General features: G+C 33.5%; 8 protein-coding genes across 13 annotated transcripts; 4 read left to right on the forward strand and 4 right to left on the reverse strand.

The window, feature by feature from the left end:
* Positions 1-6,068: 6,068 nt before the first annotated feature.
* Positions 6,069-6,518, forward strand: LOC107991201 (uncharacterized mitochondrial protein AtMg00860-like). Its single transcript, XM_017045733.1, has one exon. The coding sequence runs from the start codon at positions 6,069-6,071 to the stop codon at positions 6,516-6,518; it is 450 nt and encodes a 149-aa protein (XP_016901222.1).
* Positions 6,519-50,357: 43,839 nt separating this feature from the next.
* On the forward strand, positions 50,358-53,333 carry LOC103493317 (ras-related protein RABA2a). Of its 2 annotated transcripts, XM_008454022.3 has the most exons (3): positions 50,512-50,898; positions 52,248-52,748; positions 53,019-53,333. In XM_008454022.3, exons 1-2 carry the CDS (start codon positions 50,734-50,736, stop codon positions 52,731-52,733), a joined length of 651 nt encoding a protein of 216 aa, XP_008452244.1. In that variant the 5' UTR covers positions 50,512-50,733; the 3' UTR covers positions 52,734-52,748; positions 53,019-53,333. The 2 variants fall into 2 exon arrangements, with proteins under 2 accessions (XP_008452243.1, XP_008452244.1); XM_008454021.3 differs by lacking the exon at positions 53,019-53,333 and having other exon boundaries at positions 50,358-50,898; positions 52,248-52,927.
* A 1,829-nt stretch (positions 53,334-55,162) lies between these two features.
* On the forward strand, positions 55,163-60,962 carry LOC103493316 (KH domain-containing protein At1g09660/At1g09670). Its single transcript, XM_008454020.2, has 8 exons — positions 55,163-55,488; positions 55,601-55,711; positions 55,990-56,075; positions 58,056-58,195; positions 59,084-59,218; positions 59,307-59,423; positions 60,109-60,252; positions 60,340-60,962. The coding sequence occupies exons 2-8, from the start codon at positions 55,611-55,613 to the stop codon at positions 60,484-60,486; spliced, it is 870 nt and encodes a 289-aa protein (XP_008452242.1). The 5' UTR covers positions 55,163-55,488; positions 55,601-55,610; the 3' UTR covers positions 60,487-60,962.
* An 11,796-nt stretch (positions 60,963-72,758) lies between these two features.
* LOC103493315 (uncharacterized) lies at positions 72,759-76,949 on the reverse strand. 3 transcript variants are annotated; one of them, XR_538424.3, is made up of 3 exons: positions 76,654-76,949; positions 75,318-75,588; positions 72,759-73,049 (listed from the first exon to the last, which is right to left on the reverse strand). XR_538424.3 is itself a non-coding variant. In XM_017045718.2 (2 exons), the coding sequence occupies exons 1-2, from the start codon at positions 76,727-76,729 to the stop codon at positions 75,350-75,352; spliced, it is 315 nt and encodes a 104-aa protein (XP_016901207.1). In that variant the 5' UTR covers positions 76,730-76,939; the 3' UTR covers positions 75,145-75,349. The 3 variants fall into 3 exon arrangements, 1 of the variants encoding a protein (XP_016901207.1); XR_001763120.2 differs by having other exon boundaries at positions 75,318-75,624; positions 76,654-76,940; XM_017045718.2 differs by lacking the exon at positions 72,759-73,049 and having other exon boundaries at positions 75,145-75,588; positions 76,654-76,939.
* Positions 76,950-78,811: 1,862 nt separating this feature from the next.
* On the reverse strand, positions 78,812-81,814 carry LOC103493314 (elongation factor 1-gamma-like). Its single transcript, XM_008454019.3, has 8 exons — positions 81,696-81,814; positions 81,516-81,561; positions 80,864-81,013; positions 80,696-80,756; positions 80,521-80,570; positions 80,306-80,407; positions 79,539-80,019; positions 78,812-79,440 (listed from the first exon to the last, which is right to left on the reverse strand). Exons 2-8 carry the CDS (start codon positions 81,522-81,524, stop codon positions 79,061-79,063), a joined length of 1,233 nt encoding a protein of 410 aa, XP_008452241.2. The 5' UTR covers positions 81,525-81,561; positions 81,696-81,814; the 3' UTR covers positions 78,812-79,060.
* An 880-nt stretch (positions 81,815-82,694) lies between these two features.
* Positions 82,695-85,546, reverse strand: LOC103493313 (elongation factor 1-gamma-like). The gene is made up of 8 exons (XM_051086801.1): positions 85,431-85,546; positions 85,219-85,268; positions 84,598-84,747; positions 84,438-84,498; positions 84,278-84,327; positions 83,992-84,093; positions 83,309-83,789; positions 82,695-83,210 (listed from the first exon to the last, which is right to left on the reverse strand). Exons 2-8 carry the CDS (start codon positions 85,225-85,227, stop codon positions 82,831-82,833), a joined length of 1,233 nt encoding a protein of 410 aa, XP_050942758.1. The 5' UTR covers positions 85,228-85,268; positions 85,431-85,546; the 3' UTR covers positions 82,695-82,830.
* Positions 85,547-106,335: 20,789 nt separating this feature from the next.
* On the reverse strand, positions 106,336-109,321 carry LOC103493312 (ras-related protein RABD1). Of its 2 annotated transcripts, XM_008454016.3 has the most exons (8): positions 109,185-109,321; positions 109,000-109,072; positions 108,784-108,831; positions 108,627-108,674; positions 107,944-108,015; positions 107,418-107,573; positions 106,900-107,003; positions 106,336-106,683 (listed from the first exon to the last, which is right to left on the reverse strand). In XM_008454016.3, exons 1-8 carry the CDS (start codon positions 109,196-109,198, stop codon positions 106,593-106,595), a joined length of 606 nt encoding a protein of 201 aa, XP_008452238.1. In that variant the 5' UTR covers positions 109,199-109,321; the 3' UTR covers positions 106,336-106,592. The 2 variants fall into 2 exon arrangements, with proteins under 2 accessions (XP_008452238.1, XP_016901213.1); XM_017045724.2 differs by lacking the exon at positions 108,784-108,831 and having other exon boundaries at positions 109,185-109,308.
* An 11,668-nt stretch (positions 109,322-120,989) lies between these two features.
* On the forward strand, positions 120,990-124,285 carry LOC103493311 (uncharacterized). 2 transcript variants are annotated; one of them, XM_008454014.3, is made up of 2 exons: positions 120,990-121,158; positions 122,595-124,285. In XM_008454014.3, the coding sequence occupies exon 2, from the start codon at positions 122,902-122,904 to the stop codon at positions 124,117-124,119; it is 1,218 nt and encodes a 405-aa protein (XP_008452236.1). In that variant the 5' UTR covers positions 120,990-121,158; positions 122,595-122,901; the 3' UTR covers positions 124,120-124,285. The 2 variants fall into 2 exon arrangements, with proteins under 2 accessions (XP_008452236.1, XP_008452237.1); XM_008454015.3 differs by having other exon boundaries at positions 122,634-124,285.
* Positions 124,286-144,179: the final 19,894 nt, after the last annotated feature.

A 144,179-nucleotide genomic window follows, 5' to 3' on the forward strand; every position in this document is an offset into this window, starting at 1 on the left:
CAAAGTTGTAAAAAGTCAAAATGTTGACTTTTGACTTTGAAAAGTCAAACTTTGACAAACTTTATATTCAAATATGATTTGAGTTTCAAAAAAATGAATGTGGATTCATGCTTCGGAGGTTAGAATCAGTCAAAATGGACAAAATGATAAAAAGTCAAGATGTTGATTTTTGACTTGAAAAAGTCAAAGTTTGACTTTGACTTAAGTGGTCAAATAACCATATCGCCCTTGGACTAAGTTAATGGAAAATTCCAACATTTTTTTGAATAATCCCACTAACACTTAGAGGGATAGGTGGCTATAAGAGATGTAAACATCTGGCTCACTAAGTTCCACTAATTGTTAGTGGAATATTCGGTGTTGAGATTTTATAAACAAATTACATGCATTTTTCATCTAATTTAGGGGTGTAAGAATAACTCGGACTACCCAAGCCATATTATATGGATTGGGTTGGATTCGGTTGAAAATTTTAATTTTTTTCGGGTTAGGTTGGGTTGCGGGTTGGAGAGTTGAAAATTTCGGGTCAACCCAACCTAACTCAAATTAATATAATAAATATATATTATATTTCATTATTATTTATTTATTTAATAAAAGTTAAACAATCTTGAGTTTCGAGAGTTTTTTTTTTTTTTTTTTGCTTAACTTGATGCAAAACATTTCGATTGACGGTTGATGATTTCCATTTACAAACAATAAAATTTAGAAACAAAAATTATAAAAATAAAAATAATACAACCCGACCTAAACCAACCAAACCCAACCCGTATTTTACAGTTTGGGTTGGGCTAGGTTAGAAACTTAATTTGGATTATTTGGATTGGCAACCCAACCAACCCGAAAATATGGGTTGCTTTGAAAATGTCTCACAACCTAACTTGTTTACACCCCTAATCTTATTTGTTTATAAATAGGTTCTTTTTCAAATTGGTAAAAACTTTTTGTCTTTCTTAGAAAATTTGGAAATTAAAAGAAAAATAATTCATTATTTTTTCTCTCTATCTCAACCCCTAATCTCTCCCTTTAAATTCCATCTTTTTCTCAAATTCTTTCACCTAATTGGGTTCCACAACCCGATTCTAGGTCTGAAGGATAGCGGGTCAACTCTAGTGGTGGTCTCGATTTCACGTTCAGAGGAGATTGCAAGGATGGGGAGACTTCAAAGGTATGTTTCTCTTAACCCTAATTTAGTGTAATTAGAATTATGATTATGCATGTTAACCTTCTAAATTGGTTTAGACGCATTTAAAGTAAAATTTTGATTCATATTTCGCTGAGTTGAAGGAGTGTCTAGCAGGAACTTGAAACTTTTTCTCACCCACTCCAAGGTATCTAGTGTAACATCCATTGAGAAATACTTGTGATGACCAAACTTCTGTTAGCCACACACGTAGGAATTTTGTCTTGTTGTCTAAGGAAAGGATTCTTTCCTCTCTATTTGTTAATTGCTTGATGAAAAACATTGTTTGGTTGAAAAAGGAATGTCTTGATGTCTAGCGTTCTTTCCTCTCTAATTGCTTGATGAAAGACATTGTTTGGTTGAAAAAGGAAGAACAAAAGGCTACAAAAGACCATAGTTGTTCCCTATCGATATCATGATACATCATATCAATTTTAAAATCAAATAAACAATATTATGTTGAGAATGGGGTTTAAACCCGCACCCTTTTAGACCAGAACTAATATCTAGAATAATTACTTTACTAATAGATCAACTTCCTCTGGTAAATATTTTCTAAAATTTTATTCATTTGACTGAATCTTCTTTCTTACTACTCTAAGACATTGAATCTTAAGTTAACGTTCGTTGATTTTGTAACTCTTTATCCACACTAGTTCTATTTCTTTCATTCTCTCGCTACCACAAAACTAAAATTTTATGACATTTAAAAATTGTCACAAACAATATTTGTGACATTTATATAGAGTCCTTGTATTATAGGTAAATTAAAGATATGAGTATCAACAATAGTTGCAAAAAATGTTTCAATATCTCTTTTATAATGATAATGTTTTATTGTTGACAATGAAATTAACCTAACATATATAATATCACTGTTGGGTTTACTTTAGCAAAGAAAAAAAAAATCTACCATATTAACGAGACTCTCCTCTTTCTTTTAAGAATAGGAAGAGAAAATGAGTTCGAGCATTCCTAAATAGTTTTCTTAGAGATAAATGATTGAATACCTCAATCATAGTGTAATATATATGTATATATTACAAATATGATGAACAAATCATACTTAAATACAAAATCAACCCAAACAAAAAATTATATATGTATAAATTGATCATCAAGATGATAATATTTTTGTTACATTGAACAACAACCATTTGATATAGGTTTTACAATAAGCCACTAGCGAGTACATTACAATAAATGTCTTGCCACATCGTCCTACAACAAACGTAAACATATCTACTGTTTTTTGGCTTCTATGCACCAACGGATTCTTCTAAAACCTGCTACGAAAGACGAAAATCAATCCTAAGTTTATCTCTGAATGCATCAATATATATATATTGACAATTATAACATATATGATTTACCTATATTACAACTTTACAAAGTAAGTGATTTTTCGCACTCCCCAGTATTTCAAAAAACATTGATGTCATAAGCTACAACCACAAGTATGAACATTCACATTCAAATTAGATAAATATTCTACTTACTTGTTTGTATGTCACAACCTATATCCACCATGCATCCATGTCAAATATCATATAACGATATTCAATTTTTGAAATACGAAATAGCATCCTCAGCTCAAACAAGTTTGATTTATTTCCCAATTTTCTTTTATTATTGTTGGTTATTTGGTGGGACCTTGATAAAAAGATGATTATTTCTTCAAAAAAATATTATTTTGAAAAATTAAGAAATTTCCTATAAAGATTTTCTTACAAAAATATTATTTTATTCTGCAAAAAAAAAATTATTTGACAAAGATTTTGTTCATCTGAATATTGCGTGGTGTGAAAACTTATATATACATCCTGATTGAAACAAAACAATAGAACATACAAGCATCCCAAGATTAATTGTTTACGGCAAAACTTCTAAACAAAGAGAAGAAGTGAGTAAGTTAGTTTGCTTAGCAAATAGTTTGCATGTTCTATGAATCTCGACTGGCCATATAGAATTATGCGAAGTTCGCATTGATGCTCATGAAGCTTTAAGAGTCGTCTGATTAAGGGGAGAACTTCATCAAGTTTTCCCTATTTCAAAGTTTGAAGAATTACTTGAATAAGGAAGAGTATATCTTATTTGATTTATTCTAAGTGATCTATGTTACTATGTTAAATGTATCACTTATATAGTATAGAGTATTAAATTGATTGTGTAAACTCTGTACTAAAGATCATAAGATTGTTATTATGATCTAAATCAAATTAATGAAAGATCTAGCTTTACGTCAAGGACCCCTAAACGTAGATGTTGTGTCATCGAACTGGGTTAACAATCTTGTGTGTTTATTCTGTTAAATTTTTTATCTGATCCAGTAGCTATATCCTTTGTTGGTTAACTGAAAGGTCGTTAAGTTTACTATTGTTGACGTGTTAGACCTCCTATCATACTACAATCAGTAGGAGAAACAAAGGAAATTCACACGTGTGAACAAGCCTAGTTGTAATATACTGTAGACTGCTAGTTAGGAAGTCGGTGTGAGTTTGTATAAATAGGAATTTACTTGGCGGGAATGGTAGTTTTGTTTTGAGTAAAGAACATATTTGGCTTGTTACTTCCTGAGAGAAAGAAGAACAAGAGTGCCTTAGATATTGAATTGAGATTTACTCAATTCAATCACATTGTATTCATTACAATATTCATCAATAAACGCAGAATTACTATTCTATCATATAGGGTTCTATCATTTTGGTATTAGAGTAGATGATTTAGGGAAGGAGATCAATGATGGCTCAAATACGAATCGAAGAAAGAATGGAAGTTTTCAATCAGGAAATTGTCAGAATTAAGAAAGAACTAAGTAAGGTGCCAACAATCGAAGCAAGTCTAAGCGAAATTACAAAGAATCTGGAACTGATGCGAAGGAACTGGAACTGAAATCTTCGGAATTAAGAAAGAACTAACTGTTTCCAGTAGAAAGCGATATTGATGTATATGGAGACGAATGCGAAGGAATGATATTGATGTATAAGAGATAAGTTCTTAAACTAAATAAACCTAAAAGAAAGGTGTTAGTTTGTTTTTGATCTACTAGAGAGGGATCTATTTGTGGTCATTTTCTTAGAATTCGACAAGAAACAACAGTTGAAGAATACCAAAATTTATTTGATAAACTAGTGGCTCCATTGTCAGACGTACAAGAGAAAGTAGTGGAAGAAACTTTTATGAATAGATTACTTCCATGGATAAAATCAGAAGTAGAATTCTATCGACCAAAAGGCTTAACATAGAGGATGCAAGTAGCTCAATTGGTTGGGAATAGAGAGATCATTAAAGGAGAGGAAAATTTGAATGGGTATGCTGGCTGGAATACCCACAGCAACCTTCGAGGACTGCAAAATCTATTGCAAACTATTCCACAAGTGAAAACAAAGGGAATACTACATTTCCAATGAGAACAATCACATTGAGGAGTTCTAATGCTGGAGAAATTCGCAAGGAGGGACTAATGAAATGCTTGCCCGATGCTAAGTTCCATGTAAGGAAAGAAAAAGGATTGTGCTTTAAATGCAACGAAAAGTAATCTGCTAATCATAAGTGTAAAATGAAGAAACCGTGAGAATTAAGAATGTTTGTTGTGAAAAATGAAAACAAGGAGTTTGAAATAATTCAAGAAAATGAAGTAGAGAGGAAAGAGATGCATATAGTGGAAATTAGAGAAGATAGTGCAACATGTGTAGAGTTATCTATAAATTCTGTGGTAAGATTGAATGATATAGGGACCATTAAGGTGAGAGGCAAGCTACAGAATGAAGATGTGGTGATATTGATAGATTACGGGGCTACGCATAACTTTATCTTTTAAAAGTTAGTGAAACAGCTACAATTATCAATAAAAAAAAAAACTCCTCACTATGGCGTGATCTTGGGTTTTGGAATAGCCATTCAAGGAAAAGGAATATGTGAATTCTTAGAAGTACAAATGAACGAGTGGATTGTGAAAGAAATTCTTTTGTGTCTGGAATTGGGAGGAGTAGACATTATTTTGGGTATGCAGTGGCTATATTCAATGGGAGTGACAGTGGTTGATTGGAAGAACTTAACATTGAGGGTATTGTTGAGGAGACCCAAGTCTCACCAAATCACGGATGAGTTTGAAAAACATGATCAAGACATGGAGAGAGCATGATATAGGAATTTTTGGTAGAGTGTAGGGTAGTAAAAGTTGAAGGATTAAACAAGACTGAATCCTATGAAGTTGATGAAGATTGTACTACAAAGGGTTTAGTGATAGTAGTGCTAGAAAATTAAGCAGACATTTTTGAATGGCTTGAAAAGCTTCCTCCAAGAAGGAGCATTGAGCATCATATACATTTAAAAAAGGATACTAATCCTATAAATGTAAGGCCCTATTGATATGCTTATCAAAAAGAAGAAATGGAAAAGTTAGTGGGAGAAATGCTCACTTCAGGGGTTATAAGGCCAAGCATTAGCTCTTATTCCAATCTGATGCTCCTTGTCAAGAAAAAATATGGCAGTTGGTGGTTTTGTGTGGATTATAGGGCATTAAATAATGCTACCATCCCTGACAAGTTTTCTACACTGGTTGTTGAGGAATTATTTGATGAATTAAGTAGAGCTTCATTATTTTCCAAGATTGACTTGAAGGTCGGCTATCACTAAATTTGAATGGTTGAAGAAGACATAGAAATGACTACTTTCAAAACCCACGAAGGACATTATGAGTTTCTATTTATGCTCTTTGGGTTAACCAATGCTCTAGCTACCTTTCAATCTTTAATGAATACAATCTTTAAGCCGTATTTGAGAAAGTTTGTTTTGGTCTTCTTTGATGACATCTTGATTTACAGCAAGGGTATTGGGGAGTAGTTGAAACACATGGAAGCAGTCTTGATAGCCCTCAGGAAACATGAATTATATGCTAATAAAAAAGAAATGCAGCTTCGCCAAGTCACGAGTGGAGTATCTAGGGCATATTATATCTGGAAATGGAGTCGAGGTGGATTCAGAAGAAATTAGGTCTATTGTTGAATGGCCTAAACCAACTAATGTGAGGGAGATACATGGGTTCCTTGGGTTAACAAGATATTATTATCGAAGGTTTATACACCAGTATGAGGCTATTGCTGCTCCTCTAACACAACTGCTTAAGAATGGAGGATTTAAGAGTGAGAAAGTTGATGAAGCATTTGAGAAGTTGAAAAAAGCAATGATGTTTCTTCCAGTTCTAGCACTACCAAATTTTGATCAACCATTTGAAATTAAAACGGATGCATCAGGCTATGGAATAGAGGATGTACTAATCCAAGCCAAGCGTCCAGTAGCTTATTACAACCATACATTAGCTATAAGAGACTGAGGTAGACTAGTGTATGAAAGAGAGTTAATGGTTGTTGTCTTTGCTGTTCAAAGATGGAGGCCTTACTTATTAGGAACAAAGTTCATTGTTAAGACTGATTAAAGGTCTTTGAAGTTCTTACTTAAGCAAAGAGTGATACAGCCTTAGTACTAAAAGTGGATCACTAAACTCTTAGGGTATTCATTTGAGGTGGTATACAAACGAGGACTAGAAAATAAAGTAGCAAATGCCCTCTTGAGGATGACACAACTGCATGGAAAAAGATGCAAAGCTTCAAAAGGTAATGGCAGAAATGAGTGGGTTGAGTGAGCATGTTAAAGGCAAATTTTCTATCCAGCATGGTATGTTGAGGTACAAGAACCAGTTGGTAATTTCAAAAACATCTACTTTAGTTCTAGCTATTCTCCATACTTATCATGATTCAACTTTTAGGGGACATTATGGATTTTTAAGAACATATAAAAGAGTGGCTGAAGAGCTTTACTGGAAGGGGATGAAGCCCGATGTTAAAAAACATTGTGAGGAGTGTTTGGTATGTCAACATAATAAGACATTAGCTCTTTTCGCTGCTAGTTTATTGTTACTATTGGAAATTTCTCAGTAAATTTGGAGTGATATATCAATGGATTTGATGGATGGATTGCTAAAAGTAGGTAGTTTTAAGGTGATATTGGAATGGTGGACCACTTGAATAAGTATGGGCATTTCTTGTCACTGAAACATCCATATACAGCTAAAATTGTGGCAAAATTGTTTGTGAATGAAAGTGTGAGGATTCACATTTTCCTACCTTCATTGTTTTGGATAAAGACAAGGTATTCCTCAGTAATATTTTGAAAGAAATGTTCTAATTGGTTGGTACAAAATTAAATAGAAGTTCAACTTATCACCTTCAATCAGATGGGCAAATGAAAGTGGTGAATAGGGGAGTGGAGAATTACCTACAATGCTTTTGTAGTGAGAGGTTGAAGAAATGGGTGAAGTGGTTACCATGAGCTGAATATTGGTATAATACCACTTATTAGAGAGCTTTGGAAATGATGCCTTTCAAGGTTGTGTATGGTCGTCAGCCGCCTTCTTTGATTTATTATGGTGATCGTGTAATAACAAATTCGACGCTGGATGAACAGCTAAAGAAAATAGATGTGTCCTTAGAAGCTCTGCAAGAAAATATGCATCTAACACAAGATCAAATGAAGAAATATGCTGATCAAAAGAGAAGAGATGTAGAATATCAAGTCAGAGATTTGGTATTTCTAAAGATTAAACCGTACAAACACCTATCTCTGAGAAGGAAAAGAAATGAAAAGCTCTCACCTAAGTTTTTCGGGCCATATAATATCCTTCAAAGGATCGGCCCAGTCGCTTATAAGTTGGGGCTACCTGATAGCACTTTCATGTTTCCCAATTGAAGAAACTAGTGGGAGAACATGTCAATGTACAACCTACGTTTCAATACTTAAATGAGAACTATGAATGGAAGGCAAACCCCATAGAAATTCTCGGTTATCAAAAGAATAAAATGGGAAGTTGGGAGGTACTGTTGTGTTTGGAATGGCTGCCGAGGCATGAGGCAACTTGGGAGAATTATAAAGAAATGAAATAGCTGTATTTGAACCTTCACCTTGAGGACAAGGTGAATTTTGAAAGGGGAGTAATGTTAGACCTTCTATCATACTACAATACAGCAAGAGAAACAACGAAAAGTCACATATGTGAATAAACCTAGTTGTAATATACTGTAGACTGTGAGTTAATAAGTTGGTGTGAGTTTTTATAAATAGGAATTTACTTGATGGGAAGGGTAGTTTGTTTTGAGTGAAGAATTAATTTGGCTTGTTACTTCTTGAGAGATAGAAGAACAAGAGTGCCCTAGATATTGAATTGAGATTTACTCAATTCAATCACATTGTATTCATTACAATATTCATCAATAAAAGCATAATTATTATTATATCTGATCGGGTTCTATCATGACACTTTCCTTGTTTTATCAATTAGTATCTGAGCAAGGTTTTAAGTACTCAGTGGATTCTGTATGAGAAGGAACTTCAACAACGAGATCCCCTATTATGGATGGAACAAACTACGCATACTGGAAAGCAAGAATGATGGCATTTCTAAAGTCTATCAATAGCAAATGTTGAAAGGCAGTAATTAACTAATAGGAACACCCAACAATCCAGGATGAAAATGAAAAGATCTCTCCCAGGCCCGAGAGATCGGGGACTAAAGAGGAAGATGAAACTTCACTTGAAAACTCTAAAGAAGTGAATGCTTTCTTTATCTGTGTTGACCAAAATGTCTTTAAATTAATTAACACATGCTCTTCAACAAAAGAAGCATGGAATATTCTGGAAACTATATACGAAGGGCTTCCAAAGTTAAAATTTTCACACTTCAGATCCTATCCTCAAAGTTTGAAGCTCTCAAAATGGCAGAAGACGAAATAATTGCGGAATTCAATTTACGAGTTCTAGATCTGAAAAATGAATCTTTTGCATTGGGTAAAAAACAAACAGATACTAAATTATTTAGGAAAGTTCTTAGATCCTTTCCCTCTTGTTTTAACATGAATGTTACTGCCATAAAAGAAGCAAATGGCATAACCACAATGAAACTTGATGAGCTATTTGGTTCCTTGAGAACTTTTAAACTATCTCTTGAAGATAACTTGATTAAAAAGAAAAATAGTGTTGCTTTTTTAGGGAATAAATGAAGAAACCACTAATGCTTCCTCAAAACTTAGTCAGGATGAAAATTTTGCAAAATTGTGGCCCTATTATCTAAACGCTTTTCAAAATTCAAAAGAAAATTCTACAAAAAAAATATGAAGGCTTTAACTCACAACCAAATCAAGATTTCACTAATAGCAATAATTCAGCTGCAGAATCCTCAAACTCATATACTTCTTCAAGACGAAGAGAAAATGATTGCAATCCTGGTCAAATTTATAGAAGCATTAAATGTCTCGAGTGTGAAGGCTTTGGGCACTTTCAAGATGAATGTGCCACCTACTTAAAACGCAAGAAAAAGGCTCTTGCCACTACCCTTTCGGACGATGAATCCTCATCAGATAGTGATTGTGAAAATTTTGGAAGAGCTCTTGTAAGTAGTCTGACAAAAAATCCTAAAGAAGATTCAATAGTAATAACTGAGAAAAATCTATCAAAATCTATGCATACAGATCTAGAAGAAGTGTTTTCCATGTGGGAAGAAGATCAGAAAGTTCTAAATCGCCAATAGGATCGTATAGTGATCTTAACCAAAGACAACTTACATTTGATGGAGCAAATTTCAGAGTTAAAAGAACTGAAAAAGGCTAAAAAAGAACATGATACTGTAAATAAGTTTGTTAGACTGTTGTACTCTCGATGAGATTCCGAGCAAAGAAAAAGTAAAAACTGACAAAAAGGGCATTGGTTACTCAAGTGGAGAATCATCAAAATCTAAATCAATTGTTTTTGTTCGTTCCTCGAAAAAAGGAAATCAGTTAAAACAATTGAAATCTCCTAAAGATCACTCGAAAGAAACAAATAGGAGTTCTAAATGATAGGTCTGTCATTTTTGTGGAAAACTAGGATATATCAAACCTTTCTGCTACAAACTTCACGGTAGAAATATCTTTATTAAAAAGGTCAGGCCTTACAAAAATTTGAATCCTTCTTCTTACATTTACTCTAAGAAAGTTTGGAAAGAAAAAAGGGGAGAGATTCAATCTAACTGCAATGTAGCACTCACAACTATTTATACATCAAATGTTGAAGATTGCTACTTCGATAGTGGATGCTCAAGACACATGATAGGAAACTCCTTACTCTTTTCAGATCTGAAAGAAAGCCAAACTGGTCAAGTTACATTTGGTGATAAAGCAAAAGACAAGGTAATTGGAACCTTCTATCAATGAAGTTAGATTGGTTGATGGCCTATCTGCAAATCTTATCACCATCAGTTAGTTGTGCGATTAAGGGTTCTATATTCGATTCTCAAAAGAAAAATGTAAAGTACTTAATTCTAAACAAAATATTATCATGATAGGTACAAGTCTCTCTAACAACTGCTATCACTCGAACAGTAATCCTGAAAATTTAACATGTAATATGTTTGTATCACATGAAACTATGTTATGGTACAAACGTCTTGGACATGTTAGCATGTCTAAAATATGTAAAACCTTGAAAGTTGAAGCCATTCAAGGAGTTTTGTTTCAAATTCTGCTCTCAAACTCAAATGGAAAGTAAATTAAGCAATCACACAAAAGTGGTGACCATAGCCGAACCAGTCATGTACTTGAACTACTACATCTCGACCTAATGGGTCCTATACAAGTGGAAAGCTTGGGAGGGCAAAAGTATGTTCTAGTAATAGTTGATGACTACTCCAGATACACTTGGGTTAGATTCATCAGAGAAAAATCCGACTCATTTAAGATGTTTCGATCCCTGTGTCTTTAAATTCAATGTGAGCAAGACAAGAAAGTCCAAAGAATCAGAAATGATCATGGTCAAAAATTTGAAAACTAAATGTTTTATGAATTCTGTCAATTCGAAGATATATTTCATGAATTTTCGGCTCCGTTAACTCCTTAGCAAAATGAAGTAGTGGAAAGAAAGAACAGAACTCTCCAAGAAATGGCTCGAGCCTCTAAAAGTAAAGCCTCTAGTTTGATATGCAAACTCGTAAAGCCTTTAGTTTTTCAAGTTTTTCAGATAGTACGGAGGGTGTTAGAAGCTCTATTAGGTATGGTTGAAAAGCTTATAAACTTTCCTACAATTTTTATGAAGAAACTGTAAGCTAAAAATGACTAAAAGTAGGCTCATTATCAAGAACAAATCAAGCGTTAGCAGAAGACTCGATTTTGAACTACCTCTTTTTCAAGTCATTTCTATAGCAATCGGTTAGAAATCTTGTTTTCTTTCCGTCAAATATGTTATAGAGGAGTTCAAAACAAAGAGTCTTATATAAAGTACATTAATATGGATGAAGTATTGAGAAAGTTATGAACATTTGAAGTTAAGTTGTTGAATTTGGAAAATTCTGGGAAAATAGGTGAAATATTCTTTTATGTCTATGTTTGGAATAGTTGAATGTCATATTTTGTGCATCATCTTAAGTTAGTATAAAGATACAAGACTATATAAGGTTTTGACACTCGATTTCGATTTGTTTGACAGGCCAAGAGGAAATAAGTCGAGTCTACACACCAGGGAACTAGCCTAAGGTTGTGAGTGACAAACAAATTTCAAAACTGATTTCTAAACTTCTATTTATGATTGTGTTTCTATGTTCGAATTTGATTTTATGAATAACACATGATTTCAAGGAATGGTTTCAAACATAAGTTTCAAGCTTAGGTTTTATGATGAAATTTATATATGAGCACGTTATTATCGCTTTTCTGAAAAGTAGTTGAAACAATATCATTTTAAGCAAGTATTGTTTTTAGATTTTTTGATTTTTCACGAACAATCTAAGTAAGTTTGAATTTTAGAAAGATAAAAATAGCAAGCATGTTTTAATACTTTCATATGACTTCCTAAGATTTCTGTTAACTACATGATTAAGATATTGAGCCTGAGGCTATATGGTACCGTGTGCACACAGGTTAGATATTGTTGTTGACGTTGAGTGTACTCCATAACAACGATGTTGTCGTGAGTGTTAGACGGGTCCCACTATGACAAAGAAGATGGGAGTGTTGAGCGGGCCCGACCACATCGTAGAGCTAGTAAACGTTGGTTGTATAGGGTGTGCCCTACACAACGTAGATTTGTCATGTTAGTTAAAATATTTTGATGTACTTGATATGTCTTGCTAGATTTCAATGACATTCATGGTGAGTATTTGAGAAAGTTGTTAATATTATTATACGTTTATATTTACGTCTTGATTAAACAATTTATATATATAAAGTTTTCACATGCTTTGATCTCTAGATTTCCAATTTTAAACTGAGTCACTCACTGGGCTTTATAGCTTACCCTTCCAAAAACAATTTCCACTTTTCAGGTATAGATCGAGCTCCAGGTACTTGATAGACTGCCTTTCATTCTACTGAAAGCTCCAAAATCGATTGCTAGTGCGTGGTTAGAGTTATACACAGAGTCTGTTTTGTTATGTTGTATATGTCTTTGTAAGATATAGATATTCTACAGTTTGTGTAAGTTCTAGGTATTGTGGTTGTGTTAACCTTTGTTGGTTATATTTTTAGTTATGTTGTTTCCATCAAATTTATTTGCTAAGTCAATTATTTCAGAGTTGCACTTCATGTATGTCTATTGGTTTAGGTTTCGCTGTGTTGTGTTGCATGTAAAATAGTTTATATACAAGATTAGAATATTTATCAGGTTCAAGAGTTTAGCATAATCGACGGGTATCATTAGAGGAGAATGATATCAATCGACTTCATGCCGTCTTTCAGGCTAAGCTAGCAGGTAGTTCGAGAGGGGGTGTGACAGTAAGACTGCTTTTGTCTAGCAGCCTTGTTCGTCTGTGATTGCTCCTGCTTGGAAACAATTGTTAAATTTATACATATAAAAAGTTAAATGAAATAATATATCATTACATTATATAAGTCTCACTTAAATGCACGGCTCATGTAGTGATCACATAGGAAGTATCAATCTTCCAAACCTCCCATCAATTTATGCGGTGGGTTGGCACATGCCTATTTAGGGTTGCTATACTTTTTGAAATGTCTATGACATTCACCACTAAACTCCTTGAAAGAAGTGATCATTTAATGCTCAATAAATCTATTTAATGCTTGATCGTTGAAATCAAGCACGAAAATGTGCTACATATCACAAAACACTACACGTTAGCTTGGTTTATACTGAAGTATGTTTGAAATAAAAACGAATTGTTTACTGCATGTCCCTACAAAGCACCCTTAACAACCTCGATATATTCTTGTCCAACATCAGCCCACCTAAAGAGGCGGTCTGGAAATGTATCTCTCTCACACACACTAATGGCCTGGTTGAACTAAACAGTGTGTGAAGATATTGGCTTCTCCACTCCCGGGGCAATGGTAATCGAAATCTTACCATTCTTATGGACGTACCTCTCTAATTCTAAGAGTCGAGACTGTTGACATCTTCTAGGAGTTAGAGAGGGTTGAGTCTCATATGCTGAAGGAAACAAAATCATATAAGAAATAAGTTAAAATAAGTTAAAATAATTTATGTGTTCATAATTATCGTCAAAGTACTGAGCCTCACCTGAATTGTCGCCCACCAAGGACGACCCTCCCGCATTGTTGAACTTGTCACCAAACTTGAGAAACAAAGCATCTGTCTCATCAAAATCGCTCAAGAATGATGATATAGTACCTGTGGACATACAAACAAACATGAATTAAACTAATATGAGTTCCTAATCAGATTGAATATATAAACTATTGAAATATATGGATACGCGATTCGTCATGATCATTCGTTGTCGCCCATGATCCGCTTTCATGTGACAATTATTCATCATCATCGTCTATGATGTCACTAGTGACATGACGTACAACCGGTCTTTCAACCACTGTAAAATCAACGCTAGACCTGCATAGAGTGTCATCCTCAATGTGTTCATCCACACGATGTCTAACAACGATTTCCAATACATTCAGTTACTCATTCTCAACATCCTCCACTTTGGACACGTCCTATCTATGCTTATTCTTGACCACTTGAACAATTTTTCAATTGATATCATTTTTTGGATCCTCTAGGTAAAATACTTGATGTGCCTACATCGTAAGAATGATCCGTTCCTCGACGAACAAAAAACGGGACATGTTGATTGATTTGTATCCTAATTTCACGTGTCCTTTGGTTTTTGTTGTTGTCGGTGTCAAACCACCTACATTTAAATAGTCAAACACGTCTTTTCATCAGATATTGAACGTCCAACACTTCATCTAGAACACCGTAGAAATTGTTATCGCCACTTCCATTGCCACTGCTTTCACTAATTACCACGACTCCACTATTTTGTGTAGTGCGTCGAAAATCATGTTGTACCATGTGAAATCTCACCCTATTAACAATGCATCCATTGTCACACCAAACGTCAAGTGATGGTCCCATCGTAAGTGAAAAAAATCATGAGACAGATTTTCTCTCCCACACATTTTTATAGCATGGAATCCATGTGACAATAATTATTTACACAACTCTCAAATATGTTAGTCCATAGATCATTATCAAATGTATACACGCTTATACCTGATTTCTGAACCATTCAGAAAATGCTCGTTGATGTCTCTTGTACAAATCAGAAGTGCTTTGAGGTTGACGACATATCAACCTTAGTTTTTTGACGGTGATGATTATGCGTTTGTGTAACAACAATGTATAACAAATACTTAACAACTACTTAAGAAATACTTAATCAGTAGAGTGTTAGAAATGCTTACTTGCGATACTCCGATATTTCCTCAACATTGTTGAGGATGTACCAATGAAATAGGCATTTCTCTTCCTGTAATAGAGTTCGAACATTTGATGCACTTAATGATCGTACTTTCTACTTAAAAATTTGAAACTCACCAATCACCTCGTAATCTGGAATGATATCATCATTTTGCTCATCTTTAGTGAATCGAGTCTCAATCCCACTTAGGTACCACAAACAAAAAGTGTCTAATTCATTCATCATATGTGTTTCTACAATAGACCCCTCAGAACCTGCTTTGTTCCGAACAAACTGTTCCAAAGTGCATAGACTTCTTTCAATGGAATACATTTAACTATAAGAAACCAAACCAGCAACCTTCGTTTTATATGGTAAGTGAACGGCAAGGTGTACCATAACACTGAAGAAGGCAGGTGGAAATATTATTTCCAACTTGCAAAGTATGATTATGATATTTGCTCCCAATCTGTCCAAATCACTTACTCTTATCGTTCTTACGCACGAGTCATGGAAAAAACTACATAGTTCAGTAACAGTAGTGTACAAATTTTCGATAAGTATGCTTGAACATTAATACGTAGAAGTCGATGTAGTAAAACATGATAATCGTGCATTTTGAGACCTAATATTTTCTCGTCTCTTTCATTCACACATCATGAAATATTAAAAACTAATCTATTGGAAAACATAACTGATTTGAGGAACTTGCAAAACTCAATTCGCTTGCTACTAGTCAATGTGTAACTCGCATATGGCTTGACCAATATGTTAAAGACTCTATCAGGTGGAAATCCTTTCTTGTCTTCAAATCTTATAGGTTCAACCAAGCATTCATGGTATCCTTGATTTTTCCTTCGATATTCAAAAATCTATCGACCAAGTTATCACAAATATTTTTCTCAATATGCATTACATCAAGTTTGTAACGTAATAGTGGTCTCGACCAGTAAGGAAATTAAAAAAAAAAAAACTTATCTTCATCCAATTAAGAGCTCTCTTTATTTTCTTATCTTTTAATAAAGGATGTTTACTCAAAATTGGAAACTTCAACTGATCTAGTTGTTCCAATATTTCATACCCATTCATTACCACTGAAAGAGCCTTACACTTTACCTTTTCATCGTGTAGCCTACTTCTACGCCAAACATGATTCCTGATATAGCACCGATGTCCCATGAAAGATATTTTCCTTCATATCTTGAACGACGATCTATCTCCCATGCATGTGGAGCATGCCTGATACTACTTGGTACTTCACTCGGATAGGTCACCATATATCGAGAAGACATTAATTGTCCACAATAAAGCTGCATATAACTGAAAGAACTGATCGGTAAGAGAATCATACGTACGCACACCAAAATTTCATAACTCTTTCAGTTCCTCAACCAATGGTTGAAGATACACATCAATTTCCCTATTAAAAGATCTTAAACCGGCAATGAGCATTAACATGAAAAACTTTGGCTCTTTCATGCATTTAACACCACAGACCAAATATTGTTCGAAGTACTCATATAATCGAACGGATTAAACCCATCTGAAGCTAACCCCAAACGAATGTTCCATAAATCTGAAGCGAAATCAGAAAATTCATAATTAAAATACTTTCATCCCTCTGCATCAGCTGTATGTCTCAACACGTCCTCTGTTTCAAGACATTTATCCCTATGTCATCTCATGTCAGCAGACTCTTCTTGCAATACAAACAAGCGTTGTAATCTCAATACCAATGAAAAGTGGTGCAATACCTTATGCGAATTTTTTTTCCTTTTTTAAGACTAACCTTGTACCGAGACTCACCACAAGTAGAACAATGTTGCAAATCACCAAACTCCTTTTAGTACAATACACAATCATACTTACACACTCGAATAGTCTCGTATTCCAAGCCCAAGTCACGTAGTTTCCTTTGGCTTTATAAAATGAGCTAAGGATAGTACTAATACATTAGAAATCTTGCTCTTAACAATTCTAATAACACGTCGAAGGACTTGTTACTCTAACCGTTGAGAACCTTGACATGTATCAACTTAACCAAAAAAATCAGGGAGGAAAATTCTGAATAACCAAGGTATAGCTCACTATGTGCTTCATTCAATAAGTCCTAAAATATATTTATTGTCTCTTATTCTATATCTATCCCAATATTAAATGACATCTCATCCTCCAAACTTTCCTCCATTTCCTCTTCGTATTCAATCGGAGCTTATAAATCATTCAACATACCAAACATTTCATCTTCTTCATGAAAATGGTTACTGCTAGTTCCTTCATCAAAGCTTTCTATACCTCTACGCAAGTTAACTGGCTCTCCATGATACACTCATTTTGTGTAGAAGGGGGATATTCCAATAGTTAATAGATGTTACTCCACACCCTTTAATGAGTCTCAATATGAATTCATACATCTCTTGCATGGACACCTTATTTTTCCATAATTATCGGCTTGAAACTTGGCAACCTCTAAAAATTGAACCACTCCCTATCTATACTCAATCGAGAACTTATTCTTAAGTTTCATTCAACACTTCTCCATCGTTAAAGACCTAAAACATAAATAGATTTGATTAGTCATATATTCCTCCACTCAAACCCTAAACTTACTTCCTTGACATTTTCAATTATCATGAAATTTTCAATTCTCAAATTCATAGAACACATAAAATTCAAATTGAATCCTAACATTTATAACAATACTAATTCAAAAATTAAATCATAAAACTAATTTAAACCCTAAATCATAAAACTAATTTGAAACAAAACCTAAACCTAAGCTAAACTAATTCCCTAAAACCTAAACTAAACCAAAATAAAAACTGAAGTACTTACCGAACTTATGAGCGACAACGACAACGATGAGAATGAACAGCGACAAACGAATGACGACGAGCGATGGAAAACTCTCTTCTTCTTCTCTTCTCTCTCGTTTTCTTTCTTTCTTTCTCTTTTACTTCTGTGATTTACAAAATTGAAAGATTTATTTATAAAGGCACTTCCGACGCACCACGAAAACGTCGAGAGAAGACGCCTAATCTCAATATCATTAGTAATGTGTTAGTATTGTTGAACAATAATTCCAATGCATTACTAATGGCATCGAGATATATTAACCCCTGTCCTGACATTGTGCATCGCGCCTTTGAGGAAAGGAAACATATTATTTAATTGTTTCCTATCCCCTGACGTTGTTGCTAAATACGTTGGTAGTTGGAGCCAAAGTCCCGATGTTTGCTGCATGGCATCAGAAAATGTGTGACGATAAAATAATATATTTGATTTTCTCTGACGCCTTGTTCATATGCGTCGAAAATATGGAACCTTAACTCGACGTCGAGTTCACAGCATTGGGATATATAAACTTCACCGACGTAGAGAATAATGCGTTGAGGGAACACCCTTCCCTCTCCCGACATTGTTTTATGCATTGGAAGAATTCTAATTTCTTATAGTGCTAGTTAGGAATTAATTTCTTAGATCCTCTTCTCCTTGTGAATGTTTTACTTCTTCATCAATCTATAAGGTTTCCTCTTCTATAAACAATGGTTCATTAGTAATAAGAGTTTCAACATTAGGTTCCCTAATTTTAGTTAGACGATCCAGTTCATACTTATTTATTTCAAGACTAGACCCTTTTTAACATTATTTTTGCTCATCATAAACATTTCATCTTCCTTAATCCTGACATCTCTACTAATTATACATCTTCTATGAGTGGGATGCCACATTTGATAACCTTTTGTAAACCCAATGAACATGCATTTGGTTTGTCTAGGTCTTAACTTTTTTAGGTTTTGATGGACATAACCTACACACCCAAATATTTTAAGGTTATCTACTTTAGAAGGATGATTAGACCATTTTTCTTCAAGCGTAATAAAGTTGGTTGAGTGACGAGGGCATCTATTTAGGATGTAGACAGTATAGGACACAGTTTCAGTCCAAAATCTTTTAGATATTAGATCATTTGACATTTGGCTTTTAACTCTATCCATTATTGTTCTATTTAATCTTTCAGCTACTATATTTTGTTGTGGGGCATATCTTACCATCTTATTTCTTGAAATACATGCTATTTACAAAAATTATTAAACTCCTTATTACAAAATTTCAAGTCTAACACTTAATCTATTTTAAGGTTAGTTTCTCTATCATGCTTTTCATTCCTTAAACTTAGTCAGAGCTTTATTCTTGGTTTTTAGAAAATAAACCCAACACTTCCTAAATAAATCATCAATGAAAGATATAAAGTACCTTGAACCATTTAATGAGTGAGTTTGTGTGGGTCCCCAAAGATTTGAATAAATGTAGTTAAGAATGCCCTTTGTTGTGTGTTCAGCTTTAGTAAATGCTTGTCCAGTAACTTTTCCAATTATGCAATGTTCACAGAAGCTTAGTTGCTCACATAAGCCTTTAGGTAGAACACCTTGATTTGATAGGATCTTCATGCCTTTGCTACTTATGTGTGAAAGCCTTTTGTGCCAAGGATCTCCTTCTGTGAGTTTGGAGTTGGTAAACTATTAAGAGCTGAATGGAATTTCTGAATATCTTTAATCAAGTAAAGGCCATTAGTTTTCATTCTAACAAGTATTGTTCTACCATCCTTCTTCACTTCAAACTTGCCTCCAACTCCATGATACTCACACCCAATTGAATCCAACATCCCAAAAGATATTAGATTCCTCTTGAGTGTGTGTACATGCCTTACATGTGATACCCATGCTTGAATAGAAGGGTTGTTTTGGTAAGTAAGAGGTTTGAAGAAATTTTTTGAAGAATTACTTTGTTGGATCGTATAAGTAAGTTAGAGGATCGTATAAGAAAAAAACGATCACTTAAAAGGATAAATTATTGTGTAAGAGAATAAACGATCGTTGAAAGTTGAAGACTTGAAGGCTTTTGACATTTCTTTGTTAAGCTCTTGTTTTGAGAATTTGTATTTGAGTTTAAATTAATAAGAGAAGTCTACTTAATTCATTTCTTCTTCGGTGTGGTATTTATTTAAGTTGTATCAAGTGTTCTAGAGGAAGGCGTGAAATTACATTCTTAGAAGAGTGGTTGATCCTTCTCTGAATTTTAGGGAAACAGAACCTATTCCAACTATTTCACAAGTACTGTCATTTCCCATATAGACCAACACTCCGTTTCAGCTTTTATAGGTTGTGAACCAACCTTTGAAGAGTGTCATATGGAAGTACATCCCGAGTCCTACACCCAATTTTGAATTCATCAAAAGATTCACTGTTGTAAGTGTTCTGTGAGGTTGTCAAGGCATCAACAAAGATGAAGCTCCCCTGTTTTGCTACTAATGCTTCAGGTTTAGGTTCTTTAACTTCTTCACCTTGCTTCTCTTTCTTTCTTTCTTTCTTTCCTTTTTTTTTTTTTTTTTTTTTTTTTTGCTTTTTCTTAAATTAGAAACAATCTTTCTTTATATGGCCAATCTTTTGACAAAAATTGCACTTCAACTTACTTTTATCTTTTCGGTTATTGTCGTCCTTCCAATCATTCTTGGATCTTCCCTTTGAGAACGACCCTTCTCCACTGTTTTGATCTTTCTTTTGAGCCAAAATCTCCAATTCTGTAGTCTTGATAGTAGAAACAACATCATTTGTACTAATCTTCTCTCCTTTCTACTTGAGTGCCACATTGACCTCTCTATATTCATCTGAAAGGGAGTTTAACAAGAAGAAAGTCTCATTTTCTTCATCTATTTGATCGCCTAAGCTCTGGAATTCAGTGGACAGCTTCTTGAATTCACTTAGGGTGTCAGTCAAGGATTCATTAGAATCCATATTATAGGTAAAGAACTTTTCTCCAAGGTATGCACGATTAGATAGATCCCTTGTAAGATACATTTCTTCTAATTTCACCCATATTTCATATGTTGTTTCTTTATCAATTATTTCTGTCAAAACATTATCACTCAAATATAAAACAATGGTACCGTACGGTGCACTCTCCATCTCTTCCATCTGTTCTTTGGTCACAGTTTTAGGAAGTTCTTTAGGATCCATTATGGCTTTCAATGTCTTTTTGTTGTCTAAAAGTGGCCTTTTCCTTTGCCTTCCAACAGGCAAAGTCTCCTTTCCCATCAAACTTCTCTATATCATAGCGTGCCAAAGCCATCCCAACTTAATCAAGAAAGTGATTCTTGGAGCAAATCTTGGATCTTTCTTGACTATTACTTGCTTTGATACCAATCTGTTGAGATAAAAGCAACTAATTAGTTGAGATAACGGAGTGATTTGTTAACCAAACAAATGGCAAGACACGTGATGTCTTCCTCTCTCTCTTCACATGCAACAAAACATCAAAATTCGGGGAAAAAATGATCAGACTTCTTCAAATTAATTCCCTTTTCCTTTCTCAGATATGTCTTCTTGACTCGATATTTTTCTTTTACTTTCTCTCTTTTAATCTTCTTCTCAGATTTATAGAATGTTTATGGAGATTTTATATTTCTTTATCATTCATAGAGGCATCAAAACAAAGATCATTTTTCTTTAAGAGATTTTGAGTGTCGGCTATTAAGATGCCTACATCATCCACTATGATGAGAGAAGATTTTATTGAAGAAATTGGGGAATCTTTACAACAAATAAGATTTTAACCCTACCATGCTCTTTTATAGTCCTATTTATAGTTCTTAAGCATGTCCTAAGGTTGTCAAGAAAACTTAACTGATTTTTATTTCCACTCTTTGAAATGAAAAACTTTTTCTTTTTAAATAAAATCTTACTCCCTTTTCTGTCTTTGTTTAATAAATTTTTAGTGAAATCAATCAACTCGAGGCAGTGAGTAAATTTCTATCGAGCTATTGGTTTAGTCAGCATATCGACAACATTCTTTTAGGCATGTACTTTCAATACCTTCACTTTCTCCTTTCCCTATTTGATCTCTAATAAAATAGAATTTGATGTCGATATGCTTTGTTCTGGTATATGATATGTTTGATTCTTTGAGTATAATATGCAACTTTAAAATGGATGGTCAGTAAAATAGAAGTACTAATTATATAGTTTGGGAAGTCCAATAGTAGTTTGTAGTCTGTGAAGAAACGAATGATTGTTAATATTATGAAAGTGTTTAATATTTGTTTTATTGTAGTTTTGGAGGTGTGAGTGGTTCCACTTGATATAAAGAAGTGTATTGAATATGATGTTTTCAACTATTGTTTTCTGGATTTGTGTGGATTAATTATTTGTTGGAGGATTTATGCGTGGGTATTTATGTTATATAGAAGTGTTGGATAAGATGTTCTTGATTGTAGTGTTATTTGAAAGTGTGGCGATGAATTTTAGGTTTGAGTTTCCTTTATTTATTGGTGGAAGAGATGTTATTGGTTTGTCATGTAGAGAGCAATTACAGATATATTATAGTAGGCACGCATTAGGACAAAATTGTCTTTTGTTATTTTTTATAAAATATAATGACAAACATTTCCTAACACAAAACGAGACATCTAATATCAATTTTAACTCTTTCATTGCATAAAATTGGACCTAACATTAACAAAATCGACATTGAATATGATAATTTTGCAAAATTATTTTTGAAAAAATTGAATAAAAACTAGCATGGAAGACGGTGTACAATGTTGGTTAAGAGACATGATTGGAATAAAATTTCTTTAATCTATAATGTCAATTGTAAACCAACATTAAAGATAACCGACATTATATACTTTCTATAACATGATCTTCAATGTTCGTAGCAAAGCGACATTGAACATATAAGACGTCAGTTTTAAACTGACATAAAAGACATTTTTTATACTAGTGAATTGATTTTCATGTTTTAACCTTTATTTAAAGCAAGAAAGCTCTCAAACTTCTAAATGTCACACACACTTGCATTTCGGGTTTGTGTGACAAAGTTAAAACCACATAATTGGTTTATCTCCAAAGTCATTTTCTTGCTTATTTAATGAGATCTTAGTAATTTGCTTTCTCAAGTAGTTAACTCTCAATACTTAATACTTTCTCTCAAAGCTTTGATTAAACAAAATGATTATTTCATTCATACAACTTTTCTAAGGATTTGTTTATACTTTCATTTTGATCATAATATAAGATAACTTCAAAAGGAAAAAGGTAAAGAGATGGGAAAATGGTAATGAAGTATAATCTAATTTATAATAAAAACTTTAGAGGTTTTGACTATTAAATTCATCACACAAATACAGTTAAAATAGAAAATACAAATGAAAAAAAGGAAAGTTTAGTCAACTCGCAGAATGCAATCTCTTGCATTCCTTGGATCCATGATTGTTTGTTCTAAGAAGGTTAGGGGAATGGGATGAACGGGCTCCATATCTAATCTCAAGGAAGCACTAAGTTCAGACACCTACGATTTCAAAGAGAGAGAGAAAAAAAAGGGATGACAATGGTGGATTTGGCAAAGTTTTATAAAGAATGTCTCTCACAAAAAGTTTGTGTGGGTAACTTTGAAGCTTTTATGATCGATTTATAGGCGTTGAAGCAGGATCTTCACGTGGGATATTACAAGTACAATAAATTATTTTGCCTCGCTGCACACCTTCCTTGGGTCATTCTAATTATCTTCTAGCATCTTCAGTGACATTCTCACAAACTCGATTGTCTTTTAATGATTATTCTGATGGAAAAAACATTAGAGAAGCATGCAGCGGAAGACTAAGGATCAAGCTCTACTCTATATGCATCTAAACGATTTAGAAAATAACATGCAACTACTACACGATATACCTAAACGAAGAGTATAAAAGGTAAACAATGAGCTTACCTTTGTAGTTCACAACTTCTTCGTTCCAAAAAACTTCTCTACCTGAATATCACGAGCAACGGACAACCACTAAGTTGACCTACTAATCTCAGGACCAAGAACCAAGTTGTGGGGCTCATTTTTATGAAGGAAATCGTTTAGAGAGAAGGAAGGCTATAGGTGAATCGTTTAGAGTTTTTTTATATGAGAATCATCATCACTTTTCATTCTGAAATGAGAAGTTTAAATAGAAAAATTACATGCAATTTGCATGCAATTTATTTCATATAAACTCAACACCTAATTAATCGATTAACTATTAATGGAATTAGTGGCTTCTAATTGCATTATAATCTGCCACATTTCCCACTAACATTTAGTAGAAAATATAATTAGTCAAAGGACAATTTGGTCATTTTGACCAATTTAAGTCAAAGTCAAAAGGAAACTTTTTGACTTTTTGCTATTTTACCCGTCTTGACTAATTCTAACCTTCCGAGTATGAATCCGCATTCATTTTTCTAAAATTCAAATCATATTTGAATATAAATCCGGTCAAAGTTTTGTTTTTCAAAGTCAAAAGTCAACATGTTGACATTTACAACTTTGACCGTTTTGAAACTTTCCAAGCTTTTAAATATTAATCTACATTCATATTTATTTAAATCATATTTAAACACAAAGCTTAAAGTTCATATCTACCGACTTATATCTTATATACTTGTCGATTTCTCTCTTTTTTCCTAATTCGAACAATTCAAGTTATTCGAACATATTATTCTTAGTTGAATCCATATGAGCTAGTAGGGGAACCTAATGGACCTATAGATCATGGGCTCCAATGATTCGAGATTAACTGGCTAAACTCTTTTAGACCAAGCTTAATCAACATTCGTTAACTAAAGAGTCATTCCACTAAAGACTCTTAGTTGCACTCCCCTCACTATAGATATATTTTTGTCCACCTGATATAACCATGATGAGTAAGTTGATCCTTCACAGGTTGTTCGTAATCTTGCTCCTTAAGACCCACTGATCCACTATCGAACAATTGGTTTAAGGTCCAATCTATAACCTGAATCCTTCTTGGGCCAATGAGAAGGTGGGGCTCCTTGTTCAAGACTTGGATTCAGTTCTTAAAGGAACAACCTATCTACTATCCCAGAAGTGGGTCGGAGTGAATTTCGTCTTGCGCCCAATGTCCCTAACTATCCACTCAATCTTATCCCTGAAATGGGAGGTTTATTAGGCCAGCGATGATGAGCTGCCCTCACCTATGCAGATCTAAGGATAATACCAAATGAACAGAAGTTCATAGTTAGCTCAAGATTAAGATCAAGTTACCTAAGTCATCATAATTGAAATAGTCAGTTTATAGTTTACGGTGTAATAACTAAAAGTGACTATTTCGTGGTTTCAGTCTTATGCAAACCATTTACATAGGATACCCCCACTCCAAGGTCTTTACATGAACGATTCAGGATTACATCGTTTGTACTAATTACGGAGCAGGCCGCATCCATAGTGTTTTTCCAGAATAAGGCGCCCAACTTTATTCATATACTATAGACTATTTGGGCTATTAACTCGAACTTAATCCATGTTTATGTCTCTACATAAAGTTCAAGTATATTGGCAAATTCAGTAAAATAATCTTAGGACCTTAATACTTATTGGTTTTAAGATTATAGCATTCAATAATAAACTTTATTGAATCAAATAAAAAAGTACAAGTTTTAGGACATAAATTCCAACATATTCTTCATCGTGTTGTGCTATTTCAATGTGTAATTGGTTGATACGAGCCAAATTGTCTTTCAGTTATATCGTCTTATGTAACTCTTATTTTGCATTCTTCTTTTTTTTTCCTACAATTTTATGTTCAAAACGCAAAATATTTCTCGATATATTGACGTGTAGCTTATCTTTTTCTTTGAATTTATTACTTATTATAACACTTTTGTCTCAATTCTTCTCCATTATTCTAACTAAAAGACTATGATAACTTGTATGTATACAAGTTATCCATACCCATCATTCTTGGATGACCATTCCTAGACACCAGGCATGACCTCATTGATGTTAATGACGGAAAGCTTACTTTAAGATTTGGTGATAAGGAGGTAATGTTTGATATTTACCAATCTCTCAAATATTTGGAGGTAAAGTAATTATAAGAATGAGACGTGCTAGACAGTTGATTCTTTATCCTCTTATTCTAAAAGTGTTTTAAATATTGTTTCATCCTCTAAACCTCTTGAAAATAATGATAGCATGATTAGTAGGCATGTTGATAAGATGAAAAGTAAGAATTGCATACTAATCATAAGCATGTTTCTCAAGTTGTTAATTCTCCTAGTTCTAACATCTCTTGAAAATATGTGTCTAAGAGAAGCATGAAAAGGTCATGGAAAAACATGTTGAAGAAAAAACCTCTTTTCCTTTTAGTTTCCATAACTATGATAATTTCATGTCCCTAGAATTATGTATCCAAAGATGATGTAGAAATTGGTGAAAAGTAATTTCATGAACATTTGACAAGCAATATTAATTCAAATGATGATTTGTACAAGTGTCAGTGTGGGCGAAAAACTTTGATTATAGGTAATGCAATAAGTGGAGCAATAAACCTGCCCTGGGATTTAGGTTGACTAGTGAGTCTACTAAAATACCTTAAACAAAGTACTTCTTAGATTTAATAAAATTTTGAAAAATAAGTATTTATTGTATGAGAATTTAAAATTTTCAAATGTCTAATTTTTGGAAGAAATTTTTATCCTCTAAATTTTCTTCAAAAGATCTTACTCAAAAGAAATTGAAGAGCAACATACTACTTCTTATAGTGAAAGTGATGTGACAAATGAATCAATTTGTATTGCAAAAATAGAAAATGATTTTCTCAATTCGGGAATTCCCAAACTTGATTCAAAAACAATTTATTTTCAAAATACTTTCGATTTCAAAAAAAAATCTTTGTGTGAAAATTGTTGAAAGAAGAATTCCAGTTTATGGGAAAATTGATTCCATACAGTTATTTTCAAGAAATGATATTGAAAAGCATCAAAAAGAATTTTCATTTCTTCATATAGGAGCTGTCCAAGTAGCTTTAATTCCAATATTTAGATCTGGACAGGATAAACCAGTCTTAGCAATTTTACACAATAAACGTCACAAGGATTTTTCAAATTCGTTATTAGGAATAATTGAATCAAATTTGGTCAATGGCCCTGTATATTTTAATTGTTTTCCAAATTTTATGGTGTCCCTTGATGATCCACATATTCTCAAAACCTTGAGCTTAGATACTACTAGTCAAGGATTAAGTTCTGAAGGAGTTAAAAAATTAACCCTTGTTTACAAAGTTACTTATAAAGTTTTGACTACTATCATGCATTCAAAAGCTTTATTGTCTTCAACTAAAGGAAAAACTATGTAGATAGAAACAAATCTCAATAAATCATCTGTTAGTGTCCCAAAACTCTTTTCTTGGGACGAAGTTACAAAAAATCTCCATTGGGTTTTAGACAACGCTTATCCCTCAAAAGAAAGAAAAAGAATTACTTTCCCATATCATTGAGCATCATGATGGGAAAGTAGAAATCAAATTTGAAAACGAATCACCTAAGTTCCCTATTGTTAAAGAAAACATGAATTCTACAAACTTCATGAGTTTAAGACCAAGTACCTCTAGTAGAAGTGAGTCGATTCCTAATCTCAAAATTAGATCTGTCAAAATAGATCAAGGAATATCAAATATTTTTTATGAAGAAAACCTTCCAACTCTCCAACCCAAACAGAAATGGATATTAGTTCTCAATTAAATGTAATTATTTCATAATCAAAGTTTGAGCTTGACAAAGAATCCGTTCAGAAGGCCTAAAGAAAACCGTATTGAAAGAATTGCTTTTTACAAAAACTACTTTGAAACATAAAGGAAGCTGTTCAGAGAAGAGTATTTCAAAACCCTTGAAATACTTCAAGAACATATTTCATTTTTTAGATGGTTTAACCAAATAAAATAATTTGACCATCTTTGTACTATCAAAGAAAAAGAATCATGGAAAACTCAAAGAGGTGAAATCAAAGCTGATTTTCCACCAATGGAAGATGTTGAGTTCAAAAGTTTTTATAACGAGAATGTTATTGCAAAACCCTTTCAAATCATCAAAGAATCAAAAGAGCATAAGGCTTCTACAAATAAGGAAATAAAAAGTATCCAAGTTCAAAATAACTATTCCAACATAATGCTTTCTTCAATTGCAAGCCAAGTTTTTAAATTAGAAGAAATCATTGATCCTCCTTTTCCAAAAGAAACTTTTGAAAAAGTACAATTTTCAACATGTCACCATTAAACACATAAAGGAATGGTTCGCAAAGAACAGATATCTACAAGACATTGATCAAAGGAAGAACGCCGAGTTCTTAAATGACAAATCAAAACTTCTTGCAACACTCGCTCAGGCCACAACTGATGTAGATTTCCAGAGATTATTAGCAACGGCAGTAAATGCTTCTTCATCTTCAAAGTCAGCATCTTCTTCCATACAGGAAGACGAAGAACAAGTAGATCCAAAATATGATCTAAACGATCCATTTCTCGACTCATAGCCTATGTGAGTTCCGAATCCAAAAACCAGTTTCAAAAAGAAAAGTAGGTTCAGTATAGAGTCTTCTGAAAGAAGATGTCTATTCAAAATTACTATATTTGCTTTCTGTACATATTCTTTTATATATATATATATATTATTAGAAAAATGTACATTCTCATTTCTAGTGTAATTGATGAGTAAACTTTTGTAAAAATTCTAGTTTACTTTGTAAATATTGTTCTGTCATCCAGAAATCCAGAAAAAAATTGAAGACAACAAGCACCAATAAAGACCAAGTTCAAGAGCTAAAATGGAATTATGTATTTCATAGAGTGTTCGACTAGGTTTGATGGTCCTTGCCGTAAGTCGCAATGATGAAGCGCGATGAGTTCTTTAGTCGGTCAGTAATCCGTCGTAGGAAATACAATTAATAGATACATGATTTACTACTTGCAAGAAAGACAACAAATATGGAAAAAATCTTCGATTTCTCCATGGAACAATGGCGGACAAAGTCTTAATAAGATATATATCTTCGTCTTAATAAGACATATATCTTCTTAGTTAAAGATAATAAATAATGTTAATAATTAATATGTATGTAATAAATATGGTAGTTAGTAAAGATGTATAATAATTAAAGTTATGAAATTGTAGTTCTTTATTAGGTGGAAGAAAATTTCCACACCATAGTTGTATGATGATGGATTCTTATCCATCATTTATTTTCTCATTTGTATAAATTAATTTAGCTTTCAGTATTTTAGGATGAACAAGAATCTTATCAGATAAGGGGCCTATCCTGTCTAATTCGATCTTATCTTCTTCTTAAAATTTTATCAGATAAGGGGTCCTGTCTTGTCTAATTTGATCTTATCCTTTAATTTTTCAAATTTCAATTATGTTTGAAATCCGGGGTCTATAAATAGACTTCCAAGTTGTAATGCAAAAGCACATCATGAAATATTATCGAGCTCTAAAACACTAAGCTCCTAATATTCCGATTGATTCCTTCTTGTAATCTATCGATCCTAATTCTCTTTGCGATTAGCATTGAGCAATTGGTATCAGAGCAATTATCAAACTAAAAATTATCAATCCTAAGTAGTCTTGGCAAGAATCGAGATCAAATACAAGGAAATTTTTATTAAAAGTCGTGACAGTGAAGTTTTCTAAATCAAGTTTGTAAGGTAAAATCATAAAAATGAGAGAAAAACTATGTATTAAGACTTCATTATAAAAGTGATTTAAAATAGCAACTATAATTTTCAAGAGAAGAGATGAAATAAAGGCGGATAAACACAGAGTAGTATGTGTAGAATGAATGATAAGAATGGAATTGTTAGGAGAATATCTCAATTCTTTGATACTTAAAAAGAAGTTTTCATGTTTAGGATCATAACCTCAAGCACTACACCTCTCGACGAGTAGTCATATATCCATGTCCTCATTGTGCATGCTCAGGTTTATTTGATCACAAGCATAAGAATTATCTCAAACTCTCACGTTTGCTTCGAACATTAAACTCTACAAATACTTGTCGTATCAGGATATTTTTTGTTTTCTTGTAGTTCAAGCTAACTTTTGGAATGAAATACAAGTCGGATTATGTTTAACTTCTTCATAACATATCAACTCCTCTCAAGCTTAAGGGATTGACGGTTATCTCATCTCAACTCACTTAAGAGTCTTTGTAAGGATAGAAGAAATGATAGAAAACCGTGAAGAAATGGAAGTCATGCTATAAATATAAATGATATTTATATTAGTGTCTACCAAAGTTATCATATTGACATCTTTGAATTGAAATATGTGGTGTATATTTTTTCCAAATTAAATCCTATAGAATTGAATTGATACACATTGATATCTTTCTATCAGTGTTTATAACTAATAGAAATTGAAAATGTTCTATCAGTGATAGAACCGAATGAAACCAATAGAAAGAAACTCCATGTATCAGTTACATGTTATCAATTCTTATATTTTTAGTTATTTGTGAATAGGAAGAGGGCTAATACATTTTCAATCCTATTGAACCAAAAAGACCAAAAACCCACTCTCAATCATTCTTTTTAATAGTAGCTTCTAATCCTCTCACTTGGCCTTTCTCTAAGTCAACCTTTGTCTCTCTTTTTAAGTCAAAAAAATTCCAGTCAAGCTTCCTACGTGTGATATATAAACTTTGATACAAATAAATATCAGTTTGTATCACTGATAGAACTGATAGAAAGATATTATTTCTATTACTAATAAAAAAAGATGTCAGTTTCTATAACTGATAGAATAGATAGAAAGATTTCAATTTATATCACTGATACACTAGAAGAATTTTGGCCATTAATGCCGGTTTAAAACCGGCATCTTTGTGAGTGTTATTAAAGCCCTTTAATGTTGCTTGGGCTTCGATGTCGGTTTAAAATCGACATTAAAGCCTTTTTTTTGTCTATTTTTACAAAATTTATTTTTATTAAATTGTCCATCTTTTTATGACACGAAATAATCAAAAACTGACATTATGGGTCATGTGAATAAATATTTTCTCTTACGCCAACAAATAAATAAAATTAATATTCTTTTATAAACTATAATATTTCTCTTGTACATATGTATATGCAAAATGGAATCATAATATTGTGTTTATATATACATTCTACAATAGTACATGAAACAAGATCCTAATATAAGACTTAAATAAGAAATCATAAATGCCTTCACAGTCTTCATCCTTCAACGATCGCTTATCTTTCTACCCGATCGTCTGGCTATCTACACAATCGCTTAGCTTTCAACCCGATATGACTTCAATCATTCTACAAACAATATTTTATTTCTGCTAGATTCAACTAAGAACATTAGCAAATGAGAAAGAGAAAACTATGTAGAATTCAAAGTAACAAAAGAAAAAGGCATGCCATCTGATTTACCATATTTTGCAGCTAGTCCCCAGTAGCAAGCAAGCCAACATCTTTTAAGAACAACTTCTTCCTGAAATGAGAAATGATGAATTATTCCTCTCTAAATCAAACTAACATAACAAGCTACTTTTAGTTTAAGTAAAGCAAGTATAAACCATTTCTTTTTTAGTCAAAATCATTCCTTGCATCATAGATCAAAGGGTTCCACGTCATGTTCAACTCTATGAAGGTGTTGAACAACATTCGTAGTCTCTTCTTTTACTTTCTAATTCAAGTTAGAAATAAGAGATAGCATTACTTTAAATCTATAAAAGATAAATGTATTTAATATTTTGGACATCATGAGGCTGCAATGAATATAACCTTAACTTCATATTCGAAGGATTCAATTTCCTTGTCCCTCCATCCTTTGATTGTTTTGCTTCTTTAAGTGCAAATCTCCTCACTTCATCCCCACCACTATTTATAACAGACCTCCTCCAGCTTATCCGCAACAGATGCAGTCGAGCTGCTACTAATCACCACAACCTCTAAAAAACACATCCACAAACTAAAAAAAAACCAACCAATTTAAGTTCAAAACAAATTGACAAACGTTCAATAAACTCCATACCAAACTTACCTAGGAGACAACCAATCTTCTAACTATAAAAGTAGTTGAATGATTCATCGGTATGATTAAATGGGAAGATTTAAGTAAGTGAAAATGAATCTTGTCAATGAAAGCTAAGGAGTCACCAAGCTTGAGATTCTCAATATTTTGATAAAAATTTCTACATATCACCTGTAAATTAAAGATCAAATCTAGTCTCTTTCAGATCAATAGTCAAAAAGAAATTTCACAATTTCAAAAACTTCATACATCCATTCATCATTTGTTAGACATCTCATATTTTTCTCAAATCTTTTGATTCACAATTCATAAAACCATAAAATACAACATGATCCATATTTTTTTTTTATTACATTATCTTCTTCATATAACACGAACATCTCTAATCTCTACCACCGACAAAGACACAAAAGATTAAATTAAGAACATATAGAACCAAAAGCAACATAAAAAACTAAAGAGAAACAAAAAGATAGTTAAGATCAAAATCATAATCATAGAACAATCAAGAACAAACTAATCTCATATCTCATTAAATTTTTCAAAAAATTAAATAAAAGAAAACCCAGTAAGAATCAGACAAAGCAAACATACAATGTCAAGAAATTTAATGAGAAGCAAAACAAAACAACAAAAAACAATAGTTTATGCAAGAACCTATTACAAAAATTCAAAGATTGATGGAGAAAAAGAAGATAAGTGACAGAAGGAAATGAGGACTCGGGGCAAAGATTCCTAATGGCGGAAGAAGAAGGAATGATGATAATTGACGGCGGGGATGGGTTGATCGATGAATAAGAGGAAACCATATTTTCCTCAAATCTTTTGATTCACAATTCATAAAACCATAAAATAGAACATGATCCATATTTGTTTTATTACATTAAAAGCATGGACAATAAAGTAATTTTTCTTTTCACTCCAACAAATGAAAAATGAAACTCAAAAAAATCTCACATAATCCAAATCAAAAATTCTTCCATTATCTTCTTCATAACACAACCATCTCTAATCTCCATCACTGACAAAAACACAAAACATTAAAATTAAGAACATATAGAATCAAAAGCAACACAAAGAACCAAAGAGAAAGAAAAAGATAGTTCAGATCAAAACCATAAACATAGAACAATCAAGAACAAACTAATCTCATATCTCATCAAATTTTTTTCAAACAAATAAATAAAAAACCCAGTAAGAATCAAACAAGCAAAAAAACAATGTCAAGAAATTTAATGAGCAGTGACATTTTTCTCATATTTGTGCAACCTTCAAATCTTCACTATATATCACGCTATACATTAACAAGAAGATGATAACAAAATTAAGTAAAACTAATGGTTATACTACTAACAACGAATCAAATTAATGAAAAAATGGAGAGAAGATGATTTTATAAACAAACCTTAAGTAACATACTGAAACATAATGAAAGGAGGAAGTCAACATTTAGAAATGTTGGTGCGCCTATACACTTCAATTCTTTTCTAAGATTTTCAATCCCTATAAAGTCCACAGAAGGATTAGAGTGGTGATGAGGATATGACTTCCAAAAAAATTTATTGATTAGTTTTTCTAGTTAAATAAAACACCTTCTAAATTATATATATATATATATATATATATATAGGAAGAAAAAGAAAATGTAAAGAGGGAGAATTTACTGGACAAGATTCGGGGTAAACTATAATATTCATCCCCATAGAACCCATCAGTTCAATATCTTCCTTCTAAAATCAAACACCAAAAATCACCTTTAAAACTCTTCCCTTTTTCTTTTTCATCAGAATGCTACAGAAATAGAGAGTACCATGGGTGGTAAGGATTGTCGACCACATCTTCGGTGTCATTGTTCTTATTTTTTCTTGCAAATTTCATGAAAACTTTTTTAGGCAAATCGAAGAACTGAGTTTCTATCAAAATAAGAAATTAGAAAGTGGGTTTAACATGGAATATGAGAAAAAAAACATCTCAATTACCCTTTACCCTTCCATCTTCAACATAACCCCCTCCAATTTGCAAATACGAAATTTTGAAGTTGAAGCCCTAGAAAAATTCAAACCAAGAAATAAAAGAATTGAAAGAAGATGAAGATTGTACTTGGTAAGAGGATGTGGAAGTTCCAAAGAAGAAATGGTATGGAAAATCTGATATTTTGATTTACATGACCAATTCGCCATGGGTTGTCATCACCGTCCTAAATGCGGATGGGAGACTGCAGAAGTCGACGAAAAGCCAGATGCGGATGAAGAGGGAGATAAAAAGAGTGAAATAAATTTTAATAAATTTGAAAATAAAAAGATAGAAGAGTGAAAGAAATTTGAGATTTGAAAATTTTAGAATTGAGAAGAGAATGAAAGAAATTTGAGAAAGATAGAAAAATCGTGGGTTTGAGAAAAGAGTAAAGTAAGAGAGGAAGCTTCAATTTTTTACAAAATTAAAAAAATACATAAAAAAGAGCTTTAATGTTGGTTTTAAACCGACATTAAAGCTCTATCTTTAATGTCGGTTTAAAACCGACATTAAACATCCGCTTTTGAAAACTGACATTAAAGCTCATTTTTCATTTTTTTCCACCTAACATTAAAGGCCATATTTCTTCTAGTGGTAGAAAGATATCGTTTTTTGTGCCGAGTATGGAAAGAAAAAATCGTGATTAGTTTTGGGTGATTTAGGTTTTCATGGGCTTTTTTGGTATTCACCATCTTTTTTTTGGGCTTGGGATAAAAATTTGCTATGGACTGTAAATATTTTACCTAATTATTTTATTTTTAAAAATCTCCCATAAATAAAACATATTTTTACATTTTTCTACATTTAACTATTACCCTTAATGTAAACAAAAATTATTATTTATATAATCAACAATCTTACAACATACTTCGACCCTTGTGGGCCTTATGAATTTAGCACACACATGAAAGAGGATTCCCATAAGTGACCTATTTACATGGTCACTATCTATACATATAAACATGGCCAACAATGGGGTCTCATGCATGCAAAAAAAAATATGGTTCACCAAGATAGCTAAGCTAGTCAATCTTACCAAGTAAATACAAATAATACCTCTCGTTTGATTGTGATGGGATTATTTGCAAGTATTCAGTCTTTTAGATGTCTATGACAATAGATAGCAAAACAAGGATAACTGGATCATCCTCAAACAATCTCTTGATGTCAAATTACTATAAATGTGTCTACTATTAAACACACTGAACTAATAATAAATTTATTTACACATTTGTATTTGAAAACACTTTCGCCATATTGGTTTTTTTTTCTTTTTTTGATTCATCAAGTTGGTTGTTAGAGTTAGTCGTTGAAAATAGAACGATGATGATGGTCATCCAAAATGATTGTTAAAGTTTGATATCAAAGGTAATTATCGCTAGGGTTTATCTTTTGAGTTGGTCTTTGCCAGAGTTGGTGGCTTGAAGTGAACAATGATGTTGGTCGCTAGAAGTAATTGTCAACAAAGTTGAAGTTAGTCTTTGCTTGAGTTGCCGTCAAAAGTAATTGTTGAAGCCCAAAGTTGATGGTTGGAATTGGTCACCAAGGTAGTCATCAGAAATATTGCTCGTCGGATTATGCTATTGGAATATGGCAGCAGTAGACATTGATGTTGGCGGTGGCAGTGGCAGTGGCTAAGGGGTTGAGTTGATAAAAATAACCAACTTAACTCTAACAACGTTTAAAGTTGGTGGAATAAAATTCGAGTTAATAATTTTTACAACATAATCCAATTAACATTCGTGAGCAAATACCCTCTATTTTAACTTTTAAAACTGTAGTACTAAATTTTAACACACGTGACCAAAATTTTAACTGAATCAAATACTTATAATCCAATATTAATGTTTTAAGTATTTCAATTATTATTATTAAATGTTAACATCACTTTTGCATGCATATATATGTATAGATATATTTAGCATGCATATATATGTATAGATATATACTAAATTTGATTTTTGTCTTTTGGAAAGGACAATGATTGAATTTTAATAATTTTGTTGGTCTATAATGCATGCAATGATAATTGTATAAGTTTGACCTTACTTAATTGAAAGGAAATTTTTAACAAATTATATTGTAATTTTTCTCAACTTTTTAGTTTTGGTTGGTAAACATAGTATCTAAACTTAAAGAAAACTAAAACCATATCGCTAATTTTTAGATATTAATTCAATATCCTATAAATTATCCAAACACATGTATTTAGTTAACCAACATTAATTACATTGTATATTACATTTAATTAAATTCAAATATATTTTTAGTAAAATTATTAGGAATGGAACATTGAAGTAAGCTTACTTAGATAACTTTAAATACTTAATACTATAATGTTGACAATTTAAATTAACTCTAATGTTATTAATAGATGAACCAAATCTAACTCAAATATCAAAAGTTAAAAATATGGTTGAAAAAAATTATAGTCCAATAGTTGAAAAGATTAAAGTCTAATTAACTAAACTTCTCACCTAATGTTCCATCTCATTCTTTAAACATTATCTCTAATAAAGTTATAATTTATAATGAAATTTTACCTAATGTTCATCATTGCTCACCAAAAGCTTGTAGGTTGTTTGTCTTGGTGTGGAAATTTCTCCTTTTGGTTGGTTTGGTATCATTGCTTATTGCACTCCACCTATTAGGCTTTTTATTAAGATCATATGTTGGGCAAATACATAAATAAATAAATAAAACTAATTACATTATAAACATTCCATTCTATCAACTTTTCACACTTCACTTCAATTTAATTTCAAGAATTATATTAGAGGAACTAAACGAACAGTAGATTAAGCATGTTATGATACAGAGAAAGAGAAGGTCACCTTTGAAGACTTTTCTTTAAACTTCTCCCAATCTTGATTTGACTTCATAAACTCTTCAATTATGTGTAAGACACCACCAAAAGGGTTTTTCTGCTATTCTCTTGGTAAGGAAGGTTCCCACTTATCCCACTTTTTTTTTTTTTTTTACAGAGAACACTTCTCAATTTTTACTTGAGAGAGAAAAAAAATGAGAAAAAAAGATAGATAGTATTTCTTGATGAAAATTTTTATTATTAAAATATTATTATTTTATTTCAAAATGGAGAGCCTCACATTGTTATGATTTGCAAGTGGAGTAGCTCTTTTATAGAATCCTACTTTGAGTTATGGGTTTTGCCCCAAGCTGGTGAGAAGGTAGATAAATGTGGTCGTGTTGATATCTCATATTGGATGTGGTGAGATGAGGTGAGAAATAGTAAATTATTAAACGATGAAACAGTGTTTTATTTAAATCCAACGATTTACAATATTTTTATTTAATTAGATTTGACTATTTTTATCCGTCGAACCGTTACATATCAAGTTTTTTACCATTGGCGGATCCAGGTTTTGACTGTTAAACCATCGCAAAGAAGCCCTATATATAAGGACTCTCCCACTATTTGTTTTCAATATGAAAAAAAAAAACACTTCTTCTACTCTTTCCTTTTTATTCTTTTGCTCTTCTCTTTTGTCCACGTTCTCTTTTTCAAAATAAAGTTTCGTTTCGTTTCTTTTCATTTCCCAAGCACAATAAGAAAGGTGTTAATATTTCAATTGGGTTCCAGTGCAGATCTGAGTTCGTTGTTTTTTTTTTCAAAGAGGTACACTTCCAGCACTATAAGCAGAAGATGTTCTTCTTCCTCACCATGAACAAAGTCGTTGATGCTATGTTAGGTCCACGATACGAGGGTGTCGCAAAAAGATAAGAAATATGAAAATGGTTTAAAGAACCCTCAATCTAAACCAATATAATTATTTATAATTTAAACTTTATATCAAGAAGCTAGTAAATGGGTTTTATATCCTAAAACTCATACATAGTAAATGTCGTAATACGTTGACCATCACTAATAAAGTGTTGTTAATTTTTTGTAATTTCAATAAAATGTTATTGATTATTAGTTTTTTCTTAATAACCTAGATCCAATAAATTAACATCCTAAGTTGTTCGATGAGTCTTGGACTGTATGTAGAGACATATAGGGACCAATGTTCGAGATACAACTTAAAGGGTTATATAGGGATAAGGTTGGGTACCTTATTTCAATTTGTTAACTCAATATGCTTATCATTTTAGAGATAAGACCGAGAGAGGAGCTTAGAATATAATCACACAATATAGAATTCACTTCTTTCCGACTTTAGGGTAAGTAAAGGAGTGTTCCCTTAAATGATGTCTCTGGACTTAAACAAAGAACCCTACCCTCTCTATGGCACGAGAGGGGTTTTTGTTTATTGGTTGGACCATAAACATGTTGTTCATTAGAGGAGCATTGTATTTAAGGACTAGAAGTAACCTAGGGGTAAAACGGTCATTTAACTCAACTGACGTTACGGGCACTTGTGCAGAACTAACTTACTATTATTAGTTTATATTCGTGGACACAGAAATATATCTATAGTAAGAAGAGTTCAATTGTGAGTCTTTAGCGGAGTGTACACATAGTTAACGAATATTGATTAATGTAATTAATGAGTTTAGCCAACTAATCTCGTACCATTGTAGCTTATAATCTGTAGGTTCATTAGGTTTCCTTCTTAATGGCTTCTTCTTTATTGGTTGTGTATGAATTTGACAAAAGATATTGTAGAGAGCAAGAGTTTTCCTCCATTCCTTTCTTTATTTTAGGTGAGAGTCTGAAAAAGAAAGAGAGTTCCCCTACCATTTTTCCCTCAGTGTAAAGGCAAGAATCAGACCCAAAGAGTATGAACACACATACTCTATTGTTTGCCTCATTTTTTGTGTTCCATTTTGGTATTTTGTTAACATTAAGTTGTAATATTGACTCCATGGCTGAGAGGCCTAAAGTTTTACTTATGATATTGATATTTTTCTTCTACCATTCTCCCATATTTCTTTCTCTATTCATTCATTGCACTTTTAGTTAATTGTTCGCATAATGTAGGGTATTTTAACACTAGAGACTCTAGTTGAATATATTTAGGTTATGTTTAGCTAAATACGGTATCAATACCTTATCTTTTTTGAGTGAAAAGATAAATTATTGATTGTTATCATTTGACGCATGATGACTCGTATTTCGCTAATCATGTAGCGAGGAGATTGCAGCAATACAATCTTGTTGCCTAATTTATTCCTTGCATATATCATACAAATGCACGATATGTGTGGCGAAAGCACTAAGAGGTTGCTCGCCTTAATAAGAATAAATTGCTTATAGTTCAGACAAACAAATGAGATTCAAATCATAATTTAACTTTAAGTATTTGGGTTCCGAAAGGCGAACAAGTATGAAAAAAGCATCGAAATGTTGATTGCCTTAATTCTAAAGTTAATATATGTTTTATATCACCTCGAATTATTAAACTTCCTTGTTTTATACTTGATTAATTAAATTTTCCCACACATCCATGCATAAAATATTGAGTTCATGCTTCCTCACATTTCACTGTCATATGCACCTTGCTATTCTAATTTGCATCATAGTGTAAATCATTAGGAAAACCTTTGTCATGCACCGCCCCAAATATCGCTTCTTACGATCTGATGGGGGTGTGCCGCCTAGACACTCATCACGTACCTCTCCATAAGATGACGCGTTGAACGCCTAGTAAGAAGAACATCTTACTCAACTTGTCCTTTTGTAAAGCCTTTGCCTCGAACTTGGACTTTCCTATTTCAGCAGAAACTTACAACTTTGAACTTTGCTCTGTTGCCTAGTACAGTTACATAACATAACTCAATTTTAACTCCTAGACGACAACTTCAAGAGATAAAAATAAAACATCAGAATTCATAACTTCTTCTGTTTATTAACTTGACACCTTTATAAGGTTATGCATTACAAATTACATTCCCTTTTCTCGTGAAACAAAAAACTAAAGTTGGCTTCTAGTCCACCTTTCCTCGTCCACCGCCTATCACTACTCGGTGTGAGAGGTGTTCAGGAGTATAAGAACTCTGGTCTCATCCTTCTCCTTGAGTCACCAGCAATCCAACTCAAGGAAAATCTTTAGGGATTTCTTTCCCTAACTCAATCCCTTCACACTCTTCGTCTTCGGTCCTACAATTGTGACATATTGGATGACCCTTCTGTGGTGTAAGCTGAAGCCCTTCGTGTTAAGGAGCAATGCGCTTACCAACCGCCTCCTTGAACGCGAGATAGGATGACACGACTCAAGTCTACACAACCATCCCCTTTCTTCTCACTTACTTAACTTCCACACATGACTTCCATTCCTTACTTAACGGATAACCTAGGAGAGGAAAGCTTAAAACATAAGTCAAAGACCTAGTGAGTGATGAGTTTAGGAAACACCTTTTTTATGAATACAACAATTTGGATATAAGTAATATAAAGGCAAAATGCAAGCATATATATAATAGATATATATAATCTCATTACTTCACAATCACAGGCTTTCCTCACATCAAACATGGTCACAACCATCTCAAGGATTCCACACGATTCACATTATCGTGTCCTCATTTCTCATTATTGGGACCTAGGATTCTCCCCTCGCTTGGACCTGGGATACAACCCAACTAGTGTCTCGCAAATTTATTGGGATTTCCACCAGCGTCTCACAATTCATTTCTCGCCTCATCGGTCTAGGAGTCTCCCCTTGTTTAGACCCGAGACATAACTCAACCAACATCTTACAAGTTTCCTAGGATACCCATTATCATTTCACAATCATTTTCTCGCCACAAGGACATGGGATTCTCCCCTCGCCTAGACTTGGGACATAACTTAACCAACATCTTACAAGTTTCACGGGTTAACTACCCACATCTTGTGATTGGTCTCATCACCACACAATACACTATCATCATCATCATAACAAATGTTAGTTCCACAACACAAAATGGTAAATCATCACAATACCACTCAGATCGCAAGATTAAGAAGAGATATAACAACACAATACTCAAAAGTACTTCCTACGAATGTAAGGAACGTAATATAACAATCGACATATACATGAAAATCATCCACAAAGATATCCATTTTTCATACGAAACCATTTGCTAAAATACAGGTTTATGAGAATCATTTGTAAACAAATATTTATTTGAAAGGATCATTTTAAAATAATCATTCGTTTATAAGAACCATTCATAAACAAACATTCATTTAGAAGAATCACTCACAAACACTTGAGACTCCACTTTTCCTCTTGAATTTTAGCTTCTTCTCCATCGTTTAACTCTCGAAATTCCTTTTTCAATGAGTATCAGAATGGTAGCATCTTATGCTCCCTTTTTCTTTAGCCTTTGGTTTATTTATAGTAATCTTTCACATCCATGGGTCATTTCCACACTTTACACATATCACCCTTTTATTTTGCCGCATTCTACAGCCAGTTCGAACTCGACACGTAACTCCAACATCAATTTCGAATAGAAACTTTTCTTGAGACACCAACCTTATCTCTTTAGAAAGCCAAACTTTTAATCCTCTAACTTCCTTCTCAAAAAGTCACAGAACATTAACTTCGTCTTAGTGAATTGTCCAATCATTTATTCGGCGTCTATCTTTACAACAGTACGCCTACCTTATCGCAACCACACTTAGGTGTAGGCATTTCTCTCCACATAACTACATCATTCGTTTAACCTTTAGCTTTTGTCACATGCTTCTTCTTCACCAACTAAGTCTCATCGTGTAGCATTCTTTAATGAGATAGAAGTTGGGCTTACATGCTTCTTTTCGCATCGTCTCTATTCCAATCGCATCCCTCCTCGCGGAACGCCTCTCTTTTACACTTAGTTAAACTTACTTTTCTTGGTGAAGCTCTTCTTCAACAAGACTTCCTTTCAAATCAGGACCTCACAACCATATTGCACATAACTTTATACTATATAGTCACCGCATAGGATTGAGATGCGAGATAGATTTATTTAGAAAACTAATTTCCTGTGTTCAATATTGGATTTACCAGAAAACCTCTTTCTCAGCTTCTAAACATTAATTATTATACATTTAACAACGCATAGGTAGGACATGCAATCTTTTATTGCATAATCTTATCCTACGCGTCATCCTAGTGGCATTATTAGAATCTCGCATGGCATATCTACGAATGAACTTAGCAAATCTCGCATAACGAAAAATAAATCAATAAAGAAAGTAGCATTCAACAAGACAAATTTTCATCTAGAAGTACAAGAAAAGAGGAATAGAGGAGAAAAGGTCACCTTCACCAAACAATCTAGGCCTCAAAACCTTTGTTCTCGAGTTTTGAATCGCTCACTGATGATAGTCTTCTTCCAAAATAGCTATTTTCTTTTATGAAGGTCGAGATGTCCTCTAGTAAATGATGAAAAATGAGCTGACGACGAGGGTTTTTAAAGAAGATTTATTGAAGCGTCGCAATGCTCTAAGAAGGCAACGTGGCAGTACACTAAATCAGCTCACGCTGTGAGCTCGAATCTTTAAAAACCATTACTCTTGAGAAAAAGCATCAGGTGGGTGCCAACTAGAGATGTCCATTTAACTCGTGGGGACCCACCTCGAGTGGAGTGGAGAATTCCTGAATACATGGGAAATAAGGGAGAGTGAGGGGAAATTTTTTTCCTTATTGGCAACATGGGGTCGGGGAGGGAAATACATTCCTCGACCCTGCCTCGATCCCCTGCCTTGCCTCAAACAAAAATATAATTAAATATAAATACATACATACATACATTGTGCTGCTTGTCATCGAGGTCTTGAGGCGTTGGTCTTCATTCCCTCTTAATCGAATTTGAGGTAGCAAGGGTTATCTTCCACTCACAATTTCAAAGGGACCCTTCCCTGTTGAAGAGCCGATTTTAGCATTAAAACAAAATTGAGCCACATCCAGTAATTAGACCCGATTCTTTTGTCTTGCATCGAAAAAATGGTGCAGATACTCCTCAAACATAGAATTAAACCATTCATTCTAGCCATCAGTCTGAGGGTGGTAGCTTAAGGATATGTTCAGGCTTGTCCAGAAAGTAAATAACTCAATCTAGAAGGTACCGATGAACCTACCATCACGGTCTCTTACGATGCTCGTCGGGTCTCCCCACAACTTCACAATATATTTAAAGAATAGTTATGTAGTCAACTCGGCAGAACAAAGCTTGGTAGTGAAAATGAAAGTAGCATACTTCGAGAACCAATCAATGATAACTAGGATGGCCTCAAGGTCACCCACTTTTGGAAGATGTGTAATGAAGTCCATAGAGACACTCTCCCACAGTCTCGTCAAAATAGGCAAGGGTTCAAGAAGTCCAGTAACTTCCAGTTTCTCGACCTTATCCTATTGGCAGATGAGGTATGTCTTTGTATACTGCATGATGTCGTCTCGCATGTTAGGCCAAAGGTACCCTTTCTTCAATAGCGCATACGTCCTCTGCCACCCAAGATGGATGGCCTACCCACAGCGTGTCATGGCATTCATGCAGTAATTTTTTTCTCAGGTAAGCTACTCTTGGAACATATAGTCTGTTTCCTTTTGACAACAGCAAGTCTTCTTCAACCCAAAACTGTCTAGTTTTGCTGACTTTAGCTAGAGGGACCACAGCTTGGGCGAAGGGATCCTTCTGAATGAACTCCCTAATTATGTTCTGCATTGACACATCAATTTTACTTGAATGCATGGGGGCTAGCATACACAGGGTTGTATGTCACCTTTAAATCGTCAAATGTAGTAATCCGAGGACAAGACCCCTCGTCATTGTCACATTTAAATCGCCAAATGCAGTTTAACATTCAACTAGCCATCTCCAAGTCATACATTTCTTCAACAACTCGATCAATGGTGCAGCCCTTCTTGAGAATCCTTCAATAAACCAATGATAGTAATTAGTCAATCCAAGGAAGGAACATAACTCTGTCACAGAAGTAGGGACTCTCCACTCTTAATGGCTCATAGTTGATCTTCGTCGATTCGAATCTTTTCACATTCGATGACGTGACCTAGAAAATTAATACACTGTTGAGCAAAAGCACATTTCTCCTTCTTGACATACAACTGATTTTACCGAAGCTTATGAAAGACTAGTCGTAGATGGACCAGGTGTTCTTCAAGGCTAGAACTGAAAACCACAATGTCATTAAGATAGACCACCATAAATTGATTTAGATACTCATGAAATACTTAATTCATTAAGGTGCAAAAGGTTGCGAATGTGTTGGTTAAGCTGAAGGGCATTACGAGAAATTCAAAGGCCTCATACCTTGTTGCACATGTGGTCTTCGATTCATCCCCTTATGCTATCCGAACTTAGTAGTAGTCTAACTAGAGATCAAGCTTCGTGAAGTACTGAGCTCCATTCAATTGGTCAAACAAATCATTTATAATCAGAGGGGATATCTATTTCGAACTGTGACTTTGTTTAAAGCTCGGTGCTCTATGCACAGTAGTAGAGTCCCATCTTTCTTCTTTTGAAACAGCACAGAAGTCCCATCGCAGATCTAATGAATCCGGCAGCTAATAATTCGTCTAATTGTTTTCTAAGCTTAGCTAACTCAGGTGGAGCCATCCTATAAGCATTATTTGCTGGAGGCTTGGTTCTTGGGACAAGTTCGATCTCATGATCAATCCCCCGTCGAGTAGGTAGTGTCTTTGGCAGTTCAGGTAGTATAATACCAACATATTCATTCAGAACTTTATGGATCTCTGTTGGGATAGTTTCGATTTCTGTCTGCTCATCCACCAATGGGATGGCCATGAAGGTTAGCTTTTCTCTACTAAGGCTTTTCTTCAATTCTAGAGCTAAAATCATTCTCACCCCACTAGGTTGTTTTATTTTTACTTGGATCACTGTCGGGATACTGCTCATTACTACCATACATTAAGCTAATGGCATGACAATGACTTTGTGTTATAAGAGAAATTCCATACCAAGTACTACGTCAAAGTCATTCATACGGACCACAACCAAATCAACGTCTCCTCTCCACTGACTTAACTTTAGAGATACCCTTTTTGATAACCTAACAATTGGCGAGGCTTAGGAGTTCACAGCTTTCATCTTGCATGTGTCTTTCTCGACTTTTAATTCCAACTAACGTGCTTCTTGTTTGTAAATGAAGTTGTGAGTTGCATCTGAGTCTACCATGATGCTCTTTGCGATTTTGGAGTTTATGACTACGTTGACAAACGCGAGTCCCTTTTTAAAAGCATCCTTTTGGTGAGATACTTTCTTTTGGATTACCGACAAGAATTTTAATACACCCATTCGAGGGCTGTCCCGCTTATCTTTCCTTTCCTTTTCTGTTTCTACTTTTGAATCATTAGAACACTGCAATGAGGCTTGCAAAGCTGTCAGCGAGCCCTGGTGTGGGCATTCGGCTATCCGATGGGGGCCTTTACACAAGAAGCAAGAAATAGATCTTGTCTGATTCGAATTAGATGGTGTGCTCCTCGAGGAGTGCTAGAGCTAGAGGTATGTGGTTTTTTATCATTTGTGAAGTTTCTTAAGGGATTAGGTTTTGAGATCCACTACAAGAAGAATAGGGTATGCCGACGTAGAGCATAATCTAGAAATGTGTCGGAAAAGGCTACGCCAATGCCAGAATCGATGTCGGCAATCGTGAGAAAAGTATCGGCATCGCATCTCCCAACGTGAGAACGGGACGGCGTCGGTAACGGTTACTGCCAACACACTCTTTGCCGACATGGTCAACACGTCGACATTATGGAACTACTGACGCATGTTAACAGAGTCGCAAATACCTTACTTCCAACGTCGTTATGTGCGTCAGTGTCATCTATTACGCAGCATCGGTAGTGCTATCAAATATAACTTTTTATTAATTAACTAAATTAAATAAAAAAATTAACATAATTCTAACTTTTATTAATTAATTTAAACTTAATAAAATATTATTAAAATTCTACATTGAATTAGAATTAACATAAAATAAAAAAATTACTAAAATACCAAATCGAATTTATTATTAATTGAAATGTTAACAAAGTACACATTCGTAGTTAATTGAAATATAAATTACATGAATAATACAAAGTAAAAATGAAATCTTAAACATAATTCAAAGCACCGACGCCAGTTTCTCAACTTTTGTACATTGCCTTAACATCACTGTAGCTAGTATGATCATAGGGACAAGGGTAGGATGTGCAAAGAGGAAAGTCGAACATTATTACAAGTTGCATCGAAAGAAACACAAGGTTGTTTCAAATAGAAAGAACCCTTACTCTGGTGGTTCCAGAAAATTGATTAGGTAATATGCAAGTAAGGAATTTTCTATGACTTACCTGTTCGGTTCTCAATCTTGTCATTTTCTGCTCCTCTCTTCCAAATCAATTTTCTGAACCACCAAAGTTAGAGTTCTTTCTGTTTCAAACAAGCTTGTATTTCTCCGGATGCGGCTCGTAATAATGTCCAACTACCCTCTTTACACATACTGCCCATGTCTCTATAATCAAACTAGCTAAACTCATGTCCAACTTCCCTTTCTCTGTTTGAGTTCCTCCATTGCACATAACGTTGAAATGCACAAGTTTGATATCAAAAATAGATACAATATACATACAACAGAACATACATTTGTATAAAACAACAGAACAACCATCAATATACATTCAAAAGCATCAACATACATACAACAGAACAACCATCAACTACAATCTCTACAACCTAAACACTTATGTCGAAACATTACCCTAAACATAAACTACAAATAGAAACAGAAACATTACCCAAAACATAAACATAAACATTACCCTAAACATAAACTACAACTTTTACAATCTCTACAATCTAAACATTTATGTCGAAACATTACCCTAAACATAAACTACAAACAAAAACAGAAACATTACCCTAAACATAAACATAAAAATTACCCTAAACATGAACTACAATCTCTACAATCAAAACATTTATGTCGAAACATTACCCTAAACATAAACTACAATCTCTACAATCTAAACATTTATGTTGAAACATAGACATAAACATTTATGTTGAAACTTAAATCTAAAATCTAAAATCTAAAGGGTCTGAAACTTAGTAAAAATGGAAGAACGATGCAAGGCGACAGAAAAGCAAACGACAGTCAAGGAAAGTCACGGAGGTAAGCGACGGACTCTTCTCCCCTCCTTCTTCTTCTCCTCCCATTCTCTTCAAAATATCAGTTCTATCTTTTAGAGAATTAAAACAAAATATATAGGGAAACTCTCGACGCCGTTAGCTATTCATCAGAAATAGTTAGATACAGTCACAACGAATCACTAATGGCATCGAAAGTAATCTAGACGCCAAGCTTAAAGCATTAGAGATCTTGCTCTAACACATAATTAATGTTCAAGTTTATCCCGACATTCATGCAATCCATCGAGACCTATATATCTATTACCGACACTTCTACATGGCATCGAGAATATGACTCTGACACATATTAAATGTTCGAGTTTATCTCGACGTCCCGTGCTACACGTTAGGAACTATATTTCTATTTTCGACGTCGATTGAGAATCATCGGGACTGGCTTGTTTATTTCTGATGTATCATGAAGAACATCGGGAAAAGATGCTATTAAAATAATGTCTTTTTATTTCCCAACGTATGTAACACGGCATCGAAACTAGTAGTTTGGTCCGACATTTTATCTTTCGATGCCGATTTATGCGTCGGGAACCCCCCGATTTCTTGTAGTGATCCTATTCTCAAGGTTCAATGTAGTCACATTCTTCTTTTAGGACCCTTGGTCGTCACTATAGTCAAACACTCTCTGCAGCAGCAAGAGCAGAGGCAAGATCTTGAACTTTTTATTCATATACCTTAGTCCTAGACCACGGCTTGAGCCCCTCTACAAAGCAGAATACCTTATCTTTTTTTGATATGTCTTGAATATCCAACATAACACCGGAGAGCTGTTTCACATACTCTCTGATGGTTCCAGTGTGTTTGACTTCCCGTAGTTTTCTTCTAACGATAAATTCAACATTTTCGAGGAAGAATTAAGTCCTTAATTCTTTCTTTAGATCTTCACACGTCTCGATGGTACATCAACCATTCTAGACGCCGTTCACTTTCGACCAACAGATGCATGGAGGTTAATGTCACCTTAGTTTCTTCATAATTGGTTCCACTAGCCTTAAAGTACTACTCCATATCGAAGATGAAATTTTTAAGCTCTTTAGCATCACGGTTCCTATTGAAGGCCTTGGGTTTCGGGATCTTGACCCTACTTGAAATATTACATACTTGATTTGGGGTTTGGTTCCCCACTACTCGCATCGTCAAATTTACTTGCATTTTCATATCGGCCATCTTAGTCTTAATTGTCTCGATCATTGCTATAAAGTCGTTTGATAAGTCACTGAACAACTTTAGCATGGTCTTTTGGGAATAGTCAAGCTCTTCGATACGCTCTTCCATGTGCGCAACAGAACTCAAAGAGCTACTCCCAAGTTCAAAACTGCCCACTTGGGTGGTTTTATGTTTCAACAAATCAACCCTCAGTGCCAATTCACTTATGGGTAGCCCATCTACTCGAGCATTTAAGGCGTTTACTTCTCCAACTTTTTCTTCCAACCCCTCTAGCCAGGTCTGGGGAAATCTTACTTCATCTGAAAATTCTCTCAAATACAAGAATTGCTCCTCAATCTCTATCAACCGCTCAGATTACGACTTCGACAGTTGTTTAATAGCTGACATATTTGCATCTCACTTAGCCAAGGAGCTAACAAAGATCTTATACCACTTGTCACAATCGTAACTTTTCAAAAACGGAACGAGCGATTGTGCAGCACTTGTTCTAACTCGGTAAACAAGTCAACCGTCTAAAATCCAAAAGTCTCGAACAAACTCGTGGTACGATGTAGCCTCCCTTCACGTTTCAAGAGAAAATAGTTTTATAAAATGTGAGAGAGAAAGAAATTCATTGAAAACATCGTTAATCAAAGCATTGAAGATTATCAATTTCAAAGAAAGCTTAGATTGCAAAGAGTACAACAAGACTTGGTTGGGGATTCAACTACTATGTCTCCCCTATAGTACATTTTTAATAATTTTAGCTTTAACAGACTTGTATATGAAAATGTCGAAATGTGACACTTTAGCTCAGGGACTATAAAATGAAAACAATAAGCCAAACTAAGTACACATAAAGATAAGTTGGCTTGAGGATGTTCAGGCATGTGGCCATGGGCAAACAATGCCTTGGACAAGCATGCTCGTGACATTTGGCTCACCAACCTTAAATGTAATGGACTTAAGTAGTTATATATTTTACCAACTCACCCAACTTTTCATTTTTCCAATATTTTCAATGTTCATCAACCATTGTCGGTGACTACTACATTCACACTTCGGAAAACAACTTCAATGAACACTTTTACATGTCAAACTCGGATGACCAGCTTTGAGCTCTAACAACTACCTCTTATGACAACTATAAGTACCAACTTTAATAAACGACTTCATAACCAGCTCGGCAACCAATTCCATGCTCCAACAAAACCACCTTTGACTACTGATTTTAAACTCCCACAGCCACCTTCGACAAGAAACTTCGATGACCAACTACGACGACCACCTTTATTCGACACTAACTCCATGCTTCATCAATCATCTCTAGCTACAAACATTGGTTGAAAATCACTTTCGATGATCAACATCGACGACCATCTTCGTGCGGCTAACTTTATTGACTAACTTCAAGCTCCAACAACCACCTTTGACTACCAACTTCAACACCACCTTCCTGTGACCAACTTGTGGCTTTAACAGCCACCTACGTCTACAAACTTTATTGAAAATGACCTTCGATAATCAACTTCAATAACCACCTCCGACTACAAATTGACTCATTGTTGGTCATGATATACAAACATAGTCTTATTAATTGTAAAATATATTTTTATTTAATTGAATTTACATAAATGAGTGTTAAAACTCAAAAACATAACAAATGACAAAAAAAAAACCCATAAAATAAGATTTGTTTTCTAAAACATTCTCTAGCGAGAATTAGTGACAATTAAGAGTGGTGAGAAAGGATTGAAAGTGAAATTGTTTTAAAAAATGTAGTGATATTTCATTGGTTGTTAAGATGAAGGATATTCAATTGAAAAAAATACCGAGCAAAGAGGAAGAAGCTAAAAAACTTACGAGTTATCTATTTCTCCGCTATTAGTCAAAAAAGCGAAAGATTAAGCTACTCCAGTTGAGTTGAGAGCCATTGATTGATAAGGAAGGAATGAATGTGTTAAGCAAATGACAAGGGATCCTTTTTGCCTCAACTCCTACGGAGCTTGACCCGCGTCTCGTCCTTCTCCTTCGTGATCCGACCAGTGAGGCACGGAGCCCTTCCCGATCCATAAATTTTCTTTTGAAGTTTGCAAACTTATCGGAAATTATATCTTTCTTTCCTTCTTTTGCACAATTATTGAAGATTTCGATTTACAATTCTAATGTTCCGAATATATAATTATTAACTTTAGTCTTCATAACTCAACTTAGAACAACAAATATCGGTGACCACAAATCGAAAGATTCAATAGTCTTGTTGAGATCCAAATATTATATAGGACGAAAGAAGTAGAGAATTAGTAAATGAAAGAAATTGTAAAACCCTATTGATAGTGATTTAAGCTCCACACCCACGATGATATGAAATTAGGAAAGAACCCTAAAATTTGGAGGATAAAAGAAAAAAGAGGATGTTTAGGGAAATCAAGATTGTATGAGTTGGCGGTTGGTCGGAAAAGCCCATATCTAGAAGGGCAGTTTCGGCCTTAAAAGAAAATCATTTTGATTTGAAGTCGGCGGAGTCTCCATTTCGTCTTCATATTCAAAGTGATTCTATTCCTGAGGAGGAACAACAAAAACAAAGTTCTTCAATTTTCGGTTTCCAGATTTTGGAAACCTAAATCGGTAAACCAAATAAACGAAGAACCAGATTAAGAAAGAGAGAATACCGCCAAGATATGGCCCGGAGACCTGACGATGACTATGATTATCTCTTCAAAGTTGTGCTTATCGGTGATTCCGGCGTTGGAAAATCCAACCTCCTTTCCCGATTCACTCGGAATGAGTTTTGTTTGGAGTCCAAGTCCACCATTGGCGTCGAATTCGCTACTCGTACTCTTCAGGTATCTCTCTCTCTCTTCCCTCCCTCTTCATTTCTCTCTCATTGTCTCTCATTGGGTATTTATATCTTTGTGGCGTTGTGTGTTTCTGTGCTTTGCATTCTCGATCTGTGTGTAAATCTGAATTTGGATTGGTTTTGGAACTCGAGTTTTTTTTTTAAAAAAAAAAGAACTATTTATTTGTTGTAATTCAAGAAATGATCTGTTTTCTCTTTCGGATCTGTGTTCTCAATTACTTGTTCTGGTTGTGTTTTCATTTTAATTTTGAGGAATGCGGGAACTTATTCGTTTCTTTACTGATCTAGATTTGGATGATGAATCGAGAAAATTGCCTGTAGATTTGATTAGGTATAACTTTTGATGGGAGTTGTTCAAATTCCGATCCAAGTATGAGTACGACATTTCATCCTAACTTTTAATGGAGATATATCTGCAGATCATAATTGGTTGTTTTATTGCCATTTAGTCTAGTCTTTAGTACCTTAGTGCCATACTTTAAAAATACGAATCTGAATTAATGACTCCTTTCCTGGAAATGCAATTATTATTTCAGTTTACCTTTATTTCATTCCTTCATTTCCATTTTGATTATGCAATTTGACTCTCTCAAAAAATCGAAAGCAATTCTGAAGAGGACAAGCATTTTACAAATACTTAGGAAAAATCAAGAAACATTTGCAAATCTAGCCGCAAACGTTGATTTACAATGCAATATGTGGTTGCTTAAATCTCAGTTTCTTGGTCTTTATTGATATCTGGGAAGTGTTATATGGTTAGTATCCTGCCACACATATACATGTTTTGATAATAGATGTTGGATCTTCTTAGATCGTCTTGTCTTGAAATGGCTATGTTATATTAGTGGCACATTTGTTGATCGAACAATGCCATAATCTAGATCTATACAGAATGAGGGAAACTTTTGTTATATCCGTTCTTATCCTGCTAAAGACGTTGGTTTTCATTTTCGTTCGACTCGTAAGCTGAGTTAATGTGGAATACAGTGGTGACTCCTTGCTAGATGACTGGAACTGTTTGGTTTTTCGGATATCTGTTTGTGAAATTTGATATATGACGTTTTCTTTTTTGCTCTCTCTGTAGACTTGAATTACAGGCACAAGTTTTCATTTTCTGATCTTTGTCTACGAACTTGGTCTTTGTTTTTTAAATTCAACAAAACGTTTTGGATATACAAAGAAAACAGCTTTCAATCATTTGTTTACTGCTTATATCACATTTTAGCCTTCAGGTGGGATTTGGGGGTTCATTTGATTAAGGGGGGATTCATTATATTTATTATTATGCTTTGATTATGAAAGTTATCAAGAAAAAGAAATGCTGCATTATCTTAGGTCGAGGGAAGGACTGTGAAAGCTCAAATATGGGACACGGCCGGTCAAGAGCGTTACAGAGCAATAACAAGTGCTTACTACAGGGGTGCACTTGGAGCGCTTCTAGTGTATGATGTAACAAAACCAATGACATTCGATAACGTAAGCCGTTGGTTGAAGGAACTTAGGGACCATGCCGATTCCAACATAGTAATCATGTTAATTGGAAACAAGACTGATCTGAAACACCTCCGAGCAGTGGCGACAGAGGATGCACAAAGCTATGCTGAGAAAGAAGGACTATCATTCATTGAAACGTCTGCTCTCGAAGCAACAAACGTGGAGAAGGCTTTCCAAACTATTCTTTCCGAGATATATCGGATAATCAGTAAAAAATCCCTTAATTCAGAGGAGCCTTCTGCTGCTAATAACATCAAAGAAGGCAAAACCATTGTGGTTGGTGAATCAGAGGCCAATACAAAGAAGGCTTGTTGCTCCTCTTCTTGAAGTTCAACAATTTTTGTAACTCTCTCTCTCTCTCTCTCTCTCTTTCTTATTTGTCATTTGCTTCTTCATTTCTTTCTAGTTACCAACTCTCTTCTGTTATTTGTTTGCTTTTGGATTATGTTGGTGTATAATTTACATATAATTTATATTTTACTTTAGATTTGTTATTATTATTATTATTATTATTATTGTTATTGTTATTGTTATTGTTATTGTTATTTTCTTCATGTAGCCCCAGGGATCATTGAAATCTCTTGTCAGACACTAATGAGAGGTTCATTTCAGGGACTGTCTGTTTCTATGGAATCTCTATGTTGGAGAATCAAATTTGTGAATGTCTGGTGGAGCTTTTAGTTTTTTGATATCTGTGAGTATTTAACTTATATGCAATTTTTTTTTTGGGGGGGAATTTTAGTTTATGTTGGGAGTGATTTTGCTATAGAATACGTCGGTTTGGGTTTGATTTTACACTTCTAAATCCAATTTTTAATTTTGAATTACTAAAATCAGGTTTGTAATTTTGAACATTTCCAAAATTAATTGTGTTAACCTACTTCAGTCTTAACTAGTTAAACTAAATTTAGATGGACTTTTGAACAATATTGATTAGATCGAGTAAAGTTAGTGGATGAGGAAGAGAGGTTATTAATAAATAGAGGGGCCTTGCAGGTAGAGAGAGTGTGGCCTCAAGTAAGCATTGTTGAGAGGAAGATGCTATACATTTATTTCTTGATGCTTCATTAATTTTTCACAACATATTTACCATTTAAATTATAATGGATTTTCGTCGTAGTTTGTTGTTTATTATTTTTTAAAAAAAAAAAAAAAACCTTTTAAATTTCTTAGTTTTGCATAAAAATCATTAAGTTAATGTTGTTATTTATTTTTGTAAATGATTTAGTAAGAAGTTAAACATAAAGAGGCATCCTTTGACTTATTTACCCAATTGAAACCAAAGTAAAAACAACATTTTATTATTATACATTTGTTGAGATGTATTTTATTAGTAGAAGCCACCAGATTTTCTGAAACCATCCGGGGGTGTTGGGTTAATGACTTTAGATAGCAATAGAGATGTCACCTTGTAATGAAGGATATGGTAAGACGAAAGGTAAAAATTTAGGAACTAATCACAACACTTAAATATAGTTTGTTAAACTCTCTATGGAGATGGCCAAACATCGAGGGAGAGAATTCAATATGTAAATTTTCTTTGTCGTAAAAAATACTTTATTTCAATTGAGTTAAACACACACTTTGAAGGTATAGTTCATAATTTCACTTTTTAAATTCTAGCATATTATAAACTATAAAAATTTTAATACTCATCTCACGTGAGTTTTTTAATATTTTATGCATTAACATTAAGTATTTATTACTATTAATTTTAATTAACGTTTTAAATATAAACATGGTTAAAGTTCTAAATATAAACATGGTTAAAATACAATTTTGATTTATATATTTTTAAATATTCAATTTTAATTTTTTTATTTCTAGTAAGTTAAAAGATAATCATGTTTTAAATATTAAACAGTTTTCTTAATTACTTAATAAATTAGTAGTTCATTCACTCATCAAAGCAAAGGCTTCTCTCGATTGACCAAGAAAAATATTAAAAGCTTAGAAACTAAAATGAAAATTTTAGATTTACATAAAACTAAATCGGAACACATTTGAAATTTGAAAGTATATAAACCAAAATTAATATTTTAAACTATTAACATATTTCAAATACTAATTAATCTATGTTAATTTAATTATTTTTATTACTTAATATAATTATATTTAATTGAAAGTAATTCAGTTATATTTTATTTTAGTAATCAACTAATTAATTAATTAATTAATGTTAAATTTAGTTCATCTCGGATATTTTAATTAAGTAATTATTTAATTCTAATTTATATATACGAATTTTTGAATTGGACATAATTATCTTCCTTCCATACGTTATTATGCACATCAAAACATTAACATTAATTATTCTTGACTTTAAAACTCAAAAATTCAAATTCTAGATATTTAACTAGAGTTGAGTTGGTAATAATTATAGAAAAATTATTGAAGAGTTGATGTAAATAATGATATGAAAAGTTTAAATATGAGATAACATGAATAACGAAATAGTGAATGGCTTTAATCATGAATCAACTAAAGAAAAGATTGATTTTTGAACTCTCTCTTTGCTTAAGTTATCAAATGAGATCAAAATTGAAGCATAGTAATGAATTAATTATAGATTAATAGTATTAATATTAATATTAAAAGAAAACTAAAAAGGCTGTTGTCAGATTGGGTCAGGAGTAGGGTCCACTCCCACGTGAGGTTAGGGGTAAAATGGTAACAAAAATTAATATAGAGCGATAGAGAGAGAAAATCAAATGAGAGAGAGAGATGTTGGTTTTTACTTTGGGTAGAAAAAGACGCATCCACCAGTTTGCCCATTTCTCATTCGCATTCGCATTCCCATTCCCATTCCCATTCCCATTCCCATTCCATTCCTCATCTCATTTTCTCGTTTCATTGCCACTGACCCAACAACAACAACCAACATCATCACACACTCGAATTCGCAACCCAATACACCTCTTCACGATCTTCTTCTTCTTCTTCTTCTTCTTCTTCTTCTTCACAGGGCTTCCCCCTTTCCCCCCACCGCTAATACTCTCAACCAATCCCCTTTCAAGTTTCAACCCACTACCCTTTATCTCTTTCCCCCAGATTCATCGCCTTCTTCCCTCTTTCTCCAAAGGTATGCCTCTTTCTTCATCTGGGTTTCTCTGTTGTTTCTTGTTTATGCTCTTTCCACTCTTCTTTTCCACTTATTAACCCAATTCTACTTCTGGGTTTCTTCTCTTCTTTAGTTTATGCGTGATGGGGGAGAGAACCCCACCTGGGAGTTACTTCCATTACCCTCCCCCTTCTGCTCATGCATCCCCTCACAGGACTCCTTCCATCCCTTTAGATCGGGAGAGGTAATTCTTCTTTGTTTCTCTTCTCAATTCTTGATCATGATTTGCTTTCTATTTTTAATTACCAATTTGGTACTTCTTTATTCAGATTCCTTGTTTGATTAATCATTCATAATGGGTGTTTCTTTTTTCTTGTTTGGTTTGATGATCTTATCATTCCATTTGAATACTAATCAGATGGCCTTGTATACGGTTGTGCTGTTGGACATGTAGTTTTGTTACTTTTGGACCTTATGAGTTTATATGTGATGTTGATTTTGTGTTTCGTGTGACAATGGCAGGTGTCTAGCGGAATTACTGTCAGAGAGACAGAAGTTGGGTCCCTTCGTTCAAGTTTTACCTCATTGTAGCAGACTTCTGAATCAGGGTGGGGTTATAAGATCTCTACTATTGCATTTTGTTGTTGCAATACTTATTATTGTTTCTTATGCTGGCATTGATGGAATCACAGTTTCCATCTTATAACTACAGTTAGGGTCTTTCATTCTTTGAAGTGTATTGTGGGTATGGGTAGAAACTGTTCTCATAATCATTTGAACAAATTTAATTACAACCAAGCACACAAGTTTCCATGTAGTTTTATATAAAACTTTTTTAAAAATAATAATAATAATAATACTTGGTGTTGTAGCTATATTGCTATATTTTTCGTATTAAATGCTACTAACTATCAGTTGTATCAAGCGGTATCAAAGCATCATTCGATGCATTAACTTTTTGGAAGGAAAGCTTGAAGCACAAATGGGTTTGCTAGCTTTTGAAAGTTTGAGATGTTGAAAGAAATTGGTGATGGAAATTTGTTGACTCAAGAAGCATGCAAGCTCAAGAACAGCCAAGAAGATGGCAGTGCCCGGTCAGGTGGAACAGATATTGAATGAATATTTGTCACTTGCTAGTTGCTATTGGAGAAGCAAGCCACCAACGAGCAATCAGAATGTTATTTCTTACTTCCTGAGCTATAAGGAGGAAATTCATTTGCTCCCAAAGGAAGCAACAAAGTTAGATGAATTATATAACAAAAATACATAAGATTAGAGGATCAGAAATGGAATTTCATGAAGGGGCTAAGAATGACAATGGTACATTTTGTGGCTAGATGTAGCAAGGGGAATATTGTCCCAGGAGAAGTTGGTAGTCTTTGTGAAAGAAAAATGACTAGAGTGAGGTTTCAAGGTAGTGGGTGATATCTTTATAAACAGGGTGATGGCATCATAAATGCACATTAGCAAAATTGAAACCATACTTATTCAACTTCAATGGGGGTTTGTAAATGTTGTGAGCTATATCATCCTCCCTTCTCAGATCCTTACTTTTGAAGCTTTGCCTTTGTACTTTGTTCTCTTCTGTCGAAGAATTGCAGACAGATAGATGCTTGCTTGAGAAATCAAGGGCAGTGAAGTAGGTCTGGTGGCAATGGAGAAAAATGGAAGTTTGGTGGTAAATGGAAGGTGTATGAAGATTATATTTGAGCTATGCAGAAGAAGTGTTTAGAGATGGGTTAACACAAGGATTGCTTGGATGGAGTGCAAACCGTGGTGGCATTTAGTTACCAGGAATATAGAAGGAGATAATTTCAGCCTAGAACCATTCCCTTGATCCACACCTTGAGGACAAGGTGTATTTTTGGTGGAATATGATAGGACCTGTATCAAAGGTAGTGTGTAGTGTAGTCTTTGCCATTTGTAAGGTTCTAAGAGGAGTGTTGTTTTGTTTATTTGAGACCACTAGTTGTAAACAGAGGCTGGGTGATTGGAGAGATGAAATTTGATGGTTGTTTGGCTTGTGCTTGCCTAAAAAATGAAGCATCCATGCTACCTTGAAATACTTTAGAATCTGAGATTATACCTATTTTATTTTGTTTGCCTATTACATGCAATTGAGAGTTCTTGTTTTCTGGGACCTACTAAATACTTATGCCTTATTCTATATCACCAAGTTCTAGTTGGGATCAGGTCAATCTAAGTTTAGGCTAAGCCTGTTATGTCCAAGGGTGTCATTTTCTCTATGTAGATGGAGGCAAAAATGTATCCTACTGTCTATTCAATACTTTGTCAAGTCATGATTAATAAGACTAAATCAAGAACACCATACTGTCTTGACTTATAGAAAGTGATGTTAACCTGTGATGATGTCATGAATCCGAGACTTGACCTTGGAACTTTTTGGATTATTTTTCTCTTCCTCACATGAACAGGCATGTGGTGATAATTTTCTGGCATCTTGAGAAAAGTTCCCACTGACTGGTAAATTTCATGAATAACAAAGCATTTAAAGTCATCATCTTAAACATGAGTATTTGCTTAGTCAATTGCATGTGCACCCCCTTATTTATGGCATCTCATTGCAGAGATCAGACGTTTATCAGGCCTTAATCAAACTTCTGTGGATCATGAGAGATTTGAGCATGGCAGTCCTTACAGGTCACTAGGTCAGCTATCAAATGGAAGACCAATGGACATGGAAGGTTGGCCTCCAATGCAAATGGAGGTAAACTGGATAATTTATTTGATAATGTACTAAAAAAAAAATCTTAATTAGTGAAAAACATCCTTGGAACTGCCTTACATTGACAATGTTACTCAGGCATCTTGATCTTGATTTGAAGTCTTTCTCTTTAATCAATGATTTCTTTATATCTGGATATTTTTGTAAAATGGAAAATCTAACTTCTTTAAAATGAATGAAAGAACAACAGAAAAACCAATAGCTACCTTCAAGATATGAGTCTTTTATGTTATTAAATTTTCACCATGTTTATATGTTCGTCTTGGGGGCATGAATTCAACATTTTGTAGGGATCTCCGAATATTCCTAGCCTTTACTACTAGGGAACTCCTTGGGTCTAGCCTCAACAACCTCAAAATAGGATAAGTTGGTCTTCATATTTGTACTTGTTTGGTTTGATAATAAACTAAGAAGCAAATACACTTGCCACTTGGCTAATGCATCTAAATCAGATCTGTTGGACACTTGGACACTCCGAAATTTTATAGACATGCATCCTGTATCACGCACTTGTTAACAAGCACAATATATATGCCTTAACATTAGTTGTACACAGTGAATAAGGACCAAACATTTCTCAAGGGACAATAGCTCACATGTTTAAACATAAGAAATAGACACAAATGGTACTAGGATAAAAAATAATTGATTGAGAGTAAAATATGTCAAACTCATTTTTGTAGTATATAATTCATGCATGTCAAATTTAAATTTCTTTATTGTACACAAATTACAGATCCTTTTAAAAAATACATTTCAATAAATATGTCCTTATCTTTTGGAAAATGACATGTCACTTCATCTGGATTGCATGATATTTCATGTCCATATCCATGCTCATGCTTCTTAGTTACATTTTATTTTCTGCAGGGAAGTGGACATGTCCATGGTATGGGTCCCCTTCAAGCTCATTCAATGGGTTGGCCGAGGGTGCAAGGAATTCCTACTACTCCAATAGTTAAGAGAGTCGTTAGACTTGATGTACCTGTTGACAAATATCCAAATGTAAGTTAAAATATTTTTATGATAGGTGGTGATTGTACTGACCTTTTGCCTCTCTGATGTTAGTAGTTTCTTGCTCAAATCACGGCAGTATAATTTTGTTGGACGACTTCTGGGACCGCGTGGAAACTCCTTGAAAAGAGTTGAAGCCTTGACAGAATGTAGGGTGTACATAAGAGGCAAGGGATCTATCAAGGATGCTTTAGAGGTATCGACAATTTCTCTTGGTGTGATTAAACGTTTTACTTATTGCATCACTTAAGACTTAATTGATGATGCAGTGTCCTGGTCAATATTTTTTTTATTGATGCTAGAAATATTGTTGTTCCCTTTTCTTATGAGTTCTTACTTCTTCCAAATTGAAAAAAATAATAATAACTGCTCAATTATACATCTTTAACTTCTAGTTGTGCGTCATCTTATGTGTTTTGAATATGGATGTGGGAGGCTTTGCATTTTATGTTCCAACTCCATCTTTATTCCAACTTCTACCATCTACTTTATCAGTTATATTGCCATGCTGCAAACAAGTTCAACCTCATCCTATAGAAACGTGTATTTGATACATTTCATTCATACAATATGTGTTCTTGTGTGAACCTTTGCGCATCTTTGGCATTCCTTTCTTTTTTTCTAGTATGCGTCATGAACGCTATCTGCTTCATGGTTTGTCTTAAAGATCATCAAATTTCTAACTCTTTTTGGTTATATTAAAAACTCAATAATCTTTTGCATCAAAAGGAAGGCCGTTAATAGTTTTTGTGACTTTCTTTTACTGCCTTGAGTTAGAGTGCCTTATACACATCTTTTTTAGGAAATTAACTTTTTTCAATCTCCTAATCTTAACTTAAACTTCAGTATTGCTTACAATGTATCTGGATATTGTGCTTTAGGAAGAGAAACTAAAGGACAAACCTGGCTATGAGCATCTTAATGAGCCCTTGCATCTGTTGGTTGAGGCAGAATTTCCAGAGGATACAATAAACGCACGCTTGGATCATGCAGTGGCAGTTTTAGAAAGTCTTTTGAAACCCGTGGTATGAACAAAACGGCTCAATGATCTACAGAAACCTCACTTCGTTTTTTCTAGAAAGCCAAGTTTTATGGAGTTTGTGTTATTCCAGGATGAATTGCTGGATCAATATAAGAAGCAACAACTAAGAGAACTTGCACTACTAAATGGCACCCTAAGGGAGGAAAGTCCAAGTATGAGCCCGAGCATGTCGCCATTTAACAGCACTGGGCTCAAACGAGCCAAGACAGGGAGGTAGGAGTAATGACTTCGGACAACAAGCATCATCGTTCACAAACAACACCACGGTAGCTGTTTTCATGATTGAATAGGAAGTTAATGTCTTGAGAGCTTTTGCTGCCTTTTTACTCACCACAAGGTCAAGAGTTCTGCTGATTTTACTCTCTGCTAAATCTGATAGGCGATCTGCTTATTTGGCTGACCACTTTTTTCCCTAATATGATGGGAGGGAAGGAGAAAACCCCTCCCCCCCAATTGAACATTATTTCATTTGTTTTTTACTTCCCTTTTTCTCTAAGGTAGTTATTTAATTTAGGTTAAATTATAAATGCAGCCCCATAAACTTTAATGGGTTGTGCCAATTTAGTCCTTAAATTTAATATGCTCTCTGAACTACAGCATTAGACTTCAAATTGTGATTCTATGTAGTTTCTGATGGTAACAGAGTTGTTTAAATGTGGTCTAGCTACTCAAAAAAATCCCTAATTTCTAGTTCGAGTGGTGTACCATAGTCTCTATTTGTGCTTCAGTTTTTATTTTTAGAAATCCTAAGGGATCTCATATTGATGTCGGTGGATCTATGCTGATGTGGCAAACAATCGATGCCAAAATTTTCATACTTAAATGGGATGTGATGTAGCTTACCTGTCGCACAAATTCCTTTTAGTTTGGCTCAATGTGATGAACAGCATATGTGGGCAGCCATGCACTACCACTACTCACTTTCATACAGATCTAAGATTGGTTAAATTATAAATAACTTTGGTGGTAAAATTGAGAAGTATGACTGACACACAATAAAATATATATATATATATATATATATATATATATATATATATATATATTGGAACTTCAACCAATATTGTGTATCCTACAAAATAATAGCAAATGTTGAAATTTGAAGGTAGTTTACTTGGCCATTAGATAGTAGGCTTATTATAATATTTATATATTTTTTTTTAGATGTCATTACGTATATGAATTACTCGTTAAAACTTTATAGGAAAAAATCTAATGGAAAAAGTTCTAGTGAAGGAAAAAGAGTACATATTTCATATGATTTACACTTAATTTTTCAAAGGTTGAGGTAGGTAAAGATTTTATAAATAAGTCTGCTAGGTTATATTTAGAACAAACTTGTTGTACTGCAATGACATCATTTTCTTCAAAATTATGAGTGTAGAAAAGTTTTGGTGAAATATGTTTCGTCCTATGTCATTTAATACAACCTCTTTTGTTTTGTGTTATACATGTTGTGTTGTCTTCATAAGAAGAATTTTACTAGGAGACAAGTCACATGTTCCACGAATGTACTGAGTCATTGATTTTAGCCACACATTCTTTACTTGTTTCATTAATTGCAAGAATTTCAATATGGTTTATTTATATATAAATCGAGTTATCGAAATAGCGCGACTGACAACAAAACGTGAAAAGCATACATTGTTGAAGGTTGACCAAATAACGATCGCCTAATTGTTGGAGTTGCGGTACGAGTTGATCGTAGAAGCTGCACGTACGAATTAATCGTAGAAGCTGCAAGTACGAAAAGGTAGTGTGATCTTATGACTAACGGTTTTGGATGTTGATCTAAGTTGATTTATATGATGAGTAATAAAAAAGACAAAGTAGTGGTTTGAGTGATCACAGCAGAAACTTCAGTAGAGTATAAAGATATCGTCCGGAAGATTCACTCATGTACTCAAGGGAGCCTGAACTCAGACACGATTGAGAAGAATTACTCATGCATTCAGGGGGAGCCTGAAGTCTGAAGCTATTGAGCATGTTAAATAGTCATATAGTAGAACAAAGTTTATATGTTATTTCTATGTATTTTGACTGAAAGTTGATCTTAATAAAATTACTCATCAGGGCTGTGCGCAGCTCCCTAGACATAGGCATCATTGACCGAGCTGGGTTACCAAAGTTTCTTGTGTTATTCTCTTTTGTTATCCCTCTAGCTATTATGATAGTTATTAACATGAGGATTAACTGAAGGTTATTTGATTATCTCACATTGTTTTTTCAATCGGTATCAGAGTGGGTTGCAAGATCATGGAGATAATCAGAGAGGGACCGTCAGCTTCTCGTCCTCATGTACTGGATGGTAAAAATTACTCAAATTGGAAGCCTCGTATGATATTCTTTATTAAAACATTAAATGGGTGGCTGGTTATGAACCTCTGATGATTACTGTGGATGGTGTATCAGTTTCGAAACCTGAGGTTGATTGGACTGATGCTGAAGAACTGAAGAACAAGCATCAGTTGGGAATGCTAGAGCTCTAAATGCAATATTCAATGGTATGGATTTAAATGTGTTCAAACTTATAAACTCTTGTAGTGCAGCCAAAGAAGCATGGAGAATATTGGAAGTTGCTTATGAATGGACTTCTAAAGTCAAGATATCCAGACTACAACTGATAACATCGAAATTTGAATCATTAAAAATGTATGAAGATGAATCAGTTTCAGAGTACAATGAGAGAGTTTTGAAAATTGCTAATGAATCACTGCTGCTTGGTGAAAAAAATTCCTGATTCTAAGATTGTGCGGAAGGTTTTACAATCTCTACTGAGGAAATTTGACATGAAGGTAACTGCCATAGAGGAAGCACATGATATAACTACATTAAAACTTGATGAGTTATTTGGGTATCTGCTTACGTTTGAAACGACTATATCTGATAGAGAGAATAAGAAAGGCAAGGGGATCGCTTTTAAATCCATATATGAAGAAGAGACAATAGTAAATCAATCTGATAACGAAGCTAACATGAATGAGTCAATTGCTCTACTGACAAAGTAGTTCTCTAAAGTGGTCAAGAAGTTCAAAAATATGAATACTATAGGATTGAATCCTCAAAATCCAAATCAATATCGAAGAAAAGATGGTGAGAACAGTACAAGAAAGTATAATGAAAGTTCAAACATGAGGGGCCATGACTATGGAAAGAAAAAGGAGGGTGAAGGAAGGATTTTCAGATGTAGAGAATATGAGGGAGTTGGTCATTATCAGGCTAAATGTTCCACGTTTCTAAGAAGACAAAAGAAAAACTTTTGTGCTACCTTGTCAGATGAGGACACTAATGATAGTGAAGATGATAATGGCATGAATGCTTTCATAGCATGTATTACAAAAATCGATTTTGGAGACGAAAGTGAATGTTCTGAATAAAATTGTGATAAAGAACTGACTTTTGAGGAACTTAAAGTGTTGTGGAAGAAAGATTCTGAAGCCAGAGCAATACAAAAAGAAAGAATTCAAGACCTTATGAAAGAAAATGAACGATTAATGTATGTCATATCATCTCTAAAGTTGAAATTGAAAGAAGTTCAAAATGACTACGATCAAACGATAAAATCCATGAAGATGTTAAATTCAAGAACTGAAAATTTAGACTTAATACTAAATTCAGGACAGAACAGTTCAAGTAAATATGGTCTGGGTTTTGATGCTTTAGTAAGAAGTATTAAACCTACAACTAAAATAAAGTTTGTTCCTGCTTTAGTAAAAGACGAGACTGAAACAATTCCTACAACGACAGTTGTTAGCCCTCCAGCTAAAACTACAGAATGAATTTGTTACTACTGTGGTGAAAAAGGCCATATCAGACCTTTTTGTTTTAAGCTACAAAGAGACAAATAGTACCAGCAGAAGGCAGAGTATGGCAATCTAAAGCATAAATCAACTTATAAAAGTTCGAACAGAGGAAAAAGAAGTCGTATGGTCTGGAAAGTTAAACTGATTGAACATTACAATATTGCCTTTACAACTGTTCAAGCCACGAATGATGTCTGGTACTTTGATAGTGGATGTTTTAGACATATGACCGAAAACTGGTCGTTTTTCTCTGAGTTGAAGGAATGTGCCTCGAGTCATGTTACGTTTGGAGATGGTGCAAGAGGAAGAATCTTAGCTAAAGGAAACATTGATAAAAATAATCTACCTTGTCTAAATGATGTTACATATGTGGATAGATTAAAAGAAAATCTGATCAATGTGAGCCAACTATGCGATTAAGGTTATAGTGTGAATTTTAGCAAAGTCAGTTATGTTATAGTTGACAAATATAATCATGTATTTATGATTGGCAGTCGATAGGCAATTAACTTTTACCATTGGATCTCTAATAACTCTGATATATGCCACTTAACTAAAAAAGATTAAACCTAGTTGTGGCATAGAAAGTTGGGGCATATTAGCTTAAAGAGCATAGATAAAGCTATAAAAAATGAGACTATGGTAGGTATTCCAAATATGGACATCAATAGTAAATTCTTTTGTGGAGATTGTCTAATTGAAAAGCAAATCAAAGTGTCTCACAAAAGTTTAAAAGAATGCTCCACAAATAGAATTCTTGAACTACTACATCTGGATCTTATGGGGTCATGCAAACTGAAAGTCTTGGAGGAAAGAAGTATGTATTTGTTGTTGTGGATGATTTTTTCAGATTTACTTGGGTTTGGTTCTTGAAAGGTAAATCTGATACTGCTAAAAGTTGTATCAGCCTTTGCTTGAATTTGCAACATGAAAAAAGGAAAAAGATCATTAGGATCAGAAGCAATCATGGTAAGGAGTTTGAAAATGAAGATCTAAATAACTTCTGTGAGTCGGAAGGAATACATCATGAATTTTCTGCTCCTACAACTCCTCAACAAAGTGGAGTAGTTGAAAGAAAAAACAGAACTCTGTAAAAAATGCAAGTCATGATACATCCCAAAGGTTTGCCTTTAAACTTTTGGGCAGAAGTCGTTAACACAGCCTGTCACATTCACAATAGAGTTACGACTCGATCTTGAACTACTGTCACTTTATATAAACTATGGAAGGGAAGAAAGTGTAATGTAAAGTATTTTCATGTCTTTGGAAGTACTTGTTATATTCTTGCTGACAGAGAATATCATCGAAAGTGGGATGTGAAATCAGAACAAAGAATCTTTCTTGGATATTCTTAGAATAGTCGAGCTTATAGAGTTTTTAATAATAGATCTGTGAACAGTTATGGAAATAATCAATGTTGTGGTAAATGATTTTGAACCTACTGAAAAACAAACTATGGATGAGGATGATGAAGCACCAAATGTACATGTCGGTTCTTCTACTGTTCCCACTGAAGCACCTAAAGCTAATATTCGGCAGATAGTGTTGATAAAAACTCAAAATTTTCATCGAAGGATGTTACAGCTAATGACACTGAACTTATTCCATCAGTACATGTAAAAAAGAATCATCCATCAAGCTCGATAATTGGTAATCCTTCAGCTGGAATTACCACCAGAAAGAAGGAGAAAGTTGATTATTTAAAAATGATTGTTGATTTATGTTATATGTCTGTCATTGAATCCTCGAATGTTGATGTTGCTCTTAAGGATGAATATTGGATAAATTCAATGCAAGAAGAACTACTTCAATTTAAGCGTAACAATGTATGGACATTAGTTCATAAACCTGAAGGAGCAAATATAATAGGTACAAAATGGATTTTCAAAAATAAGACTGATGAAGCTGGGTGTGTAACAAGGAATAAAGCTCGATTAGTAGCTCAAAGTTATGCTCAGGTCGAGGGAGTTGACTTTGATGAAACATTTGCACCAGTTGCCAAACTTGAAGTTATTCGCTTGTTGCTCGGAATATCGTGTATCTGCAAATTTAAATTATATCAAATGGATGTCAAGAGTGTCTTCCTGAATGGTTATTTGAAAGAAGAAGTCTATGTTGCACAACCTAAATGATTTATTGATTCTGAATTTCTTCAGCATATGTATAAGCTTAATAAAGCTCTATATGGGCTTAAGCATTCTCCCAGAGCCTAGTACGAACGATTGACAATTTATTCGAGTTGTAAAGGATATTCCAAAGGGGGAGCTGACAAGACATTATTTATTCACAGAACGAATGATAATTTAATTGTCGCACAAATTTATGTCGATGCTATCATATTTAGGGGTTTCCTCAAGATCTTGTTAATAACTTCATTGATATCATGAAATTAGAATTTGAGATGAGTATGGTGGGAGAATTATCTTGTTTTCTGGGCCTACAAATCAAACAGAGAAGTGAGGGTATATTCATATCTCAAGAAAAGTATGCAAAGGACATAGTTAAAAAATTCGGGTTATAGCAGTCTCGACACAAAAGGACTCTAGCTGCGACACATATTAAAATTACCAAATATACTAAAGGTATAATAGTAGATCACAAGCTCTACAAAAGCATGATCGAAAGTCTGTATATCTAACTGCCAGTCGACCTAATATTGCTTATGCTGTTGGGATATGTGCTCGTTTTCAATCTAATCCTCGTACTTCACACTTAGAAGCTGTTAAAAGGATTCTCAAGTATATCCATGGAACAAGTGATTTTGAAATTCTGTATTTCTATGATATGACTTATATCTTGGTTGGATATTGCAATGCCAACTGGGCAGGCTCTTCTGATGACAGGAAAAGCACATCTGGAGGATGTTTCTTTCTTGGAAATAATCTTATCTCATGGCTCAATAAGAAACAAAATTGTGTTTTCCTGTCTACTACAAAAGCTGAGTATATTGCAGTAGGGAGTGCTTGTACTCAATTAATTTGGATGAAAAATATGTTGCATGAGTATGGATTCACACAAGATATTATGACATTATACTGTGGTATTATGAGTGCTATTGATATATTAAAAAATCCAATTCAGCATATTCGAACTAAACATATTGATATAAGGCACCATTTTATTAGAGAGCTTATTGAAAATAAGATTATTATACTGGAACATATTCGCTCCAATTTGCAATTGGCATATATATTCACTAAGCTGCTTGATGCAAACACATTTGAGCATTTACGTGCTGGCTTAGGAGTGTGTCGACTTTAACTACGTGAGTTGCTAAAAAGACGAAGCACTTTTACACATTTGGGTATCTTGATGGTGTCAGCACCGTATTAGGAATTAATGGCTATCTTTACGGCATTTCAAAAAGATTTTTCTTGAAGTGTAAAAATTTAATTAAGACTCATTGCAGGTTATTTAAGCTGATCGTTTCGTCTTCAGACTTTCTTATATTTTTTTTTTTTACATTTCTACTCTGAGTGTTGGAATTGGATTCAATATGGTGAACACTCGAAAGGGTTCTTATGCGGCGAAGTCTTCTGAAGATGATCTTGAAGCTCGAATTTCATCGCCCCCTATGCATAATGTGAGGATAAAAGGTCATCGGTTCAAAAGTACTCCACCACAGAGACCTTACCGCCTTTCGTCCGAAAAATCACAGGCGAATGTTTCGACCAATCTTCATGAGCCTGTGCCGAAAAAAGTTGTTTGTCGTGATCGTGCGACGATTGCTGAACATGCACCTGGTGCTCCTGCAACTCATATGTTTGATATGGATTCCGATGATCTTGATGATGTTCCTTTGGCCCGTTTGTTGAAGAAGACTTCTATTCCTGATGTTGCGGTTGAAAGGCCTATAGACCCTCATGTATCTGATCATTCTAAGGAAAACTCGTCACCTGAAGGTGTGTTTGTTCCTACCCCTAGTCTTCAGCATATTTCTACTGTTGAACCAGGTCCGTCCCTTTATTCCTCACTAGTTCAGTCTTCTACTCCAAATACTACTTCCTCTGGTCTGAATAATGACACTGCATCTCCACCTGCTGATGAAACCGCTGCACCTAAAGGAGGGACTGATGTTCATAATGATGACGATGAGCTTGAACCTATCGTTCCTGAAGTTAATACTGGTGAGATCCTTGTTGATGTTGATGTTGATGTTAATAATACCTCAGCTACTTCAACTAAGTCTCCTGCATTTCCTGAGGAATCCTGGCCTGCAAAGAAGAAGTCGCAGCAGAATTAACGAAATATTACTACCAAAACTGGCAGAAAGAAGATACCTCCTCACGTTCCATCTGTTCCAATTGATGAATATCTTTACACCTAAGGGGAATGTTTTGCGCTGGAAGTTTGTTGTCCAGCGGAGATTAGCTGATGAGGTAAATGTCTAGAATAAACATCATTCCTACTTGAGTATCATGAGTCTTATTAAAAGAGCAGGTTTATCCAAAACTATTTTAGATGTAGAACCATTTTATCCTCAGCTAATTAGGGAGTTTATAGTTAACTTACCAGCTGAATTTTAATGATCCTAGTAGTCCAGACTTTCAAACTGTTCATATTAGAGGTTTCAAGTTCAAAATTTCTCCCACTGTCATAAATGGTTTTTTGGGAAATAATATTGCTCTTGATTGTTGTCCGACTGTTACATCGAATGAAGTTTTGGCATTTGTCTTATCTGGTGAGACATTATCTTCTTAGCCGGTGAATGGGATTTTCGCAGTTGCTCTAAGTGTCAAATATGTTATATTGCACATGATCAACATTGCAAATTTATTACCTTCTTCTCATGCTTCCAATGTGTTTATTGCCTTGGGGACTTTCCTATATCAGATTTGTAACGACGACGTGGTAGATACGAGATTGTTTATTTATAATCAACTACTACGGCATGTAGGATCGTTTGGTGTTAAAATCCCTATTGCTTTACCATGGTTCTTCTCTGGTCTTCTTCTTCATCTGAATGTTGCGGTTTTGAGAGAGTCTGATGCTCCTGGACCGAACCCCAAGACTTTATCCCTAAGTTACAGGCTATTTTAAGGGTGCCATGTGCCTGCATAGTTCATGACATGCATCCCTCTCTTGAAAGTCGACTCTCTAATTTGTCACTTGAAGACGTTTACTCTTTCTACAAGTAAGGGGATCGTGATCCTAAATGATATTTCTTCCTGGTCCAAAGGGGGAGAAGTGGCAAGGCTGGCTATTTTTGCTGAATGATGGGTGGTTGACTGTTTTTGTATCATAATGCTGAATTTTTGTTTTCTATTTATTTTAGAAGTTTCTCATTTAGTTTTGTTTAACCTTTTTGAAAGGATGTTTGCTAGTTCTAGAACTTCTCTTCTGTTGATTAAATGCCGACTGTTTTTATGTTGATCAGTTTGGTTGTTGTTGAATGCTTGTGGTGTTAGATCATATAATGTTTTAGGAAGATTGGTATGACATGCTGATGTATCTACACTAGCTAATTGATCCATAAGATGGCTCTGAAAAAGTTTGGCATTAAACCAAGAAAGAAATCTCTTTTGTTAGACAAAAGGGGGAGTTTGTTGAAGATTTTGTCTAAAAGAAAATATGAGATTATCTTTCTAAATATAAGATAATCAAAAGATATAAAAAAAATTCTCCTTTATTTTAGGAATCTTGCAAGATATCTTTATGAAAATAGGAAATACATATATAAACCGGGTTATCGAAATACGCAACTAACGACAAAACATAAAAAGCATACATTGTTTAAGGTTGACTAAATAACGACCGCCTGATTGCTAAAGCTGCAAGTACGAGTTAATCGTAGAAGCTGCAGGTACGAAAAGGTAGTGCGATCTTATGACTAACGGTTTTGGATGTTAATCTAAGTTGATTTATATGATGAGTAATAAAAAGGACAAAGTAGTGGTTTAAGTGATCACAGCAGAAACTTCGGTAGAGTATGAAGATATCGTCCGAAAGATTCACTCATGTACCCAGGGGGAGCCTGAAGTCAGACATCATTGAGAAGAATTACTCATGCATTCAGGGGGAGCCTGAAGTCTGAAACTATTGAGCATGTTAAATAGTCATATAGTAGAACAAAGTTTATACATTGTTTTTATGTATTTTGACTGAAATTGAATCTTAATAAAATTACTCATTAGGGCTGTGCACAGCTCCCTAGATGTAGGCATCATTGACCGAACTGGGTTACTAAAGTTTATTGTGTTATTCTCTTTTGTTGTCCCTCTAGCTATTACAATAGTTATTAACATGATGATTAACTTAAAGTTATTTGATTATCTCACATTGTTTTTTCATAAACTAATAATTTTAATTTTTTTAAATGCACTTTTGTCGGTCAAGTTCTTTTATTTTTTTTCTTTTTATAGTATATTATTGGTCAAGTTTGTCGTTGAAAATGAACAAAGTTGGTGGTTGGAGTTAGTTGTTCGAGACGATTGTTGAAGTTGGCCGCTAAATGTGATCATTGTTGAAGTTGATCGATAGAGGTGGTCTTTCACATTCATTGTTGCCTAAGGTAAATGTTGGTATTGATTGTTGAAGGTAGTTGTCACTCATCATTGAAGTTGATTACCAAAGGTGATTTTCGTTGAACTTTATTGTAAAGGTAGTTGTTAGAGCCCAAAGTTGAAGTTAATTATCAAAGGTGATGTTCAACATAGTTTGTAGTTGTAGGTGGTTGTCAAAGGCAAAAGTTGGTTACACAAAGGTGATCTTAGAGTTGGTCGAAAGAGTTTGTTGTCGAAGCCTGAAATTTGTATTGGGAAGGTGGTTAACGAAGTTGATTTTCATCGAAGTTTTATTTGAGATGGTTACCGAAGCCCAAAATTAGTTGTGGAAATTGGTCACACGAATGTGGTTGTCTGAAGAGGTCACCATAGTTTATCGTTGGAGGTGGTTGCCAAAACCCAAAATCGACCATTGGAGTTGGACGTGTGAAAGTGATCGTCAAAGTTGATTCTCAGAGTGTGGCAATAATCATCGTCAATAGCGGTTGATGGGTGAGCCCAATGTGAAAGTAGTCATCAAAGTTGATTCTCAAACTGTGGTAATGATAATCGTCAATGGTGGTTGATGGGCTAGCCCTCTAGAAAAATTGGGGAGAAGAAAGCGTTGAGGTGAGCTGGAATAATATACCAATTCAACTCCACCAACATGTAAAGTTGGTGAGCCAAACAATGAGTTAGTATATTATATCAACTCAACTCATCTCGTGTTTGTGTGTCAAACACCCCTTAAGTATTTTGTCTTGTAAGTTTATTATCAATTTGTTTTACATGTACATCAATAGTGAGGATTAACTTGAACAATGTAGGCATAAAGAATTGGTTCGAAATGCAACCAAAGTCCTGCATTGGTTATAAGGGAATAATCATGGAGAATATAAGTTGGTTATAAGGGAATAATCATGGGGAATATAAGTGAGGAAAACTATTTCTATTTTGTATGAAGTCTTTTTTAGGTGAAATCAAAAGCAAAGTGTTTGTTCTACCTAAAATGTGTGATCTTATAGTGTTTGTTTCTCTCTCACAATTTCAAAAAATGTACACTAGGTTAGAGCTCCAATTATTTTGCAATAGACAAAATCTTCCTATCACAAGAACTTCTAGATGGTAGAGTGCTATGTGATATCAACGAAATGTTAGTTCTTAATGGTTTTAGAATTGAGTCATTCTACATTAACGCTTTTAAGATTGGATCAACTTGCTACCTCAACTCACTGTCATCACTAAATTTGTCATCATTTGTTTGTCGTCTCTCTACTTGCAAATGCTCCATTCATCATGTTCTCTTTGCTCGATGCCCTCTCTGGCACTAAGACAAGGAACAATGCTCAATCTAAAACGAATAACAAATAAGAGGAATGAACCATTCCTTCCAAATATAAAGAAACAGGACGAAATTCGATGACTCTAGTATAACGATGTTTATTCTACAAAACTCGTTCAAAATCACATGAAAAGAAGTGCAACAATAGTTAATGAACTATGACAAACATCAAATCCAAAGAAAATGGTGAGGGGCATCAAACAATAGCAAATGAATGACAATGATGACGATGAAGGCACCAAATTTAGCGAGAAAGAAAACGAAAAACAAAAAAATGGTTGGTGCATATGCCCTCCTAGTACGTCCCACTCTAATCACATAAACAAAATTTCAACTTTTTAGAAGAAAAACAATAATCTATGATTGAACAATTGAATGGAATAAACAAAATTAGATGTGACCTAAGAAGTAAGTTATTTTTAACATGGCGTTAACTTTATCATTTAAAATTTCACAAACTACTAGTCAACCTTAAAGTAGAAACTGCTTTAACTAATTTCCAGACCTATACAATTATTTTTTTCATATCTAAGGACCAATGGCAAACCAAATAAAAAAGACATGAATTTCTTACTTTAAGGACTAAAATTGTGTTATTTTTTCTTCTACGAATTTGGTAGATTTTATGTTTTACTCCCACAGCATTCCCCCCAACATCCATATCCATTTTTTTTATTAGCATTTTAGTAGAGACCTAAATAAATCATCACAAACACCCTGAAATTAGAACAAACCAAAAGTATTTTCCTGATTAATAACTTTTTCTTTTATTCTTTGTTATTGGAGAAAAAAATTGAAGGAGAAGTATGCTGGAACAGGTTGAATTTTGTTAGATGGGCTACACATTGAGATTAGAAATACATTTAAAAAATTCCGAACATATTTAAATATTGGGGCTTTAGTCAAACCCTTTCGGCTTTCACCATTAAACTTGCTATATGACATCAATTTTACAAAACCTGGACTCGTATCCTTCAAGCACTCCTTACAAAATGATCCATTATGATATGGGAATTACAAGGTTATGCCCCACCCCCAATCTTTTTAAAAAAACAAAAACAAAAATCTAACCTTACAACATACTCACTCTATCATCTCACCACCTTTTAGACATTTGAAATGCAATAATTCTCCAACACAATGGTTTCTGAGCCTGAGAAAAAAACCAGCAGAATATATTCAGGTCGTATAAGAGAATTTCGGATCAACAAATATTGTCAAGAACAGGGTATGGTATAGTAAACATTTGAAAATTAATATGCAAATTTATACAGAAAAGAAACAATGACAAGAGAAGTGCTTGAACGTTCGAGGTGTGATAGACCTATAACACCTAATTTCGCCAGAACACAAAATGAAACCACAGTGATGCAAGTACAATCTAAAAGACAATTAAAATAAACAACAACTCACAGTATTGATAGAGTGTAGTAGCAAGAACCACGTAAAAGCTAATATACCAAGTCTAAAACATTAAAGAGTCTATAATAAGCAATACAACAGCGAAACCAGCAGATTAAATCATGAAGCCACAGACAAGGTAAATTATTAGACTAGCGTTTGTGCAATATCTGTCTTCAATGTACACATGAATAGCATACTCGAGCTCAACTCAGGCTCAAAGATTCCTAGGGAATGTATAGTTTTTTTTTTTTTACGAGTTTTAACACCGTTATTGTATTACATGTTCTCTTCATGTGTCCAATACATGAATGTCTTTCCCTAAGTACCAAATAAAGTGAGAATCCTTTACTTTCAATACTCACATAAGTTATGGAAAGAAGCCTCTAAGAAAGTTGTACTTTTCCTGCGGACTCCAGCTTTTTTTCTAAGAGAAATTGATTAAATTTCAGAAAACATATTCAAAACGTGGACTCCGGCTTCGGGTAGAGTTAATACAACAGCAACAGACAAAGTCCAAGGGCATTGTGAAGCATGAATTGGTCAAAGCTAACAGTTTTATTCCAGCCCTTATGCCACAAACTATTGGCATTAGTTTCTTAGGAGGTGTTGGGGAAAGAAGTGAAGTTGTTTAATCATGAGAGTAGGAGGCGTTTGGGACAAGAAGTGGAGTTGTTTAATATCGAGAGTTGTTAAATATAAAGAGTTGTTTAATTGTGAGCTATATAAGGAGTTACTAAGTCATGGGCTATAGAACTCTTACTCCTTGAATCAAACAGAATGAATTTGGTATTTTCTGGTGTTTATAATGGATGTTCTTACATTGAACAGCTTTTTCGGGACATTCCTTCAAATGAAATGCCAAACTTCTGTGAGAAAACATTGTTATGCCTAAGTTGTGGAAAGTTTTTTTACAGCTCTTCATGGAGTTTAAGTTATTTTGTAATTAGATTCATTTTTATGAATAACAATTGGTAGAACATCTTATGCTCTTGGTGGTGCTTAACATGATGCCTCTTCATCCATCTACCTTTCCTATTAATAATATATTTCCTATGTAGAAAAGCATCCCCACGATCAAAATTTGAATATTACTTGAAACCTTAAGTAGATATAATGTTTCGCCCCACCCAAGCACCTTCGGCTCAGCCTCTCAGAAAGCTATTTGCTTTTTAAAACACCATGTCAGGCGTTTCCACTTCTCATATAAGAGTTATTAATTGTAAATTGTAAAGTTCACGCCACGATGAGTCTCAACCTTCCACATAAAAGGATGGCAAAGAAGGAAAAGATGAGAGATAAAAAGAAACAGGAAAAGTTGGAGTCGTTCGATATGTAGAAAAACTTTTAGCCTTTTAGGATGTAAAAATGATTCCAGAATGGAGAAATGAAGATGCAAAATTGAGCAATCTCCTATATTAAATGCACATCCGAGCATTATGCATACCTCTTAGAACAAAACCTGCGGCTGCCAACAATTTTTTTCATATGAAACGGCAGCAGTACATATAAAATACGATCCTTTTGACAATTTTTTGTAATCAGTTCTCCGCTACATATTGGTGCAAAAAACACAAGCCCTCTTCCAGTCTCTATGCATTTCGATACTTTTGGCCAAGTGGAAAATCCCTTTATAATTCCCCTTGGGCCTCGGGACCCTACTCCTTTGTATTTATTTCAATTTTCAATGGAATGATCAGTTCTTTGTCCAAAGAAAATTAATATCTCATTTAACTATCCAAATCAAAACTATTTGTTGTTTTGAATATCATTTTTATGTACTACTTCCATGAAAAATAAGAACTTAATGACAACATAGAGGACAAGAATGAACGAGACAAATTAAAGAAAAAGAAACTATTGGTCATGCAGCCATGGATAGAAAAATAAAAATGCCACTACATATATTTTGCTCGTACTGTATTCATCACAGGCAACCATATCATCTAATAGCATTCCAGCATATCAATATGAAGCTATTTCAGGTAAGAATAAAAGAATGACGAGATCAATGACATACCAAACTTAAGTGAACTAGAATTTCAGATATTCTCAATCCCGAAGACCAAGTTCAACCTCAAGTTCATCATCTTCTTCAAATAATTTAAGAAGTCGGGCATATTGCTCTTCTCTTCTCTTCTTTTGCCATAACTTGAAAAGGAAAAATGATAATAACACAGCTACCAAAATTCCAAGGAGGATGATGGCAACCATTGAACCAGTGTTGCTTCTGGAGGATGGATGATTCCCAGAGTTAATACTATCTTTTTTACTGGAATCATCAGAAAGGGCTGTAGTAGCCAACCAAAAGAAGTGTTAAGAGATAGCTGCAAAAGTAAGTATTCATGACTCAATACGTACTAATTGATGACTTAACATTTACAAATAGACAACAAAATTCATTTCAAGATAAGACTCAAAAAAAAAGTAACCATGTTGGGTTTGAAATCTACAAAGTACTAAGGGACATTTAGGACAAGGAGTTGGTTATAATACTCGAGGTTATTATGGTTGAGTTATAATAAATTTGTGTTGAAGTGTACATTATTTTAGTTTGGGTTACAACAGTATGTGTTTGCAGGGTAAGTTATTTTAGTTTCAGAAAGAAATAATAAACGCTACAAGAAAGGCTAAAAAAACCATGAAAGGTAAAATAGTAAAAACTATAACAAATGAGAGTTTTGAAATAGTGTAGACTACAACTTGTTGGGAGCATAAAATAGCATTTACTGTTGCTACATGGTTATTATAGTCTTAGGATAGTTATTGCCCAAATGCCTCCTAACAGACTATTCCATGCTTGAATTTCCTTTCTCCAGAAATCATACAAATGAAAATAAATAAATAAATAACAATGAATACGGGGTTGAAGGAAATCAATATCCGAGCCAGAGATGGACGAAAACTCCTTATTTTCATTTTCAATTAGCAAAACGGTGCATAGCTCAATGAACAAAACAGAGTTCATGGCTGGCTTCTTTATGGTACAAGAAGAAGTTAATTTTGTATGTTGACGTGGAAAATTCAATATTGAAGAAAGATCATAATACAGCAACCGACCATGAAACACAAATAATAAAGTTCTGAAAACACAACTTGAAGAAAGAAAACATAAAGAAAGAAACAACAAAGATCCCAAAAGACTTGTTCAACTAATTAACAGGGTATGAGATTAAATAAAAACCCAAACAAAAAAAAAAAAAAAAAAAAAAAAAAAAAAAAAACAAGATCTCGATTCTCAAGACAGAAGAATCAACGAAAAACATTGAAAGAGAATCAGGAAAAGAAAGAAAAGGAAAAATGACATAAAATGAATTGAGGGATGGAAGAAAGAAAGAGAGATCTGAAGGAGGTACCGGAGACGAAAAGCAGGGAAAGAGAAGCGGAAAAGGAGAGGAAATCCGACGGTCTGGGACTCAAATTTCTGCTCATATCTATATGTGTGTGGGAGTATGGGATTGTGGGAAGAATAGGGAAGAAATTGAAGGGGTGGGATGGAAGAAAGAGAAAGTAAGAGAAAAATGGAAGAGAAGAAGTTGAAGGGGGAAAGCTGAGTTGTTGGAGAACAAAAACAACGCTAATGGATGCTTGAGGCTTAAACGCTTCCCTGTTTTGTGTTTGGAAGTTCTGCCTTAAAGGAATTCCATTTCCATATATTGTATGATTTATCTTTCCATTCTCTTTTTACCGTCCTTTATAATTATTCCATTAATTAACTTATTTTATTTTACGGACATTTTCAAAATAAAATATAATAATTACATAATTAAAAAACATTATTTTATTTCCTATTAGGGAATATTTTTTAAGGGGATGCTTTAATTCTCCACTTTTTTAACTCAAAAAAATACCAAAAAGACAGAAAAAAAATTGTTGGAGTTTTCCCTTCTTTTTCTTTTCAAATATACCAAATTTTATGAAAATATTTCAAAACATAACACCACCGTTTATGATCGGTACATAGATTATGAAATTTTATTATATTTATAAATATTTTTAGTAATTTTTCATTTGAAATGACCTTTTTTAAATTTTATTTGAGAAAACAATTTTAGAATATAACTACCTAGTGACGATTTTGTTTGTTCTATCTTCTGTATTTAAAATTTATGTTTTTCTTCTTGTTTTTCAATCATGATTTTTATATTTTTCTAAGAAACACTTAATTCTATTATTTTAAAGCAATAGTTGTGAGAATGAAAATCAAATTTACTAACTTCTAAGATGGAAAATCATGTCAACTATCGAACTAAATTTCTTTTACAAATAATTGAGAATTTAAAAAATATAGATCGAAGAGGTGTTTAACTTATCTTAAAAAAACAAAATCCAATAGCTTCTTGTCCAAATGGATAACTATTTTGCTTTTTATTTTTGGTTTTTTAAATTTTGTCTTTGTTTTTAATAGATTATTTTTATGATCATTTTCATTCGTAAATAAATACATCAATTCTTAGTTAAATTACGAAAATAAAAACATAGTTTCTAAAAAAAAAATATTTTATTTACTTTCTAATATAAGGGTTGATTTTTTAAGACACTCTTAAAATGTAATTAATAAAACAAAGAAACCAATAGATTGAACTAATACTTTGTAAACTTAATTTTTGAACTCAACTTCTAAATTACAGAGAAACAAGGCAAAATGCAATAAACTTATTCAGTTCATTTTTTACCATAATATACATTTTGTTAAATGCAATAGTTGAATTCTCAACCAATTTTAAAAAAAATAAAAGTTTTTAAGAACTACTTTATTTAGTAATCAAAATTTAGCTTCGTTTTAGGTAACAAAAGAAAAAATTTGAAGATAGAAATATTATTTATAAACTTAATTTTAATAAACAAAAACATAAAACAAAATGGTTACATTTAATATACAAGAACCCAGTAAAGAAAATGAGTCTGCTTTAGTTATGCGGATGTAATAAAATGATGTAGTATTTACATAGTTAGCCTTTTCATGCCTCCTTAATCCTTTAATGAATATTCTATTTGCAACACATGACATAAGATTAGATATGGATATTAGGCAGTCATTTAATTTATAGATTAAATTGAATAAATTGAAATACTGTTTTTTATAGGCTTGTAAAAATGTGGTTTAGAAAGTACAGTGAATCTTAATTGTCCTGTTTGGTTTGGAAAGGAATACGGGACAATGAATCAACAGTTGAGTTCACACGATTCCCCGATTTTGTCCTCAAATCAACATCTTCATTTCCTACTTAAAGAAAACAATAAAATCACTTAAATTTTACTTGACTCAGAAACATCTATACATTGGTAGAATCCACCCTACTCTATTACTTAAAATATAACCATCTCATCTCCTCTTCATTTAACTTCTAGACTTTCTATTATTTGAAAACTAAATAAACCCAATTCCAGTTTTGTATTTCTCATCTTCTATGCCCAAGTTATTTCTCAATCTTCAAGAAGGTCTGCTTTTAATCTCAGATATTTCATTCCATAAAGCTCTTAAACATTATACTCCAATAGAAACAATAAAAATTACGCATCATAAATCATAAATTATCACTTAATAAGCTAACGAAAGCTCGAAATTTAAATAGAAAGCAAAAGAGTATGTTTCAGTTTGCCTCGGGAAATAAATAAAAGGAGACAAAATCTACTACTTCAAAATACGACAGAAAACAAAATCGACCCACAAAAATAAAAAAAAAAAAAAAAGCACAGAAACCTTACTCTCAAAGTCAGTTCTCTAAGGTCCCAACAACAAACCAAATCTCTCGCTATTTCTCACTTGAAGCATTTGGCATCCAAAAGAGCTTCACCCTCAAATGGTTCCTGGTCTTCGATCATTTGGTTCACCCTCTCCTTCTGGGCTTCATCCGAGATATCCACCTTCTTCCACTCGTACAACTCCATGTCGTAACACTCGTCGAGCACAAATTGTGGGATTTCTTTTCCACGGAAAAGCCATAGTCCCTTCACCTTGTATGGTGCCTCTGATCCGATCACAAGCATCTTTCCAAAGGCATACTTCCGAGCAATATCCATTCTCTGGAGGAATCCACCAACTTTGTTCAAAGTCACAAATGAAACGGTATTCTCATCGTTGTATTTGTAGTCACAGAACCAAAGGGAGTACCCTTCTGGGTCATACATGTCCCAGAATCCTGCATTGCGTAAAACATATGGCCATAGAATAATTCAGTTAAACTATCCTTTCCCAAGGAGAAATCCAGCAGCTAATGAGGCTGACGAATGGCCATACCTTTGATTGCAATCTCACGGAAGTTAGTCTTAGTGTTCGAGTAGAGACGTTTCCACTCATCCAAAATCATCGAACTAGGAGGAAGCAAGTCAAGGGGATTTTTGGCCTTGGGCTTCGGTGCCTCCTCCTGAGCAGGTTCTGCAGGCTTCTCTTCTTGTTTCTTAGGCTCAGCCTTTGCTTTGGCAGCTGCTGCAGCCTCTTCAGGTGTTTTCACTGGTGGGACAGCATCAGTCTGCTTTACCTCACCAATTATCTTTTTGAAATTTGGTTGATTGACCAATGTCCAGAAGTACCTCTCAACGTGGGGGAACTCAGATGTAAAGCTTTTAGTCAACAAATAGGTGAATCCCAAATAGAGATTGCATGTAAGAATGATATCAGCTAGTGTCACGGAGTGTCCAACGAGGAATGTGTTTGAAGCAAGGTAGGAGTTCAAAGCACCGAAAGATCGCTTTAGGGCAGCATTAGCGGTTTCCTCTACCTTCATGAAGAAAATAATACCAAAGAAATAATTCATTCATAGGTATCAAAGGAATTAATTTACATGGTCTGAAAAGTGAATGAAAATGAATACATGTTTATGTATGTATATATATATATATAAAATAAAAAATAAAATGAAAAGAAAAAAGGATCTTTCAATCCAACTCACTTCTTTTATTAATGCCCACAGATAAAGAATACAAAAGAAGAAAATAAACCTCAACCATCAACATCCACTTTCAACCACAACTCAAAACAGCAATCAAAAAATAAATCCAACTTACACCCGGATGGTAAACAGCATATCCGAATCTAGGCCTCAAAATAACTGACAAATTATTATCAATTTCAAATGTGGAAAAATCAATCCATTGTTCAACATGTCCCTGAAAAGAATAGAATGAAACAATTGATAAATAGAAGCAAAGACGTTCCTTTCTAATTGAAGAAAAGGGAAGAAGCATAATCAAAACCAATTAAGAAAACAAAGGATCTTTACACAATCTATGGAAGAAGAGCCAAATAAACCGCTGTCCTTCAAGCGAGCAACTGCACCATTTAGAGAAAAAAAAACATTAGCATAAAATAAAAACAAAATGAAGAAGATTTCCATTTCAACTCATCTCCACGGTTATCAAGTCTCTCCCAAGGAGAAACACAGAATAGTAGTTTACCATAGCGAGCTATAGCATTGCTCTCAAAGATAGCACCATCGGGTGTTTCCAGAACAGGAACCTACAATACCAAACAACAATATTTTAGAATATCCAAGCGCATATCAGTTGTAAACACTATCTCTCACACAGTCAGACTAACAGGCATCGCCAGAGATATATGTTTACCTTCCCAATAGGATTCATTTTCAGATATTCAGGACTCTTGTTGGTCACGCCCATTGTAAAATCTGGGGAAAGATCAACCTTGACACCATTGTACTCCGCAGCTATTAAGGCCTTGAAAGCATTTTTGTTAGTCTTCCAAGAATGCAAGACCTGCAAAATCAATACACATATGCATCAAGAACAAAACTACATCAGATCAGAAATCCATTTCTCGTAAGCAACTTAATAAACGAGTAATCAGACATTAAATTTATGAGCCGTGCAATCAGAACATAAATTCGATAGACTTTGACATGCAAGAAGCAAAAAATGGGATGGATAACTAAGTTCAACATAATTCTAAAAAACTCCATCCTTCACAATACAAAAATGAACAAGGATAAACATCAATCGTCAATAACATAAATCAAAGCAACTATTTCTTCAATCCTCCTATGCAATAAATATATCAACGTCAAACACTTTCCAATTTCAAAAGTACACAAATTAAGGAAATACAGCGGACACAAAAAAGTATCACTTTCGAAGATAGATTACTAAATTCCTCCAAAAATACTCAAACACAGTGTAAAAACATCGGATCCGGAATAACTAGACGAAAATAAATCCACTGGTTCTGAAATCCAGAGCAGAAGTAGTGAGAGAGACTCACGAGAGCCATCGCTTCGCGGAAAAAACGTTTGGCTCAAAAATCAGATCTGAATAAATAGGAAAGCAAAGAGAAGAGTTAGGTGGTGGAAAAACAAAAAAAAGGGAGAAATAATAATAATGATAAGGAAGAGGAAGAGAATGAAGGTGGAGAGTAGATAGCGATGAAAGAAAGGAGAGAGACCTGTGAGAGGGCGAGCGTTCTTCCGAGAGCAGGAAATGTGTTGGGAAGAGAGAGAGATTATAATGAGTGAGGGAATTAGGGTTTTGTAAAGGGTTTTTTTATTTTTTATTTTTTATTTTTTATTGTTTTTGTTTTTGTTTTTAATGTATGGCCCAAATTGGGAAGAAAAATGAGTTTTTGCCCCGCTGCTGTTTGGAAATGAGGTTTTCTTTCTTAAATTTTAATTTTAATTTTAATTTTAATTTTAATTTTAATTTTAATTTTAATTTTAATTTTAATTTAAACATTTATTCAACTCAAAACGACTCACTCTCTCGTACACACACAACATGGCATAATTCTCATACAAATCTCTCTCTCCTTCTCTTCTACCTCTATCAAACTCTTCTTTACTCGTCTCTCTCCTCAAACTTCTTTTTGCTTTGCTTTTTTCCTTTTAAGCTTCCAAATTGGCATATTTACTCAATTTTTTCAAGAGAGATTCTTCTAGGTCTGATTGGGTTACATATTCGTTGAATCATGAATGACAAAGAGTGAATAACTTATGAAAAAAGATTTTTCAGAAATTCATTTTCTTTGAACAAAACTCCTTAATATGGAAAACTAACTTTCAAAAGTGATTTTTTAGGTAAAAGCTCAAATGGGCCCATTTAGATTGATATTCATTAAAAGTGTTCTTATTATTCCCAAATTACAATGAAAGAAGTTAATCTGTTAATTAAGTATTTACCTTAAATAAACTTATTTTATAAATCGAATTTTTATTTAATAATTTCATAAAAGTAAAAAGGTATAAATTACTAAACACTTTTAAATGAGAAAAGGTCATGGTTACTTATATGTATGTTGTTGCTAATTATAAATGGTGACAATCTGTCTTATTTGAAAGGCTTTTCAAATATAAACATAATTTGATTAGGAAGGAGGATTGAGGCTGTTTACTCATCTGGTATCATTGTCCTCTTAATGTTATCTTCGTTATATCAATCGATAATGGTATCAGTAAAAAGTGACAAAATCTATTCGAAATGGAGGCAGAAAACAAAATCTGACTAAAAAACGTCCACAGAAACAATTCTCTCAAACTCAACTCTCTAATGTTCCCAACAATAAATTAAAAGTTTCCGCTATTTTCTCACTTGAAGCATTTGGCGTCCAAAAGAGCTTCACCCTCAAATGGTTCCTGGTCTTCGATCATTTGGTTCACCCTCTCCTTCTGGGCTTCATCCGAGATATCCACCTTCTTCCACTCGTACAGCTCCATATCGTAGCACTCATCAAGCACAAATTGGGGGATTTCTTTTCCACGGAAAAGCCATAGTCCCTTCACCTTGTATGGTGCCTCTGATCCGATCACAAGCATCTTTCCAAAGGCATACTTCCGAGCAATATCCATTCTCTGGAGGAACCCACCAACTTTGTTCAAAGTCACAAATGAAACGGTATTCTCATCGTTGTATTTGTAGTCACAGAACCAAAGGGAGTACCCTTCTGGGTCATACATGTCCCAGAATCCTGCATTGCATTAAACATATGGCCATAGAATAATTCAGTTAAACTATCCTTTCTCAAGGAGAAATCAAGCAGCTAATGAGGCTGACAAATGGCCATACCTTTGATTGCAACCTCACGGAAGTTAGTCTTAGTGTTCGAGTAGAGTCGTTTCCAATCATCCAAAATCATCGAACTAGGAGGAAGCAAGTCAAGGGGGTTTTTGGCTTTGGGCTTTGGTGCCTCTTCCTCAGCAGGTGCTGCAGGCTTCTCTTCTTGTTTCTTGGGCTCAGCCTTTGCTTTGGCAGCTGCTGCAGCCTCTTCAGGAGTTTTCACTGGTGGGACAGCATCCGTCTGCTTAACCTCACCAATTATCTTTTTGAAATTTGGTTGATTGACCAATGTCCAGAAGTACCTCTCAACATGAGGGAAGGCAGAAGTAAAGCTCTTAGGCAAAATATAGGTGAATCCATAATAGAGATTGCAAGTCAAAACGATATCAGCCAGTGTCACAGAGTGTCCAACAAGGAATGTGTTTGAAGCAAGGTAGGAGTTCAAAGCACCAAGAGATCGTTTTAGGGCAGCGTTCGCGGCTTCTTCTGCCTTCATGAAGAAAATAAATCATAACACAAGTCATATGCCAGAGGTAAAAAAAAGCCTACTACGTAATCAAATTTTCATCTTCTATTGCTGCCCACAAATAAAGAATACAGGAGAAAAAACAAACTTCAATCATTACCATCCACTTTCTAATACTTTGCAAGAAAAACAGACTCAATAGAAATACAAAAGTGTTCTAACTTACAGGAGCATAGTAAACACCATATCCATATCTAGGCGCCAGAATAGTTGAAATATGACTATCAATTTCCAACGAAGAGAAATCAATCCATTGCTCAATATGTCCCTGAAAACAATAGAATAAAAGGTATTATTAACAAAAGCAAACGCATTCCTTTCTAATTAAGGTAGAGAAGCATAATCAAAACTAACTAAAGAAAACAGTGAATCTTACATAATCAATTGGAGAACTCTCTAATTAAAGTAGAGAAGCATAATCAAAACTAACTAAAGAAAACACTGAATCTTACATAATCAATTGGAGAAGAGCCATATAAACCGCTGTCCTTCAAGCAAGCAACTGCAGGAAGTAAAGAAAAAAAACATTAGTATAAAACAATTTCCATTTTAACTCATCTGCAAAGTGAAGTCTATCCCAATTCCCAAGTAGACACATGGAATAGTAATTACCATAGCGGGTAATAGCATTGCTCTCAAAGATAGCACCATCGGGTGTTTGCAGAAGAGGAACCTAAAAGATTGAAAAACATAATTGTAGAATACTTAAGCCCAGATCAGTTGTAGCCATTATCTCTCACAAATTAAGATCATCGTCAGACTATTTGTTTACCTTCCCAATAGGATTCATTTTAAGAAATTCAGGACTCTTATTGCTTACACCCATGGTGAAGTCTGGGGCAAGGTCAACTTTGACACCATTGTATTCCGCAGCTATTAAAACCTTGTAAACATTTTTGCTAGGAGTCCAAGAATGCAGGACCTGGAAAATCAAAACAAATATACATCAAGAACATTACAGGCTATATCTTTGAATAAATGATCGGATCCAATATCTACTTTCAAAAACAACTTGACCAACGAGTAATTAGACATTAAACATCTGTGGCATGCAAGACGATGAATGGGATGGATATCCAAGTTCGATACACCTCAAAAACCACTAATAATAAAAACACTTCCCACCTATCTATGAGAGATTGATTGTTAAATTAGCATGCTCCAAAACAAATACTCAAAACGCATTTAGAAACGAACTAAAACCTCGCCATAGAGATCAAATCATAAATTCCATATCTTTATCAAACGAGATATTAGGCCGTCAGATCTAGAACAGCCAGACGAAAATAAATCCACTCGTTCTGAAATCATTTGGTAACTTAAAAACAAAAAAGAAAAAAAAAAGCAGCATAAAAGAATAACAGCGACAGCAGAAGTAATGAGAGATGCTCACCAGAGCCATATCGCTTCGCGGAAGAAAAACGTTTCGCTCAAAAATCAGATCTGAACAAATAGCAAAGCAAATTCAACAGTTAGTTACTGAAGTGATAAAAAACGGAGAGAACTCAACACCGTAACGAAGAGATTGGACGTTGAAACTGAATTTGGATAAAACAAAGGGAATTAAGAAGAAAATCAAAGAGAGAAATATAGGAGAAAGAGAACCTGTAAAGAGGCGAGCGTTCTTCCGAGAGCAAGAGTGAAGGCTGAGGGAGATGTGTCAGGAAGGGAGACTATAATGAGTGAAGGAATTAGGGTTTTGTAAACGCGGAAAGATGCTTTTGGATCGGGTCGCATATTCGTTTTGGGCTAAATTGACCCAGCTCAATTTTAAGATATTTTCTCATTACTTTCTTCTTTTAAAAACGTTATTAGGACAATGCAAACATATTCGAACATCTTACATTCTCATGGGTAGCCACTTTAGCATTGTAAGATGCCTTGTTATCTACAAATTTTCGAGTGGACAGCATTTAGAGAGTTTTGAATATATTACTAAAATATGGGTTTCTTTGTTTAACTTTTGGTTATTGCTTGTTTTCGTATGTATATGCTATATTGGCTTTAAGTCTGTGACTAGGGTCATGCAATAAGTCTTTATTGTTGCTAATTTTAAGACTACATCGCGTAGGTACAAGTTTTCCTCTCTCTTGTCCAAGTATAAGCGAAAAGAGAGATTTCCTAGGTAAGTCAAAGGTCGAACATAAAGAATTAATGCACTTAAGATTTTAATCATGCAATTTGATTTGGTATCTATATAGTATAATTTTATGAATAGTATTATCTATCCTATGTATACACTAGTAGAAAAAGGGTCTACAATGACAGTTAAATGCTGTCATTAAAGGTTTTCGTGACAGTTTTTTGGAATCATTGATGTAGCAGTCATGAAAAGTATTTTATGACAGTTGTAAAAAACTGTCACGAAATGTGGTTTTCATGACATCTAATAAATGTCACGAATGAAACATTTTATGACATATTATAATTGTCATTATTTAGTTTCGATGACAGTTAATAACTATCACAGTTTACATTTTACGACAGAGTGTAACTATCATTATTCATTTTCGATGACAGTTAATAACTATCATTGTTTATTTTTTATTACAACTTATAATTGTCATAGTTTACATTTTATGACGAAGGATAACTGTCATTGTTAAGATTCTATGACTGATATTAAATGTCATTATTTATCATTTATGACACATTTAACTATCATCATTTTACTTACAATGACTTTAATTAAATGTCAATAAAACTTTTTCGATGACAATTTTTTTTTTCAATTTAAATGTCATATTTTTGTTTTTAGTCACTGTTTTCAACAGCCCTCTTTCTTTTTTAATCCTATATTTCTTGTCGTCCTGCCATTACACATACTATTATATACCAATACAATCACATATGAAAAAATGGTGAACACTTTTATAGGCCCAACACACTTTGTAATATTACTTTAATTGTTGGTACAAATGTGTTTTGGTACGAACAAACTATTTAAATAACTACATTTAAACAAAAAAAATTCCTACCAAACCTACAAAAAAGCCTATACATCAATGAATTTGCGTAAATATGGTTTTATTGCTCCAATGGATTGTGGCAAAACCTAATAAGATAAGAGAAGGAAAAAAAATGATTCAACAAGACAACAAATTCACCCAAATAAACACATCACATTCACTTCATGACGGACAACACACTTCAACAACATAGAGCACATAAATACTTCAAGAATAATAACTTCTAAGCTTAGCTAAATTGATCCCACAAACTAAGATAAATTACATACACACTTCAACAACACTTCATGATCAACAAAACACTTTAACAACTCTTCATAATCAACAATACACTTTAACAACACTTTTTTATCAACAACACACTTCAACAACACTTCATGATGAACAACACACTTCAACAACACTATTTTATCAACAACACTTCATGATCAACAACACACATCAACAACACACTTCAACAACATAGAGCACATACTTAGCTAAATTACATACACACTTCAAGATCAACAACACACATCAACAACACACCTCAAGATTAACAACACACTTCAACAACACTTCATGATCAACAACACGCTTTAACAACATAAAGCACATACTTAGCTAAATTACATACACACTTCAAGATCAACAACACACTTCAACAACACTTTTTTATCAACAACATACTTCAACAATACTTCATGATCAACAACACACTTCAACAACATAGAGCACATACTTAGCTAAATTATATACACACTTCAAGATCAACAACACACTTCAACAACATTTTTTTATCAACAACACTTCATGATCAACAACACACATCAACAACACACTTCAACAACACACTTCAACAACATAGAGCACATACTTAGCTAAATTACATACACACTTTAAGATCAACAACATTTTTTTATCAACAACACACTTCAACAACATTATTTCTGGTGTCTTCTCTGTTTTCGCCCTATGCCTCTTAACTAATTCGTAATCAATATTAATGATACATTGGATTCACAAATTTCACATCACAATGTCTGTCTAATCATATTCTAACAAACTTTTCTTCTATTGAATACAAAGTACACAGCAGTATGAATATTCATCTTCTATTGAATTCAAAGTACACAGCAGTATGAATATTGAGGAATGAATGGATAAGATATTAAATCATACTATAATAAATATAATTGATAAAAAGAAAGATAAGCAAACTATAAAATCATCCTTACATCAATCAGAAAAATTTACATTGTAATTTAATTGGGTATTAAATCAATTTTAGAACCTTATGAAATTGGAGATTGATATTATGTATCGGTTAAAAAGAAATGGATTAGAACCTGGGTACGCGAAAGATTCGAAGCTGCACGGATGGCCAGCGAAAGAGGGTTACGTGCTGCGCGGATGGCCGACGGAAAATAAATTGGGGTTGCATGCGATGAAGGATGACCGGCGTTCGGCTGGGTAGGCGGTGAAGGATGGCCGATGTTCGACTAGGTAGGTGGTGAAGGATTCGGTTGGGTGCGGTGAAGGAAGACCGGCGAAAGAGTGGACTGGTCGGGCGTCGGTGGAAGAGTAGGTTGGTTAGGCATCGGCAGAAGAATGGGTTATCGCACGTCGACGAAAGAATGGAAGGACGAGGGATCGGGTTTCGGAAGGGACGGTAGGAAGATGAAGACTGAAAATGAAGATGAAGAAAAATTAGGGATTTTATGTTATTTATAATAAAATTGGGATTTTAATAAATTATATAATAAATCCTATACCCTTTTATGACACCAAATAACTGTCACGGAAAATAATATCCGAAAACAACGTCTTTTCCCGCCAAAAAAGCCCATTTTCACATATTATGACAATTGTTTCTTCTCTCCTCTCAATTTTTTTCTTTAGAAGTGTCATGGAAAGTCATTTTTCTTGTAGTAATACCTATACTACGTGCGTTGAAGAAACAAGGTGGACATAGTTTTAGTGATTTTGCGGAACACAAACTCAGTTATGTTGAGGCTCTGTGGATGCAAGAATGTCTAAGTTATCAAATGTAATACAAGGACAATCAGTCAATCGTGAAAGCATTTATTAACTTCAAATTTAAGGCAAGCAAACTCTTGGTGCCTTTGTCACATCGCCTTTCAGGACGCAAATACTCAAAGTTACTATATGATTTATATATAATCCAATTGACTACATTATATGCAACTCATCCTATATTAAGGCAAGCAACCTCTTGGTGCCTTATCACAATACACACTCTCATTTTTTATATGTATGTTAAGGAGGAATTCTGTGACAATAATGTATTCCTACATTCTTTCCGTTGCCAGATTAGTTAAGTACAGGTCATCACTATGTCGAATGACAACATTCTATACTTCATTCTTTCTCTTGAATAGAATAAGGTATTGATTGCAGCATTTAACTGAACAAGACAAATAATACAAACATCTAGATTCTCTTGTACTAATTTCATCTTATGCCTTATCATGTTTATAGATAAGTAATAACTTGAAGAGATAAAGAAATGGGAGAATAAAAATAGAAGGAAACTTTAGTCCTTTCGACTATGAGGTTCAAGTTATAGATACAATATATAAAAAATACAATTAGAAGTCCAAAGAAGTGCGTTGAGCCTTTGAGTATAATTTCTTGTGCTCATCGACTCTGTTTTTCGCCTATTACATTGAAGGGGAAAATGGTTGCAGATTCCTCTTAACTATACTCTAAGTTGTCACCTAAAACACGGAAGGAAGGTTAGGGATGAAGCGAGCACTCGTTTTCTAGATTCTCGCACACTTTATTATGAAGAGATAGCCTCCTTTTTATAAGCAAGGACAGGACTTAACATCGTCTAAGCTCCATTAACTCTCTTTTAAAGCTGCTCAACGCCGCAAATGTCTCTTCTAACATTCACGCCAACCATTTTTGTCTTCTAGTAATGTAAATTGCTTAGCTTCATTTCTTTTGTCGCCTGGTGATTGCATGATTCCTCGCCTAACTTTTGTTCCTTGGCTACTCTTTTCTTTTTCACCTAAAAATCCTATATTAAGACATAAAAATCGTGATAAACAAACATAAAATCTTTTATACCTAAAAGGCCATAATAACTTGTATTTCTACGAGTTATCAATTATATCATAATTTTTATTATTTTTAACAATTTTTCAAATTTAAAGTTTAAGAGGAATTGTCATGAATAGCAAAAAAGAAAAAAAAATAATAATGAAACTATTTATAAAACATAGTAAAAAAATTGGAAAAAAAAATAATAGAGATTTGGATAAATTTTGCTATATTTTGTAAATAGTTTCAATATTTTGCTATTTTTCAAAATGTCCTAAATTTAACTTAATATTTATTTTATAAAAAAATATCACATTATGATATATTATTTTGTAGAAAAAAATAACATATAAATTAAAAATACTATAAATTTAATTAATTTTAAAAAAATCATATTGATGAAAGAAAAAACAAATATATTATATATGTTCAAATTATATCTAAGTTAACTATAAATTAATAAATTGTCATTAGACATTCCAGGAACATTATTGTAATGACTCAACTTTTTATACTAAGTTGAAGTCATTACTAAAAAGAAACAATAACAAGAGACACTTTCTTGAAAAGAGGAAGACTAAATTTTCATTAAAAACATAATACTGAAGCACTAATACATAGACGCGGAAGCAAAACTGAGTCTCCATATGGCATGTCACGAATCCTTCTCTGTCACTTGCCAGCTTTCCTTTACCCCTAAATTGAGGCGTTCCCGAACACACGCAATCTAGTGATCCCGTAGGAACACATCTGGTCTTTGGTGAACCCAAAGGAACACCTAGGACAAAAATTGGTCTTCGGTGAACTCGAAAGAACACCTAGAACAAACTGGTCTTCAATGAACCTGAAGGAACACTTAGGACAATCGAGCTTTAAGTGACCACGTCGGACCACTCATACACATAACATCTCATGAGACTGGTGATTCCATCGGACTACACTGTCATAAAAAGGTGATGATCTCGAGGGACACCTATATGGGTACGACTCTAATAGAGAAAGTTAACAGAACGCTCATCCATAGCATGTAATATATCATAAACATGGCATGAATATTAATCTTAATGTCCTTAATCATGTGATCAATATACTATGCATCATCAACAACGTAAATCAGTCATCATCATCAATATACTACCAGTCATAAACATAATATCAGTCCTTCACTGGCACAAGCGATACGCGTACCATATGCGATCATTGAGAGGGTGAACGATAAGCCTGAAACAGCTCCTTCCCGGGTCTGAGCTTCAAAACAACACTTCTTCTTCTCGAATGAAGTAATTACAACCTAAATTCAACTCTAATGACTCCAATAAATTACAGACTCTTTGCAAAAAATAAACTAAGCCACCAACAGGGCTAATTACAATAATTAATGCAAATTAACAACTTAATTTAGAGCCAAATCTAAAATTAATCCATTTTAGTTCAACCATAGCAATTTATCATATAAATTGTACGAACCCACCATATGCAAATGAGTAATACTAAGCATGCTCTAATACCACATGATAGAACAAAAACATCAGAGATGGCATGTACAACGGAAGATTTAGATCATGCTTTACTCTATATGCATCTAAACGATTTAGAAACTAACGTGCAACTACTAAACGATAGACCTAAACGAAGAAAGTAAAAGGTAAACGATGAGCTTACCTTTTGTAGTTCTCAACTTCTTCTTCGATCCAAAGCTTCTTCTCTGCCTGAAGATCACGAGCAAAGAACAACTACTATGTTAACCTACTAATCTCAGGACCAAGAACCGAGTTGTGGGACTTGTAATGTGAAGTAATCTTTTAGAGATATGAAAGGAAAAAGGTGTATCGTTTAGAGATTTTATGAGAAATCATCATCTTCTTCTCATTCTGTAATGAGAAGTTTATATATTAAAATTATATGCAAAATGCATGCAATTTATTTCATATAATCTCAACACCTAATTAATCCATTAAATATTTAATGGAATTAGTGGCTTCTAATTCATAATAAGTTGCCACATTTCCCACTAACATTTAGTTTAATAAAGAAATTAGTCAAAGGGAAATTTGGTCATTTAACCAATTTGAGTCAAAGTCAAACTTTGACTTTTCTTAGTCAAAAGTCAACTTTTTGACTTTTTGCTATTTTACCCATCTTGACTAATTCTAACCTCCTAAGTACGAATTCGCATTCATTTTTCTAAAATTCAAATCATATTTGAATATAAAGTTTAAAGTTTATAATTATCGAATTATATCATATATACTTGTCGGTTTCTCTATCTTTTCCTAATTCGAACAATTCGAGTTACTTCAACATATTGTTCTTAGTTGAATCCATATGAGCTAGTAGAAAAACCTAATGGACCTATAGATCATGGACTCCAACGATTCGAGATTAACTGGCTAAACTCTTTTAGACCAAACTTAACCAACATTCGTTAACTAAAGAGTCATTCCACTAAAGACTCTTAGTTGCACTCCCCTCACTATAGATATATTTCTGTCTACCTGAAATAACCATGATGAGTAAGTTGATCCTTCACAGGTTGTTCATAATCTTGGCTGGGTCAAAATATCATTTTACCCTCGAGATTACATCTTGCTCCTTAAGGCCCACTGATCCACTATTGAACAATTGGTTTAAGGTCCAACCTATAAGCCTGAATCCTTCTCGGGCCAATGAGAAGGTGGGGCCCCTTGTTCAAGACTTGGATTCAATCCTTAAGGGAACAACCTATCTTCTATCCCATAAGTGGGTAGGAGTAGATTCCATTTTGCACCCTATGTCCCTAGCTATCTACTCGGTCTTATCCTTGAAATAGGAGGCTTATTGGGCCATCGATGATGAGTTGCCCTCACCTATGCAGATCTAAGGATACTACCGAATGAACAGAAGTTTATAGTTAGCTCAGGATTAAGATCAAGTTACTTAAGTCATCATAATTGAAATAATAAGTTTATAGTTTACGGTGTTATAACTAAGAGTGACTATTTCGGGGTTCCAGTCTTATGAAAACTATTTATATAGGACACTCCCACTCCTATGTCTCTACATGAACGATTCAGGATTATATCGTTTGTACTAACTACGGAGCGGGCCTCATCCATAGTGTTTTTCCAGAATAAGGCGCCCAGCCTTATTCATACACTATAGATTATTTGGGCTTTTAACTCAAACTTAATCCATGTTTATGTCTCTACATAAAGTTCAAGTGTATTGACAAACTCAGTAAAATAACATCGGGACCTTAATTTATTGGTTTTGAGATTATAGCATTCAATAATAAACTTTATTGAATAAAAAAAGTACAAGTTTAAGGACATAAATTCCAACATTAATGAAGTTTAATCCTTTTTCTAACGTTATTTTAAAGAGAATTCATGAAGTAGTTGGACTATATATACATGTGAAAGTGAACGGTAATAATTCTTTTACGGTAATTTATGATTCAATGTTGGTTGGAATAAATCAAATTTGATTCAAAGAAACTAAAAGAAAGGGGTCGTATTGAACACATTTTAGTTGTATGTTTTGAAAAGGGAGATAAGGGTGAGTTACAAATTGACAACCTAGAAGATCTTTTAATAAAGGTAGTTTTTCAAGTATAAAATGTGGGTTTACGGTAGTTTGAATACTTCTTGTTTGCTTCACTTATCATCTGGAATATGATTGTTCCTATGTTTAAGCAGAAAACAGAAATGACAGTTCAAGGACGGGTTCACAAGGTCTGAACTTGGCCTATCTCGTATGGCTTTACACACGTGCTGGCTTTAGGTCTTCTTCTCATTCAGTAAAAAGTGTAATTCCCTTCTTATATATATTCCCATAATATGACATCTTTATGGTTCAACCATTTCTTTTTATTTAGGGATATTTGTAGCAGAAGAGTGATTGGTGATGTTTTTCGTAAATATATATTTTTCTTCTTTCAAATTTATTTTCTTTTTTGAAGGTTTTTTCTTTCTTTCTTTCTCTTGAGAACATTAATGTTAATATTTATTTGTATGCGAAACATTAGTGTCAGTTTTACATTTAGCCTTCTTTTTCCTAATCTGATAACTTTGGTTACTTTGAACTTAGAGGTACTTGTAGTTTAAGATTACAAAACAGTAAAGATTATAGCTGCAAAATTGGATGTAGTATTGGTACTTGAACTGGAAATAACAACAAAGTTGGCTATGATTTTCTTGGTATCAAAAATGGGATTCTAAATTATAGTAGCTTGGAGATGAAGTTAGAATAAAAAAATTCTATACGCTAGGCTTTATTTCTTTTATTTGATTTGCAGGAAAAAATGAGAAGTTGGATTGGTAAAAAATATATTAGTTTTTTTTTCTTTCTCAAATCTCTCTAAGTTCTTCTCATTTTCCTCTTTTGATCTGTAAGATTTACATTGCATATTGGTATACCCAATCTATTGTGCAATTGCATCAGAGAATACCCATTTTGCTCCTTCCCTTTACAAATCAAAACACTGTTTAGCTTTTTGTGAATCACCATGATAATATCACAAACTACTTTTACCCTAAAATGTAGTTGAGTGGCACTGTGGAAGCATTATTACTGCATTACCTATGCTGAGTTGGACAACTTTATTTGAAAAAAAAATTATATAAAAATAGATGAAATCTTAGCTGAAGTGTCATAAAACAACATGATGGAACAGGGATAGCATTATTATAACTTAAGGGAATTTGATTTTGTGAGTTGCTGAATGATTTTATGAGTTGTCGAATGCTATTTGAAGTTGCCAAATGATTTGAAGTTGATATCTGGCCTTTCAAATTGTTTAATTGATTCGATATCAATAATATCCGTTGCTCTTCTGCCACGATTTTTTTAATCTGGTTTCTAATTATCGAATCCCTGGAACAAATTTGTTATGTTGCTTGAAATTCTTATTACCTCTTCAAAATGGCTATCTTACTTAGAAGCAGTAGTACATACTTTTATATATTTGATTTTGCATTTGCCATCATTCTTTTATCTCTGGAAGACCGCAGGAATTTATTTTACTACCAAGTGACTTTTCTGTTGTTATTTCCGTTGTTATACACAAAGTTTTTATTACTGTTTTGAGTGTTTTTGGAATTTTTTTTGCACAGGACATTTATTAATTGATTGCTCCTATGTGGAGTAACATATAGTTCTGATTTCTACACAAAAATTGTTTTCTACACAAAAAATTGTATGTTTTCAATGTTTTTACTTTAGATTGATTAATCTTCTGTGCTTAGTATTTGGTTTGAATTCATACTATGATTTTGGCAACGGACTTATAAGATTAGTTCAATATGATTTCTAATTTTATTGTAATTTTATTTGTAATTCATACTAATTCATACAGCTTATGTCAATAAATTACTCATGGCCTAGTCCTTTACATTTTGGCGATGGACTTATATGATTGATTGAATATGATTTGTATGTCATGATAAGGAATAGTATCCATGTTGAGTGTGATTGAATAAAAAGGGTTTAAATTGAAGATTTTGACGATTTAGCTTCACCATCACTCAACTATTTGTTGAGTGTGATTGAATAAAGAGGGTTTAAATTGAAGATTTTGACGATTAATTAATAAGAGTAGTATCCGTGTTCCTTTTCATTTCTTCCTTGACTTCTTTTCATATTCTCTTTTCTCAAGTAGTGCTTGTTGACCAAGTCGTTGACAGTTGAACTGGTCATTCAATTAAGTGCACCAACATCTCAAAAATGTTCAACAAAAATTGGGTACATTTAAATCGGTATGAAATTAACTAACTTTTAATATTGAGTTAACCTTTAATGCATATTTAACTAAATTAACTTTATTTAATAGTGCTATTAATGAGTATATGGAAAGAGCATGTAATTTTCTACAAGAAGTGGAGAAAAGGAAGCCAAATGCCAACAAATTTTTATGTTCATGTAAAGATTATAGAAACATGGCACATTGTGATTTTTAAATCATATATGAGCACTTGGTCATTAAGGGAATGAACCCTACATATAACTTTTGGTACCATCATGAGGAAGTATGTGAAGGAGATGAAATGGAGAATGAAATTAATGATAGTTTTATATGTGAAGCAACGAACTTCTATGAGAGCACATATATGGTAGAAGAGGACATCATTCATGACAATTCTACATCAAGGAAGGAAAATAATTTTTCTCAAAAGGTGGAAAAGGAAAATACGCCATTGTATGGTGGTTGTACGAAGTATACAAAGATGTCAGCAGTTGTAGCATTGTGCAAACTGAAAACTTTTAATGGTTGGTCAGATACAAGCTTCACTAGCCTTTTTGGGGCTTTTGCATGACATGCTCCCAATGGACAATGTTATTTCAAGATCTATTTATGAAGTTAGAAAATTGTTTAAGGAATTTGATTTAAGTTACCAAAAAATTCATGCATGTGTTAAAGACTGTTACCTATTTAGAAATGAGAATGAAAAGTTAGAAAGTTGTCCTCATTGTGCGAGTTCAAGATGGAAGATTGATGAACGAACAAACTAAATTAAACAAGGTGTGCCCACCAAGGTATTGAGATACTTTCCTATCATTCCATGACTTAAACGAATGTTTAAAATAAATAAAGTTAGTGAAAGTTTACGTTGGCATTGGAGCCATAAAAGTACTGATGGAAAGATCAGACATCTCGTTGACTCTGTTGCATGGGAAACAATTGATAAAAAATGGCCTGAGTTTTTAATGGATCCACGTAATCTTAAGTTGGGCCTTGCTACAGACGAGTTTAACCCCTTCTCCAATTTAAGTAGTCGACATAATTGTTGGTCGGTCATGCTTGTTACTTACAATCTTCCTCCTTGGTTATGCATGAAAAAAGAAAACATAATGTTGACACTGTTGATTCCTGGTCCAAGACAACCCGAAAATGATATTGATGTATATCTACAACCCTTTGTGGAAGATTTATAACAACTATGGAAATGAATACAAGTTTATGATATTGTAGGCAACACACATTTTAATTTGAGATCAATTCTTATGTGGACTATAAATGATTTTCCAGCATATGGAAATCTTGCTGGATGCACTACAAAAGGTAAATATGCATGCTCAACATGTGGAGATAGTACTCGTTCTTATTGGTTGAAAGATAGTTAAAATTTTGCATATATGGGTCATAGATAATTCTTGTCAAGGGCTCATTCATATCGAAGAAAAAAAGTATGGTTTGACGGTAGAATAGAAGAAGAGTTACCCCCCAAAATAGCTACAAGTAGTGCAATTTTGCCCAACTTCAAAATTTTGATCATTGTTGGGGAAAACATGAAAAGAAAAAGAGCAAAAGTCATAAAGAATCATCAAATTAAAGGTGGAAGAAGCGATCGATTTTCTTTGATCTACCATATTGGAAGGCAAACCAACTTGAAGTTTATGATATATCTTATTACATTTCAAATTAGTATGGTTCGAACTATGTCATAAACGATTTGAAACTTTGATTATCTAGGAATTACCAATACGACACAACTTGGATGTCATGCATGTGGAGAAGAATGTATGTGAGAGTATTATAGGTACATTATTAGATATAAGTGGAAAGTCAAAAGATGGGGTTAATGCAAGAAAAGACTTATAACTTTTGAAAATTTGTCCTGACCTGTATCCTCAATACTGTGGAGGAAGAACATCTACCTCTGGCTCCACACACATTGTTGAAGTCCGAGAAGAAATTATTTTGTTCGAGGTTGCACAAACTGAAGTTTCCTGACGGATACAGTTCAAACATTTCAAATTGTGTATCATTAGATGAATGCAAAGTGATGGGGTTGAAGTCTCATGATTATCATGTGTTATGCAACAACTTTTATCAGTGGTGCTTAGAGGTTTGCTCTCAAAAGGTCCAATACATGCAATATACAGGTTATGCTCATATTTTAATAAACTTTGCCAACATATAATTGATAGAGAGGTTATGTTGGATCTTGAAAAAGAAGTGGTGGACATTTTATGTTTTCTTGAAAGGTACTTTCCTCCGTCATTTTTTGACATAATGACGCATTTGGTAATTCATTTGGGTTGCGAAGCCTGCATATGTGGATCGGTTCAATTCCGTTGGATGTACCCATTTGAAAGATACATGTCTTTGGTCTATTCATAATTATGATTTTTCGTGTATTAATAACATTTATTTTAGATACATGAAGGTATTGAAAGGTTATGTACGAAACAAAGCACGACCAGAAGGGTGCATTGCAGCTTGTTACTTAGCTGATGAATGTGTTGACTTTTCAAACAAGTATTTTAAACAATTAGTTGAGGTAGTGAATAGTCAACAACGTAATGAAGAATACCAAAACGATATCATCTTAGAGGGTCGTTCTATATCTTCTGAAACTTCAATTGAACTATCCGATGATGTACTTGAAAATGCACATCGATATGTCTTATTCAACACATCGGAGGTCGAACCATTTATAGAGTGAGATATGACCCTAAACAATATTATTTAATACTGTAATTTAAGTCTATTAATGATAGTAGATTTGGACATGATGCATATGAATGAACTCATGGTTCTAGACAAGAGACTAGAAAAAGATTCCAATCTACTTTGGAAGATTCATACAGAACAATTTCCATTGTGGTTGAAGTCTAAGGTGATACTAACTAATATTTAAACATCCTATCAAATATTGGATATGTGAAACTGTAAGAGACTTTAACTAACAGATAGATATGTTTATTCTTATCAGATTGAATTAGATTCATCCGTTGAACGTTACTCTAACTTGTTAAAATGACTTGCGAATAGACCAAGAAAGAATGCAATGTCTTACACTGGATACATCATAAATGGGAAAAGATTTCACGCAAAGAGTGTTGAAAAATCAACTCAGAACAGTGGTATTGCTGTAGATGCTACAACATTATGTAGATCTAGTGCCAAAGATAAATCTCAAGTAATGGATGTAATTGCTTATTACGGAGTGTTACAAGAAATCATCTTGTTAGACTATTATGTCTACCAACTTCCATTCTTCAAATGTGATTGGGCAAATGTTCGTAATGGAGTAAAAGTTGAGGAATGATTCACTCTTGTTAACTTACATCAAAGTCAAAGCAAGTTTGTACAAGGGTCTTTCATACTCGCCTCCCAAGCCAAACAAGTGTTTTACGCTAGAGAAAATGACACTTCAAATTGGTATGTCATATTAAAAGGACCACCGAGAGGGTTTCACGACTTGGAAATGTACGATGAGAATTATGATGATACTTTGGTTAGTAATGAAAACATAAGTAATGCGGTTGAAGATGTTGATGAAAGTGATGAGCTTACTTATGCAAGACAAGATTGTGAAGGTGTTTTCATTTGAGAAGTTGTTTGAAAAGTAGTTTGAGAGAATGGGAAAGCTGGTTATCTTTTCTCCTTTGCAAGCAGGACTTTCTCTATATATCCTCTTCTTTTTTCTTCTTTCATTATCAGTAACAAGTATTATATTTTGTTTTATATCCAGTTGTACTCCCTTTGTGTTTTTCTTTTTATGTATTCTCATCTCACTTCAATGAATACTTTTACAAGTTATTTTAGGTTGAAATGGAGAGAGGTTTACAAGATACCATGGTCCTAAAAGTAAAAGAAAAGAGAAGGTCTATACGAAGGAAGCTTATTGCCGATAGTTTGCTTCTTCCAAATGAGCAAAACATGAAAAGTTCTCCCATTGATGTCCACCCTAAATGTTTATCACACAAGCCTAATGAGAAGATAGTTGAAGGTAATCCTATATTAGACTCACCAACTGCTCGAACAAGATTAGCAATTTGTAGGCAAGCAACAACTTCTAACGTGAATGGATTTAAAGAACCTCTATTGGAAACGACAACTTTGTCTAATGAGAAGCCAGTTGAAGATCATGTTTTCAATGAAGAACCTCCATTTGAAACGATGACTTTGCCAAAAAAAGACAAGAGGATCTACGAAAATGAAGACAATAGCCGTTGAAAAACAATCAAGAGTGGACATTGTTTTCAATGAATATGGACAACCCATTGGTGATGAATCGATGGATTGGCTTCTTTTCTTGGACCACTAGTGAGGGAGGTTGTACCAGTGAATCTTGAGAATTGGCTAAAACTACCAACAAGATTGAAAGTAGTGTTATGGAAATCTATCCAGGTATTAGGTTACTTTATTTTTCTCTAATAAGTTCATTACATTATTAAGTTACATTATTTTTCATTTCTAACTTTTTTATACTTCAGTCAAGGTACAATGTGCAAGATTGACAAAAAAAAGTTTTTCTTCCAAAAGAAGGGTAGATTATGGAGGGCTGGAAAATATCATTTAGTAAAACAAATTCGAGATGCTCCAACAAAGGATGCAATTTTGAAGCTAATGCCTGATAATTTGCAATCTATAGATGATTGGATGGATTTTGTGAGTGAGAAGACTAGTGTAAACTTCAAGGTATATGAATCTCTACTTCAAAACATATACACTTACATTTGATTATTATTAATTTATGTGAAGTTTGAATGTCTTTTATTTGAGTAGTTGAAAAGTGAAAAGTATAAAGCCATGAAGAAAAAACAACTCCCACATACATGTAGTAGAAAAGGGTATGCTCGTTTGACCGAAGAGATGGTAAAGTTTGTTACTATACTTCAATTTTGCTTTCATATCGTATATGTGGTTTCATTGTATAAATCTCATTTTGCAGAGAAAAAGTAGTTCAGATCCATCTTCGTTCACAAGAGTTGCATTATGGACTAAAGCACACAAAAGGAAGGATGGACAACCGGTGAATTCACAAGTTGCTGAGACACTTGTATGTCTTCTTTACAAATTGTGTTCTTGTTGTTAGACTTGATTATCGTTGCTGAATCTTGTCGATATCTTTGATTATATATGTTGTTGAGTCTTTTTGTGTGCAGGAATCTTTAGCTTTTGTAATGATTTTTGATATTCAACCAAATATTGTGTTTGCTTACATTTAGCCTTCTTTTTCCTAAATATAATAGCCTTCTTTTACACCTGAACTTAGAGGTGCTTAGCTTGTGTACAATATGCTAAAGAGTTTTGTTCTATTTTTTCTTTTTGGTTAATTCCTTTAGCTACAATGTAACAGCCTTGTCGTTCAGATGGTGTCATTGTGAAGGTAATCTGGAAATGTTCTCATGATGTCATGATCTGATTTGTATTTAGCTTATGACTCATGAAATTATAACAGCACAATACTGAATTAAATTTATCAAGTACCTGTTTCCATGTGTTTTTAGTATGTGTTTTAATGATGAAATTGTTGTTTCTCATTTTTAACTGTGCCGTTTTTTTGCCTTTTAATGATGTCAATCTTTTAGCTTTTAAGTAGAGGAAGTACTCTTTCATTATATTACCTAAGTTTAGTTCTTCTAATTTTTGACAGTGACGAAAAATACCTTCAGTTTAGTTCTTCTAAAGTTACAAAATAGTAAGTAAAAGTTACAGCAAGCCATAATAATAAAACACTTGCTAAACAGTAGCTTAGATCTTTAATTATAGCAAGCCAAAATATCTATAGTCTACTAAGAATTATGTTACAACAGCTTAAATCTTTAATAAAACAGTAGCTTAGATCTTTAATTACAGCAAGCCAAAATACCTACAGTCTACTAAGAATTATGTTACAGCAACTTAAATCTTTAATAAGACAGTAGCTTAGATCTTTAATTACAACAAGCCAAAATAATAAAACAGTAGCTAAAAGTTACAACAGCTTAGATCTTTAAGAATTGTTAAGAAGTGTTTGTTATACTCCTTTTTTTGGTTTGGGGGGGTGGTTAGATAGAATTTATTTTAAACCTTCTCCAAAGATGTTAGATAGAATTGCTAAACATCACTTTGACTAAGCATAATGTTAGATATGTGTTTATATATTGCTAGGAGTGCATTGAACAAACTGAGGGTGAGACGACAGTTTCAACAACAAACGTGGTTGATGATGCTTTGAGTAAAGTTCTTGGCCCCGATCGTGGTTATGTAAGAGGATTTGGGTTTGGTGTGACTCGTTCAAAACTATCTCTTTTGTCTCAACAAGATCACAAGTCTAAGGTTCTTGAAAAAGAATATTTGAAGATGAAGGAAGAAATGGTATAAATGAAAACAATGAAAGATGAAATGATAGAAATGAAAGCACTTATGTTATCTTATTTAAAGAAACATGTATTTCTTTTTTTCTTTTACTAACTTAGATTCTTTTTTTTCTCGTAGGAGTTAACTATATTTTTGGTTTCATATGAGATTATCATAGATTGAACCAAGTGAGGAACTTTCAAATGCTACTGCAAGTGTGCTTAAGTGACTAAATATTCCTCCAACTTGTCCAATGCCTTCTTCATCGGTAAATTTATTTGTAATAGGATGAAAATTGTTTATGATGTCATTATAGTCTTATTCTAGTATCTCATATTTGTCTTTTGACAGAGTATCAATAACCATGGTCAAACTAAGTGCAAGTTATTAGATTGGTATGACTCGGGAGAGATTGTTGCTGAAGGAAGATGGTCTTCTAATGATCAAACTGCTTTGGTTCATCATGTTCCTATTAGTTCACGTGCGATTAGAGTATGGGTTGATGTAGCAAAGAAACCGAACGCATATTTGTGGAGGCCAACATCAGAAATGACATGTATTGAAGAAGCTTTGGGAAGTATAGTTGCATGGCCATCTGATAAAGTGATCATTAGTATGTTGTCTAATTCTAATATTTTTTTTGTCTACATTTGTTAAAGATTTTCTATACTTGTCTAATTAATATATGTTTTATAAATTTATGTAGGTGAATGAAATGGAGTTGTCTTAACCAGAGGACTAAAGATTGTATACTTATGACGAACTTTGCTTGTAGACTTATGATGAACTTTGTTTGTATTTTAAGGGTTAATTTGTGTGGTTGATACATTATTTACTAATGTGTATTTTGATTGTTAATGTGTATGGTTGGTACATTTAGAATGACTACATTGTTTGGTAATTTTAATACATTATGAATGGTTTTATAGATTTTTTAGAAAAATGTTACCTATATTTTGGTTAAAAACGATTAAATAGCATTATTATAGCTTTATTACAACTAGAAATACTCTATTATAACTCAATATTATAGCTATAAATGCTATACTATAGCATTGAAAAAGGCTATTATAGCTGAAAATTATAGTTATAAAAAATATACTATAACATCAAGAAAATGCTATTATAGTTGAAAATTATAGTTATAAATACTATACTATAGCATCGCAAAAAGGTTATTATAGCTGAAAATTATAGTTATAAATACTATACTATAGCGTCGCAAAAGAGCTATTACATCTCACAGATTGCACATTATTTAAGCTATATAAATTTATTATAGCTCTAACGAAAAATGCTATCAAATGTTTTTATAGCAACGTATATAAGTTATATCTTCAAACTTTACGATAACACAAATTATAACTTCGGAAAAACGCTATAAAAAGCCCCAGACTTTTAATAACATGGGTTGTCAGGACTTTCGAAAAACGCTATAAAAAGTCTATTATAGCGTTTTTCGTTAGCTATCGTTTAAGTTATTTATTGTAGTGGAACTTCTGTTCATTCGGTAGTATCCTTAGATCTGCATAGGTAAGGGAAGCTAATCATTGCTGGCCTAGTAAGCCTCTCATTTCAGGGATAAGATCGAGTGGATAGCTAGGGATATAGGGTGCAAGACAAAATTCACTCCTACCCACTTCTGAGATAATAGATAGGTTGTTCCCTTAAGGACTGAATCCAAGTCTTGAACAAGAGGCCCCACCTTCTCATTGACCCGAGAAGGATTCAGGTTTATAGGTTGGACCATAAACCAATTGTTCAATAGTGGATTAGTGGGTCTTAAGGAGCAAGATGTAATCTCGGGGGTAAAACGATATTTTGACCCAGCCAAGATTACGAACAACCTGTGAAGGATCAACTTACTCATCATGGTTATAGCAGGTGGACAAAAATATATCTATAGTGAGGGGAGTGCAATTAAGAGTCTTTAGTGGAATGACTCTTTAGTTAACGAATGTTGATTAAGCTTGGTCTAAAAAAGTTTAGCCAGTTAATCTCGAATCGTTGGAGCCCATGATCTATAGGTCCATTAGGTTCCCCTACTAGCTCATATGGATTCAACTAAGAATAATATGTTGGAATAACTCGAATTGTTCGAATTAGGTAAAGAGAGAGAAACCGACAAGTGTATATGATATAAGTCGGTAAATATAAACTTCATACTTTATGTTTAAATATGATTTAAATAATAAAAATATGAATGTGGATTCATATTTAGAAGCTTGGAAAGTTTTGAAACGGTCAAAGTTGTAAAAGTCAGCATGTTGATTTTTCACTTTGAAAGACAAAACTTTGACCGGATTTATATTCAAATATGATTTGAATTTTAGAAAAATGAATACGGATTCATACTCAGGAGGTTGAAATTAGTTAAGACGGATAAAATAGCAAAAAGTCAAAAAGTTGACTTTTGACTAAGAAAAGTCACAAGTTGACTTTGACTTAATTGGTCAAATGACCAAATTGCCCTTTGACTAATATATTTATTACTAAATGTTAGTGAGAAATGTGACAGCTTGTAATGAACTTATAAGCCACTAATTCCATTAAGGGTTAATGAATTAATTAGGTGTTGAGATTACATAAAAGAAAATTGCATGTATTTTGCATGTAATTTTCTATATAAACTTCCATTTATAGAATGCGAAGAGGATGATGAAAATCTCATGAAAAACCACCAAACGATACACCTTCCTCCTTCTATCTCTCTAAGATTTCCTTCATAAAAACGAGTCCCACAACTCGGTTCTTAGTCCTGAGATTAGTAGGTCAACATAGTGGTTGTCCTTTGCTCATGATCTTCAGGCAGACAAGAAGTTTTAAAACGAAGAAGAAGTTGAGAACTACAAAGGTAAGCTCATAGTTTACCTTCTATATTCTTCGTTTAGGTCTGTCGTTTAGTTGTTACATGTTAATTTCTAAATCGTTTAGATGCATATAGAGTAAAGCATGATCCTTGTCTTTCGCTGCATGTTTCTCTGGTGTTTTTTTTTTCCTTCAATATCCACATGACCATGTAGTTCTTTTCGATCACTTAGATCATATCCACGATAGCTCTTTGAATTTATGTATGTTTGAAACTTTGAATATATAAATATTGAACATGTACTACAATTTAAACCTTACAAACATTAGGAATGTACAAACTGACAACCCAGCTCATATTTTACAGGTTAGGTCAAGAAATTCATTCGGATTGTCAACCCAACCAATCTGAAAAACATGGATTGTGTTGAGAATGTTTCTCGATCCAATCTAACTCAATCCGTAACGTTAGGTTTAATGAGTTGACATGACTAACACATCTCTTTTTTTTTTTTTCTGCCCATCATTGTCAATCACTTAAAATATAATAGTACTTCACATTGCTTTATAATTTGTCTCTCTCAATCTAACAATGGAATATCTAGGAAGTATTTTCTCTTTTTGAGTAGAAATTGGACGGAAGATTTGAACTTGAACTTCTTGTCCTCGAAAACATCCAAGTAACAGTTAAGCTAAATTCATATTGACAATTATAATATATTTCCTTCAAACCATAAAAGACAAAATTTAAAATGAAACGAAGAAGCAATCTTGGCATGCATATGAAGATTGAAATTCCAAAATCTTTAGAAGATTTGATTAGGCGGAAATGATGTATTGATCCTGATTTAGTCCTAATTGGAAAGTATTTAAAATGGAAAAAGGACAAACTGGCCACTTATAAAATGTAATGAATTAAATCTGAAGTATTTCAAAATGGTATATGACAAACTGCCAACTGATGAAATCATGATTTAAATCACATAAAGGTGCATTGAACCCCAAAACTCTACAATATAATACAGTATTGTGATGGAGAATTGAATTTATGACTAAGAAAATATCAAAACATTCGATCACGGCTTCTCAACGTTACAAAGATGGATGGGATAAATAGATTTTTTGCAATACATTCCTATTTGCGATATCTGTCTATATTTTCTATAATAACTAATTTTTCTGTTGTGTTATATTTACAAACATTTTGAACTTAATTACTATATTCATATACGTGTAACCGTTCCCTATTAAACATTATATACAAACCTTCTCGATTTAATCCAAAAGCTTCATCCACGAGCTTGTAATGAAGGATAGGGCAAAAGGTCCGTACCTCCAATTTAAATAGTTAAAAAGATTCAAGATGACAGGTCCATAAATTAAAATCAATTGTCAATGGTGGCGTTAGAGGCAAAGGACTGCCCCATATCACAAGTCGATAACATCTGAGCTCAACGATCCTCAGGCTAGACATGATTTATGAACTCTAAGGAAAGGCGTGCCTAATCGAGCAACAGTGATGTGGCTTGGACGTGTCCCAGAATTAACATTTGACATAATGAAACTATACTCAATGAATAAAGAAAAAGTAATGGCCATTCTCCTCCCTACCCTTTACAACTATAATGTTGTGGAATAGTTTTCTTTACTCCAAACTACACTGATATAATTCTCTCCAAACTTTAGCATATAGTGGTGATTAGGAGAGGGAGAGAGAGTATCCAAAGGTAACTGTCACAAAGCATTTATACACACAAGGATTCAAACGGGGAATAATTCACAATTACATAGAGATCCTTGAGCCAACACAAAGTAAACACAATTTCATCTTCTTAAGAAACTTGTTAACTTAGATTATACCATTATATAATAAGGCGTGAGAGTAAATGCTCAACTGCAACAGCTGCTCTTTTGTTGAATTGGCTGCCCCTTCATTTGCACATTTCCTGACGACTTGGACGAAGTTGGCTGGCTCCCCATTCTAATAAACATTTTGAATTGTCAAAAACGATATAATGAGAGAGAGATTCAACATTAAGCCAATAATGGAAAAAGTCCACTTTCCAGATAAGCAAGTTGATTGAAACAACCTATTGAATTTCTCAACGATCTTGGAGGAAAAGTGAAGAAAAAAAGGATAAAAAAACCATGCCACAACATTATAGTTGTAAAGGGTAGGGAGGAGAATGGCCATTACTTTTTCTTTATTTCAGCAGCCATAGTTAAGAAAGCTTGCTCCACGTTGATCGAGTCTTTTGCACTCGTCTCTAGAAAAGGGATTCCGAGCTCTTCTGCAAATGCCTACAATCCATCCATGACAAAGAAGCACGATAAATCAAAGTATTAAGTTATCTCATCTTCTATATTCTAGAGGACAGGTCAAGGAGAAGTAGTCATGAGAGAGAAAGGAATAAGACCTAAAACTATTGATACTTGACAGAGGTTATATTAAAACTTGAAGTTCAGAAATAAAAGTATAGTTGATTTACTTTGAAGGTCATCGAAAATAATAGGAACATTCAATCAAATGTGGCTGAATGAATTTGCAAAAAATTTGTAGACAATCACTTGCGATTATACAAGGAAGAATAAATTGTGGTACCAAAACACTAGCATATTAATAGGCAGGTCCTGCTGAAAACCTAAAAGTGGAAGCAAACTAAAAGAAAAGTTGAAGTTTTAAGACTAATGGCATAATTAAAATAAAAACCATACCTTCGCTGTCTGCGTGTCAACAACCTTGTTCTCAACTAAATCACACTTATTTCCTACTAAAAGCTTGCATACACTATCATTAGCATATCTATCAATCTCATTCAGCCATTGCTTGATGTTGTTAAAGCTCTCCATTTCAGTAACATCATAAACAATCTGTTGCAATTCAAACAAAATATTAGTAACAATGGCGCAATTCTTTGATTGCAGTTAACTAATGAATCTGAACTAAAAAGAAAGAAGCAAAAAAACAATCCCCAACTCACTTTCTAGGCAAGCTATTTTAAGAAATCAGAATGCATCCTCCCAATTTACCATAGATATTGGCCCAAGGGGTTTTTCTCCAACACGACTAATACAAACTGATATTGGCTTAAGGGCTAATAGCACTAATAACAATAAGACCTTCAGAACAAAATCTTCCAGACAAGAGCCATAAAACTACATGCTAAGAACAAGGATGAGAGAGATATAAATTCAACATACAAATATTTTGATCCCTTAACTTGATAGGGAAGATTCTTACAATTATTCCATGTGCACCTCTGTAATAGCTACTTGTTATAGTCCTGAATCTCTCCTGACCAGCAGTGTCCCACTAAAAGAAATAAAACAATAGAATCAGTCCAAACTTCTGTGTGCCAAATTAGGTTTTGACAAGTCCTTGAAAAGATGAGGAATACAGCTTTAGTAAAAAAAGGAAGACAGAAGAATGAATTAGACAGTCAACACTAAATGTAAAGGTTACTACACATTCACTTTCATGTCTCCAACAATTTGCACAGCAACATTATCCACCGTTTCCTGTTAGTCTTTTAATGATGACAACAGCTTTTATGTCAGATGGACTAGCATAGAAGATGGAATCAGGCATGTAAAATATGATTGAAGCTGAAAATACAGCATCATCACAACCTAAGTAAAGCATCTGATTCGTACCAAAATGATGGATGTTTTCTGAAATTTAATAGAAACCACACCATATTTTGGCCTTTCTGATACAAAAAGGCTTACTTTTTAGCCAGAGCACAAGAAAGTAACGGCAGGCTACATTATCATACATGCAGACATACGTTTATTTCCCCTATGAATAAGCTCTCCCAAGGCCATTTAAATGCTCAATCACGCAGCAAAAAGCCAAAAATATATGTCCAGTATGAATAAGAAAGAAAATTTTATAAAAACAAGAAACTATGCAAGCCCACTCACAATCTGGAGCTTAATGGTCTTTCCATCCAGTTCCACAGTTCTGATTTTCTGGAAAAAGAAAAAGAAAAAACACAGAAGATTACCCATAAGTAGTAAAATCCACAAGCAATGGCAATGGCACACAAAAGCTTTATATGTAAACGGTTTCAAGACTCACGAAATCAACTCCAATTGTACTTATATAGCTATCCACATAAGAATCATCCTGAAAGAAAAAGAAAAAAAGATAGCTTTATGTTGTACTGATGAAGATAACCCCCTAAAAAACACTAGAGAAAGCCCTAAATCATCACCCATTTCCACAATCCGAGACATAAAGAGATGAAATTAACAAAAAAAAAAAAAAAAGGACGGCAGAAATCAAAGGTTGTACCGCAAATCTGAGAAGAAGGCAAGATTTTCCGACGGAAGAGTCGCCGATTAGCAAGAGCTTGAACAAATAATCACTACAAAAGGGGGAAAACATAAAGAAGAAATAAGATATGGGAGGAGTTGGATTGAAGAAGGGAAATAGAGGTAAAAGAAGAAATGAAGAAGAGAATTGAAGTATTAACATACTATTCGTTGCTCATGGCTTGAATCGAAATGGGAAAAAATGAATGTGTGTCGTTGGATTTGTGTGGGAATCTTAGAACCGAAAGCGAAGGTGAGAAAGTGGGAGTGAAGTAAGAGACCCGTTTGATGATGATTATTGTTCTTAAAATAAATAAATAAATAAAAGATAAGAAAAAAATATTATTAATTAAAGTTTTGTCTTCTTCTTTCAAACTTGCTTTAGTAGGCGTTCCTTCTTCCTTTTTTTCAAGTTTCGTACGTAAATTCAATTTTTGTGTTTAATGTTTTCTTTTTCTTTTCCAATTTTGAATTCGGTAAAAAAATATCATTTTTATCTACTGTCTCCTTGACCCTTATCTTTCTAACCTACAAATATTAGGTCAATTATTATTAAACTAAGTTAAATTTATTTAATTATTTTAATTTAGTCTATGTTTTAAAAATATGTACGTATAATCAATAAATTTTAATTTTAATCGTATTACTAGTTTTTAGTTGACTTTTTCAAATTTTTTTATTTTTTTATATTTTTAGAAATATATTCACATGATTGTATAATTGCATGAGTATTATTAATTGAAATTGTACAAACTTTGAAACATACTAATCAAAGGAAGGATAAACTAACATGTCCGAGGTTATTTGAACTTTCACTTTATCTCTAAAAGGTACTTCTTAATAGGGGTGTAAGATTAGCATTGTGTTTGGTTAGTTTAAAATTTGAGTTCAGTTGGGTTATTTACTTCGAATTAGATTGAGTCTCGTGTTGGGGATTGAAGAACTTAGCTCAACCTAACTCAACTTGAATTAATGATATATATATGTGTGCGCGCGCCTATGTTCATATTTTATTATTGACTTAGTAAATAGAAAAGATTTAGATAAGTGGACTTCTTGTTCTTTATTTCACGTCGCTCCTCTTTCTATTATCTCTTGACTCACCCTCTCGGCCTCTCATCTCACCTTCACTACCTAGTCAGCTTCTCATATTCGATCATCTCTCCCTCTCAGCTTCGATTGTCTCCTTTCATCTCCATTCGCGCTCGACTCTCCCTCTTAGTCTCCCATCTTCGACTCTTCACAGTCACTTCGTCGTCACCGTTAATATAAACTTTATAAATAAATCCCAAAGTAAATTTGAACATTTCAAATTACAACCAATATAAATAAATCTCATTACTCTTTATGAGCTAGGAAGGGGACCTAATGGACCTACAAATCAGAAGCTACAACGATATGAGATTAATTGGCTAAACTCATTAACCACATTAATCAATATTCGTTAACTGTGCGTACACTCCACTAAAGACTCACAGCTGAACTCTTCTCACTATAGATATATTTCTGTGTCCACGGATATAGACCAATACCAGTAAGTTAGTCCTTCACAAGTGTTCGTAACTCCAGCTGGGTCAAATTACCGTTTTACCCCTGGGTTACCTCTAGTCCTTAAATACCAGTGCTCCTCTAATGAACAACCTGTTTATGGTCCAACCACTAAACAGAAACCCCTCTCGTGCCATTGAGAGGGTAGGGCCCTTTGTTCAAGTCTCGGAGACACCATTTAAGGGAACACTTATCTACTTACCCTAAAGGTGGGAAGGAGTGAATTCCATCTTGTGTGATTATGTTCCCAGCTCTCCACTCGGTATTGTCCCCAAAATGATAAGAATATTGAGTCGGCAATCTGGCCACTCTCACTCGTATAAATCAAAGGACAATCCCTCGCAAACAGGAGTTCATAATACACTCAGGATTAAGACTAAGTTACCTAGGTCATCCTAATGAAATAGCAATCCAACTAGTTAACGGAGTTACATCTAGTGATTACTATTTCGTGGTCCAGTCTTATGCAAACTCATTGCATAGGATACCCTCACTCGCATGTCACATACATGAACGCATTTGATCAATGTGTCTGTATCAAATACAAAGTGAGCCGTATCCATAGTGTTAACAGGATAAGGTACCCAACCTTAACCCTATACTATAGACTCTTTAAGCTGATCTTGAACATTAATCCCTGTATGTCTCTACATACTGTTCAAGACTCATCAAACAGCTTAGGATGTTAGTTTATTGGATTTGGGTTATTAAGACAAAACTAATAAAATAATCAATAACACTTATTGAAATTAAATAATAAAATACTTTATTAATGACGGTCAATTGATTATATTTACTATCTACGAGTTTTAGGACATAAAATCCAACAGCATTGTCACCGGCACAAGTCACTCCACTTGGCTCTCCCTCTTAGTCTGAATCTCCCTTGTTAGTGATTATTTATTTTTAGTTTTTTCTTCATTGATGAATGTTTGAATTTATGGATGTGTGTGCTTATATGGATGTGATAGGTACAAAAATTTTAAATTTAACAAACATTAAGAATTAGAAAAAATAACAATACAACCTGATAAACCCAACTCATATTTTAAGGGTTGGATTGGGTTGTATATATCATTCGGGTTATTCGGGTTGATCCCAAAATGTCCTCCAACCCATCTCGTTTATACTCTTACTTCTTAATATGTTTATTAAAAAACTATAACTACTTACTTTTTTGAGAAGTTACTATTCCTATTTGTTTTGACTGGTTTAGATGAAAACAAACATAACGATCTTCACACTAAACAAAATGAATCTTCATCTAAGTTACGTGTTAGATGGAATAATGATATATTCAACTCAACTCTCAAGAGATTAGCTACCCATAGTAGATGATAAAGTAAAAGTGAAAGCAAAAAAGATGAAGAAGTTCATGGATATATAACAATGTATTAAATGTAAAGAAAGTAAAGGACTAGTTCAGTGGAAACAAGAAATATAAAAGTAAGAAATAAAATTGGTGAGGATGAAGATGTCGAGCACAAGGTAGTTGTTTCTTACTTTCCAGCGCTTAGGTGACATCATGTCCTTGCATTGGTGTTCCAAGACGGAGAATGGTGGTTGGCTTAGGCTTTAATTTCGAGCTTCACCTTAGATGATGGTCAAAGAAGATGAACTTGGGGGATCTTCTCTTTTTTTCCCTCTGGCACTAACTTTGGAACTTAGGAATTTGAAACTTGGGAGCTCCCTCTCTCTCTTGTTTGCCCCCTTTATGCATTATAGTTTCCTCGGACACAACTATGATAAGTCATAGCAATAATGTTGATCTCTAGTGGTTACCTAAATAGAGTGCAACATATGAGCTCATCCCTGGCTAGTGGTTGAGGATGTTAGCATGTTAAGTTGCAGGCATATCGCTGGCTATCACAAGCAATATTTTCTTAGCTCTTGAACAGTGGATAAGTGCATGTGTTGGACATAGCTTGGACTTCATTAGACGTGTTACACATTTATTGCCATAAGGTCACCCATGTAGAGTTGGCTATAATTTTTTTGCATGTTTTACTATATAATTGTGCATTATTTAGACAATTATAGTATGATATTCAACAAAATTCTAATCTAGCCTACTTGTAGCACATGATGGAATTTTCGCGTAAAGATTAACGAAGTTAACATGCATTTTAACTATTTTTCTCTCATAAACTCTTATAATAACTTGTATTTCTACAAGCTATCAATTTCTAGTAGAACAATTAATTGTTATTAAAATTCTTTAAACAAAAACAAGTTCTTAAAAAGATTACTATTGTGTACGTTTTGATAAAAGTTGAGTTTTTTAAAAAAATTAAATCTTATAAATACTACTTTCGCTCACAAGTTTCTATATCTACTATTCACTTAATACTCATGCTTTTAAAAATCAAAGTCGAACTTTTAAAACAAAAAAAAAACTATTTTTCAAAAACTTGTTTCGGAATTCAAGTGCCTCTTTAAGATAGATGAAAATCATAATATATGGGAATTGAAAGAAAATAATCACAAATTTCAAAAACAAAAACAAAAACTTGTTCGACATGTTTCGTAGTCGTATGTTATGAAGCTTTTAATGGCTCTACATATGCAACTATGCTTTATGTGAGATGTTATTTTCAATATATGATGGTGTTCTTTTCATGTAATAACCTTAATAAGTGCCTTTAAAGATGAATATATGACAACTTCGTACAAGTTTTCCTATCTTAGGCTCAAGTGTAAGCTTAAGATAGGTTTTCTGGGTGAATCCAGGTTCGAACGTAGGGACTTAATGTTAGTACTAATTATATTGCCTAAATGAACTCTTGCGATGAATATATATAAAGTAAATGTGTACTTAATATGTGTTGAATCAAATCATAAATAGAGGTGAAATGCAACATATGACATGTTAAGTGGAGGTGTGTGGCTAAGACGAACTAGACAATTACATGTAAAAGCAACATGATGTGAAGTGATGGAGGAAATACACTACATTATAGTAGGATAAAGAAGACCAACTAATGGATAAAGAAGACCAACTAATTTATAGTCTCTTTAAACAATGCATAATTAAGGGTCTTAACGTAGGTTTGAACAACTAGACACGATATGACAAAATTTTACATTATCTTATTATTATATACAAAAAATGTCATTTTGCAGGTTTGGGATACTTTTTTAGTCCACAATCTTATTATTATTTTACATTTTCATGTTTTTTTTAAATTTAATTTTACATTTTTTTTCAATAATTTTTCGTATCAAACACCTTTATTTTAGACAAATATAATTTTCTTCAATTTCACATGAACCATAGGATGATAAAAGCTAGCACACTCCAAATCTTGCCTGTCTTGAGCTTATTAGACTTAGGTGGATCTCATTAGTCTTAGAAGGCCACCACGACTGTTACTAGGACCAAAAGAGATAACATAAGAAGGAAGAACACATATTCAACAGTTTTCTAGAGCACTAAGATTTTCACATGATATGATAGGTAGTCTTCTTATGTGTTATGTAGCAAAAAAGAAAAGAAAAAAAAAAGAAACAAAGTGGGTTAGTATGAATCACTCTGAAAGTAGATTTTCAGAAGTAGGGATAAGGTCATCAAAGATTCTCGAACAAGAGATTTGGATCTCTTCCTTACCCTCCTCCTCTCTCTTCCTCTCCCTCCACCTTTGAGAGCTTCATTATGTTAGAGAAAGAAGCTGCAAACTGATCCCCAAATAATACATTTTTTTTTATAGTAAACTTGCCTTTTTCTTGTCAAAGTTTCAATAACACCTCATCATTAATCTACTTTTGACCTAAAGAGATATTAAAACTATTCTTTTAATCATAAGGGAGGAACAACTACACAATTCTCCTTTTAATAGTAAAAGGACACATTCCTTTCTTTTGCCTCTTTCATAAGTGTTACTAGATTAAAAATTTCTTATGTTAGATACCCAAAGGTCCTAAAAAATTGAGATATTTCAACCATTACCCACCATCTGACACCTGACCCTTTGTACGAGCTTCATGATCCTCTAGTTATGTTTTGCAAGCATTGCCTAGCTAGTTAAACATTATGAAGTCTCTAAAATCAATGCCCTTTTTCTATAATCTTTCACTAATTGTGAAAGAGTTATATTATTCAATACATAGTTATGGATACAAAGAATGAATATTTATAATAATCCAACTGGTTATAACCCCTCTTAAATAGAATGTTACTAATTATTAACCTTCTAACAAACTTCTTTAACTATTGACGAGTTGCTGATTTACAAACTCACCTCCTCCATCGACTCTAAAAGGTTTTCAACAAATGATTTCAAGCATTGAAAGATATGATAAATATCAGATTTCTTAGCTATAGGAAATAACTATGTGTATCTCGAGAAGTCATCAACAAACAGAATATAATAATTGTAGTCATTTATTGATAGTTCAAGGGCATGACCCCACACATCACTGTGTACAGATTGTAATGGATAGGTGGAATGATTGAGAATGAGGAAAGGAAAGTTTATGCATTTTTCCATACAAACAAATTCACAAACAAAATATGGTTTAGTACATGTAGGTAGATGTAAATGTTTAAGAACAGAGTTTAAGACTTGTAGATGAGGATGACCTAACCAATTTTGCCAAAAAAAAAAAAAAGAAGTAAAAGACGACTTGATTATAAGCTTGGAACAAAATTTGGCCCGTAGTTTTATCCTAAATGCATGGTAAAGGTATTAGCATCAAAGATAATTGAGCAATTGTTATCAAGACAGTTGATGGAAAGAAAGTAAATTGGTAGAAATATTTGAAACATAAAGGAGATGAGTTAGATTGAAAGAAGAGTATTGAGAGTAGGAAAGTTTACCACGGCCTGTATGAGAAATTGGAAGGTTATGAACACTTTCAATTGTAATATTGTCTTCCTTATTGTATTCATTTGCTAAAGACATATTATTACACTTAGAGGTACTATGTGCATTACAACCGAAATCAACCAACCAAATAGTGTTTCTGAGTATCTTGACCATTGATATATTGAGAGTTCTTAGTTGCAACTATGACAGTTAGTTGATGAGATAGATGCTTACCTAGATACAAATAATTCATCTTGTTAGAACAATTAAATGCAGTGTGTCCATGACAAAAGCATGCTTGACAAAAGACTTGAGGTTCATTGAAATTTGAGTTATTCGAATGAAAGTTTGGCTGTTGATTTTTGAAACCTTTGCCTCTCTCAAAGCCATAAATAGGTCCAAAGTTTGAACACCTTCTTCCCGAGTTTCCTCGACCTCTTCCTCAAAATTGATTCATATTGTTTTGAGAATTGTTTGGTTTTTGTCGTGAGAAGTTTTGAGACAAAGCAAACATGGCAGTTGGTTAGAAGAGAATTTCTTCTCTTTTGGTATGTTTAGCGATAACAAATTCTTTAACTTTCATCGAGGTATACAATTTAGAGAAAGAAATTGATTGTGAACGAGTTCTCATTGAGGTGCAAAAAGTATTATATTAATCCGGGATACCGTTCAATGCCTAAATCAATAGGCCTTCATCAAGAAAAATGGTCGAAACATTTGCCAGTTTAACATCAAACGATTGTAGATTTGTCTTTAATGTAGTAATATTTTACCGAGTTGGAAGAGTAATGTTTCTCGAGTGTAGTCCATACCTTATAGAACGAAGTGCATCCAACAATATGTACTGCTGGGGCTTTGTGAGATAATGTCACACATTGATTAGCATCATGAGAGCCTGATCCTTAGCAATCCAATCATCATACAATGGATTCACAACCATAGTAGTAATGGAGATTGATGATGATGGTTTGTCGAAAGTAGTAGCCTTAACAATAATCCTGATGGCCGGAGTTGTATCTGAACCATCAACGAAAGGGAAGAGCTTGTATGCCTTCACCAAAGAGGAGAATTGAAATTTTCAAAGGACTTTTAATTAGATGAATCAATGCATATTGAGATAAGATTGCAGATGTTGGTGATAAGAAATTGAGGAGATTGAATTTCTCTTGGTTGAGTATCAAACATGGAAGTCATGGATCTTGGAAAGAAGAAATTGGAGACATAGGTCAGTAGCTCTGATACCATATAAGCTTTCACTAATTGAAAGCGTTACATTATTCGATAAATAGTTATGAATACAAAGAATGGATAGTTTAACATCAAACGATTGTAGATTTGTCTTTAATGTAGTAATATTTTACCGAGTTGGAAGAGTAATGTTTCTCGAGTGTAGTCCATACCTTATAGAACGAAGTGCATCCAACAATATGTACTGCTGGGGCTTTGTGAGATAATGTCACACATTGATTAGCATCATGAGAGCCTGATCCTTAGCAATCCAATCATCATACAATGGATTCACAACCATAGTAGTAATGGAGATTGATGATGATGGTTTGTCGAAAGTAGTAGCCTTAACAATAATCCTGATGGCCGGAGTTGTATCTGAACCATCAACGAAAGGGAAGAGCTTGTATGCCTTCACCAAAGAGGAGAATTGAAATTTTCAAAGGACTTTTAATTAGATGAATCAATGCATATTGAGATAAGATTGCAGATGTTGGTGATAAGAAATTGAGGAGATTGAATTTCTCTTGGTTGAGTATCAAACATGGAAGTCATGGATCTTGGAAAGAAGAAATTGGAGACATAGGTCAGTAGCTCTGATACCATATAAGCTTTCACTAATTGAAAGCGTTACATTATTCGATAAATAGTTATGAATACAAAGAATGGATAGTTATAATAACCAAATTGGTTATAACTCTTCTTAAAGTGAGTGTTACTAACTATCAACCTTCTAAGGACTTCTTAATCTCTATTAGATAACACTTCATTTCTTGCTAACACGCATCTCTTCTCAAATATGCTAGCAGTCATTCCTCTTATTTTTCACACAAAAAATGGCCACACGTCCTTTCCAAATACAAAGACCCCTCTTGAAGGTTTAAGCAATTGGTGTAACTTGGAATAGATACCAAAGCAAGGAATTTAGACGTGAAAGCTCCATTTGATAATCATTTCGATTTATTTTATTTTAGTTTTTAAAAACAAAACCATAAAAACACAAAACTCATCCAAATCCAGCTCAATCTCTTTAAAACGTTTTATGTAGATGTAGGCATATCCTCACACCCAAAGGGCCTAAACTTATTAGCCAACCAATAAATATATGAAGGAGCCTCCACATTCTAAATTTATCGATGTGGGAATGCTTTTGAGAGTGAAATAATATATTTTTCTTTTTACAAATTTTTCATCCAATAAATAATAATCATTGTAAGTCAAGCTTACAATCTCCTCTTAGAAAGTGCTATTGTACTAAAAGATTGCTTGACATTAGAGATTCTTGCAATTAAGTTTTCATTACATATCCACAATATTAATAAAAGAATAATTTAATCCTACTTCAATTTTGGTAAACCATTTTTCTTCGTAGAAAAATTGTAATGGATAAAATTTAATACATTTATCCAATTTTAAAATATCAAAAAACAATTACAACTACTTAAAACATTTCAATCTTCTTTATGCATGCGTATTTATAATCCTACTTCAATAAGAGACAGAAAGATAGGGATAAGATAGAGTATTTATTGCTAAAGTTAGTTTGATTTAGTAACAGTCATTTGTCTCTAGAAGTAGGAATTTGAAGATTCAATTCTCTACTCCACAGTTGTTTTATAGTCCTCGTACTAAAAAATTTACAAAATTTGAAATATCAAAATAATGATTGAGTTTAAACAATACTACTTAATATAACTTAAAAAGAAAACAATCTTTCTAAATTTTAAACCATTTGATATTTCTTGTACTAAAACCGTTGATAAAATGTTTACCTAATAATAGGTTATGTGATCCAAAAGGTAACAAGAACTAGAAATGCAATGATTCATCTAAGAAATTTGATGAATTCATATGAAAAAAATCTTCCCACCATACATGAAAAAAAGACATGTTAAGCGTTTAAGAGACCAAATGACTCGCTACCTAATTTTGTGATTGATTAATGTGTTGAAATTGTGCACATGTAGGTTCACACTAATCTCAATAATCTTTTCCACAATGGATCAGAAAACAAACAAATTCACTTCTTCTGTATTGGACATTCACAATTTGTAGTTAGATTATCAAACTCTTGTTATTGTTACTGTTGTTATAATAATGTATAAAATAAAGCCAACATGAACATAATTCAACTACCATAAATTTGAATTTTGAACTTTGAGATATGAGATTCAATTTTTTACTTTACATATTTGAGAAAAATACATATAATAAAGTTGATGAGTTGACGTAAAAGGACCTTAAATTAAGGGTTACACGCATTTTAAGTTGTTAATAAAAAACGTAAAATTAGTTTTTAATTTTATTTGTAATTTTAAAGTTGGATGAATTTTGAAAACTAAAAAACAAATGATTTATCAAATACATTCATTTTCTTGAGAATGGAGACTAAAATTAATAACAAATTGATTATAAAAATGATTATTAAATGGCCTAAACAATACAATATTGAACTTTATAAATTTGAAAAACTATATAATTAGCAAATAAATTTTGTTTTCAATGTTGAGATACCCTTTCTAAATTTTTAAAAAACTATTTGTTAATTTTTGTATTACATCGTAAAAACGATGGGTTAGAAATGAAAATATCAATTTATATTCTTAAATTTTGAAATTTGTATCAATAAATACCATAAACTAATAACTATATCAATTTAAATTAAGTTATATTAATTTAAATACAAACTGATAATTGTATCACTTTCGAGTAACTTTTATCAATGTATTATTTTAAAATCCAAACTTACATAATTGTATCAATTTAAACACTTCTTTATGTTTTATTTGAATACACATATGAAAGTCGAAGATTTAATTGATACAATTATAAAAACTTAGGTTTAAATCGAATATACTTATAAAAAATTATGGTTTAAATTGATATAACTATTAGTTTTGAGTTTAAATTATTACATCTCAAAAGTTCAACGTTTAAACTGATATTATTTTAGTATAAATTGATATTTATCCTTGTTTTGTTGAATAAGAAAATCTTGAACCAATCACAAATTGACACATCATTGACTAAAATAATTGGATTTGATATTGAAGACATAAATTGGCAAATTACACATGTCTTTAGTATCATCCTTGGATCAAATTAATTCAATTGAGCCCAAAAATTTTAATTTAGCCCAAAACCTAAATATGATCCAATCCCATGTGGTTGGGTCCATGAGTCTAGTTCATGGACCAACTAGGCCAAAGTTCATAAAAGTACTCTATAAATAGTGACTCCAGAGAGTCTAAAGAGAATCCTTTTAAGAACTAGAAGATTCCTTAACTTCTAAAGCTGTGTTCTCGAAGATTGGAGTTCATTTGAAGATACAAGCTTTCTTCCAATATTCTAATTTCTAGAATATTACGTGCTCCGCTTCCTCAAATCAAGTGCAAACATCCAATTAAGAGAGAATCAAAGAATCAAATTTTAGAGATCGAACCACATCGTATCAAATCAACACAAACACAATATTAATACAAATTCAACTCCACAAAATTAAATTTCTTCATAAACATCGTGTGAATAGCCCTAAAAGCAATACACAAAATATAAAAGATAAGCAACAAAATGCAACAAATGTAGACACAATATAAATACTATTTTTTAACATTTTCACAAAATTATTATTTCAGGAGAAAAAGAAAGAAAGAAAATAAAGAAAAGAAAGAAAGAAAGTGAGAACTTCAAGTTTTGATCCAACCATATATTAACTATTAATTAAAACAAAGACTCACAGTTTAAATGTGAATTTATGTATTTACTATAATTGAGAATTTAATTGCAATAATATTCTAAGCCAACACCCAAGAGTGTGTTAATTAAATACAAAGCAGAAGAGGCATGTGCTAATGTCCTAATTAATCTTAATTAATAATTTATTAAAATTTAATACACAAATTGCAAAAACCTCCTAATACAGTTATAATTACACTCCAAATTTTTAATAATAATACTTGTTCCCTCAACTTCTAAAAATATTAAAATTAATCTTTCAAAATTATAAAAAATAGAATTACAAACAATAAAAGTTTAAATTAATACAAGTGTATAGAGTTTAAAATTTAAAATTTAAATAAGTTGAGGAGTTTAATTTTAGAATTTAAAATTTAAAATAAAATGGGGGGGAGGGGGTATGGGCATATTTGGAATCCAGCGTAGATTGAAGGCAAACAACGAATACAATGTTTATGTGAATCCAGGTTAGGAGTAGGTTAAAGTTATATCCAAACAACAACCAAATGAAAGGGTCGCCGCAAACGCCGCCACGACGGCATCCACGTAGGCTCGACATAACCGAACCAAATACCTCAGCCGAAGCTACAGGCTTCGACGCGCAGCTGGAGACAGCCTGTCACCAACAAAGTCCCACTCACCTATTCCCCTAACTACGTTCTCTCTGTCCCTCTCTCTCTCTCTCCTCTTTCTCTCTCTATCTTTCTGTCTGCCCCCATCTTCTTCCTTCTCTCTCCCCCCTCTCAAAGATTAGGGTTCTTTGGTTCCTTCTTCGATTCTTCCAAACCTCTCCTTCTGCATGCTAGATCAAGATTCCTCTCTCTGTAAGCTTCCGATTCATCTCCTTTTCTTTTCATTCTGTTCGCATTTCCTTTCCCCTCCTTAAATCCACTCCACATCGCGGTTCCCCCCGCCCCCCCCTCATTTTTCTTTTCTCTTATATCTATTTTCTTTTTATTGATTTTTCCTCTTTTTAATGGGGGTTTTCTTCCTTTTGTAGCATGCATGGTTTGGTTATTAACTATGAATTTTGATTTGGGTTCTTTTGTTTTATTTATTGTGAAATCATTTTGGTTGGGTTGTGTTGGGTTTTTTGTGTTTCTCTCTCTGTTTGTGTCTATTTGTTGTATGTTTCTTGTTGGCCTGGGTCTTTTTAATGACTGCATTTTCAATCATTGATAATTAAGGGTTTATCAGAATTTTTTTTTGCTTTTATGTTTTCTTTACATTTTTGTTTTTGGTAGGATTTTGTTTTTGAATGTTCTGTTAAACCCAAACCCTGGTTCTGTATCAATGTTTTAAGTTTTGAAAGCTGGCGGTTTCGTTGATTGTGATTGATATTACTGCCATGACCGACAATGCCAGTTAATATATCAAGGGTGTTTTGCTTAGGATGCGTGATTATTTAGTTTGGTTTGAATATGTAATTATTTCTTCTTCGTTTGTATTGGGTTATTTGTGCTAATACTGGTTCTGTTATTAAAATAAAATTTATTGGTTTTGCAAACTTTACTTTGTAGTTTGTAAATTCACCTTTTACTAGAGTTATGGGTATACCATTTTGGGAAAAATTGATAGCTACGAATTTAATAGAATGTTTGACTAAGAGATACTGCTTGCATTGAACAGGGTGGGTGAAGTTTTATTTGTTTGTGTATTTTAATCTGTATCTTAACGTAATTGTCATGAACTCATGATTAAAACTCTTTTTGATGTAAGGAGTTTTCTTCTAGCATAGAATTGAAGATTTGTGTTTGAAATTTAGTTTATTTTTCATTTATTTCTATCTATGTTAATTTCTCTAGTATCAGATGTTTATTTAGGAAGCTGGCTGTGCTTTTACCCCCTCATGAACTCAAGAGAAACTGACTAATGCATGCTAAATTTGGTTAAATGCTTTAAGAATTTGTTTCATTGTACCCATTACATATATTCTTTGCCTTTGCTTCCATCTATCCTTTCTACTCTTATGTTTTCCGTCCTTTCCTTTTGGCTTATGCATCAGCGAATGATATGCTTAAATTCTATATTTCTTAAAAGCTTTTTTCTGCACCAACTATTTCTTCTTCTCAATTATTCTTATAATTGACAATATATGTTATTGTTTGGAACAAAGTTCCTTGAGGCTGTAGTTTCTCCGAACACAACTTACTTGAATATTATGTTTACTTCTTCATTGTGACATTGGCACTTTCTGTAGTGTTTTTTTGGAATTGCAGTCCATTTGTTTTTCTCATTTTTATTCCAACTCTATATGCAGTTGCTTCTCAGTTCTTATTTTCTTCCACTTCGCTGGCAGATGATCTAAATGGATTGTGATGCCTAGAGCAGCTTGATACAAAGTTCGGCTGTGAAGATGGGCATTGTTCTTCATGACTGCTACTTCAAAAATTGCTGCCTATCATCTTCTACAGAAATTTGTGGTTAATTTGAGTTCTATGAAACTCTTCCAGCTTGGATTGCTCTGCTTTTGTTCTCATTAGAAGTGGGAAGAAGGCTAATAAACGATTAGAGGTCCTTAGTATCCATGCTGGCAGAGAGTATGCTTGGATTCTGTGCATCGAGTAATGCCCCTGACGAGATTTGCTGCCGATGCATTCGGTGTGGTGACAATTTGTTTAGTGGCCCTATTGATTCTTCTTGGTCTGTTCTGCATAATTTACTCGTGCTACTTTCGGTCTCGCATTCATAGTGAAGGTTGCATTCAACTCAGTTACTTCAGTGGTCCTTGGATAATTCGAATTACATTCATCTTATTTGTGATCTGGTGGGGTGTTGGTGAAATTAGTCGACTAAGTTTCTTACGCGAGGACGGAGGATTGTTGCATGACTTGAAATGGCAAGAAACCATTTGCAAATGTTACATCGTTTCGAACCTTGGGTTTGCAGAACCTTGCCTTTTCCTCACGCTCTTGTTTCTTCTTCGAGGTCCTCTTCAGAATATGGAGTCGGGAATTCTCAGCCGGAAATGGAACAGGAAAACAGCAGGATATATTTTTCTCTACTGCTTCCCAGTGTTTGTTCTTCAAATAGTTGTTATACTTATTGGACCCCGGTTAAACAACGATAGCAGATACGGTCGAAAACTGCCGAAATATTTTACTAGTGCAGTCACCATTGTTACTGCATCTAGTTCGAGAGGTGCTCCGGACATTGCTCTCTGTACTTACCCTTTACTGAGTATTATCCTCCTCGGCTTTTTTGCCTCCATCCTAACCATCTACTTGTTTTGGCTTGGAAGGCAGATTTTGAAGCTGGTGATCAATAAGAACTTGCAAAGGAGAGTATACACATTGATATTCTCAGTTTCGGGATTCCTCCCTTTAAGGGTTATATTACTTGGTTTTTCTGTTTCTCGGAAACCAGAGCAGTTTTTATTTGAAGCTCTCACTTTCTCAGCTTTTCTTGTACTTTTATGTTGTGCTGGGTTGTGTATATGCATGCTCGTCTACCTTCCGGTCGCCGATTCTTTGGCTTTGGGCAATTTACAGGATTTAGAGGCGAGGAGAAGGTCGAACGATGATCACAATGACACTATCTCTCTCATTGCCAACCAACCCCATGTCAACGATAGCTCTAGCTCCCCTCAAATGAGCCCTGCCCGAAACTCTGATGCCTCCTCAACCAAGAGGGGGTCGATCTCGTTTAGAACATTTCAAAAAGATGGAGCTTCTGCTGGTATGGGGACGGCAACTTTTGTGGAGCTCAGCCTATTCTCTCCAAGCCGAGAGGTGTCCCCGCCGGGATCACCTCCGTTGCTTGGTTGGCCGATGCGCTCTACTTGAGAGAAAAAAAGGGCACCTTATTATGGCTGCGGTTGGGGTTGGTGGTTGAAAGCTTGTGAAGAGAAACTGAGTATTTGTCAATTTTGCAATGAAGAAAAAAAACACTGATTGTAAAAAGGAAACAAAAGGGTTTAGCTTCTTCAATAAGGATTTTTAATTTTTGGCTTGTGCTTTTTTTCTTTTTTTCTTTTTTTCTTTTTGTCTTTTTACCCCCCCTTTTCTTTTTTTTTTTTTAAATTTTCAAATTCTAGATATGATGAATTCGCTTTGTGGGTATCTATATAACTCTTCATTCTTCACACAAATTTCCTTATGTGATTAACTCTTCTAAATGACCAAAAAAGAAAGAAAAACGGGGTAGAAGAAACCCCTTGGAAAGTGTTTTTATCAGCTTATTTCTTGGGCCCATTCATATTATCCCTACTCTTGATTTTTGGTTGTTAGTTCTTTCTTTTAACTTTATGTGTGGAATGTATTTTTTCCACACTTTAATCGTAGGAAAGCATATAATCTAAAAGTCTCTAAACAATTAAAAAACATGGAAATACACTGTAATTAAATCGCTTATAATGTAATCAATGAACTTGCCCCAAAACCCAAATCAACCCATCTTTTATTATTCATGTTATAGCAAAAAAGTTCCCAATTTTTTTTATCTTCTCTTTCATTCATAAATCAATAATGTTCGAAACTCTTTCAGCAAAACAACCAGCTCTCACTTTTTACATCCTCAGCTAAAAATTGTTTCAATGCCATCCAAGATGACGCTAAAGGCTTCCTACCGTTCATTCCACTGCCGCTCACTTATCGCTGTTCCGCCACCGCTGCACCATGCATATATTTAATAATGCTTTATGTAGGGGCCAGCGGTTTAGAGTGGTCCGGGGTCGCATGTTGCAAAATTAAAAAAAAAAAAAGAAAAAGAAAAAAAAGAAAACATAACACATTTTTTCTTTTAAAAAATGTGCACAATCTCCATACTTTTCTAAAACCGGATTTAATGATGAGTAGATGATTGAATGAATGGTAGAATTTTTAAACTTCTCCCGATAAACAAGGGCTTGAACTTGAAGAGCTCTTGTTTTCAAGCCAAGGACTGTGATTGAGGGTTCGAGTTTATGACGGTAGTTTAAAAATCTTGGGGTTTTTTTCTTCTCTTTTAAAAAATTACCAAATGGCTGTTTTCTTTTTTTTTTTTTCTTTTTTTTTTTTTTAAAAAAAGAATACCCAAATCGTATATACTTTTTCTAAAATCTATATAATAAACCAAACATATCATCTAAAATTAGTTGCATTGAGATATGAAAGATTAGATACTACTCTAAAAGTCTATTCCTTATTTCAAAGAATTAGATATTACTTACTCCAAATAATCGCAATACAAATTTATAGAGGATTTTTTAAATATATAACAAACTGATCAAATATTTACACTAAATAATCTAAAAAAAAACCCACATAACCAAAATGAAAAATATAAAAAATGACTCGATCAACACGTGATTAATTAGCCACCCGTGCACGTAATATATTTGCGTTTATTGTTTAGATTTGACTGCCTAAATCTAAATGATTGTGTACCAATATCCTACTGTTTTTGTTTAATATCGTATACCAAGATATTTTATATTGATGGAAAACAAAGGCCATGATTTCAAAAAGAATATAAAAGAAAAATTGCAAAAGAAAAGAAGAAAGATAATAGAAAGTAAAAGAAAAAAAGAAGAGAAGAAAGAAGATAGAAAGAAGGGCAAACCTGGAATATTTAAAAACAATAATTAGTTTCATGGATTTTTTTTATTTCGTTACACGATCGTAAATATTTTGGTATTTTTGTCATATTTATTTAAAATTAACCCATTTATAATTAATGAAAAAACATTTTATATCTTGAAACTTAAATTACATAATTTTAAAAAAATATGTGTACATTGTAAAACAAATGACCTTTGAGATGAATTGACAACCGAATTCCACCTAACAACAGTTTTACAAAAAAAAAGAGAAAAAAAAAAAAGAAATGAAAGGTAAGCAAGTTTATTTGAAAATGAAAACAATGTATCTACAAAAATAAAACTTTTTAAAAGTTATTCTTCTAATTGACAAAAAAAAAAAAAATAAAAAATCAAATAACTCATATATTATATGCACAAATACTAAATACTAAATGCCATGCAATTTAACTACCTTCTTACATCATTATTAGTTTTATTAATTAAGTGAAATAAAACTATCACCAAAATGTTATCTTTCTCCCTCTTAGATTGAGGTAATCCGAACACAAAATCCATTGAAATATCGAACTAAGGTCCACTAGGAGTTGGTAAAGGCAAATGCAGTCGTCAATGTGGTTTAGACTTAGACTTAGCTTCCTTACATGCAGTACATCTCACACATCTTATGTACACCATAGGCCAATAAAAATGTTCACTCAATATGTCATATGGTTTATTGATCCCAAAATGTTCCATTAAGCCTCCCCTATGTGCCTTTTTAACTAACAACTCTCGAATAGAACAAGTGAAAATTGAAATGCAAAACTTATTTTTCCTAAACAGAAACCCATCAAACAACAAATAATTAGGCACAACACGTTTTTGCTTGAGTTTTTCAATAATAGGTGCAAAATAAGTGGGTCTTGTGAATACAATGGTTTAGTATGTTCAAATTCAAGCATTCTAATGTGAAGGGTGTTTAGCAAGATATACCTTCTAGGCAACGCGTCTGTAACTATATTTTTCTTACTTTTCTTATACCGTATAACATAAGGAAAAGTTTCAATGAACTCTAACCATTTTTCATATTTATGAGTTAGCTTTTCCTGGCCCTTAAAGTATTGAGTTCTGGTGGTCAATATGGATAACAAACTCCTTTGACCACAAGTAATGTTGCCAAGTGTGCAGCACTCTTACTAAGACATAAAGTTCGTAGGATAGACTAAGGCGGCCCCGTTCAATTTAAAAATTGGGTAAGAGAAGAAAGAAAAAAAATTGGTTAAAGAAAAAAAAGAAAGAAAAACCTAATTTTCAGCGGTTTCAGAAGCTCTAAAGTATCGCCACTTGTCTCTGAAGCAATTTTCCATTTAAAGTCTAAGGACACACACTCACTAACATATATTAAAAAATATAAACAATCATTTTAATATTTAATCAACAACATACATACATACGTGTTAAACGTGCCCTGACCCCTTCATAGACCTTCTAATTTACAAATCTTACGGTTTTATTTTCTTATTCTAAAACTGAATAGGGAATGGTTCTTTCTTTTAAAATTGAACAAAAGATACAGTGTATTTACACTCTGATGTCAATTTTGTTTCTTGTATTTGTGTTTTTTCTCCTTAAAATCAAAAGAAAGAGAAAGAAAAACCAAAGAAAGGAATGATGATTTTTTTAAATAATGTATTTTTAAAAATATTATAAAAAAATCGGGTGGTTCCAAAACTAATGTAAAAAATAGAGTAGCGAAGTCGTGACCCGATACACGACTTCGCTAAATCGTGGACTGAGTCCACGTCTTAGGACTAGAGTCGTGTACTCGATCCACGACATTTGACTGGAGTCGTGGATCCGATCCACGATTTTTGATTGGAGTCGTGTACCGGGTGCACAACTCCGCTACAGATGGTAGTCTGCCATCTAACGCGTACTAGATGGCAGTCAACAGTAATGTTGACTGCCAATTTTGTTGCATAATGGCGAGTACACGATTTCGTTCACGTGCTTTTGTACACCTGTATGTCATGCATGGAAGTTATGTATTGGGTACATGACTTCCCCTCTATAAAAACCCTAATTTCGACCCATTCTACCTCATTCTTCACTCATTCATTCTTCCCTCATTCTTCCAAACTCTCATCTTCTCTACTCCCAATCTGCCGACTCAAAGCCATTTTCAATCTCCTCTTCCCTTATCTACTTCGGTTTTATTCTTCTCCCAAGCCTTCATTGCACTAATTCCCAACAAAATCATCTACATTTTCTCCATCTCCATTCTTCTTCCACTTCCATCCTTAGCACTAAATTGTCAAGATTTTTACTTTTAGTTTTTTGTTATAAGGTATACTTATTTAACTTAATTTAATTATTATTATTTTGTTGTTAAATTTGTCCTAATTTTTGTTGCAGTTGGTTTTCCTAAATCCTCCAATTTTCCTTTTGTTTTTTCATCACAAACCCTTCGTTTTCCCCCAAATTTGTCCTAATCTTTGTTGTAGTTGTTTCTTTAATAGAATTTACACCATCTAGAATTTATTAATGATTTCTTTCACAAATTAGATGGTGCGGTGTTCTACCTTTATCTAAACGGTCAACAAATATGTTGTTGGCCTATCGATGGATATTTGATCGGCCGATGTAGTTGTAGATATCATATTTTGGCCATCTATTTTTATTTTTTATATTTCCTTTACTTTATTTTATTATTTTATTTTTTTATTAAATTAAGTTGATTTGAACTTGGATTTATTTATTTATTTTAAAAAAGAAGGGAAAAAAGAAAACAATAATTAAATCTCACAGCTCTCTCTGTTTTCTCTCAACCACTTCCTCTACAAGTCCCACAATTTTTTTCCTCTCCCTCTTCACGATTCTTCCCACCTTCTCCTGTCACACCCCGTTCTAAGTTTTTTCCTCTAACCTAGATCGTGGTGTGAATCCACTCCTTAAATTCATTCCCTTCATAAATAGGATTAGTAAAACCTTTTTCAAGAAATTCTATAAAAATTTCGGCAGAGTCTCTCCTGAAAAACGAACTAACCATACCTGAAAAATCGAAGAAAGACACACTTCTATACTTTTCAAAAATTCAAAATATCCCTGAGTGTGTCTCACCACACACTCTCCAACATAATCCAGAGTCCCGAACAAACTTTATATTCAACTACAAATTAGTTGCAAAGGAAAAACAATCTAATAAGAGACATTATAGACTCAAATTTTCATCGCGACTACCGCTTCTTCTAATCACCCAATAATGGAATAGAATACATAAAGTATATACATGTTACAAAACGAGATACTACAATCACTGACAGTAAAGCACAACCAATGCTTGGTCCTTCACCATAAGGGAATGACAAAAATGCCCATCTCTTCAAACTTAAACTTCCTTTTTACCCTCCTTCATTCTTTTCAACATTTATACAAAACAATTTAAGTTTTGAAACTCCATAAATGTAGTTCTAAAATTTCCTTATCACACGAATAAATCTTAAGGAGATATTAAATAAATAGATAAAGTAGAAGAGAACGAAATGGGGCTTACATCTCCACTCTAAAAAACACGAGCTTTCTTCTCAGCAGTCTAAAAAACTATCATCTCAGTGCCCTATAAAAACAAAAGGAGGAGATTTCCTTTAGGAAGAAAAGAAAAAAAAGAAAATTTTCTTGAAGGAAAGGGAGATCAATTAAAATGGTTAAAAGAAAAGCGAATAAACTATTCTGCCAAAAGGTAAGTTTTTTCTTTTCCTCTTTCATCCTTTTCCCTTTTGATTATAATGTACATTTTTTTTCTTTTTTTTTTCAAATTTTTTTTGTTTTAATTCTATGAATTAACTCTACTGTGTATTAATTTTGTTAGGTTCAAGCCAATTGAATCTATTCTTTCATTAAATTATGCCTATGCTGTGTTTTAATTTTGTTAGCATCAAATTATGAATTTCTAATATACTATACTATTTCCAATATTTTATTTTCCAACATGTGTATATTATCTACAACCTATATTATTTGGCAACCTATATTGTTTGTTGTATTATTTGCCACATTTGCCAACTGCCTTATACTGTATTATTTCCCAACAAGTAATTCTCTCTTTCTTTTTTTTTATTATTATTATTATAAATTTGAGATGGGAAAGAGTAATGTTCATTTATGGATTTTATGGTTAAAATTTCATAAATACATGAAATTTCTCATTTTTTAAAAATTAATTAATGAATTATAAACAAAATATATTAACAATTTTATATTTTAAAATGGGACTAAGTAGTGATTTCTTCGGAATTCATTAATTCTTTAGATACATGAAATTTTCCATTAAAGGCCTGTGATGGAGATCAAAATATCAAGTTTGATATTTTAATATTCTTGAGGTAAATAAAAAATCTTTTTAAACAAAAATTAAATTCCATTTTTCTAATGGCTCTCATGCCACCTATATAATCATGAATTCATGCTTAGTTTTTTTTTCTTAGATATGAATTGATAACCGTGGGACATTTTAAAAAATACCAAATAAAAATCTTTGTTTTGTGAACCTCTTTAATTTACTTTAAAAGATAATTTTTGATAATCATTTTTATGGGTGTTGTAGGATGCTAACACCTTATCTACACACAACTGACTCCCGAACCTTAAATCTGAATTTACGTAGATCAATGTTTTTTTAGATGACCAATCACACCTTAATATGATTGGTGGCGACTCCAAACCTTTTATTTTAAAGATTAAATGATTGAGGACGTCGGCCGCTCCACGTCACGACAACTTGGCAACTCCACTGGGAAACATTTGAAAATGTGTAAAAGGATCGAGCTGTTACATTTTTTTATCTTTTATTCTTATTCTATTATAATTCTTGATTCACTTAACTATTTATTTATTTTTAATTAATTTATATGGAATATTTGTACTATTTTAATTGGTAAATTTATTTTAAATTTGTTATCATGCATTTTACACATACTCACAAGCCCTCTACTTGAGCTACAACCTTTTAGGATTAGAATTGAGGATTGAGTAGTGTTGACCTTCGAGGGGTTTCGACTTCCGTGCAGGCACATGAAAAATCATCGCTCAGATTAATTCTTTTGTTATTTCTTAAGATAACATTGGAATAAATTTGAGGGTCTTTCTCTTCTAGGAGTTTAGATGATACCAACACCATGACATTGTGTTTTTGGCATATTTTTTATCTGAATGTTAAATTGTCCAAATTATTTTTATTTTTATTTTTTTCTAAACAAAGTTTTGCATTTTTCTAAAATTTTTAAACCATACATATTTTTTTGTTTTTTTAAAAAAGAAAGGTTCAATCACAATACTTATTTGTTAGGGAAGTTTGAACCTTGTAAATAGACGTGAAAAATTTTACATTTTCTAAAATTAAATAAATATTTTTTTTCTAGAAAAATAATAATAAGGAGAGTAGTGCTTACTTTCATTGCAACATTAAAAGTGTATGAAGACCTTATTTACTTTTCTTTTTTCTTTATTTTTTTCTTTCTTTCTTTATTATTATTATTACTTTTTATTTATTTATTTTATTTATTATTTTATTAGTTTTATTCTTATTATTTTTATTGTTATTGTTTTTGTCTTTATTATATCCTATTTTATTTTGTGCAAAGTGAAGTGACATTTTTTTTCTCTTTTTGTCTTTCTCTTTGTCATAATTGTGCAAAAAAGAAACAGTTGTGAAACACCAAGATGTCCAATACGTCGATGCATTCATCTTTTGAATCTAAGTTTGATGAGCCTAGTGATGTTCTTAAATGGGCTGAAGAGATGCAACAAAAATTTAGGGACAATATAAACAATTCTTCTTAAGTATCAGTACTATCCAGGTGCCAATTCTCTTTTACACAAAATGATTTAGCAAACCTAAAGATGATTTGGGAAGCATTGACACCTCAGCATAGATTCATGTTCTCGAAGAAGTATGAACATATAGTAGAGTTGATGTACATACCAGTGAATTATTTTTCCTTAAGAGCCATAATTAATTTTTGGGATCCAGTATATGGTTGTTTCACGTTTGGGTCATGTGATTTAATGCCAACCATAGAAGAATATCAAGTTATGCTTAGCATGCCTGAAAAAGAAAGAGAAATTGTTTATTTCTTTAACCCTAAGCAAACAACAAAAAGGACCTTGTCAAAGTTTTTAGAAACTATCCATGCCACAAAAATTCAAAAGCGTATAAAAGTTAAGAGTGGGGAAGAGAATGTGCCATTTGATTATCTAATAAAGATGATGCAAACATACATTGATGAAGACGAAGGTCTTACACTCTTGGCATTGTACATTTATGGAGCGATGATTTTTCCTAAGGCAGAGGGTTATGTTGATGGAAAAGTGATCAGATTGTTTTTTGAAATAGAACGAGGAGTCAATCCTATTATATCTATACTGGCTGAAACTTTTCGATCTCTTAACTATTGTAGAAATAAAAGGGAGAAAAAATTGAATTGTTGTGTTCCTTTATTATATATTTGGATACATAGTCATCAAATTTCCTGCAGAATTTAGGTGTCCAAGGTTAGATTTCAGTAGCTCATGGAACTTAATGTGCAACACAATCAGTGAGTTTGGTATGCTAGTTTGGGATCCAACATATCCAAGGAAGGAGGCTTGGTTGTCTTTCTTTGCAAAACTGACTTTTAAAATGTTATATGGAAGACTCAATGGATGCCTTTGAAGGTGGTGATATATAGATGTGGAGATTTTCACAATGTGCCTTTGTTGGGACCATGAGGAGGTGTTAACTATAAACCATTGTTAGTTTTACGTAAGGTGTGGCTCAAACAGTTTATACCGCCAACTCATAATTTGTAAGAGTCTGACTTTTCATGTCTCTATATGGATTAAGTTTGAGTAAATAACCTATATCGTATATAAATAAAGGTTAGGCGCCTTATTCAGAGATACTATGGATGCGACTCGCTTTGTAGTTAATATAAATGATGTAATCCTGAATCGTTCATATAGAGACATGAAAGTGGAGGCATCTTATGTAAAGGGTTTACATAAGACAGAACCATGAAATAGTCACTTTTGCGTTATAACACCGTTTACTGTTCAAAACGGACTATCTCGATTATTGATGACCTAGGTAACTTAATCTTAATCCTGAGCTAACTATGAACTCTTGTTCACACGAGATTATTCTTAGATCTGCATAGGTGAGAGCGCGCAACTCATTACCGTTGGCCCAATAAGCCTTCCATTTTAGGGGTAAGATCGAGTGGATAGATGGAAACATAAGGTGCAAGACGGAACTCACTTCTACCCACTTTAGGGTTAGTAGATAGGTTGTTCTCTTAAGGACTAAATCCAAGTCTTGAACAAAGGGGCCTTACCCTCTCATTGGTCCAAGAGAGATTTGCTTTATAAGTTAGACCTTAAACCAATTGTTCAATAGTGGATCAGAGGGACTTGAGGAGAAAGATTAGTCTTGGAGTAAAACGATACTTTTTGACCTAGCCAAGCTTACGAACAACCTGTGAAGGATTAACTTACTGATCATGGTTATATCAAATGGACACAAATATATCTACAATGAGGGGAATGCAACTACGGGACTTTAGTGGAATGACCCATTAGTTAACGAATGTTGGTTAGCTTAGTATAAAAAAGTTTAGCCTGTTAATCTCGGATCGTTGGAGCCCATGATCTATAGGTCCATTAGGTTCCCCTGTTAGCTCATATGGAATAAACTTAGAACAATATGATGGAATGAGTCGAATTGTTTGAACTAGGAGAGGAGAGAGAAACTGACAAGTATATGTGATACAGCCGTCGGTTTTAGATTACTAATAGAGCTTTATGCTTAAATGAGAAATATTAAATATATGAATGTCGATTCATACCCAGAAGCTCCGAAAAGATAGAAATAGTCAAAGTTCTAAAAAGTCAAAATGTTGACTTTTGACTTTGAAAAGTCAAACTTTGACCGGCAATATATTCAAATGTAATTTGAATTTTAAGAAAATAAATTCAGATTCATGCTCGAAAGGTCAAAATTAGTCAAGACGGACAAAATTGTAAAAAGTCAAAATGTTGACTTTTTGTTTGAAAAGCCAAAGTTTGACTTTGACCAAATGACAATTTTACCTTTTGACTAAAGTTAGTGGGAAAATCCCAAATCTTGTTGTATAAACCCACTAACTATAGTGGGCTAGGTGTTAGCAAACTATAAAGACATTAAGCCCACTAATGGTTAGTGGGTTATGTGTTGTTTACCCATGTGTTTGCATGCACATGCAACCTTACATGAAAAGCCTTTATAATATGACGAGTGTTCCAATTTATTTGATAAATTGTGTTGTGTGAAGAACTAAAATGGATTAGTGATTTTTGCCATAAATTAAGTGTTTTATTATTTTAATTATTTGTAATTAGCCTTGTTAATGACTTATTTTATTTTGCAAAGAGTTTGTAAATTTATTGAAGTCATTAGAGTTGACAATAAACTGAAATTTCTTAAATCGGGAGAGAGAAAACCTAAAACTTTTGAAGAAAATTGGAGGACAGACCCGGAATTCCTCTCCAGACTCGAAACCCGCTTTTTGACCCGATCGGACGACCCAAAACCCGCCCGTAGCCGTCGTTTACCCCTCAGTGATCGTTGAAGGAGTCCAGACTCAGCAGGCCGAACCCAGAACCCACGTGCCCGTTCCGACCCACGTCTAGCCTGCCCTCACTTCATCGGCTCAAAACCTCACGCTGCTCCAGGCCCGTTTCGCATGCAGCCCAGCGCGCGCCCGGCCCTTTGTCCGTGCTTCGCTTCCGATCCATCCGACGACCTGCACGCCCGTGCCCCGACCCGGCCGCTCGTCCGCGTCTGGCCTTGGTTTCGCGCGAGCAGCCCATTTCGCCTGGAGGCCGAACTCGATTCGGCCCACGAGTTTGACATGCTGCACGCATCCGCTTGCTCGTAGCCGACCTGGGTATAACCCGATTCTTTTGGCCCGTGCACCTGCCTTGTTGTCTTGGGCCAGTTCAAGCCCAAATGTTGGTTCTTGGGCCGGTTTAAGGGGTTTGGGGCTGGTTCAAGCTGTTTTGGGTGGTTTTCCAATCGGTTCGAAGCTTTCAGGAGTTGTTTATGTACTCCACCAAATTATTACTGTAATAATTTAGTTTTTAGCTTAATTAAGGAGCCAAAACCAATCCATTTTAGGGTGTTTAATTAATTATGCACGTGATGTATGTTTAATTAAAGCTTAAATTGGATGTTCATAATGTATGTCATAGAGATTTAAAATCTCACCATAGGTTAAAATGTCCATGCATTGAAAGTATGTTATAATGGTTATAATGTATAGAATGCATGTTCATTAATTAATATGGATATTAATTAATTGTTTAATTAATTAAATTAATTTTGATTAAATATGATTTAATAAAATTAATTAATTAATTGATCAATAATTTATTTAATTTAATTAAATATGATTTGATTGAAAATTAAATAAAGTAAATTCATATTAATTAAATTCTTTATATCATGGTTATATATTGTTGGATGTATGTTATAGGTTTGTCTAAGTGTTTTTTAAGTGTTATAAAAAGAATTAGACGTTTAAAATCTATAACAAAGATAAGATGCATGCTCACCTAGGTTAAAATCATATCTTCCAATTTTCATAGAATTAGGTCGATATCTTGTAAAATTGGTTGCAAGAGGCTCACCTGATTCGATCTTGTCAACAAGTCAGATAAGATGACTAAGGTTGGAGGTTCTTAAGTTGACGGTTTACAAAACACTTCCTACCTAGAGATCGTAATCAGTTCTTGAGCCTAGTAACCTAGTTTTATGAGCATGCATGAGAGGTGTGAAGTAATAAAATTAGTTTATCACCTAGAAATCGTAGGTTAAAATCCAGTATAATAAGTTATGCTCGGATGTTTCACCTAGACTTAGGATTTGTTTGTTGGGTTTTACGTCCTAAAACGCGTAAATAGTAAATATAATCAATTGACCGTTATTAATAAAGTGTTTTATTATTATAATTTTAATAAGTGTTATTGATTATATTATTAGTTTTGTCTTAATAACCTAAATCCAATAAACTAACATTCTAAGTTGTTTGATGAGTCTTGAACAGTATGTAGGGACATACGGGGATCAATGTTCAATATCAACTTAAAGGGTCTATAGTATAGAATTAAGGTTGGGTACCTTATCCTGTTAACATTATGAATACGACTCACTTTGTATTTGATACAAACACATTGATCCAATGCATTTATGTATGCGACATGCGAGTGAGGGTATCCTATGCAATGAGTTAGACTGGACCACGAAATAGTAATCACTAGATGTAACTCCGTTAACTAGTTGGATTTCTATTTCATTATGATGACCTAGGTGACTTAGTCTTAATCCAAAATGTATTATGAACTCCTGTTTGCGAGGGTGTTAGGGTTATTTTAAACCTAACATTATTAGACTAATTTTTTCCAACCTTTATTCATTTACTCACTAAAATGTCATTTTATGCAGAATATGGAACTTCACCCCGACACAAGTCCAAAGTCACTGAAATCACTTAAATCGGAGTTATAACGAAGAAGAACGGTTAAAAACAAGTTAAAGGACAAAATCGAAAAATTGGAAAAGATCGAACGAACCAGATTACACCACGTGGCATCACCAGATCACGCCACGCGTCCGCCTCGAAGTCGCGTGTTCGAACCCCATGCGTGCCCCTTTTTTTCTTTCATTTTTTCGCACGACCTGAAATCCGATCCGGCAACCCGATCCGCGAACCGGTTCGCGACCCACGCGTCCACCACATGTCGATCCCTCGTCCGCGCGCGCCTCTCCCCTGTCGTGAGTTCGAATCTCAGCAACTGCAATTCTTTTTTTTTTTCTCTTCAATTGGTCAACCCAAGACTTGACCCAAGCCCATTTGTGACCTAGTTCATCATTTTCCCTAAAATTAACTTCAAAATGGCAGTTTTTTAAACTAATTCCACTTTTTTCTTCCATTTTTCCTTCTATAAAATCCCTCATATTTTTTTGGAAGAGAGATAAGAAATTCCAATATAAAAAAGAACCTCTTTCTCATTCAATTCTTGTAGTAAATTCTTGAAATTTTATCAATAAAAGATTACTTTTGTTAAACAAATGGATTCTTTCCTCAACATCTCTTCAAGAATTTCATCAATCTTCATGGGCTAAGGTATTCTTTTGAGACTTTTTATTGGGTTAAATTACCAGTTTTCTTTGAGAATTAATTTTTTTTTTATATATCTTTTCAATTTTTTATTTGATTGCTTGTTTTCCTTTGCAATTTCTTTTGAAATTTCAATAAAATAAATAAGTTTTTTCCATCAATTTTTCATTGAAATTTCTTTACAAACTCTTAAAGTGCTAAACTTAAATTTTGATTTGCAATGGTTTGTTATGATGAATTAATTGTTGAGATTGTCTTTAATTTTCTACTAATTGATTCTTGCATAACAAGTTTGAAATGGGCATTAATTTTGCTAAGGGTAGTGGCTATCCCCTCCTTAGCAAATCTTGAATAGGATGAATTTTGCCTCAATTTGACATGCTTTGGTCACTGAGATTGATCATGTTTTAATAGAGATTTGGTTACTTTCTTTTTGTAAAAATTCCATTCTTGCATATTCAAGAAAAGATTAATTGATCTTCTTTCTTTTTCAATGATAAGAAACATTGTAATTGCCCAAGAAAAAGTCCCTCTACTAAACTTGAAAGAAAAACTTTACTTGAATTACTTGTTGTCACTAATCATCCCTCAATGCTTGTTTTTTATTATAGTTCAAAAATTACTTCCACAACCCCTCCCCCCTTTTGTGTTTCTAATTTTCTTTTAAATCCTGAAGCTACTAATCGACCTTGTTTGTGAATCTTAAAGTTTTGGAATCTTAAGTGCTCTCTAGGGTTCGACACCCTTCTTCCCCATACTACTCTCAATTTCCACAAAGGTAAGAAGAGTTAAAAAGATAACTTTGAAAGGTAATTTTGGTAATCTCTAACCCTCATATTTCGTCTAGTCTTTCTCTATTCTTGTATTCTTTTATTTTAGACTAGGAATAAATTCTTGTTTTGCATACTTACATCCATAACAACCTATCATTTTGATAACGACTTACCTCAAATTTCATCCTTTCAGAGGGATTGTCCTTTGATTTGTATGGGTGAGAATAGCCAGATTGCCGACTCAATATGCTTATCATTTTGGGGACAAGACCGAGCGGGGAGCTGAGAACATAATCACACAAGATGGAATTCACTCATTTCTACCTTTAGGGTAAGTAGATAAGTATTTCCTTAAATGGTGTCTCCGGGACTTGAACAAAGGACCATACCCTCTCTATGGCACGAGAAGGGTTTCTGTTTAGTGGTTGGACCATAAACAGGTTGTTCATTAGAGGAGCACTGGTATTTAAGGACTAGAAGTAACCTAGGGGTAAAATGGTAATTTGACCCAGTTGGTGTTACAAACACTTGTGAAGGACTAACTTACTGGTATTGGTCTATATCCGTGGACACAGAAATATATCTACAGTGAGAAGAGTTCAGTTGTGAGTCTTTAGTGGAGTGTACACACAGTTAACGAATATTGATTAATGTGGTTAATAAGTTTAGCTAATTAATCTCATATCATTATAGCTTCTGATTTGTAGGTCCATTAGGTCCTCTTCCTAGCTCATAAAGAGTAATGGGATTTATTTATATTGGTTGTAATTTGAAATGTTCAAATTTACTTTTGGAATTAATATAATGTATATTGATACATTATAATATAAAGTTTATATTTTAATTAGACTTTATTATATAAATTTAATTTTGGATATGATTCAAAATTAAATTACGAGAGAATAAAATATTTGAATGAGTTCAAATATTAGTTTAACGTGAATTAGATTCATATTAAAACTATAGGTTAAAATATAATGTGTATGTGATACATATTAAAACTATAGGTTATGAGAGAAATTTATATTTGAATATGATTCAAATTAAATATCTTATATTTAATTTAGAAATTAACTAATTAATAGTTTAGTTTAATTTGATTTAATTAAATTTGATTTAATTAAATTAATTAAATTAAACTATATTATGCAAGAGATATTCATTTAAATATGATTTAAATGAAATATTAATTAAATATGATTTAATTAATTAATTAATTAAATTAATTATTTATTTTAATATATATTAATTTAATATTTATTTATTAAATTAATAGGGAACGTGGGTGGTTTTTCCACGTTCCCATATATTCTCTCAACTTCCCACTTCTTCCGTCTGAAGAAGAGAGAATTTTTGCGTAACAAAAATTTTGAGGGGTGAGTTCATCGAAGACTGAGACGCTCCCATTCTTTCTGAAAAAATTTTCTTTGTAAAGAAAAATTCCTCCAATCCAATTTGATTCCCATAAACGATCTCATTTAGAGAATAGGAAGATTTCCAAGTGGTGGTGCCCCAAGTTGGTGTTTGGTAGTTTTAGAGTCGTCAACGAGAGTAAGTTCTTCTTCTCTGTATTTTCTTCAAAGTATGTTTAACCATAAAAAAAATTAGTTTTATAATTTTTGCCAATGTATTGGTATTTTTTAAGATTCCAATTAAAATGTGGTCTCTGTAATTCTTTCATTGTAAAGGGTTTTTCATCCCTTCATTGTTTACATTAGCCTAAATATAATCCTAAAGTTTCAAATACCCTTAAAATCATTGTAGAACACTTCAGTTAGAGATAAGTAATGTACTTTTAGCTCTAGCGTCTCTAAGAGTTCATACCGTGAGATCCATGCAGGGCTTTGCACCGTATATAAGAGCGGACTTCCTTTAGAGAGTGTTTGCATGGATCAAAATCAAGGTGAATAGGGGAAGTAATTCATAGTAAGTGGATAAGGGATATGTGACGACACATCCCACAATCTCTTCCATTAGGTCGCACCATGAGATTCCTATAATGCGTCTACTTGTGTACTCTAGAGCGGCGTTCCCTTTGGAGGGTTGTATTATAAGATTCAGAACACCGCGAACTCTAAAGATGGATAGTTTTTCTTAGATCGTTTTTCATATTGTTTTTCCACTTTCAGGAGCATATTGATTCTGATATCTGAGATCCGAAAATGGCGGGTTACACTTACAAGAATTACTAAGTTGTTAGTACATTCTCGACCAAAGAAGCAATAACTAAATGTTGTTCTAGAGTTGGCATCTAGACAAAATTGTCTTGGTTCAAAGGAGGAATAATCAACTACCTTTCGGTAGAAGTTATTCTAAATCTTTGAAATATCGTTGCAAAATATAATAATGAAGGGTACATTATTAGAAATTGCTAAATTAGATTGGTTTATAAAGGATTATAGTTCTATTTCTAAAAGAATATGTTTGTTTTTCAGCATGAATAACGCAATAATTCAACTGTTAGCTTCCGAAAAACTTAATAGCGATAATTATGCGACATGGAAATCAAATCTTAACACGATACTAGTAGTTGACGATTTGAGATTTGTCTTAACTGAGGAATGTTCTCAAACCCCTACCTCTAATGCTAACCGAACTAGTAAGGAAGCATATGATCGATAGGTAAAGGCTAATGAAAAAGCCCGTGTCTACATTCTTGCCATCATGACAGATGTTCTGGTAAAGAAACATGAATCCTTAACCACGACTAAAGAAATTATGGATGCATTAAGGGCAATGCTCGGGCAACCAGAATGGTCTCTAAGACACGAGGCAATCAAATACATTTACACTAAGCGTATGAAGGATTGGACCTCTGTTAGAGAACATGTCCTGGACATGATGATGCACTTCAACATCGTCGAAGTAAATGGTGGTGCCATCGATGAGGCTAATCAGGTTAGTTTTATCTTAGAGTCTCTTCCGAAGAGCTTCATACCATTTCAAACAAATGCGTCCCTGAACAAGAAAGAGTTTAATCTAACAACCCTTCTAAACGAGCTCCAGCGATTCCAGACCCTTACCATGGGTAAAGGAAAGCAAGTGGAAGCAAATGTTGCTACCACAAAAAGAAATTTTTTAAGAGGAACGTCTTCTAAAACCAAAGTTGGACCCTTGAAACTTAATCTTCAAATAAAAAAGAAGGGAAAGGGGAAGACTCCCAAATAGAATAAGGGAAAGGAAGATGCAAAAAAAGGTAAGTGTTACCACTATGGCCAGAATGGGCACAGGTTGAGAAACTACCCAAAGTACCTTGCAGAGAAAAAGGCAGAGAAGGAAACGCAAAGTAAATATGATTTACTAGTTGTTGAAACATGTTTAGTGGAATATGAAAATTCAACCTGGATATTAGATTCAAGAGCCACTTACCATATTTGCTTCTCATTTTAGTAAAATAGTTCTTGAAAAGACTTTCGGAAGGCGAGATCACTCTCAAGGTTGGAACAGGAGAGATGGTCTCAGCTGAAGCAGTGGGAGATTTAAAGTTGTATTTTGGAAATAGATATATCATACTTAAGAATGTCTTGTATGTACCACAAATGAAAAGAAATTTAATATCTATTTCTTGTATTTTGGAACAGATGTATAAGATATATTTTGAAATTAATGAAGCGTTCATTTTCTATAAAGGTATCCAAATATGTTCTGCTATACATGAAAACAACTTATATAAGTTAAGACCAACACGAGCAAATTTTGTCTTAAATACTGAAATGTTTAAAACAACCGAAACTTAGAATAAAAGACAAAAAGTTTCTTCTAATGCCTATTTATGGCACTTGAGACTTGGTCACATAAGTCTCAATAGGATTGAGAGATTAGTTAAAAGTGGACTTCTAAGTGAGTTAGAAGATAACTCTTTACCTCCTTGTGAATCTTGTCTTGGAGAAAAAATGACCAAGAGATCTTTTACTGGAAAAGGTCTCAGAGCCAAAATACCTTTAGAGCTCGTACATTCAGACCTCTGTGGACCAATGAGCGTCAAAGCTCGGGGAGGGTATGAATATTTCATTAGTTTTATTGATGATTATTCGAGGTACAGTCATGTTTACCTAATTCATCATAAGTCTAATTCTTTTGAAAAATTCAAAGAATATAAGGCTGAAGTTAAAAATGAATTAGGTAAAACAATAAAAATACTTCGATCAGATCGAGGTAGAAAATATTTGGACTTACGATTCCAAGACTATTTGATAGAACATGAAATCAAGTCACAACTCTCTGTACCTAGTATGCCTCAGTAAAATGGTGTATCAGAAAGAAGAAACTGAACCTTGTTAGACATGGTTCGCTTTATGATGAGCTTTGCTCAATTGTCAGATTCCTTTTGGGGATATGCTTTAGAAATAGTTGTCTATATTTTGAACAACGTTCCCTCTAAAAGTGTTTCAGAAACACCTTATGAGCTATGAAAAGGGCGTAAAGGAAGTTTACGTCACTTTAGAATTTAGGGATGTCTGACACACGAATTGGTGCAAAACCCTAAAGAATTGGAACATCATTCAAAATTATGCATATTCGTAGGATATCCAAAGGAATCTAGAGGTGGTCTGTTTTACAATCCTCAAGAAAATAAAGTATTTGTATCAACAAATACCACATTCTTAGAGGAAGACCACATCAGGGATCATCAACCTTACAATAAATTAGTATTAAATGAGATTTCCAAGAGTGCTACAGATAAACCTAGTTCATCCACTAAAGTAGTTGATAAAACTAAGATATCTGGTCAAACATATCCTTCTCAAGAGTTGAGAGAGCCTCAATGTATTGGGAGGGTTGTTCATCAGCCTGATCGCTACTTAGGTTTAAGTGAAACTCAAGTTGTCATACCTGATGATGGCGTAGAGGATCCATTAACCTATAAACAGGCAATGAATGATGTAGATCGTGACCAATGGATCAAAGCCATGAACCTCGAAATGGAGTCTATGTTCTTTAATTCTGTCTGGACTCTAGTAGATCAACCAAATGACGTAAAATCTATTGGTTGTAAATGGATCTATAAGAGAAAACGAGACCAAGCCGGTAAAGTACAGACTTTAAAGGCTCGACTTGTGGCAAAGGGTTATACCCAAAGAGAAGAAGTGGACTATAAAGAAACATTCTCTCATGTTGCCATGCTTAAGTCGATTAGAATACTCTTATCCATCGCCACTTTTTATGATTATGAAATTTGGCAGATGGATGTCAAGACAACCTTTTTAAATGAAAATCTTGAGGAGAGTATCTATATGGCTCAACCAGAGGGGTTTATAAAAAAGGGTCAAGAATAAAAGGTTTGTAAGCTTCAGAAATCCATTTATGGTTTGAAGCAAGCATTTAGATCCTGGAATATAAGATTTGATATTGTGATCAAGTCTTATGGCTTTGAACAAAATGTTGACGAACCTTGTGTTTACAAAAAGGTCATTTCCATTGTAGCATTCTTAATATTATATGTAGATGATATTTTACTCATTGGGAATGACGTAGGTTATCTTACTAATATCAAGAAATGGCTAGCTACACAATTTCAAATGAAAGATTTGGAAGATGCACAATATGTTCTTGGAATCCAAATTGTTCGAAACCGTAAAAATAGAACACTAGCCATGTCTCAAGCATCTTATGTTGACAAAATGTTGTCTAGATATAAAATGCAGAATTTCAAAAAAGGACGGCTGCTGTACAGATATGGTCATTTGTCAAAGAAACAATGTCCTAAGACACCTCAAGAAGTTGAGGATATGAGAAAAATTCATTATGCTTCCGTTGTTGGAAGTTTGATGTACGCAATGTTATGTATTAGACTTGACATTTGCTTTTCAGTAGGGATGGTCAGTAGGTGTCAGTCTAATCCTGGACGTGATCACTGGACAGCCGTTAAGAATATTCTAAAATATCTTAGAAGAACAAAAGACTACATGCTCATATATGGTACTAAGGATCGAATCCTTGCTGGGTACACTAATTCTGATTTCCAAACGGATAAAGATGCTAGAAAGTCTACATCAGGATCAATATTCACTCTAAACGGAGGAGCAGTAATATGGAGAAGCGTAAAACAAACTTGTATAGTCGACTCCATAATGGAAGCTGAATATGTAGCAGCTTGCGAAGCAACAAAGGAAACAGTATGGCTAAGGAAATTCTTGACAGATCTGGAAATTGTTCCAAATATGCATCTGTCAATCACTTTATATTGTGCTAATAGTGGTACAGTTTCAAATTCATGAGAACCCAGAAGCCATAAACGGGGAAAGTATATCGAACGCAAGTACCATCTGTAGGAATAGAATTCCTAAAGCGAAAGCTTATGAACGCCCGTGCGAGTGAAATTCAATTTATGAAACCAATAAATTCAAAGAAAAATAATAAACATGCTTCTCATGGAAAAG

This window comes from Cucumis melo, chromosome 6, assembly GCF_025177605.1.
Source record: "Cucumis melo cultivar AY chromosome 6, USDA_Cmelo_AY_1.0, whole genome shotgun sequence".
In the NCBI taxonomy this organism is placed as follows: domain Eukaryota; kingdom Viridiplantae; phylum Streptophyta; class Magnoliopsida; order Cucurbitales; family Cucurbitaceae; genus Cucumis; species Cucumis melo.

Excerpts from the sequence above, each read along its gene's own strand:
- LOC103493314 (XM_008454019.3), bottom strand. Across the intron at positions 80,020-80,305 it reads ATGCTGTTTACCATCCGGGT|GTAGAGGAAACCGCTAATGC; the intron begins GTAAGTTGGATT and ends TTCTTCATGAAG. Across the intron at positions 79,441-79,538 it reads CCGTGAGATTGCAATCAAAG|GATTCTGGGACATGTATGAC; the intron begins GTATGGCCATTC and ends TACGCAATGCAG.
- LOC103493317 (XM_008454021.3), top strand. The coding sequence starts at position 50,734 with ATGGCCCGGAGACCTGACGATGACTATGATTATCTCTTCAAAGTTGTG. Across the intron at positions 50,899-52,247 it reads TCGCTACTCGTACTCTTCAG|GTCGAGGGAAGGACTGTGAA; the intron begins GTATCTCTCTCT and ends GCATTATCTTAG.
- LOC107991201 (XM_017045733.1), top strand. The coding sequence starts at position 6,069 with ATGAATTATATGCTAATAAAAAAGAAATGCAGCTTCGCCAAGTCACGA.
- LOC103493311 (XM_008454014.3), top strand. The coding sequence starts at position 122,902 with ATGCCCCTGACGAGATTTGCTGCCGATGCATTCGGTGTGGTGACAATT.
- LOC103493315 (XM_017045718.2), bottom strand. The coding sequence starts at position 76,729 with ATGAGCAGAAATTTGAGTCCCAGACCGTCGGATTTCCTCTCCTTTTCC. Across the intron at positions 75,589-76,653 it reads TTCCCTGCTTTTCGTCTCCG|CCCTTTCTGATGATTCCAGT; the intron begins GTACCTCCTTCA and ends TGGCTACTACAG.
- LOC103493316 (XM_008454020.2), top strand. The coding sequence starts at position 55,611 with ATGGGGGAGAGAACCCCACCTGGGAGTTACTTCCATTACCCTCCCCCT. Across the intron at positions 58,196-59,083 it reads GGCCTCCAATGCAAATGGAG|GGAAGTGGACATGTCCATGG; the intron begins GTAAACTGGATA and ends TATTTTCTGCAG. Across the intron at positions 59,219-59,306 it reads CTGTTGACAAATATCCAAAT|TATAATTTTGTTGGACGACT; the intron begins GTAAGTTAAAAT and ends AAATCACGGCAG.
- LOC103493312 (XM_008454016.3), bottom strand. Across the intron at positions 108,832-108,999 it reads GCCTTCTTCTCAGATTTGCG|GATGATTCTTATGTGGATAG; the intron begins GTACAACCTTTG and ends TTTTTCTTTCAG. Across the intron at positions 107,004-107,417 it reads TTGACACGCAGACAGCGAAG|GCATTTGCAGAAGAGCTCGG; the intron begins GTATGGTTTTTA and ends GATGGATTGTAG.
- LOC103493313 (XM_051086801.1), bottom strand. Across the intron at positions 84,094-84,277 it reads GCTCTTCTCCAATTGATTAT|GGACATATTGAGCAATGGAT; the intron begins GTAAGATTCAGT and ends TATTGTTTTCAG. Across the intron at positions 83,790-83,991 it reads ATGGTGTTTACTATGCTCCT|GCAGAAGAAGCCGCGAACGC; the intron begins GTAAGTTAGAAC and ends TTCTTCATGAAG.